The 123,593-nt window shown below is 27.1% G+C and overlaps 1 protein-coding gene across 1 annotated transcript; it reads right to left on the bottom strand.

Annotated features, from left to right (window-relative positions):
• Positions 1 to 43,919: 43,919 nt before the first annotated feature.
• LOC107453342 (uncharacterized) lies at positions 43,920 to 89,316 on the bottom strand. Its single transcript, XM_016070127.4, has 4 exons — positions 89,090 to 89,316; positions 55,330 to 55,437; positions 46,709 to 46,825; positions 43,920 to 44,630 (listed from the first exon to the last, which is right to left on the bottom strand). The coding sequence occupies exons 1-4, from the start codon at positions 89,179 to 89,181 to the stop codon at positions 44,585 to 44,587; spliced, it is 363 nt and encodes a 120-aa protein (XP_015925613.1). The 5' UTR covers positions 89,182 to 89,316; the 3' UTR covers positions 43,920 to 44,584.
• Between the last annotated feature and the right edge of the window lie 34,277 nt (positions 89,317 to 123,593).

The raw sequence follows: 123,593 nt of genomic DNA on the forward strand, positions 1-123,593 counted from the left end.
TTATATAAATTAAAATGAAAATTTCCCTTAACACTATTTATTTGATTAAAAGTGATATTTAAATAAATTTTTTTTAGAAACATTACTATTCCATGTAAATAGTATTTCTGTTGGTTACCTCTCTCTCGCTGTATATATATATATATATACATATATATATATATATATATATATATATATATATATATATATATATATATATATATATATATATATATATATATATATATATATATATATATATATATATATATATATATATATATATATATATATATATATATATATATATATATATAAAATTTAAATTTTTCTTGATTATCAGTTTTTTGATAATATGATAATAGGACAGGTTTTATGCTTTAAACTCCGATTTTTTTGTAACTTTTTCAGCAGATTTCGAATTCCTTTTCCATTTTTTTCTTTGCTGAAATTCTAATTTGTAACTTCTAACATGTATACTTTTTGATCTCATACTGTGAAGTACTTTAAAAATATATAATAAATATGGTTATTACGTAACACCCTGTATATAAAAATACGCTAACTGTAATAATATAACTTAAAAATATTTATCAAAACTAATTTTCAAATTAAAAAATATTTAACCTTGAAGCATTTTAAGGTAATACGTTTCTTAAGTTTTATTAAATTTTTTCATAAATTTAATAATCTCTAATTTTCCATTTACTTTAAAAATTAAACTTTCTTACTGTTATAAACTTAATTTTTGAGGTAATGAACTTAATTCCATTCCCAATTTATATGAAATTGTTTTGTATTAGAGTTGTCAGAATTATTTCATTAAAAAAATTGTCATTTGTGGAACATAATGATAGAAATAATTCAGAGAATTATTTTCTGGACATTACTTTCGTAACATATCAAATACAATATGACTTTTACACTGTACGAAGTCTGCATTTTTTCAATCCAGCAAGTATTAAGTATTGGAAAAATAGACTCGATATACAGTAGTATGAACAACTAAATAAAACTTTATAAATTTAATCTATAATTCTTAATTAATAGATTTTCAGATTTTTTTTTAAAGCTTATTGTTATATTTATCTTAATATTTTGACGATAATTTAGACATTTTTGCTAAACTTATTCCCAAGAGGATAATGTCTATCAGAATAATACATAGCTATCTATAGGTATTAATATTTAATTTGAACACTTTCCCTTTTTATCCAGATTTTTTTAAAGCTTACTGTTATATTTACTTTAATATTTTGAGGATAATATAGACACTTTTGCTAAACTTGTTCCCAAGAGCATGATGTCTATCAGAATGATGCATAGCTATCTTTAGGTATTAATATTTAATTTGAACACTTTCCCTTTTTATCCAGATTTTTTTAAAGCTTATTGTTATATTTACTTTAATATTTTGAGGATAATACAGACATTTTTGCTAAACTTATTCCCAAGAGTATAATGTCTATCAGAATAATACATAGCTATCTTTAGGTATTAATATTTAATTTGAACACTTTCCCTTTTTATCCAGATTTTTTTAAAGCTTACTCTTATATTTACTTTAATATTTCGAGGATAATACAGACACTTTTGCTAAACTTATTCCCAAGAGGATAATGTCTATCAGAATAATACATGGCTATCTTTAGGTATTAATATTTAATTTGAACACTTTCCCTTTTTATCCAGTTTTTTTAAAGCTTACTGTTATATTTACTTTAATATTTTGAGGATAATACAGACATTTTTGCTAAACTTATTCCCAAGAGGATAATGTCTATCAGAATAATACATAGCTATCTTTAGGTATTAATATTTAATTTGAACACTTTCCCTTTTTATGGAGTCTCGTTGGAGGAGCCATCATAACACTTTACGTGAAAGGTAATTACAAACTGTTTACGTATGGGATGGGCCACTAAAAATTAATATCGAAGCAATATTTATAGACACATGTGCGAGATATGAGACAGTGAGAAGGAAACTTTAATATTTCCCAAAATAATTTTCCCTACAACTTTAAAAGTATGGTAGAAATTTTCCCTTCGTATAATCCTTTTTGAAGTAATGTCGAGGCAAACGCAATTAGTTATAATCCGTCGCTTTAAAAGTTTATCTTTATATTGCAACGCAAATGAGAAAAAATGGTACACGTTGTTGTCTTTGAACAAATTCATTTTACATCGAAATCAGTTTATTCACCCTTTTAATTTTGAAATTTTTCTCATGAATTGATTTTTGGTTTCGTCATTTTGACTTTTAGGATTCTTATTAATTAACCTTATGTAGTTCCTTATATTAAGTTGTTTGCTTAATGTTAACCAATGGCTTGAATTCTATCATTAAGAAAAATTTATGGATTTAAATGACTTTGTATAAAATGTTTTTAAACTGCCCTCTGTTTTATTGAATGTAGGATTTTTGGTATTTTTTTGAATGATAGAATCTTTGGAGTTATGTATCCTTAGGAAAATCTCAGCATTAGTTTGTGGCATAGTTTCTACATTTGTTAGCGAAATCACCATTGAGAGAGATTTATTGGTTTAAATGATTTTGAATGAAATGTTTTATGAATTTTCTTAGGTTTATTGAATATACGTTTTCTTTGAATAATAGCCATGCAGCAATAGTTAACTTTAGTTTTTGAGCTGATGCTTGATTTTGATATTGCAGAATTCAACAAATAAATAAAATAAATAGAAATGAATAAATAAATAAATGAAACTTATGTTATTGTTTACATAAGTTATTTCGATCTATCTAGTTTGAGCATAAAAATTTCCTTTTATTTGTAAAAACTAAAACTGTAAGTAGAAGGTTAGTAACGGTTTTAATATGGCTGTTACTCTTTGCTGAGCTAACTTATAGTGCTCTTAGTTATTGATTAATAAATTCTGTATCATAAAGAAGACCATAACAAAACATTTATTTAAACAGTTTATTGAAGAGAAAATATTATTAATACTAAAATAATAACAACGAATAAATTTAAAAAAGTAAATACAAAATAAAAGTAAATACAAAAATAAATTTAAAAAGGAAAGTAAAAATAGAAAAGTTAATTAAGGTGCATATGAGCACTTTAAAATCAGTTTTTAAGAAACTCAAACAAAAATTATTTTGAAATTATTTATTATTATATAGTCACTTGTTATTTGTTACACTAAGTTCATTCTGTTCCGATGTCAATATATCTATACACAAGTTTTTAAAGTGTGTTATGCTCATTAGCTACGTACACTGTTAGAATTTTGTAACAAAATACGGTAAAAAGTATTGACCCTCAAGGTGACAGTGCTTTTTAACGTGAAATCTATTTTTCATGAAACATGTAAAGGAATATATCATAATTTCTGATATACCATAATTTTTGCAGTAATAATTACCGTAAAATCATTGAGTCACTTGCATTAAATAAATATTGTAAAAATTACAGCGCAATATTTTACGGTATAAATGGAGATTACGGATGAGGGCACTTGAGCTGTAAGCGAAATTTTATTAATTAGTATTTTTTGAAGTTTTTATTACTAGTTAAGTTTAAAAAGCATTATAAGAAGCAGACTACATAGACTACAGTTTCATACTCAATAAATTTTAAATTTGCATAGTTTTTCGAAAGAAAATTTACAGATAGTTCTATTATAGAGTAAAACTAATTATAATTGTGCATTTGCTTAGATAATTTGTACTATACAGTTTCGAACAAAATTTTTTAAATACAATTGTAAAATTAATTACATAACAATAAATATTGAATCTTCTATCTAGAATCAACTATTATTAACTACTTTTAGTGCGCTAACTGAACTGTGTGGGAGTCAGGGAAGTGGCCTTGCATCAGAAAGGTTCTGGGTTCGAATCCAGGGTAAGGCATGGAGGTTCTTTCATTCTTTGTACTACCTGTCCTTACTGTGGGAGCAACGTTGGCCCACCTAATATGGTGTCCCTGAAAGAGTGGCCAGCAAATATGCCCTTCAGATGACGAAGGTCATTCCCCAGGTGGGAATTGAAAAAAAAAAACAAACAAATTAACAAATCTGCCTTGTAAGTTCTCGAATTGACGAAATTCTATCCAGAAAAAAACTTTTAGTGCTACATTTCAGTTTTCGTACCGAGATTTACAGTAGCTTCGTATTGTTGTAGAGTAAACTATTCGGATTCATAAAAATTATTGATTTATTTTAGCTGAAAAATTGCTTCAAATGTAACTCAAACTGGCATATTGAAAAAAAATTGCAAAAAGTAATATACCAAAATACAAATCATAATTTTTCAAATTTAAACGTAGATAAATTTAAAAAAAAAACTTTGAAGTGTTTTCTAGTACCGGTTTGTAAGGATTTTTTAAAAACAAAAAGAAATAGCTGTGAAATAATCTTGCTGTCAACTTTCTACTTTCACTTTAATTTTGTGTGAACAAAATGAAATTTTCTTTTAGTCAAACTGGATCGATCTAGCAACCTTATGTAAATAGGAAAATGTGCCAGAGGGAAAAATACTTTTGAAAAATTTGCAAGAAAAACTAGTTGCATTTAGACGAATATAAAAACTGTTGCATAAAATACAAAAGATTCGGCACTAAGAACCAAAAATTTGAACAATATTCTACAAATACATTTAATACATTTAGTTGTTTTCTAATGGAAGTTTCAATAACTGATTAAAAAAGTATTTTTGCTGTTACTTGAAAAAAGTAATTTTCGCCTCATTGTTTTACTACAAGTAATGGCAAATTTAAGAAAAAAAAGAAAATAAAAAGTAAAATTTAAACAAATTAAGTTGATAATAAAATTGTGCAAATAACTACTACTTACAAGTACCCATTTTGTTTGTTTATCAATGTATTAAGTCCGTTAATTATAAAATCTTATTATAATTAAGCATTATTTCGATTTTTAGACTAAAAATTAATCAGTAATGTATATAGTTTTGTATTACTTTAGTTTAGGAATGTTGGAGTGATGATACTTGTTAATAGTTCTAAAACAACTGGCTTTTTTAAAATTTTTCATGAGTGTTTTATATGTTTATATGTTTGTCTAACGCAAGTATAACCCTTTTTCGTAGATAAAATTGATTCTGACGTAAAATGTCCAAATTTTAAATTATTGCTTAAATGTATTGCAGTTTAATTGACTTTTGCGAATAAATCTAAATTTTAAAAATGAAGAATAATAATTTAATAACATTTAGAGAAAATATTCTTGAGGGATTTTCACATAATTGGAAGAGTTTGAACGAATAAAGCTGCAAAAGTATTTAAATAAATCTACTATATGATAATTGCCATAGTTAAAGTTTAACTTTAGAGGAGTTTTGGTAATAAATAAATTTATGCAATTGAAAATGCATTTTGAATTAATTTTGGAACTGTCAAACAAAGTAATTTTCAGGTTAAGTATTTAATTTCGTCTTAACTTTGTTATAAAAATCTGAAATTTGTTTTACCAAGTAAACTCGTAGAAAGAATAGATTTTTATTGAAATATTTAGGAATTAAGATGATTGAATAAATATAAATAAGTTATTAAAATAATAGCTATTTTTTTTTCAATAATTCGCTGAACTTTTTGAAAAACCTTGGAAAGTGTACTACCAACTATTTCATTAATTATATACATTAATTTATAAGAGTTGGTGGGAAGCCATTTTTTAACCTAAGATTAATGCAACCATTTGCTGATAACTTCATAAAATACAAAAAGAAATATCAACAAAGAGTTATGTTTGCATGCTACAGTAAAGGTTTGCGTGGGGTCAAAGAGAAAGGAAGATTGAGGATCTATTTTCACATGTTCGTTATGCGTTGGTTCATTTGATCATTTCTCCTCAAGTTCATTTGTCGTTATAAACACAGAATTTTCAATTTCAAGTTTGTGGCCATTCATTACAGTATGTAACATTTTGAAAATTCTACCCAAAATCGACCAAAAAATTGACTTAGAAATTAACTCAATTTAAGTTTTAAGCTAAATAAATTTCTCTTTATAAATCAATCTCAATCAATCAAGGAATGGCCCAGTTATAAATTTTAATAACATTCACTGTTGTCGTTGGAGGATTTTGGTCCAAGGCCGCAGTTGAAGAGTGACGAACTGTCACTCGCGCAAAACGGTGACTCGTGTTTGCAATGCTTTATGTATTCTGAAATTTGCTGTGAGTGAATTTTCAATTTAGGTTCTGAATGTTTTTCGTTGTAATTGTGATCTACTATGTTGCAAAAGCCCACCCCAATGTTGTATAGGTAATTCATAACTATCAAATGGTATTCAGTCCATCACTACTTGGTGATTTGCTACAATTCGTATACGGAGTTGAGGAAGCCATTGCTTCCATTCCTCCAGACTTGTCAACCTAAGTATCAAATAAAATGAATTGGACTTAAGGTTGGATGCGTGCCATGTATGTATGATACACATTATGGTGAGTATAATAGATGTTCAGAATGCTCAAAATACATTGCGCAATTAATGATATGCATTGCGTATATGGAACATTCGTTATAAAAACTAAATTAACTTGTGTTTTGACTCATATTTTATTTATTAATAGTCTGAATTAAACAGTTATAACATACCATTCCAAATGATATATTCTTATATTCTTTTAAGAACTTGCAGTATATATAATTATAAGTCACTGAATGAATATGCAACAAGAAGGCTTTTTAGTTTCAATTACTATTTTTTTCAGCAAAGAGAATATTTAACTCCATTTTAAGAAGCATAAAACAACTTATTCAAGAAAGGAAATGTATGAATTTTTTGATTTTCTTAATTCACAAGGGTTTCTAAATTATGTATTTCGCTCAATACTTTTTGTAACAGTTATCTGAAAATAAATTGTTTCTCTTATATACTTACATTATAATTTCTCTGGAGTAATGAGAAGCTAAATTCAGTTTTATTATTTTTCACTCTCTTTCAACTCTTAGGTTGCTTTAGATGTAAATTAAAAAAACAGTTTCCTTAAAAAAACTAACTCGCAACTGAAAGAATAAAAAAAAATTAACATATGGTTTATTTAGTTTTTTTTATGTATAAACGAGAGAAAGTATTTAAGCTATAGTGTTAAACTGCAAAAATTTATAATTCTAAGATGCTCACTGTACCAAAAATTGTGCACTCATCATAATATATTTCTTTAGTTTTTTAAATTGAATGGTAAACAAAATTTAATGGAAATAGCAGGCAGAATTGAAAACATTTTTTATGGATTCAAGTTATTCATTAACAATAGAGTGGTTTGGGGAATGTTTTATTGCTTACGAGAAAATACTAATATGAATTCCACAAGCATTTAAAATCTGGAAACAATATTCAGAAGCAAAGTAAAATGAAAACATCTGAAATAAATAAATTTATCACTATATTGCCCCAAGACTTCAATTATAGATAATCTGTTTTACATGGTAAAGTTAACTGCACAAATATAGTCTTTTCTGGTAAAATTATAAATCTGAGTTTTAGAGCACTATATATTTTGGTACCATAACAGTAAGCTTCCTGATACTTAACTCATCTAACTTACTGTAGTTTACTTTTCTTTCACCAAAGGATAATTTTTGATTTTATTATTAAAATTTAATGCTAAGATTTTTCATTGATTTTAAAGGCCTATTTTAAATATACACTACCCTTCATAAAGGGAAGTGACACTTTGAGTTTTTGACATTCTTTAAATTTCTCAAGCAGTACTTAAAGGATTATTTTATAACTTTAGAGATGTTTAGTTCATGATTTTATTACTTAGAAATAAGATTTAAAGCTTTCAGAGCTTTGAAAGACAGACAATAAATTACGGGAGAAAACAAGTATTTTTGAACAACCTATACCCTATACTGAAAATTAAACAATACGTTTGTAACTTGAATCAGTTACGTCAGTTGCTTATTGAAATAACCTGCATTAAATTTCCTAAAACTAGAGTAAATACCTGTATTTATGGAGATGTGGACATTTTTATAAAAAATGGATTTTTCGTCGTACATTTTTTGTTATAACTGCGTAAATTTTCAAGGGAATCAAACAATATTTTTGGAGCAGTTTAAAATTAATTGCAATATTATTTATTTAAAAACAAATGTTAAGAACTGTGCAAGATATAAGTATTTTTGGCATTTCCGTTATACTGCGCATAAGCGGAAAAAATTCAAAATTTTCTTAATTTTGCAGTAAGTTGTTTTTGGCAACTAATGAAAAAAATTTAGTTTGAATATCTTCAAAATTTAAAAAGATTCAACGATTTTCTAAGTAGTTTTTGTACTTTCTAATCTCAAAACTATTAGGGGTTTTCCACAAATTTTATTTTGTCTCCTAAACAAAATTTAATAACAAATGATAATGCTTTACAATAATCGTCCGGAAGCCAACATATGACAGTATAAGAAAAAAAAACACAGCTTTATGGGGGATGATGTTCCACAATCTAGGTCTCATTTTTAATAAATCTTGCTTAATAGAACAAAATGAAATTTCAGGAAATACCCCTGATCGTTCAGAGCATTTTTTCGAAAAGTACAAATATTGTTTAGAAAATTGTTTGAAATTTTTAATATATTTAAATAAAAATTTTATCATTCATTGCTAACTACAATTCACTAGAAATTGGTTACAAAAATTTAAAAAAAATATCGAAACCTCTAAGATACTCTTCCATTATTGTAGGGTAGTGTAGATTAAGCTTTTTATATAATCGATTGAATAAGCTTTGAAATAAGGTGCAAAAACATAATCTTTCTGTATTCTTTTTGACTGATTCGGATTTGTGGCCCTCAAAATAAATGTAAGAGAGGAAGCCAAAAATTGGATCATGTGATATATATTTCAATTTGTAGCTTAACCTGTTCAAAAATATAATTGAAAAATTAATTTTTGAATGCACATTCTTATGAAAAGTCTAAGATTGATTTTTCAATTTGTCTCAACCTATTTAAAAATATAACTAAAAAGTGAACCATTATTGAATGTAATAAATTTGATGGGAATGAAAATTTTAAAATAGTTCGACAACACATTTTTATGAATTATTTTTCTCTGGCTCTCTAAGTTACGTTATCACAAGTAAAATCAATGTTAATTTCCTAACATAGACGATTACGGAACCAAATTCAAAAGGTATATGAAACCACGTGTTTCTTACAGTGATACTTATGTTGTTCAAGAGTGTCTCGATAAACTTCATAGAAATATAACAAAAACTTAAAAAACAAAATTGAAGTTATCATTTAAGGCATAGGAAAATTATGGTAAATTCTGATATCACAGGTTAAATGATGCTATTTGTATAGTTAATCTTTCTTTTGAATGGTTGCACTTCTAAGTCATAATATGGTAAATCTCATAGTATGAAGCTGCACCAAAATAAGCAACAAATACAAAATAAGTGTTATGTAGTAGGTACCATGAACATGTAGTATAGTGATATTAGGGTATTTCTCCGTTTCATTAAGTGTTAAAAATTTATTACAGCAGCACTTATAGTACGCAAAAAAGGACCACCCAGAATAACTTCTGATCTAATGATCGGATTCACGTTCTAGGGCTCAATCTTTATGGCTCAAGTGGTTGACATTAAATATACTAACTAATAAGTGAAGACGATATTTTTAGTTACGTAATCAGACACAAAAACGTACTTTCTCTGAATAAATATACCTTATTTTCAACCAATTCGGATTTCCGACCCCCACAATATGGGAGGTGCCTGCAGTCTGTAAAATATTGTCTCAATAGTTTGGTCAGGAGAGCAGTCCAAAGTTCGGACCACTTAATGTTAATTTTACTTTTTGCGTATTTTGCAATTTTCTGAGAACTTTTTTTTACCGAATTTAAAAAAAATTTGCATACAATTATACAATTCGTTTATCCACAGATAATTCCATGCAAAAAATAACTTTCAGTAAATATTTATCATTCATTATTATTTTTTTAATAATGGTCAAAACATTTTGAACTGGAATACAATTGAAATACAATCTTTTGCATCATTTTAAAGAGCATAACTTAACATGGCAAAATTCAAAATTTGAGTAAAATTGATTGAAAAGCTCCTGAGAACTTGAATTTCAAAAAAGTCAGATACTTAAAATTCCATACATAAAATTAATTAATTCATTTTTCAATTTTATTAGACGTTGTGTAAAAATAAATCACATTTAAAAATCCAAAAAAGTCAAATATCACTAATTAGTTTCGATGAATCAAGTGTTGAAAAGTTCTTGTAATTTCCGTATTCACAAAAAAGTATTTTTTAAGAACTACAAACTTTATGGTCGATGAAAAAATATGAAACTCATGATAAATTTTCCTTCCTTATTTTGTCTTTAACCCCCTGTTATTGAGTAATTCTTTCAAGGGCAATAGTTGACCTTGTCAAGAAGTCAGTCAGCTTTATCTTCTCACATATTTACTCGCCTGAAAAGCTTATTTTGGAGAATATGAAGTTTCTAATCACAAGATATAATAAACTAACATATTACAAATGAGGATTCTGCTTGCAGTTTGACAGGTTTTTTTTCGGTAAAGTAACCACTTTGTCTTCTTGTCTATATATAGTTCACTAAATAGCAATTTGTTTATACATTATTAGCTATGAACTATACTTTAACCCGTTTGAGTGTGATACTTTGTCTTCTTGTCTATATATAGTTCACTAAATAGTAATTTGCTTATGCATTATTAGCTATGGACTATACCTTAAACCATTTGAGTGTGATATTATCATTTGTAAATAGTTCAATTTATTCAAATGTTTTAGAGAAAAGAAAAGAACAAAATTGAAATTTATTGAAAATATAATTTTAGATGTTTACAAATTAGAAAGTATGGTCACTTTGTTTGAGAGTGATATTTCGAAAATAATTTCGAACAAATTAATATGACGGAGGGAGTTGTTCTCCCATCCATTTAAATTAAATTAATGAACTCCTTTAGGAATATAGCAGTATTCAACAGTTGTACAAGTGCTCATGCTCATACATGAGCCTAAATGTAAATGTGCCTGAATACTCAACAAAAAATTTAAACCGTCGAATAATTTGGATCTTAACCAATTTGATTCTTATATTTTACGCCGACACAAACAATATTTGCACTGTAAAAAAAGCTAAATTTACAGAAAAAAATGCCAGTTGGTGTATCAGCATTAAATCGCTTATTTTAGAAGAAATATAGTGTTTTTTAAATAGGAGTGGTTATTTAAGCAGGTAGGTTATTTAAGCTGATAAGTGCTGTTATTTTAACAAAATAACTCTGCCATAACAAAACAAAAAAAAACATTATTATTTTATTAAAAAAACGTAACTTATAAAAATATGCGACAATTTAACTTACCAAAAAGTTATATTTAAAAAAAGATAATAATCAGGTAAATTATCAATTCGACTATGAAATAGTATCGCAAGTTTACTTATGCAATGTTCAAAACAGTAAAATAATTTCTTACAAGTGAGAACAAGGATAGAAAAAAATTATTAAATAATTTGAAAAAAAGATAAAATTATCTGATGCTAAGCAAAAATGCAAAGCAAAAACTAGAATTTGAATTGACAGTTTTAATCCGCTTATGATTAGGGTAAAAAACAGCTTTAAACTGTCAAATATATTGAAAAAGTGTGTAAAAAAAGAATTTTTTGAGTGACCGGGGATTGATTAAGAACTGTAAAATCTGTATCTATCTTTGAACAGTTTTTTTTTCTATAAAGTAAAAAAAATGTTGCATAAAAAAACTTTATATGTTTTAAAAATCGTTTACATTTTAATATTGATTATATTTTATTTTATTTTTAGAAATTTTCAGATAGACTGTATTTTATGACCTACATTAAAAAATGCATTCAAATTATCAAAAATGTAAATTTAAGTGTAAAATGTTTTCAGTAGAAACGTTAAAAATGATCTTTCAGCGGCTTTTTTACAACTAATAAATTAAATTAAACAACTAATAAATTAAACAACTAATTAATTAAACAACTAATAATTTTAAAAATTCTTTATATTAGATCTCTGTTTCATACGTAGCTGTTAATATTTATTCATTTTAAATGATAACAAAAACAAAAAAAATCCTTTCCCTACCATTTATTTCTTTTTGCATTAAAAAAAAGGCATTTTAAAGCAAATATTTTTTTTAGTTTCCATTTAAAATAATTAAACTTATTATTAATTGTTTGTATGTTTATTTTTCGGATTAGCAACTTCTATTAAGATTAAAAGAAATATCTCAGAATAAATGGAACAATAAAAAAATATAAACAACATAACAATACGATACCATTCAGATCTAAAACTCGATTTCTTTTTCTTATCTAAAGTGATAGCTTTCAATTTTTTTCGGAGCTCGTCCGGTTTTAGTAAAGACCCGTAAAATTCAATTTTCTTCAATTTGGTCTTCGGTTACATAGGAAAAAAAAGATGATAGAACAATGTGCTTTTTTTATTATTTGATATTTGGAACATTGTCTTTTATAACGTCATGACTCAAAGAACTTTTTGTTATTTATCTACTTTTAAGCCCCACGCTTTTAATCGCATTTTTATGGCAATGTAATTACAACTAAAAAAATAAGTTGTTTTTCAGGAAAATAAAACTGAATGAATGGAAAATTTAAAAAATAAATTTGAAGATGGATTTAATTTGATCTATAACCACAAAAAATCGTTCGTAAAAAATGTAGTCATGTAGAAATATTGAATTATATTATTTGGTATGTTAAAAAATAAATGTCACTTTAATAGTTTTAATTAATAATGCTTGAAGTTCAACTAATGAGTGTATTAAATGAATTTAAGATGGAAAAAAAAATTAAAAACTGCGTTTTTCAAATGGATAAAAAAAGACAAAAAAAAGGGGGAAGGGAGGACAGAAGAGATAAAATTAAATTTATTATAAGTTTATGAAAAGTTTATTTCAAAAGTTATTTTCTTAAAGCTTATTTTTAAAGTTTAATTAATAATACTCGAAGAAAAAATAATTAGTGTAATCAATAAATTGCATTTTTAAAAATAAAATGAAAAATACATTTTTAAACCTGCATTTTTTTCAGACTAAAAAGATGAAAAACGAAGACCTAAGACATAGAATTGTTAAAAAAACGTCGGGTACATCGCCTCGGATTTGCCAGAAATAAAGTTATGTTCTTCCTTCAAGTCTATTCGAAAACAGCAGTATTTAAAACTTATTACATATTTTGTTTCATTGTTTTCTTCTTTTGAGTTTGAGCCTGGTTGTTTGTCTATGACAAAAACTATGATAATTAGGCAACAATAAATGACGATAAATTTTGCTTTGCCCCATTTAGGAAATATGCATAACTTTCAATGGCTTGGGAGGGGGAGGCACAGAGTCCCAGTGGGAATTTGAGCACTCTTATTAGTCTGAAAAAGGCTAGATTGTTAAGGATATATTCTGATTTAGTGGTTATCTGGTAAAAAATTCATTCTCCTAAAAGTGAGATAATGATTTAAACTTGTATTTCCATCTAAACTTGAGTTCCAATGAAGACTTAAGGAATATAATCTGTTAAAATGTGGTCAAAATTTTGACCAGCCACAAGTTGTATTTGGCTGCAAAATGAGAAAAATTTCTGGTGTTAAAAGACAGAAAAGAATTTAAACATTTAATTCCATCTATCTTAGGACAAGAGTGGAAATAAAAGTACTTTAATGGAGTCAGAATTTTGACAGACCAAAAGTTATGTTTATCGGTAAAATGAAGAAAGGTAGACGTTCAGAAAACCCTTTTATGACCTGCATCGTTATGAGACACGGAGTTTCGGTAAAGATTTAAGAAATCTGGATACTCATTAATGGGTTAAAAATATCGAGTGTAAGATTACATTTTCGCTAACAAGACAGAGTGTTAGTAAAAATGATTTAATACATTTAAAGTGTTTTGTGATCAGTTTATGTTTGTATTTGTTTTCAAATGAAACTATCTTTAACTATGTATAACGGTTACGCTGATATTTTTTAATGTTAAAGTAAAGAAAACATATATTCTCTTTTTTAGTAATAAAACTTAAAATTAGGTGGGTTATTAAAATTAGTATTATCTACAAGATATTTATGCATAGCAGTCTATAATTCCAAAAGTACTTTAGTTTCTCACAATTTAAATAATAATTTTTAAAAAAATAGAAAATAATATCAAATTGGTTTTCTATTTGAAATTATTCTTAAATTTGGGGAAAAATATAAACACCATTTTTACATTGCATATTGATTTATAATTAATTATGGATATCAACTATATTATTACTAATTTTACAACATAATTTTATAGTAATTTTGCAAATATTTAATATTACTCTTGATAACTATGTAGAGTTATCAAGAATAACTAGTTATAAAGTAAGGAAAAAAAATATATGTATATATGTGAATATATGTATGTATGTTTTTAGAAATGCAAAATTTAATAAACTTTTTCTAAACAAATTGATGAATTTTCATAATGAATTTTGCATGCTTTTTGCATACAAAATTCTAACTATATACTTTTATAGTTCCAAATGAAGTAACTATAAAAATGTTCCTCTAAAGTAATGTTTTTTTAACCAAAGTTAAAGTTAAGATATATTAGTAAAGTTAAAGTTGTGAGACATTAGTAAAGTTATTGTTAAAAAGCATTAGTACAGTTATAGTTGAAAGGCATTAGTAAAGTTAAAGTTGAAAGGCATTAGTAAAATTAATTTTAAGAAGCAAAGAAAAGACTATGTTTAGAGGCATTGAACCACAACAATGTAGAAAAAATGGTGAAATGAAATGTGGTTTTTCTTAAAAAGCAATTGTACACTGAGAAAAAAAGTATGGTAAAAACTACCAGAATATGGTAAATTTTACCTTGTTTCTGTCTCAACAGAAATACTAGAAACCTCGGTAATTTTTACCGAAGCATTTTCGTAATTTATTCGGTAAAAGTAAGAATAAAATATTGTGTTATAATATGTGATAAAATTTGATAAATGTGTTAAAATTTGGTAATTTCATCATGATACCTATGATAGTGTCATTAAAATAAATTTCTTAGTTAAATTACAGTTTTGTGTTTTTTAATAAATGTGTAGTAATAAATACTATAATTTTGAAAACCACAATTTCCGGTATACTGTTGCCACATGACAGAAAAATTACACAGAAAAAGGTTTAAATACCATATATTTCAATTTTTATTACTAGAATTATGGTTTTTTTATATCAGAAATATCTTTACAATACAGTACAGTAAATTAAGCAGAATTTGTTCCTCCATGTACCAAAATTTTTTTGTATAAAATTATATACAATTCTTACAGTAAATTAGTTTTATTATAAAGTATTCTGTTTATAGTAAAACTGTTCTATATAGATAATACAATAAATTTAGTATATGTATATTTTATCGAATATATTAAGTTTATAGAATGAATAATTTCTGCTATAAGAAATAAAATTAGAGTATGATGTATAAAACAATACTTAGGTGCGATTTATTTCAGAATAAATGTTGCTACATTATTTCAGTATTATAATAAATTTGAAATCAGGAATTAGATTTGAAGTGTAACACGCACAGTAAATGTCTTATAATAATCAATAAAAGTACGCTCGCTTTTTATGCCCAACAAAAGCAATCTGAATATTGTTTGAAATAAGAATTTCAATTTTACAAAAATTGGTTAGAAGAACGCTTAGTTACTTTATTCTCAAAAAGCATATTAAATTATATTTTATGCCCAATACCGAATAATTTCATGCCTGAATAACTTTGTATTCTGAGATATCATATTTTAAGAAATGACATTTTATATTAAGTTGAATTTAATAGTAAGTTGAATTTAATATTTAAGAGTTTTCACATCTAATTCAGATATCACTACGGGGTTTTAAACTTCGTTTTACTTTTTTACAAAAAGAAAATATAAACCTATAGTTTTTTTAAATTAACTAATTGGAATAATTGAGTTTGAAATTGAATTAATTTGAGTTTACAATTGAGCGAAAGCGTATGTTTAAATCGTGTTTTAAAGTTAATAAAACTGAAATTTTTGTGCAATTTTAAAATCAGTGATTAGAAATATCTCGAATAAAGTTTAATAAACTTTTATGATCCTTAAAAATATTTTTCACTTAAAAACTTTTAATTGTTGTTGTTGTTGTTAATTTACGCCGCACTAGAGCTGCACAATGGGCTATTGGCGACGGTCTGGGAAACATCCCGGAGGATGATCCGAAGACATGCCATCACAATTTTGATCCTCTGCGGAGGAGATGGCACCCCCGCTTCGGTAGCCCGACGACCTGCGCTCGAAGTCGAGCACTTTACGGTAGCACAGTTTAACGAGGACCAATACCGCACACCCTCGGTCCCTACGCAGACTGATCCAAGTGGTCACCCACCCGCACACTGACCGTAGCCAGTGATGCTTGACTTCGGTGATCTGCTGGGAACCGTGTCTTAACGATCAGTCCACTGCGGGACAAACTTTTAATTGAATTAATGAAATGTTTCATTTCTGAAAATCTGAATAAAACTAACTAGTTTTGTTAGATTTCGAAGAATCGACGAAAGAGCAATTTGACATCATAGCATTTTTTCAATTTATGTTAAAGGTATTCATTTGTGGTACTGAATATTTTCATTCTAGGGGCTTTAACATAACAATGTAAGCATTAAGCTAGTAAATCCACTAATTTTCAAGTTTGGCAGCTAATAATCCTAAGAAACTAAATAGAAAAATATGCTTGGCAGTGTAAAAATTTGATTTTATTCAGAAATTTGAAAGATTGAAAAGTCGTTACAAATAATAACCTATTCTCCAGACTCGTTAAAAACAAATGAGATTAAAATGAAAAGCGCCAAATTGCCAATTAAAAATTGGAAATAAAATAAAGTGGAAGAACAAAACTAGAAAAACTGTGGCAGCCGAACGAGGCAAATCAGTGCAGGCTGCATTTACAAGAGCTATTTATGATGAAGAAGACCTAATGTCCTAAACTGAGTATTAAGAATTCATATGAATATTTTTGAATGCTCGAAATATGTTGATTTTTTCCACGTTTGCAATTTTTGAAGCAAATATAGTGTTTATATTATCAGTGTAGTTGATAATAGTATGTTTCAAAAGCCATAATCACTAAAAAAATCATAAACATGTGACCTGAACAAACATCAACAATTAGGTTAATTTCGTTAAAAGCATTAGGTTCTTTAGTATTGTCTTATAAAAATTAAATAATCGAATTGTTTTACAGTTTTTTTAGCTATTAAATACGTTTTGCTTAAAAATCATAAAGAATACTATGAATACCTTTAAGTTAAGAATAACGTAGAAGTCAGAATGCTTTTTTATAATTATTTTTTTGTAAATGCTATTGCTTCAGTTTTCTTTTATAATTATATCTGTTACCTTTGAAAAATTTTCTCTGACATTTTTTTTGGTTCAAATAAAAGATAATCCATGAAATAAAGGAACGCATAGTTTCTTTATTTGCTTAGTATTAATTTGCTTGGAAGGTAAATTCGATGAAGATAAATAGTAAGTTTTAGGAATTGACATTAATTACTCAATTTATTTGAGCTAATTGTGGTAATTAAGTCTAGTTCCTTTGTTATTTAAATCCACAGTGGGTGAGGTAAAACTTCATTTAATGTATATTTATAAATTGATCCAATTGTTTATAAGGTGTTAATTAAGATGATTAAAAAGTAAATCATGCAGAGTTGGAAATTTTATACATTAAAACTTAATTTTAAAAATATTATTCATGTATGTGATGATTATTTAGTCACCACAATCATGATCATTCACTAATTAAAATGGCTATTTAATAATTTAAATCTTAGTTAATTTATTGCAGTAAATAAACTTCATAAAAATTACTAATTAATGAAGTGCAACTGATTATTATTATGTTGTGGTAGGCTTCTTTCTTTTAACTGAAAGTAAACATACAGCACCGAATAAGGTATATTCAAACTTGCTTCTGTAGTAAATAATTCTCGATCAAATTGTGGTATAAAGTACTGGCACCCTAGTTGCAGCATCCAAAAATTCCATTTTACCGTAAAATCTAATGTGCTGGTACTTTTTACCATAATTTTCTCAGTACGTTGCAAGAAATTTCTTGAAAAAATGGTTAAATATAAATTAAATTGCTAATTTACCATATTCAAGCAAAACAGTCAGATAACAATAAATAATATAATGTTCAAATTGTTAACTGTGAGAAAACCGATTAATAACTGCTTTCATCAAATACGATTAAACAGCCAGAATTTTATCGCACCGACTAGACTCCTAATAAAGTCACGTGCACATATCATGGCTGAGAGAGCTAATCTGTCAATCTCATGAGAGACAGAACGAAGGTTCAGGTTCCAGCGCTTACACTACAAAATTTCTTCCATTCCCTTCAACACATGACGAGTTTCCAGTGTCCTGCACACCCCAATTTGTGACCTTGGACTATTAGAATACGATACTCCCCTTCACGCATAAATGTCAAGTACCATAAAGCTGCTAAACTATCTCTAATGTCCAGTTAGAGTTTTTTTATGGTTCTGAAATCACGCTAATTGTATATGGTTAAAAAACCACATAATTTTATGTTCATAGTTTTTTTTTTTGTCTTGCATTTTCATATTATCTTGCATTTAATAATATTTATCTGATTCTGTATTTGTTTTGGATCATAGAGGATGGGAAAAAAGTTTAATTTCTTATTAAAATAGGTTACTAAAAGATTATTTCCAAATATTTCTTATTAAAAGAATCTTGAATTTTTAATGTCATTTTAAAATTTAAAGAGTATTCTGGAAATATAAAAAAATTATTAGCGCATGAATTCAAAATAAATAAATAAATGAATAGATAAATAAAAATGCTCTTAATCTGTATGTGTTTATTTTTCAATGAAACTAAAGTTATTCTTTTTAAAGTTTTAAATTTTTGATTTGATTTGAATAAAATCACCCAAATTTTTTTAAAATAAATAAATAAATTTATATAAATTACTAATTTTTTCTATCTTTTTATAAAAAACAACAAAAAAAAACAGGACTTTTTTCTAATTTCTCTGAAAAGGCAAACTGTCTAAAAATATAGTGACAAATTTAGTGCTTTAACTTTTTTAGTTTTGAATATATTATCTATTAAAATTTGATGGAAGAGTAGGAGGTTCAAAAGTTTCTTATGGAGAAGTCTTAAGATTTGTTTCACTGTGAGTGATTACTTGCATATTTTAACAAACATTGTTTAGCATGTTTTTTTTATTACAAAAAACAAATAATGGATATTTATGTAATTTTCTTACTAAAATAACAGAATTTAGAAAGAAACAATTTGGTTTACAGCATTTATTCTCTTTTTCGTTCATGCTGTGAATTAACCACTCGACAATCCAAAAGATATGCAAAGTGACAAAAATCAATTTAACTTATTGATCAGATGCTTCGTAATCTTTTCTTCAATTCTTTTCTTTCGATTTTCCCATGAACAGCACGAGATCAATCTGAAGCGTATCTTAAATTTTAATCACAGGAAGATGTGGGAAAAGATCTTTCATTTTTATTCGTAGCATGTGGTACTCTAGAAGTTTCCGTTATAAAGCGAAGAAGATATGAAATTTTTTATTTGTTTACTAAAGCGTTATAACTGTGATGCAATTTTACAAAACTGTTCCTTCTTAAAATTTGAATATATACTTAATTTTACAAAATTTTCTGTGTGTAAAACATATGCGTTATTAAATAAATAATGCCGAGAAACTGAAGTGGTAAGACATTACTTGGTTGAAAACTTCATTCGCTTCAAAAATATACCAATAGAAAAAAACAGTCGGCGTGCTTCAAGCTCTTCAAAAACAGGAGCTCATTTTCAAGTCTTACCACACGTAAATGAATTTTCCAGGTGTAAAGTACGGAAATGAAGCAAGACGTACCTCACACCAGTCAAGTCTTGAAAATATGCGCTTGTTTTGAAGAGCTTGAAACTTGTTGACAGTTCTTTCCTAATTACATATTTTTAAAGCGAATGAAGATTTTAATCATTTATATGTGCTAATTTTTGCAATAATTTGTTTTATCTCAGAATATGTTTCACTTACTGGTTGCACTGTGAACATGTGTATAGATATTCTAGAATAAGAAAACGTGTTTAATTTTTATACGTAAATTTGTAAGAAAAATACAGTTAATATCACAATTGTGAATATTAAAATAGCTAAACTTATGGATAATATTTAATTTTTCAATTCATCTTTTAAGAATAGTGAATTTTATTTTTAAAAAAATTATGATTATATGCTTCTTTCTCTTTCGTTAGAAATCATGCAGAAATTGGGTTAACTTTGGAGTAAATACTAAGACAAATTTAATGTAATTAAAATATAAATAATATTTTCTCAGTTTAAAAAGGACAAGTATCACTAAAGACTACTACATGAATTTTTAAATTGAATTCACTATCTAACGTCAAATATCAGAAGAGCTGATACTAACTATGATATTCTAATTTATGTACAAATTATTATTCCATGTATTATTCGCAAGCATGACGATTGAATCAAGTATTATATGCTGAATTAGATTGCATAAGTATGTTATTTTAACTTGCTTAATGATCCATAATTCTGTACATTATTTTCGAGTTCACAAAAGCACTGAATATTACAAATAAGTTTAAAAACCAGGCTTTTAATTAATTTTGAAATAAATATAAACTTAATACCCGAAAATAGTTTTCGTAAGTTTCAAGCTTAGAAATATAGACAAATTCTTTTATAATCTAAGAAAATTTATTATCTAAATTTCAATTCAATTTAACAGCTTAATAAATCTTTATAAAATCTATATAAATTAGAAGCAATACTTAAAAAAACATCGATGCGTCATAAGTAGAAACATTGCCAAATTCCTTATTAATCTAAGAAAAGCCATTGTCTAATCTTTAATTTAATTTAATTTAATTTAATTTAATTTAATTTAATTTAATTTAATTTAATTTAATTTAATTTAATTTAATTTAATTTAATTTAATTTAATTTAAAATATTTATATACTATTTATAGTTTGGAGTCAATTCTAACAAAATAAGTACGCGTCATACCTAAAAATAACATTCATCAGTTTCCAGTTAAGAAATATAGCTAAATTATTTATTAACTTAAAATTGGAATAAATGTACAAAGCAAATTTAATTTAATTTATTTCATATTTTTGAGAAATCTTTATATAATCTTTAACAACTAAACACAACACTATCGAATACAAAGTAACTTTAAGTTTCATAGAGATGCATTGAAAGAATAGTTATTTTATTTCATTATCATACCATTGTTAGGCAGTTGATCTGTACTTAATACGCATGACTTACGCTTAACGATGTAATAATGCAATATGGAACAAAGATAAAAAGATAAAATAACTCATGGTAAACTAATTTTTGCCGAGAACTCTTTAAAGAAACTAACTTGAATAGAAATAACTCGCTCGGTTAATCTGTCGACAGTAAGAGCTGTAATCCATGACCTGTCTTCTAATTTGTGAGCAAATTTGTAGATTTTTAATTTAAGATAGGGCCCATTAAAAACTTTAAGATAATATTATGATAAAAAAAAGTGACGAAAATGATGAGTTATAAATTTATAAAGCTCAATTTTTTAAAATTAGGAACCATTTATTATGAAACATATTTTGATCCAGAGCGTTCAGAGTAAAAAAAAAAAAAAAAAAACGCTTCAGTAGCTTTAATCCATCATTGCTTTTATCTCTCGATAATTTCTACTCATACCTCAAGGCTAGCTGATTGTATTAATCATTTTAGCTTTGAATTAACAAAGGATTATCTTTCAAACCATGTTGTAGGAACGGTATAATCAGTGGACAGATATAGTGCACTACAAGCAGTGAAACTACTGCAGTTGCTACATTTTTGCAGTTTGTAGAGTAGTGTACTACTTTTTTTTAAAAAATTTTTTCTCACTACAGTAATTTTTTGATAAAAAAAAACAATAGTTTATAGCGATTCCTGGCAACTATTTTTAACTTTAGAAATATTACATCACCTGGACCTTAAGAGTCCTGTGTTAAATACCCAGGATTGTGCAGCAGCTGCGATGGAGACTATCCACAACCGTTTTCCTCTTTGAAAGATGGTTGCACATATATACAGATGGCTCAAAGCTTGGGATAGATGGCATTGCCGGTGCTGGTATTTATTGTGAGTATTTCTCCCACTACCTTTCGTTGACAACAGCCAAGACCGCTTTTGATGGTGAAGTTGAAGCAATCGAAGTAGCCTTAACTCATTTAAATGCTCGTCCTTCTCTTTTCGATCAAGCTGTCATCTACTCGGATTCCCAAGCTGCGATTCTGGCCATTACCAACTGCTCTCAAGCTCCTAGCTCTTTGTCCATTGTGAAATGTAGATCTTTAATGAGAGAGATGGGTGAAAAATATAAAACGATTGCCTTGCAATGGATCCCATTCCACTGTGGTATCCCCGGCAACGAAAAAGCGGATGCACTGGCCAAAAAAGGTTGTTTTGTTAATCAAGCCCAAATAACTTGGTTAGCTATAAGTCCACTTCATTAATGATTAATCATGCACTTAAGACAACATATATATCATTGCTAAAAAAATGGACAAAAGAAAATAGTGGAGAAATAACATCCTTAATCTCCCCGATTGCCCAAGAAGCAGTGCTGTAGCTGCCTTTCATCTTGCTACCCAGCACGATTGCTTATACGCTCATCTTTTCCGTCTTAAAATAGTGGATAATCCTGCCAGCCCCCTCTGCTGCAGTGGTGCGACGATGAATGCTGAACTGTTCAGTTCTCACCAAGAACTGCATCTACTCCTGATACTGGGAGGCCATAGACCTTTTGTTCAATTTAAATTCTTGATTTAATTTTTGCGTTTGATGTTTTGCTTTTGTTTTGTATTTTGTATAATCTCTTTTCTGCATTTGTATTTTTCTTTTTCTATTATCTCTGTACGGAGTTAGGATAATGTCTGTATCGCCTGCCGCATTGGAAATAAAAAAAACTTTTAACTTTAGTTTAGAAAAGAAACAGGGTTCTAGCGCAACTACTTTTCCGAATTTGATGGTTGTAAAACTTCACAGGTTCAATGGGTGCAATGAATGTGACCTGTGGCTGCTACTGAACTTTAACAGAAATTACGTATTAAGTAGAACTAATATTAAAATTAGCCATTACGAAAAATGGGCAATTAATCACTTTGGTCACACTTTCAAACACGAGTCTACACTCGTGAAACGTTGATGTTATTTCTAAGAAATGGGACGTATTTTCGATGTACTACTTAATCTCCTAGAGGAAACAAAAGAGCATTAAACAATTAAAAATTGCAATTATTTGCTATTTTCGCATTTCTTAAATTAAATATTCGCTTTCAAAGAAAGCGTAAAAAGTTAAAGGTTAAATGAGAAAATTCGAAAAAAAATATTTTGGAATAACAAACTGCCTTATATAAACATGAATAAATATTTCTTAGTCATTCCTTTATTATTAATATAAGGCAATTTCTTATTCAAAACCATTTTGAGCATAGGTGTAAGTTAAGTTCGTCCCCTTAAAGTAGTGAAGTAGTTACTAATTCCAAAGTAGTTTGTAGTCACTACATTTTTAAAAAAAGTAGTTCTAGTTAACTATACAGGGTGCCCCGAAACGACCGCATAAACTCTGCACAGCTAGATTCCTCGTTGGGAGTACATAAAAACTGCCCAAAGAAGCGTTCCTGTACGATCCATAGTTTTTCGAGAAAAATACGAAAAATAAAGTATGACGTCACTGTCGGTGCAGGAAAAAGCACTTTATTGAACACATCAACAGCAGTATACTACGCACAATTTAAAGCAGATGTTCAAAGTGTCCGCCGTGCATGTCGAGGCAGGCTTGAGCACGCCGTGGATATGTCCAGTAAAGTGTTTATTTCTTGAAACAGGCAGTGGCGTCATACTTTGTTTTTCGTATTTTTCTCGTAAACTATGGATCGTACAGGAATGCTTCTTTGGGCAGTTTTTATGTACTCCCAACGAGGAATCCAGCTGTGCAGAGTTTATGCCGTCGTTTCGGGACACCCTGTATTTGTGACAGAGTAGTTGTAGCTGTAATAAACTGAAAAACGTTTTTCTAATCACTGGGTATAGCCATAAATGGCTATTGCGCCAAGAACACCAGATTAACTAATTCAATAACGAGTTTGCCTGCATACCGCTTTTTGCAAAAAAGATTTTCTTTTTGACAGTAATAATTTTTTTTAAACATTGTCTTAACTGCTGTGAACAATATTCTTCCATGAATTTGTAAAAATGAATCTGTGTATCTTATTTTTGAGAAAAAAAAATAAAAATTAGTTTGTCGAGAAAAAAATTGAAAATGAATAAATTGAATAAAAAAAAAGAGGTTCCTCAGATTTTCTTTGATTGCTCAACGCATCATGTTAATATTGTTAAGGTCCAATTTCTCTCACAGCTGATGGTGCTAAAATAAAAAAATAAAGAAATAAAATGATAAAAATAAGCAGAAAAAAACGGTGATATTTTCATTTCCTTTCTGAAGGGAAATTGATAGAAAAGGAAATGCTTAAAATTGAAGAAAGGCAGACAAAAGAATTATTTTGAAGTTCTTTTTTTTCTCGCTTAAGCGTAAGGACAATTTTCCGTTATGATTAAGATAAGTATTCTTATTTAGTATTCTTATGAGCTATTTTTATTTCATGTATATCGTAATGTTTATTAATTATTTTAACTCTCTACCATTTAATATTACTTGTTTAATATATTAATGATCGTTTTTATTCTTTAATTATATTTTTAATTTCAAATCGAATTGATGGCTATTGCATGATATTTTCTCTATACGAGCAATAAGTTTATCTTCCTCTTTGAGTTTCTTCCAGAAGTTCCAGTCCATTCAGGAAATAGTATAATTTTCATATTTCCTTAGAATACAGTTTTTATATTTAAATAAAGAATTAAAAAAAACCTGAAGTTATTTAAGTATAAAAAAAACAGAAAACTCGCTAATAAAACTCGTTAAGGAATTTTTAGATTTTTCAACTGGTAATGTGGTAAAAAAAATTAAAATAAATTGTACCGAAGAAAATTTCATACCCTGTTCTTAAAATCGTAAATTTTGTTATAATGTCTTTAATTCTTCTAACAGAAAATTATCAATTTATGACAAACACTTATCAAATTTTATAGACAATAACCGTAACTAAAATATAAACATATAATTAATAATATAATTAATAGTTAAATATATTTTGTAATTCTAAATGATAATTCAGTTATTTCAAATGAAATATAAAGTAAATTAAGTAATATAAAGTAGAAGACTAATTTCAAATAAAATATAATGTAAAGTATTTGCTGCTTTGTGTTTTAAACTTTGTAGAACAGTTGAAATTCTTTAAAAAAGAAATTAATTGATATTAGAATAAATAGGTCAATCTTTATGAACAATGACTGAAATACCAATGTATACTAAATATCACTAATAATAATAAAAATACATCCAAAGTTTCCAACTGGTAATTTACATAAACTTTTCTTCCGAATTTAAAATAAATTATAAACTAAGGAATTCAATATTTTATTCTTGAGACTTTGAACTTTCCAAAACATTTCATATATTTTTTTAAAGAAAGAAATGTATATAAGAAATGTATATAAGAACAAATGGTTGACATGCTTTATAGACAATAACAGTGACTGGAAACAAAATCTCTCATCTAAGAAGAAAAGGCCATTCAAAGCTATAATAATCCTCAAAAAAATCTTTCACCTTCAACTTAAAGTAGACATAAAGGTAGTATTTTGAAAACTTTGGTCTGTTACGAATGAAATAGTTTATTTTCAATGACAGTTAGAAACAGAACTAAGTAACAATTCCGATATTTATAATCAGTTATGCTTATGCATTAACTAAACCTAGAGTATTTTCTTGTAACAATGTTTTTAGTGTGTTTATTTATGTATTTGTAATACGATGATTGATTTTTATATTTCTATCATTTCATTTAAAAAGTGAAAAATTAAATCTGTAATAGTATTTAGAAAAAAAAGCAATTCAGAATTTCTTTTTTCTTTTCTTTTCCTTCGTTATTGTTTTTGCAAAATATTTTTTAATATTGGTAAATGCTCATTTCATTATGAGCATTTCTAAGTTTTCTCATTATATTCTTATAAAATAAAAGTATAAATGAAATGAATGGAGAATTTAAGTATTTGTAAATTTAGTGCATTACATGTGTCAAATAATTATAAGATTTTCCATTGGACAAAAAAAAAAAAAAAAAAAAAAAAAAAAAAAAAGAGATTCCACTTTTTTTAGTAGGTACTAACATTGTATTTCATTTTATTCATTTAATTACGTTCTTTTAAACTGAAATACCAATTTTTAAATTTCAAAGTTATAAATATTTCTAAATATACTGAGCTTTGAAAATTGAGTAATTACGTTAAATAGTATACGATTTAATAAAAAAAATGAAAGAAAAAAATTCAAATATTTTAATTAGTAACTTCATAAATAAGGAAATTGCGCTAAAATAATTCTTCGTAATTTAATATGGAGAAAATAGAATCATTTTCTTAGGAAGTAGAAGAGGATCCATAGTATTTTTAGTAACAAGTTTCGAACGTGAAAAATAGATGAGAAAAATATTTAAGAATTTGTACTTTTGAGGTGATATACCTCAAACGCTACACCTCAGGTGAAGAAACGTAATTAATTTAAGCTGTTCTGATCTAATCCAAATATACAGTATCTGTTAATTATAATAATATTTCAGAAAAATTGTGCATGTGTTTTTTGACAGTTCTGTTGTTGAAGTTCATTTACGTCGCACTAGAGCTGCACAATGGGCTTTTGGCGACGGTCTGGGAAACATCCCAGAGGATGGTTCGAAGACATGCCATCACAATTTTGATCCTCTGCAGAGGGGATGACACCCCCGCTTCGGTAGCCCGACGACCTGCGCGCGAAGTCGAGCACTTTACGGTAGAACAGTTTAACGAGGACCAATACTTTGACAGTTCCGATAAGGTACATGCATAAGACGTACATTTCGTGAATGTGAATAATCCCGCTGTCTTCTGCAGACAACCTTTTTCATATATATATATATATATATATATATATATATATATATATATATATATATATATATATATATATATATATATATATATATATATATATATATATATATATATATATATATATATATATATATATATATATATATATATATATATATATATATATATATATATACAACAACATAAATAAATACAAAAAAACTCGAAGAAAATAAAGAAAAACAATAAGTTTCAATTATTGCGCATAAGCTGCAAGTAAACAGAACTCATTAGATAAGTTCAAAATGAAGATAAAACTAAGGAAAATTACAGACATATGGAAAAAAAGGGGGGGGGAAGAAAAATAATAATAAAAAATGACAAACAACTGTAGGAAAAAAAATGGGATAAATTTTTTTTTAAAAAATCCGGAAAATAAAAGATATAATCTTTTCATTAGCCCACACGATTATATCAGTAAACAATAGTGCTTCCTGATATTGTATCACTATAGCCAAAGCAAAATATATTAATAAAATAGTGTGAGGAGCACTAAAAAAAATTTTTTTTTTCAGTGCTCCTCACACTATTATTATATTGGAGATTATGGATCTGAGCGTTTAATAATTTCGATGTCAACGTTGATCATTGGCCACCTACACTTCCCAAGAAAATTTACATAAAACAATAATAATTCATCATTAATAAGTTCTTGTGAGATTATGAGAATTTATACAATTTCTCACAAATAAAGTACAGATAATTTTTCGGAGGATACGAAAAACTACTACATAAGGCTTTATGCATTTTTTAAACTTCACCATTTTCAATTTTGTTAGAAAATAATATACCTCATCATATTTTACTAGACATTTTGATGTTTTTTTTCTCTTTGATGCTCGCTTATCGTTAAAGTTATGTAGCAAACCAGATTTTCAAAAAAAAAAAAAATTTTTAAAATTGCATAGAGTATTCATTTCATTAGAATAGAATTTATTGCACATTTGTTTTTTAAGAACTGTATACTTTCTAGTTTACTGAAAATAAAAATGTTGCATCTTATTCGAGATTATGATTTAAGTGGTTGGCAATTTTAGGAGGGAAAATTATCCGTTTCGTATGCAAAATATGGCATTAAAACGCTGTAAATGAAATTAAATCTTTTTATGAAAGTTTTTTATCAGTCTTTTTCTAACGTTCTTCGGTATATAATTTCCTTCACTAATAAAAACTTGAAGATACCGAAATGCTTCTCTTATATTTGTCTTAAATGCCAACAAAAAACCAAAATTTTTTAAGCATTTAAAAGACATTTGAGAATTATTTTTTCTCTAAAATCGAATTCTCTAAAATCTAATCAATTGCAAAAAATAAAATGATTGCTGTTTATAAATGATTTTACGTACTAGTATTAGTTAACTGTACCAAATTAATTTGGTAACTAAATAGAGTCACTTAGAAATTTTTTTTTCAGAAAAAATTGTTTATTAATTAATTCAAAATATTTTTATCCAATTTAAATTTCGTTGTATCAAACGTGTGTTTTAATAAAACTATAATATAAACTTGAAGTATGTTGGGTAAATGATGAATAATTTTTTTGGAGGTAATGTTGCTTTCTTATTCACACATTCGTTGTTGAATGTTGAATTTACGAGCACTACTGTCGCCATCTATTTTCCCTCTCAATTACTGCAATCAAGTTGAGTTTAAACTTAAAATATACTTTTAAATCAATAAGTTTAAATTTCTTTAATAATTTATATTTTATACAAAATCAATAAAATTAATATGAAATAATCTTAAATATTAAATAATGCTTTCGAAACACTCAATTAACTGTTTGATATTGTTTTGCATTAAAAAAATAGTTTTGTCAATCAAAATAAGTTTCATTTTCCCTGTGAGAAAGATACTTCAAAACTAAATTTGTTTTTTCCCGACCTATTAATTATGTAGTCTGCTTAATTTCTGTGCTCCATTTATATTTTGAAAAGAAAATTATATTTTACAGAAAGAAACTCTCTCTCTCTCTATATATCTCTCTCTCTCTATATATATATATATGTATATATATATATATATATATATGTATATATATATATATATATATATGTATATATATATATATATATATATATATATATATATATATATATATATATATATATATATATATATATATATATATATATATATATATATATATATATATATATATATATATATATATATATATATATATATATAAAAAAGAAAGAGATAATTTTCTTACCTGTAACTAGATTCAAACCATTTTCCAAAATTTTAGTTTTTTGACTTAAAAATTAAAAATAACTGAACAAATACAGGTTTAATTAGTGAAATACAATAAATAGTTAAATTTATGAATAGAATTAAATAGTTTAATGAGTTTTGAGGCATATCTGGAACTTTTGTGATAGGCTCATCATAGAACAAACTTTATTGTTTTTTCTTAAGAATATGTATATTAAATTATACAATATTTGCTGTATTTATTATTTAAAAAAAGCTCTGGATAAGAAGTACTCGTAAAATAGATATTAAACATATATTTAAATTTAAGTGATATTTTCTACATTTCTTATGGAGTTAGTTGAAATCATTTTCATCGAAAATGATAAAAAATTTTTTTTAGGGACGCAAAAATGTCTAACATAGTATCTAAAAGTCATATTGTAAAACATTTTCAAGTCTCATTTTTTATATTTTTACAATGTTAATAATTATAATAATAAAGAATGGAACGCTAAATGCGTAATTTTTTAGCACGTGACGTGTTTGGACCAAGTAAACAGGAATATTGCAATTTCTAGGAATAAATCTAAATAAAAATTTAGTTTTCAACTTTATCTAAATGTATTTTCAAATACTTTTCTTAAAACTTTTAAGTAACCATGAGAGGTTTATATTTATTAATGGGATGATATTTAATTTTTGCAATTTTCTCCTAGGATGCTTAAAATTTGAAAACGTCATTACGAAACTATTTTGCTTTCTTAACTTATATCTGGAAAACATGGGAGAATTGTGTCCAATACTTATGCATCGTTGTAACTTTAACATGTCGATTCTTAGACATAGGAAGGTAATAAAATTTAAATAAATATATATTTAAAATTGGCTAGTTATAAAAAATTCAGATTTCGCTTCAAATGATCGCAAAAATTGGTTAAAAATTTTAATGAGTTTTAATGAGATAATGATTTTACAAATCAAAATTTCGTTATAAATTTATGGTTTAAACTAATCGGAAAATAAATGTCAAATTCAAAACATCCAGTAAGCTTCGTGTACAATTTGAAAATTCTGAAATAAAAACAAACTTTTCACAGAAAGAAAAGTTGTCTATGAAAATTATCGAACTATTTTTAATAAAAATTACTTTAATTGCAAAATTTCCTATCGTTTTATGAACAACTTATATTCCACAAACTTTAAGAACATATTATTTTATCAGCAATAATACATATAAACTAGTAAAAAAATTTTAAAATTTGTTTTATTAATATTTAGTTCCAATTTTTAAAAGAGTCATGAGTTTTTTTTAAGATATTAAAAAGTTAATCTAAGTAAATAATTCTGTTTTGTAAATAAACCTTCAAAAAATGACGTATTCAACAAAATAAATATTTTTTAAAAAAAATCATTATATTGTATAAAGTTTAAACTTTTGAAACTTATTTGCTTATATAGTTTTAAGTAAGTTTCAAAATAACTAAGTTTGAAACTTATTTAAACTTTTGAATCAATAAAAATAGATTTAAAAAAAAAAAAGAAATGATACTGAAAGGAATTCTGAAGTTTCGCAAAATTATTTAGAGGTGGGAGGCCTATGCTTTCAAACATATACCCGATATTAGAAATATACAAGTCTTCATATGTTAAGGGTTTATCAAACCTGTATAATAAACAGTTTTAAATTTTTAATTTAATTTTTAATACAAAAATAATCAATGATTCTAGTTTAACTCGAACTTTTTGTAAACTTCCGAAATTTGCATTTAACGAAGTTTAAAGCAATAGTTGACCAAAAACGAGAAGTGCAGAGGTACTTTTCGTTTAGGATAACTTCTTTGCCTAACGAAAGTGTATATGATAGGTAATTGATATTTTTTTTCCTCCCAAATTTAAATTAGATGCAGAGTAATAATCATTAAACAGTTTCATTGCAAAATCATAAGTTATCATAAATTAGAACAAAGTTAATTTAATAAATAGATACTTGTATTTTTACAGTTTTTCAGAACCAAATATTAAAATCAAAAATAATAATATGAATAAAATTACGAGTAATTCAAATGAAGTCGGTTAAATGACTTAAGGGTGGATTAGATATACTTTGTGCTAAGTAAATTAAACCTAAAAGCAAAGTGAAAAAAAGCACAAACTTTGCTTTGTGCTTTTCAAGTTGATTTTTTTAATTTTTTTTTAATTTTTTTATTTCACATATTATAAATGAGTTAGTTTTGTATTTAGTTTAATCCACATTATATAAGTTTCTGATTAAACTTTTTATAGAGTAAAAATTTAGTGAAAATAGTATGTGAAAATAAAATGTAATAGAGTGCTACTCAAGATGCAATTTAAAAATTTGGTATGAGTAAATTTTTTTTATGAGATTTCGGGAAAAACTTCAGAGGTTAGTGAACAAGTGCAAAATTTTATTGGGGGCTGTAGCTTTCATGCTGCCATCTATGAAGAAGATATTAGTCAATCAGTATTAACGTTAAAATAAAGATATTATAAATATAAAAATTTTTTCTCGTAGACTTAAGAAGTGAAAAAATTCAGAAAATTTAGGAAAAAGGAAATGAAAATATCGTAACCACAATAGGTTGATAAATACAATTTGTTAGTTACTATACCCTTTCAAAAAGTAATACATTCGGAATTATATTTAGCTTCCTCAGTTTGAGAGCGGCAATTAAATTTTTTGAATTGAGTTTTAAATATGAAATATATTTGTTAGTTTAATTAAATAAGAAATATCTTAACAATAATTAAGTGATTAAATGAAATGATTTTTATACATATGCTGACATTTTCTTTCCTTTCTTTTTTCCCTTTCTTTTCTCTTTTCTTTCTTTCTTTGCTTTTTAGCAAATAAAAAATGCTGAGTGTGAAAAAGTATGTTGAGTATATTTTTATTCAAACAGAATATACCATTATATGAAAGGTTATATTTAAATAACAATTAAAAAGTACTTTTGTAACTATTCATTCTTGGATAATAATAATAATACCTTAACAATGCTGCCATTTATATATGCTGACCATTTCTTTTTTTTTTCTTTTTTCCTTTTATTTTCTCTTATCTTCCTTTCTTTGTTTTTTTTCAAGCAAGAAACGTTGAGTGTGAAAAGTTGCAAATGCTTTTATTCAAATAGAATATACCAGGGCATCAAAGTTTATATTTAGAGAACAATTGAAAAGTACTTTTGTAACTATTCATTCTTGGATAATAATAATAATAATACCTTAACAATGCTGCCATTTATATATACTGACCATTTCCTTTTTTTTTTCTTTTTTCCTTTTCTTTTCTCTTATCTTTCTTTCTTTGTTTTTTTTTCAAGCAAGAAATGTTGAGTGTGAAAAAGATGCAAATGTTTTTATTCAAACAGAATATACCATGGCATGAAAGTTAATATTTAGAGAACAATTTAAAAGTACTTTTGTAACTATTCATTCTTAGCTGATAATAATAATGAGTTAGATGCCATAAGCTAGATGCAATTGCTCTATTTTTTAGCTTTTCCTAATCAAGACATTTTATATCATTTTTCTGCGATACTAAAAATTATGATCTCTAAAACAAAAAGGCAACAGATATAGAACTATAAGTATAAAAGTAATAAATAGTAACAAAAATTAAATAACGAATTAAAGCAAATCAAAACATTTTTTGAAGTCTCCTGTTTACAGTTTCATCTGAATCAAATTTTTCTCCTGTTTAGACAAATTAAGAACTATTGAGATAATAAACTTTAAAACAAAAATATTAAAAACATTGACTTATTTCTTAATGAAACAGAAAAATATTTACACAAAATACTTGTAACGGAAATTCATTCAGTTTGAAAGGAAAATCATTATTCATTCGTTACAAAAACACTTCTATACCAGTAATTTTAAGAATCTGTTATGAATGTTTGGGATCAAATTTAATATCGTAGTAAAAATTTTTGCTCTCCACAAAAAGTTTTTTTAAGAAATTAAAAACTCCTGCTTAAGTTGATAAGAAAAACAATGTTTTTATTAATATTAAAACCAGTTAAATCTCTTATTTATTATTAATTTTCAAATACATTTTCTTTCTTCAGAATTAAACATTTTTAGTTCAGAACAAAATATCAACATATACATTATCAGAACTTTTTTCATTTTAATAGAAACTCACAGAGTTTTGATTATTTTGTTACAAGTAATATCGAAAAAAGGGTGAATTATTTTAATTTTTTTTCTAGTTGATTTAATGCTTTTATCATTTTGAACATATTTTGAAACTATTCTCATGTATGCAATCATTTTTTTCATTTCCTTTTTTTAAATAAAGTAAACACGTTCTTCGTGAAGATGAATTTGAATAAAATTAAATTGTTATTCAAAACCCATTTTTTTAATAACTGTTTTCGCATTTTAAACAGTAGTTTACAATATTTTATGTTTTAGCGAACTCATAAACGAATGTCTTAATAAATGTTTAACATATAAATTAACAGATGAAATTTTCTATTCAGTTTATGACGAAACATACAACTAAACGTTATCGATATATTTCAGTATTTCTCTTAATTTAAAAAATGCGACAGGTGCCACTAATTTATGTGTTCATCATTGCTTTTCGAAAAAAATTTCCCTTAAAAACATCAAATTTATTAAAAAAGATGTAAGACAAACTACTAAATATTATCATTACTTTAATATTTAATGTACTTAAACAGTTATTTACTTCCAAACTTTTGGTAAAGTTATTTTTATTGCTAGCAGCTCAGAGTATTGCAGTTAAGGAATTGAAGTCAAAAGTGCTGATTTTTCCTTCCAATTGCTTGCGCAAGCTCTTAGAAAAATAGGTTTAACAGTAATCTATAATATTGGTGCTCTCAGCCAAAATATCGTATAAATCGTTGCAATTGTGTTGAAATTTGAAATGTATTGTGTATTCGAGATTTAAAGGAAATATTTCGAATGTACATGGTTCATATTAAACTATTAAGGCTTCCAAAATTTTCCAATGTGATAACAATATTTGGTGCTTGAAGAAGATGTTGGCGATTACCAGTAGTTGGAGGAGGTGTAGGATGATTCCAATTGCTTACTATTTTATTTCAGAGAGGCACAGGCCACCAATTATATATTGACTACTTAGATGAATAACCAGAGCATGGCAAAGAGAAAAAATGTTTTATTTTTATAATAATAATAAGCTCAAAAATAAAGAGGAATCTTCATTTTTGTAAACATATATAAATTGATAAAATAGCCCGCAGGGTGTGGATGCATTGCTAAGTATCACAGAGCACTTCTGTCTAGCAATAAGTCAAAAATGCAAGTGTCATGTATACGTTAGAATAGTTCTCACTGAGAATAGTTAAGGAATCCTTATCTTGGTTATTAATTCATTAAATTTATTGCCAAGGCTCTTTTTTTAGCCTTACGCATTCAGATGCGTTGGCGAAAAAGGAAACGTGAGAAATAACAACGAAATTTTATAAAATGAAATTATTTAACAACCATACAACGGCTCTCGGGGTGCATGCTAATGTGTTAAGCAGATGTAGAGAGAATTTTCGATATTTGTTTTCTTTTTCTGTATAATACAGGTTTTACGCAGAAAAAAGAAGCAAGGAACAATTGTATGAAAACTATTTAATGGTTTTTGCATGGAATAAACAACACGAAATGATGTTTCAAGGCAACAATCTGATGACATGTAAAGGACAAAAAGCTGATTGTATGGAAATGATACAGGATGTTTAATAAGGTATTGTTTTAATAAGACTTCTGCACACCTATTTTACTTGGATCTGATGAGTTTATAATTGAGACTATTTAAATACCGTTCCCCTGGTGACGAAGTGTGATCTCCAAGTCTTGAAGATAGTAACAAGAGACCTTGGTCTTGTAGCAACGCTTCGTCTAAGTGTATCCCATGCATGCTCTATCGGCGTAAGATCAAAAGAGTATGCTGGCCTCTCCATACGCAGTATTGTTTCATCTTCAAGAAATCTCCCCACAAGACGAAATGTATGCGGTTTTGCTTTATCCTGGATTAAAAGAAAGGATACGACAAAAAAAAAAGGTATGACATGAAGTCTCAGCATCTCGTCTATATATCTTTGAGCCGTCAAACTTCCACATCTACCTATGCTGATTCCAGTTCATACCCTCAATCCACCTGATGTGATCTTTCCTGAACAAATATAGAGTTATTTCGAGCGCTCCTTCTCAAAACACGTCTGGTGTCACAGTCTAAACTGAACAGGGACGCGTCAGGAAACAGCACTTGACCTCAATCGCTTTACTTCCGATCTCTATTTTTAACAGCGCTCACTTTTTTCGTGCTGCACGGTGTCTGGCTGGGCAACGGAATGCAAACCATTATCCTGCGTATATACTGACCACCCTCATAAAGCCTATTTCGGACTGTTTGGCTCCTCCTTCCTTTTGCCAAAAGAAACTGTCTTTGAATTAGCATGGCATCGGCTATTCTGTCACGACGAGCTGTTAACTGGATATATCGATTATTATTTGCTGTGGTAGCACGTGGACGACCTTTTCCTAGAGACATCGAACATGTCCTGTTGCTCGGAATCGATTCCAGAGTCTTGCAAGCAAACTTCTTGCGGCTTTAACAGCGTCCGCTACTCTTCTTTGTGTTTACTTGGATTCCAGTCTTCCAATAATACTCCAAGACATTGTTGTGACATTTTCGAGTAGCCTTTCTTCAAAACAAAAGCTGAAAAGTTAAATTTTACCACTGAGATAAAAAAAAAGATTTTTGCACTTATATTCTTTTCCTGGTTTATGACTTTCTGAATGCCGATTTGCATGTGAATTTTTTTTCTACGCTTTCTGTTTTTCCGTTTAAGAAGGCTATGGATGCATAAATTATCAGAAGACATATTTGCGTAATTTTGTTAAAGCCATGTGTTCCCCTAATTTTTTGAGTAGTTTATGTACATATATACAGTCAGTGGCCAAATTATTAGACACCCTATAAGATTCTAAGTAAAATCTTAACAATCGGGTGATACTATACAGCTTTATTGTTTTTGCGCGAATTAAACTGATTTGCACTTATTTAGGTTCATGAATTAATTAGTTAAATTTGACGATTTGATAAATTAGACGATATATTATTATATCAGGTACTATATTAGTGTATTACAATAATTAGACCAAATAATTGGACACACTGACATGTTTTAATAATTACATGTTTTCCACGAGTTTATATGCCATACTTTTAAATTTAAACATACATCTAATGGATTTTTATTCAGAAGTCTTTTAATATACTTTCTATTTGCATTTACTTTTAACGCATGGCATTACAATGCTAACATGATACACGAAAATAAACAAGTCTGAATCGGTGTCAGCCGCTTGAAAACAATAATGCTGTATAATATCCCATGATAATTAAGAATTTACATAGAATCTTACAGTGCGTCTAATAATTTGACTGACTGGGGACTGCATATATATATATATATATATATATATATATATATATATATATATATATATATATATATATATATATATATATATATATATATATATATATATATATATATATATATATATATATATATATATATATTCTAATATACTTCGATTTCGAAATTCCTTAACAGCTCCGAATAAAAATGCTTTTATATGATAGAAGCATATTAGTTGTGAAAATGTAAGTATTAAAAAAAAACTATGCTTCCCTGAAGTAAAATTCATACTAAATAAAAATTGTTTTAATAGAAAAATTTATTAAGGAGTAATACTACATTCAATTTTTAGATAAATGTGAGGCACTGTGAAAATCATGCACTAAAATAATTTAAAAATGAATCATGAATCAATTTTTTTTTATTTGAAAAATGAATGTAACTAAATATTAAGAGCTAAAAATATATTGAGCTGTCAAATTTTATTTTTAAATCTTCCGAATTTCGAATGTAATGTTAAAAAACACTGCTTTAAAAAGGTAAAAGATATTTTGAAGTAGAGGGAGCAGAAACTAAAGCTTCTGAACCTATAAACTTGTATAAATGCATATAATATTGATATTTAATAGGATATTTATCAACTTTTGTGTGGATGTGGTGCAAAAACAGTAAATCCTTTTAACTAAATCCTGTTTGAGTGACATTCTCGAAAATTAAATGAAAAAATATAACTTCTGTGTATTTAACTCTCACTTTGCTGCATATTTTCTCTTTTTTGCCTTGTTTTACCTTTTCTACATTATTTGAGGCATATTTGTATTGCTATAAATTTATAATAAATCTTTATAAAATTCAACTCAAGTATAAAATTTCAGAGTGATTGATTACTTATGAAATCATAGAATCATTCCTTCTCAAACAAACGTTGATCTAGTTCATACATAATACAAAAACTCGTAAAAACTAACTTAAACGCGTCAAACACAAAGCACCTACTATTGAATAAACTATCAATTCTATTCTACTTATTAAATTATTCTTTATGTATGATTTACTTATTTATTAAATAATTTATTGGCTATGCTTTTCTTTAATTGGGTACTTGCAACCCAAGAAAAAGTTAAGTGCTTATGTCTAACCATATGATTTAAGTCAGCTTTAATTGGATACCTGCAAGTGACGTCATGTGTGTGTAAAACCTGATTGGCAAATGGCACGATTTACTTGTGAAGATGTCACTTGTAGGTGTCCAATTGTGATCTGGAAATCATTACCAGAGTATGTCAAGCCTGTAATAAATCTCTCCATAAAAAACCGCAAAGATCCTAAACGCTGACGTCGCCGCTATTTTGGGTGTTCAACATTTTGGTTAACAACCCAAAAACTATAAGAGTTAGAAACTTTAAATTACTAAGGTGTGTAGAAGACTATTCAAGAATTATTATGGAATAAGAAGTTTTAACATTCGATGATCTGTTTGAGTATTATTAACAGTTAAACTTGCAGAAAAAAATGCCATGCGAGCTGCACTACAGGCCGCAGGAATTCAACTACAAAAATGAAATTTGGTATACTGAAACCGCCATATTTGTTTATGAACTTAAACAGAGTTTTTTCAAAGTTTTAGTTTGTTCGAAAGTTATCGCAATTTTAAGTGCTTTTTTCGATTTTTTTTCTAATTTCGTTTGCTCTGCGTTACTTTTTTTTCCCCAGCACAAAAGATACAAGACATATAAACTTGATTTAACAAATGTGTGTAGAAATATGCACAATGAGTTCGATGCCTTAAAAAATTTACGATTCGATTACTATTTTATGAATTATTAACTGTTTAATTTCAAGTGAAAGAAAAAATCATGTTACCCAATCTACTTAACAGCTGAAATGCAACTGCAAAATTGAAATTCGTCGTGATTAAATTATTAACGGCAGTTTTTCTTTCAAATTCTAATTTGTTCGAATATTTATGCAATTTTAAAAGCTTTTTTGCATTTATTTAAAATAATAATTTGTAAAATAATAATTTTGAAATAATAATTTTTAGAGTAATATTTTTATCACTCTAATCCTATTCATATGCAGATCTCACATTGTAGTGGACTTTTTGTAAAAATTGTATAATTTTTTGCAGAGTGGATATTATTTGGAACTGGTTTCATATTAAAATATGGATATCACATCTTTTCAAACTACCCGCACATATGTCAGAAAATTGAATTTCTTTTTCTAAGTAAACAAAAATTCTATGTATATTGAAACACTTTTGTTTTTAAAGACACTAAGGGCACTTAATACCTACCAAAGTTCATCTTGTACTTAAACCTAGTTAGATTTTTGGGTTATCAGCCAAAATATCTTTGGGGCCAACCTGGCCCCTCTCGTTATTCAGGGTTTAAGATTCTATATGTACGCTTGTATGAGGCTAACCCATGAATAATTTTAAAAACCATCTAAGTAGGACCTAATAATGAAAATAGAGAATTACTCACCTTTGACTCAACATACGTACGCTTTCAGTAAATTTCTTTTTGAAGTGCAGTGGGAAGAAAAAACGTAATGCGCTTCACTGGTATCGTTGTCCTCTACCACTATTGTTAAAAATATCACTAGCATTCTAGTTTTTTTAAATTATCATTTGTATTCTAACGAAATTTATTAGTGTAAAATTTTCTTTGAAGTTTTCTAATACAATGTTGTAACAACAATGTATTAAAAATTAATTTTTTTTTCATTCGACTGTTTAGATTAACGGTATTGTTGGTATTCTGTATTTTAAATTATCGTTTGCATTCTATCTAGGCTACTGGATAAACTTTTCATGAGTTGCAATATAGAATTTTTTTAATAAAATGTTCTATTAAAATGTATAATAAAAACATTAAATAAAATGATCTTATTTTATAATTAAATATGTACCTCTGAAAATTGTAAATATCAAATGATACTTTAACTCCGCAGCAAAAATTGTGAATATTTTGTTTTAATAATTGCCCTAAACTGATAACTTTAAAAACTGTTAACTTAAACAGCCTCATAAAGGCTATCAAGCGCTAGATGAGTAAAACATGGAAATCATATTTAATTGCTTTACGCATGTCAATCAAAATGATAGATTGTATTTTGAACGATCATAAAACTACCCTTAAAATTCTCTTTATTTTGTTGTGTTAATGACTAGGTGTAAACTAATTTGCTTTAATCAAGCTCTTTAGTGAATTTAATTCATATAAATAAAATTAAAAATATAAAAGTTTACGAAAACTTTTTTTTATATAATGCTAAGCAATAATTTAACTACTATAATATAAATATAGTTCTTTTTTATAAGACTGTTTACATTTATCAGAATTTTCAATAATAATTTTTAAATATACAGTTGAACCCCGGTATAACGAACCCCTATTTACCGAATTTTGCGATTTAATGAATTTTATGAAGTTAATGAAGTAGATTTATAAGAAACAGTGAATAACGACTCTGACACAGAAGTCGATGATAATGAATCTCCAGTGAAAACTGTTACTTTTTCTGATGTTTTGTACTGTTTGGAAACAGTGAAAACTTACCTAATGCGACAAGATGTAATTGAAGAAGTATTTTCTTCTCTTCGAAAAAAAACAAACTTTTTAAAGTAAGAAATCAAGGAAATAAGCAAACATTATCACGAAATGCTTTAAAATTAAATTTCAAATTAATCAGCGCGTAATCATTCGATGTATTTTAAGTTCTTGAATAAAAAGTGAAAGATTTCTATTTATTTCGTGTATTTGCTCATTAGAGATGCTCGAATATGCCTCTCTAATAAGCAAATACACAAAAAGTGTATTTGCTTATTAGAGATTTGCTTATTAGAATTTCATAAGGTTAGTCAATTTTTTTAAATTTTGACCCCGATGTGACAAATTGTCCCCGAATTAGAAAATTATATTTTCGGTCCCTATGAATTCATTAAATCGGGGTCTGACTGTAGTTTTTTAAATTTTTTTTTTATTTTTTAGCGTCGCGAGAACTTTAAAATAAGATCAATTCTGAAGAGTGGTTCAGTCATTGAACTGATTTTTGTGAATCGAGATATATCTATGCAATGATAAAAATAAATTTTAGGAAAAATTGCTTTTTTTAAAGTTTGAACAATGTCCAATATCCAAACAATGATAATATGACTTTTTATTATGTACCATTAATTTCAATTAAAAAATCCCTTGTCTTTAAAGAATACTATCTGTACTTTGCTTTAAAATAAAATATATCAATTTGATGTCTTACTAAATAAATGACAGCGCAATATTAGTTAAGTGTAGCATAAAGAGACAGTGCATAGCATGTAAGATATTCTAAACGATTTTTTAATTTTTTATTGACAGACTCTAATACTGGTTGCTGATAAGTTGAAATATATATTTATGTTTCAGATGAAAAAAAAATTTTTATAGTTGCATATTTTGTTAGATAATATGCATATACTTATTCCTATTAAATTTTATGATACAAAATGTTTGGCATGTTTGATGTAAATGCAAAAAGACCGAAATAAATTATGGACATAAAATAACCACAAGAAAAACAGAAAGGACAAAAATAAACTACTCATTTATGTAAATAGTAGGTGCTTCTGAATGTGCTTCGGTTTGGTCGTACTATTTATTTTTTTAACTGGTAGTACGTTAACACCTTGTATTTGCTTCGACGTGCCCCCTCTCATATGAATCATCATTGTGAAAAGTAAGGATTTATCGTTCTTTTTCATATTTCCTTTTATCTTTTATTTTTTTAAATTTATAATTTTTATACATTTAAAATTTTAAAATATTTGTATTTAACTATTTTCTTTTGGTACTCTTCTGTATATATTTTCTGCAATGCACATAACATGGACGCTGCTTGGAATGGTAAGCGTTTTAAATAGAACATGTGTATCTCAAACACAAAGCACTGCCGCAACACAGTGGTGAAAGCTTTGAACATCTCTTTCTGTTGTATGGGTCTTAAACGAAAACACTGTAAACTATATAATGCACAGTAGTAATATATAATAACTAATTGAGCAAGCATTAATAAAATGATTTAAAATGAATATTGCTTTTTGTTCTTCAAATATGTTTTAACCCTCTCTAGCAAATACGGATATCGTTTACAACACCATGTTCCTAAGTGGATTTTGATTTTTTTTTATACCAGCTTTCTCCTTCCATTTTGGCCATGTTATTTTGATTTCCTCTGTATTTTTGTCTATGAGAGAAATGTAACTTTAAAGTTGACGTTTTAAATGCATTTTTTTTTGCTACATAACTATGGATTCCATACAACTTTAAAAATTAAGCAATGTGTTTCACAGTGAAATCTTACATTATAAAAAATTTCTGATCAAATTAAGGTAAAACGTAATGGCATCCAGAGTGCAGTGTCAATAAAATCCATTTTTACCGCAAAATTTCAATCCAAATTTTTTTTAGCAACATTTTTTTAAAATTACATTTATTCAGTGATTCTACAGTAAATATTACTATAAGAATTATGGTTTATCATTTTGTTCCGCAAAACTTTACGATAAAACAAATTTTACGATAAAATGTACTGACACCCTGATTGCTGGTAATTTTTAGCGTAATTAGATCAGGAATGTACAGTGTAAAAGAAATTCGTTGATTCATTTCACTAGGCTACATGAGCTAGGCATTTACTAGCAGGGCACTGACCACATTTACAGATGCGCTGCTGCCAGTGTTGTGCGAAACGGTGAAGAGAGAATCCGGATCGATTCTAGGGTCCATCTTGATCTTTCTTTTTTTTTCGTTAATAAATAAATATATTTAAGTCTCTTTCTTGAAATAATATTGGCATTCGCAAAATAATTTTTAAATCTAAAAATACAGGCTTCATAGCGCAACTTTAAGAAGTTAACTTTTTAGTTCCGCTTGTAATTTAAAACTTAACTATGATAGCCTAAATATGTCATGGCCATTTCAGAAAAAAATACAGCTCAAAGTCTGTAACGCTGTTTTAAGGATGGTTGCTCGTAAAAATATTAATGTTTTACACAAATACTTTCAGCGTTAAAATTTTTTAAAATTAATTTATTTAAATGGCCCCTCCTGATTTTGTACTAAGTCTATCAATAAAGTTTAAAAATATTTTCAACTAAAGTGCTACATGAAAAAGCACTATTTTAATGGCAGATAATCGTAGAAATATGTTTATCACCGAAGATGTGTGTTTCAAGACGCGAATTAACAAAATTTAGTTGTGTTGTTGTTTCTAATGCCACTTGCCTTTATCAACAAGCCTGCTGAAGGACGAATTTAAAGGCAGAGGGTGGGTTTCTTGTTTTTCAGTGGCGCTACCTATGGCCAAAGATGCTTTAACCACATTCAGCTCACTTACCCGTTTATGGGGTGGATCCATTCAAACATCCATTAATTCAAACACTGATTTTAATTTTGATTTGAACCAGAGAACGATCAAAGTCAAATTCAGTACCTCTGAAGTATAATTTGTTATGTGTACATGGAGGACTTTGTAACGTGACAGATTTAACATGCACCAGTCATCATTTACGCGGGTCCAGTCATCATTTAGTCTTCGATCAGCGGAGATCGCACCCGCGACCAATTGGGAACCAGACTATCCCCGCCTGCATTATTTATTATGTTTTCAATGCTCGTAGTACCGTTTGAAATTTAGCCTCAAATTTCTCTCAATGATTACCGGAAGTCTTCTGTGCTTTTTTTTATAAATAGTTACAGCTCATGTGTCAAATTTATTTAATTTTATATACGCCATTTTAAACATGACATATTTCAAACAATTGATTAAATTTTTTGTACGCCCTTTGAACATTAGCACAGAAGAAATATAAATATGTTTTAATAATATAGGTTTTACAGAACCAATTTGTGATGTTTTAATTTGCTTGAAGTTTTTCTTTGTGTAAATACTAAAAATTTCCGTGTGTAGTATTTTACTAGATGACTTCAAAATGTTTTTTTAAATTTATTAAAAGGAATTATGTATACGAATAATTTAATACAGAGTAAATTATATTTACTTTTTGCAAACAAAATAATAATAAAAATAGAGAAACTATTCATCTTTGTAAGTATGCTTAGTAGGAAATACATTCCATTCAAAATGGTACATTTGAAGTTAGATAAAATACATTTTATTGCACATAAATTCTTTAATTCATACAACACTTATTTTACATTACTATTAAAAACAAAACACTATGATAAGATTTCAACAAATTATAAATATACAATTAGAGCATGCGATTTATTTGAACATTTGTATTTTTCTATGGGTATTCAACAAAGGCAAGCTTAGCATAGTGTCTCTAAACGGATATGAGATGGAAAGAAAAGAATATTTCTAAGTGTCAGACATTGAATCAAATATTTGTTGACATATTAAAGCACGCTACATATCTGACATACATGTGCTTCCTTCATAGTATATTAATTGAAAAACGATTTTCAAATGTATATATTGTAATATGTTTTTTGGAGTACATAAAAATTTCATCAGACATTAATGAAGTCGAATACAGTGTAATCAGAACATTAATTTTTTAGTACATCAGTCAAAAACGTAAAAATTTTTTATGTAAATAATTTGGAAAAATCTTATTGGTTATTAAAATAACATGGAAAATTTAAGAAATGTTTAAAAAACATTAAGATTTTTAATTTTATTCATAAAATTAATAGTTATTCTTGATCAGAATCAAGTAATGATGAACACTAAAGGATAAGCTTATAATTTTAACGATGAATACGAGATAATTTTTTTATACTTTCTCCATATGTTGTTTTTTACATCTGTTCACCAGATAATAGATAATGAAGTGCTCGACGATATCTGAAAAATACAAAATATCATAAATAAATTCGAAAGTGTACAATATATTTATATACAGTTAAGTGGTTCAAATGATTCCGAAAAAAGATTTTGTTATTAGAAATTTTAACAAATTCAGTTTCTTTGAAAAAGTAGTACATTTGAAATTCGATTTTTCAGGAACTATTCATCCAATTTCGCTAAAATTTTGTATTTTGTCCTGTTCAATTACATACTTTAAAATTATACGAAAAATTGTATATCTTACGATTCAAAATTTTTTCGACTATTATTATATATAAAAAAAATACTTATTTTTTTGTATAGAATTTTCTTTGGACAAACAAATGTTATAACTGTATGCAAAAATTGTTCAATTCGTTTAAAAAGTTCTCAAGATATGGCGAAATACACAAAAATTAACATTAAGGAGTCTAAATTTTGGATATGTCTCCTGACCAAAATGTGGGGACTATATTTCCCAGGTTGCAATTACCCCCTACAATTTGAGGGTTAGAAATCCGAATCCGTCGGAAAAAAAGGTATGTTTATTTAGAGAAAGTACGTTTTTTTGTCTGATTTCGTAACTCAAAATATGGTCTGCTCTATTTAATTAACATATTCGAGGTCATGACCTCGAACTATTAAGATTGAGTCCCAGAAAGTGAAGATCCGATCTTTAAATCAAAATTTATTCAGGAAGGTCAGTTTTTTTGACAGACTTAACATATATATGGGTCATTCTCACGAAAACTGTCATTTTTCAGTTCATAAAATCCCAAAAAAGTAAAGTGAATAAAAAGCTCTGAAACTTTTATATTAATAGAAATATGTAATGGCATTATAAAGAAAGTATATATCCTATAAATTATTCTTAATATTTAAATTAATTAATTTTTTAAATAATTAATTTATAATTAATTAATTTATAATAATTAATTAATTAATTTAATAAATAAATTAATTAATTTAATAAATTAACTTATTAATTTTTTAATTTATAAATTTTTTAATTTATATTTCAAATTAATTAATAAGTAAATTAATTATTTTCACTATTTAAAAAGTGAGGGAATGACACTAATAGTGAGGGAATGATATTTTATTTTAATACATGTTTTTATCTAAGTTACATCTACCTAAAGTTTGAAAATGATAACATACTAAGTATATCTAATATTTATTATAATTTAGTCTTATATATTTAATAGTTTTTACAGGTTTGGGAAATAAAATTGGCTGGCACGATTGAACAAAAAAAAATTTGATAATATACTCATCTTGAATCATTCCCTCACGTCAGCGTCATTCCCTCACTTTATACACTAGTGAGGGAATGGCGAATTCAATGAAATTTAAAAATAACAGTTAGGCCTAATTAATTTCTGAAGTCAATCACATACAATTATATTCATACAAGAAAGCAACATATAATTATCCACTTTCTCGATGAAGTTGTATTTTATTTTGCTCTAAAAAATGACATGAGGGAATGACAAATGTAAAAAATTTTACCTGGTTTGATTCATTCAAATTTATTCCACAGCAAAGCTTCTTTAAGTTGAAGATGGAAACATATTGCAATTTTGTTCTATGATGCCAGTTGTTAACTTCTGAAGTTTTTATTAAAATATTTTTATTCTAAGAAGATTGCAGGTGATAAGAACATTGTTGTGAGGGAATGACGCGAAGCACTGGGGACAAAGTTTAAAATAGTGCTGTGTTAATATTTTTATCAGAAATTAAATATAAAATTGATTTTCTGAATTCTATATTTCAGTATTCTGAAATAAAAAACACGAATTTGTAAAAAAAAATTTTTTATTTCAGAAACAATTTTTTTCTTTTTTAAAATCAGCAGTGGGGACAAGTGAGGGAATGACATATTGGTATATTTTAATTACCTAAAATAAATAAAAAATAAAAATTGATAATTTTATTTTTATTCTTTTGTTAGCTTGCATTCCGAAGGACACTTTCCCTGAAATTTTTTTTTCGTAAGCTGTAAAACAAACATAAAATATACTGGGGACATGAAAATGACTATTTTTGTGAGAATGACCCATATATAGTTTATATACTAAAGAAATCAGACATACCTGCGTTTCTTTCCTGGAGCCATACTACTTAACCAAAAATCTTGATCTTTTCCCGTTCCTGACACATCTCCATAGTCGCAATCCATTCCTGGCAAATTGATTGCGCATGATCGTTTCCTAAATATGGAAAAAATTTTTTTTAAAAAAACATAGCCTGAATTAAATTTGCTATTATTAAGTTTGCTATTTGCTAAAATTGCAAGCTATGTTTTAAAAAAACATAGCTTGAACTGAAAAAGCTATTAAGTATAATTTAAACTTTATTAGCAATATGTCGATTTGCTTTGAGAACTCAAATATTTTTCCTTAAGTTTTTTTTAAAAAACAATTTTAGTTTTTCACGGAACTGCAGCCCCAGGTTTGTGGTTTTTGAATTTTTATTTTATCTCTCACAACTTACAAAATAGAGTACTGAATATTTTTTGAAAAATCTATATGCAGCTGTTTTCTAAATTTAATTTTAAGTGGTAATGAAAATTTTTTAAGAAAAGTATTAACTGTGGCATTGAATCAATGATTTGAGTCACCTAATTTGAATAAAATTTAATAATGATATAAATAAATCAATATACTCGTACAAAATATTAACATAATCTAAAAAAAATTGTTTTTTTTAATAGATTTTTTGAATTTTTGATCGAATAATAAAATCTAAAATAAAAGTATTAATTCTGGTATTATAGTCATGAATAATCCTATTATTATTGTAAACTTTATTATTAGTACTATCAATATGAATTTTGTTATTATTAATAACCCTATTAATAATTTTAATCATATTGTTATAATTTTCATTGAAACATTAAAAAGAACATTGAAAAATTATCAGGAACCTTGCTTGTAAATGAAGTTTTTTTTATTAATTTATTTCTATTGTACCATGAAACGTCAGATGGGTCCTACTATGTATTCTTCCTATTGTCTATCTTTGGTCTTAACAGAATATGGTGATTCGCCACTATCATTTAACTCAAGCAGTATCCCTTTAAAATACAGTCTGCAGCAATAGCGGACAGAAACAGAGCACAAAGAATTAGTTTCTGTTGTTCTGCTTAATAGACTGTTTAATTTATTTAAGCGTCTTCCTGTTGGTATGAAAACGTCGGTATCAATTTTGTCTTCATTGTCATAATTGTTTCATTCATAATTGATTCGTACCTAACCAAAAATTTGCACAAGCTCACAAAGTTCAAAGCTTTTGGTTACCATAGAATAAAAAATAAACCAAAAATATAGTAGGTTTATTGCATTAGCAATCTTAATTAACCTTTTCGATAATAGTTAGGAGCCCAATATGAGACTTGACGAAATTCAGCACAGATCACAAAAAAAAACACAATCTAAGAGCTTTTTACGTAGATTAACACCAATTAGTAATCACTTCAATGACGACTTTTTCACAATATTATATTACACCTAAGTAAGACTGCTGGAAAAATACCTATCAATTTAGCTATTGCTGAATCAAAAAGAAACATGTGAGGAACAAAATCTCCCCATTTTAGGGTAAATTACGCGTAAAACTACGTATATTGTAATTGAGCTGATTTTTTTGAGAATATATATTCAATAAAAATGACGTTTTTGAAATTAGATATTAAAAAACTCTATGGAGTTATAATCTAAAAAGAGTGTAGTAGTGAAATTTTTTTGGTGCAATGAAATATTCTTTTAAAAAATTATCTACATTCAAATACTCATATTTATAATAAATATCGCATTTAAGTAAAAAAAAATTGCTTTAAAAGCGTGTAGAATTATAAGAAATTGTTTCGTGAAAAGTTTTTTATTACAAACATTGGATAATTAAGTCTGAAATGTTAATATGTTTGGTTCAGTGACAACTTGCTCCTTTTTTAGTTCAAAAATCGATGATAAACTTCAGAATAAGTTGAAACAAGAATGTTAATAAAAGACACATCACTCATGACAGCAATATATAGATTTAAAAAAAACCGAACAGTTTTTTAAAGAGATTGCATACCATCCATCTTATTTTTCGCAGCAAATACTGAATATAAAATTTATAAAAGAAATTGCGATTTACCGTATTGTATGCTTTGTTTTTCCTTTAAACAATTTTGTCTTGTAATTAAAATGTAATTTTAAGATTTAAAAACAAAGCTTGAATTGTATTATCAAAAATAGTTTGACCACGCATTAAAAGTGTTTGTACAGTGACAGCTAAAAATATTTTTTAGTTAAAAGTAAATAATTATTTTTATATAGTTAAAGAAACTTTTAAAATATTTGTTCCATCAAATTGGATTTTCCAGTTGGGAAATAACGTGCTAAAATTTCCCACTTGACTTTGCATTTACTTTCATCTTGATTATAACATCTGTCTTTCTGGCGTTCTTCAGAAGATTCATATTAAAGTTTTTTCAGGAGGGTAAGTAGGGCATATGCAAATATTGCTAAAGCAATATTGTATATCGAAGCAATATGCCAATATTACTTCTCAACGCACTTTTTCTCAGCATCTAAACAAGATATTTCTTCAGTTTTTTTCACAGAATATTTACATACACATGTTCACACTTTGATAATCGTTAATACATATCTTTGGCAGTATTTTTTTTTAATCTTGAGCTAAGAACTTTTAAATTTTTTAATTTTTTCTCTTCATGACTAAATAAGTATTTCTAGTCACGTTAGAACTTTATCCCAGCATACAACTGATATAATCTCAAATATCCCCCAAAAAAGTTCAAAGCGATATCATATGTAGTTTCTTAGAAAAGGTACATCGAAAAAGCTCAGTTCTGATATTATTGATACATGCTTTACAGACTCCCCTTGACTAATTCAGAGTTCGTAACATTCTTACTATTGTTCAATAATTCTGTTTGCTTGCATGAAATTTAAATATTGAAAGGTAACACAAAAATTAAATAATACAGTTCATAAAGGATGTGACTGGGAGGCGCAGTTAGTTCGTCGTCGGCCTTCTGAGCCCAAGTCTGCGGGTTCGATCCGCGGCGCATGCAGAAAATCCTCAGCGGCCATGTCGTATGATTATGCGGCATGTAAAAGATCCCTGGAGTGCCTTATTGGCTCTTGGTATTTCCGGCGAAATTAAATTCCTTGTGCTCTTTAGCTTCCCAATAAAGTCTTGGTGCTGCCATCTAGTGTGGCAGAAACTAGACGTCCAAATTAACATGACCAACGGTATCTCACCCATTGTGGTGGTCCTGAAAAAGTGGATACCACTTCTGGAGAACGCATTAGGTCTGCTCATCGGGAAGACTGATTGTGCAGCTCATAGGAAATTAAAAAAAAAGCTCATAAAGGATTTTTTGTGGTTTAATGTGAATTATTCACCGAATGGTAATATTCAGTGTATAATCTGTACCATGATCTAAAATGTTATTTTTCTTTTTTTGTGTTGTTATACTTTAAAATTCAGTAAAGTGTAAACACATCATAAAGATGATATTTTATGTTAATATATTTTCCGTGTTTTTTCATGAACTAAGCAAAAGAAATTTGCTATGGTACGCAAGCATAAAAAAAAGAAAAACTAACCTTCTTCTCAATTTATTAAAAAAAAAAACACAAACAACAATTTTCGAAGTGAAGCAGAAAACAAAATGAAAAAGGTAGTTAATAGAAAAAAGTGCTCTGTCTTCAGTTGTAAAAAGGAAGTATCTCCTTTTAACCAAGAGGTTCCAGATATACCGCCAAATTTTTTAGTGTAAAAGGGTTAAATAAACTTCATGCATTAAGTATGTTTAAGTAGTGCCTCATATCCGCACTAAGCTGCTAGTGTCAAAACATGTCCTATTTCTTAATTTTAAATATTTTTTTTAGACGAAACTTTTTAGTTTGTATTTCAAATAAAAAGAAGAGTGGGTTAAATAAAAAGTGAAACAACATAATAACTTTCGATAAAAAGATTGAATAAAACGATCAATTAACTGTGTGCAAAAATATGGATAAACGTCAAATTTCTTAATTAGTTAGTGCAGTTGATATTTAAAATTTTAAAATATAACACAAATACGCACTTATTTTGAACATACATATCTTTTTACCAATAGATTCAGATTCCTGACCCTCTAAATATTTAGGGATCTGGAAAATTGAATTGTTTAGTCAGGTGAGAGCGGACAAAAGTTATAACCCTTTAATCTTAAAAATTCGATTTTTGTATGTTTTGTAGTATCTTGAACGCTTTAAGCGAATCACAAACTTTTTGCCTGGAATTGTAAAACTTATTCTTTCAAATATAATTCTTAAAAATATTTTATAAGTAATTATTATATTTTATTATTTAATTTATCTGTGTTTGAAAAAGTTTTAAATTGCAAGGTGTGTAATTTTTTTTTCTAAAAAATTTAATTTTAAACGACAAAACCAAAAATATGTAAGGTGAAAAGTTTTTGAGAAAAAAAAATTTCAAAATTATGACGTCTTTGAAATGATGAAACTATAAAAAATGAAATTTTCATTAAGAGGCGCAAAGGTATGATCACTGTTTCAGCCAAATTATAGAAATAATAATTTGTGGATTGCAACTATCTTCATATTTAGAGAGTCTTGAATCCAAATCTGTCTAAAAAAAGTTGTTTATTCAGCTAAAGTACGTTTTTTTTTGTCTAATTCTATAACTTCATCGACAGAGTTACACAGTAAAAAATTCTGGATCAAATTACAGTAAAATCGTATTCTTAGCTTAAAATTCCTCTTTACTGTAATATGTTGCGAAACAAAAATCTGATACATCGCAATTTTTACAGTAATTACTAAAGTAAAGCCATTGAAACAATAAAAAAAATATTACTCTAAAATAAATTTTACTGTTACGGATTACAATTTTACGGTAAAAATGAATTTAATGGTAAAATAGATCTTACTTTAATAGGGATTTTACGGGTGATGCACTCGAAGTTCTGGTACTTTTACTTAATTAATAATTTGATTCCGAATATTTTACAGCGTAATTTTTTAAAATTGCAAATTGCAGGCTGGGCATTCCTTCCTCTTAGTGCGTTGTTAGAATCTTAGAAAGCTGAAATCCAAAAATTAGATAAAAAATTCCGTTTTCCATTTTGCTCGCTAAACATTTATGTAAGTTGATAAATGTGAATATAAAAGGGAGTTTTTTTAAATCATGTCTTATATACCAGTTTTAACTCCCTTTCTAGGTTCGGTTTAATAATGTCATTCTCATCACCCACAAGAGAATTCAACCCTCAAATGCATTAATTTGTGTAAGTTTGCATAGATATTAGAAACTTAACGTTGGTGAAACTAGGCAATTAATTTATCATTATTGGATTCGCTCTTCAACGGAAACTATCCTTCTCTAATGAAACCTTTCTGTATAAACATCTTAGAGCAACTTTAAAATGGTGGATCTCCTTTCCCTTCAATTACTTGTAGCTAAATTTAGTTAAAGTTATCCAGATTAAAATGCTTTGGTTACAACACACTTAATACATAGAGTTAATTATAACGTGTTGATACATTTTAATAATGATAACATAATGATACATTTTACAAGGTGGATATAAGAATGAGAATTTGTGTAAACATAAACAGAAAAGTTTTATTAATTATTGTTTAATTTGTTCTTGATATTGACCGAGGAAATTAAACCAATTATACAAATGAAATATAAAAGTGAAGTGAGTTTAATTTTTTTTAATTTATAACTATATTAAAAGCGAAATATTAATCAAAATACACTGTAAAAAATTCCTGATCAAATTGTGGTAAAAAGTAACGGCACTCAGGGTGTCAGCGCTTTTTACAGTGAAATTTTATGGAACAAAAATATGATATAGCTTATAATTTTTACTGCAAAATCCCTGAATCACTGTAACTAAATAAATATGACTGTAAAAATTATAACAAAAATTTTACGGTAAAAATAGATTTTTCAGTAAAATTGGATTTTTTGGGCGTTGCACTCAGGGTGCAAATACTTTTAACCGTAATATGATCCGGAATCTTTTGCAGTGCATAAGGAACAAAAATGAAAGTATTAAAAGTTAGTTAAGTACAAAGTTAAGTTAGTTAAGTAGTTAAGTACAATTAGTAAAGTTAGTACAATAAAGTAGTATTCCTATGAGATCTGTAGCAAAACAAGTTTTTATGATATCTGGAGTTTAAAGCTATTATTTATTATACATTATTAATATTATTTTTATTAGAGTTTAAAAAAAAGCTAATTTGATCACATTATGAATTGTGTGCTTTTTAACAAAGAGTTACTGTTTATTACTTCGTAATCTTAAAATTGATCTGTTTACCAAGTATGTACTTTTTGCTAAAATTTCTCAATAACTTACACTAATAATGTATAAAATTACAAAAACTTTTTATCAATTATGCAGAAAAGATAATTGAACTTAATTATTAGAAGCTTATTTTAAAATATATATATATCCCCGGATTGATGCATTGATCAAAGGATTGTCATTCAAAATTCTACAAATTGATACAAATTATCTTCAATAAACTTATTAACATTGTGTTCATGCAATGAATATAATTTTAATTTAAAATTGTTATATGTAGGAATTATTTTAATGAGTCTAACTTTTTCTTTATTCAGTCATCAATTGTTTTGCCTAAGGATGTAAAGAGTAAGCCCGTTCATTTAGCATGTTACACAAAAGTTTTGTTTAATTTATTTCATCAATATCTAAGTACATTGCAAAAGTTTCCAAAACAAATTATTGTATGAAGTATTTTTAATTATTGTATGTGTGATACGCTTTGGAAAATTAGGTAAAGAAAAATTAAGAAAAATAATATTAAGAAAAATAAGAAATTTTGTAAAAATTACTGTATGTATGATACACTTTAGGTGTATCACACATAAAATCCATTTTACTGTAAGATATTATACTCTGTATTTTACAATATTACTTATTTAATTAGAGTGATTAAGTAACTTTACGGTAAATATTACTGTAAAAATTTCGTAATAGCAAATATTTTGTTCTGTAACATGTTCCAGAAAAAATGGATTTCACGGTAAAAATACCAGCTTTCTGTGTGCTGGTATTTTTCATCATAGAATGATCCAGAATTTTTTTCAGTGTAAACATATAAAAGATAATTTTTCTGTGTAAAATAAAACGTGTATTTTAATGCGCTGGATAAAACATTTTTGCAGTATCTAGTAAAACAAACATTACTGATTTTAACTATTTGGGAAAATCTGCTATTTTAAATGCAGTGATAAGATTGATTATACACTATTAACTGAATCAAAATAACAACTTACACAAAAGTTATCAGAAAAAAGTAGGAAATAACGAATTAATACCTGCCTATTAAATCAACAGTTTATCAGTACTTAATTTGTCACCTTCAAGATCTTCTCAATCAATACTGCCAGAAAACTTTTTATAGCAAAAGAAATGTCAGTTGCTATTTTCGATTGGTTATAATTAATGTGCAAAGATAAATGAGGATTCTTTTCCCAGATTTTCATTTCTTCTCTTGATATATATTGTTTTAGTCAACTAATTGTTCTTGCTTGTATTTATACGTCATGTTCAAATAATTCTTTCGAAATTTATCATATTTTCTCAATTTAAAAATATTATGAAAAATAACAAAGCAGTGCCAATAAGTTAAATGAGTAACTTTTATAATTGAAAAATCTAATTTAAAATCTAATTGAAAAAGCGCAAAGAAATAATTCTTTTATTTAACTGAACTTATATACAATAAACAAAGAAGTAACTTCTTTTTATTCCCATCAATCAATACAAGATTAAAAGTTACACTGCAAGAAAGTACGGGTATCCTAAGTGCCAGTAAGTTTTACAGTAAAATTAGAGAAAATAAAATTAAAAAAATCCGTTATGCTATATTTTTTACGACAATATTTACTGTAAAAGCACTGAATAATTGTAATTCAATAAATATTACTCTGAAAATTGCGGTTTAAAAATTTACAGCAAAAATGGATTTCACAGTAAAATGGTTTTGAAGGATGCTGCACCCAGAGTGTCAATACTTTTTACCGTAATTCAACCTGCAATTTTCAACAGCGTATAGTAATAGATGTATTTAAAATTTTACATGGATATGTTTAATAATGCTGTATTTAAAAAGTTTTGTAGCATATTGTTAAAAACGTGAAAAATAAACAGGTAAAAGAAACTTTTTACGTATCAGCTTAGTTACACTGAAAAAAAAAATTCCTATCAAATTGCAGTGAAAATTACAGGTGATTGTCAATGCTTTTTACTGTAAAATCCAATTTTACTATTTTACGGAGTAAAAAAATTATATTCAGTAAGTCTTACAATAATATTTAATGTAAAACACTTAATCACTTTAATTAAATAAGTATTACTGTAAAAATTATGATATGAAAATTTATAGTTGAAAATTTAAGAGATGCTACATTAAGAGCACCAGTACTTTGAACCTTATTTGACTTGAATTGTTTTACAGAGTAGTTAGAAGTTAACATAGGGAAATGACTAGACCAAGACACATTTCTTGTTCGAATAAGATAAAAAAGATCTCACACAAGACTATCAATTTCATTTCTTTTTCAAGGTAAAGCGATAAACTCATATTTTTTAAAATTTCTGTATTTATGTCATCTCTAAGAACCACATAAGCTTCGAAAAAATTTTACTTACTCTAGTTTTTCTAGTTTACTGTCCAGATCTTGGAGGAGAGTTTTTATGTAATTCAACTGTCTTCTCTTATTGACAATGTCTCTGAGGGACCTTTGCGGAATAATAGGACTGAAAGAATATATGGTAAAATCAGTTCAAAAGTCAAATATGAAATAAATTTTTGCTTGAATACATAAAAAAATTGTAAAATAAAAAAAATGCTAGAACTAAAAGAAATCTTTATGAGAGGATGTGAAATTATGTAAGCAAATTATAAATATTTCTCAAAACAATCCCTCGAGAACATATGGGAAAGATTCAAAAATAAAAACTATACGAAGGTAACATCAAGGATAAAACTTTTAAACAATTTTTCAACTGTAATAAGATATCACTTAATAAGTTTAAAACTACTAATCTAAAGCACTTATAACATTTTCGTTGCTGAATTAGCAATGGATGCTGAAATATTTCTTAGGGTGCTAAAGACAAATTCATAGTGAAATGAGCATGTGATGATACAGGTTTTAGTACAATTAAATGATATACTTTTCTGGCGAGTTAATGATCTTCTCTAAAATAAGGAACTTTTCTTCGACCATGATTATTTTAACAAGGACCTAATAATTGGAGCATATATTAGATTAAACCTGTGTGAATCAATTTTAGAATTAGATTGCATTCACTGAATATTTCAAAGGTTCAAGTTCTCATTTACTTTTAATTGCGTTATTACATTATTTAAAATACATACAGTCATTCGTTAGATCTTACTTAATTATATTGCCCATTGTAACCAATTGTTATGAGTCCCTTTACTGCAACGACTATCTCTGTTATTGATTTATATGATAAGGCCTAAAATTATGCTCAGTGAGTCACTAGGAGAGTTCTAAAAACAACACCAATTGACGCCATACTGGTCAGATAATCCATAAAAAATAAATAATTAGATAAAAAATTAAACGCATTTTAAAAAAACCCTTTTAATTTTGGGAGAGAATCATTCGAATATCTGGCTTGAGCAAACTTTTCTTGGAATCAAGGAGTTTTAAGATTCAACGTGTTCAGATGTTCTGTAGCTGAAGGCGGAACTGTTTGAATTAAATATCAATCCTGAGCCTCTGTTTCTGTTTCAAGATGTAACTTTATACAAAGGTTTCTGGATACTCACTGAACTTCCCCTAGTGATGGGTCACTATGCATATGATGTTTCGGTGCTTAGAGAATTTGAGATAGAAGATATTTATAACCTGCATTGGGAGCTTTATTGGACACACATCTATATCAATGGCTTCCTCTTGAAGGTCACTGAAATTTCGGAATGGAGTATGCAACCCTCTGATCGCTATTTATACTCAAGTTAGAAAATGTGCAAAGAAGAAGTGGCTTCTATTTGTGTTTCCTGAAAAGTTTACCAAAGGTTGTTATCTTTTTTGACGGTAATTTTTTTTAACTCTGTTGCAGCTTCCGTCGTCTCTGAAATCTTTGGGTATGAAAAGCTATCGCTTAGTCTACCAAGTAGTCAAAAGGAGTTCTGATGTAGTGGATCCTAATAACAAATATTACAAAGCAACAATTGTGCAGAGATAGTTGTTTAACTTCAAGATGCATCCTTTTCGGGTGGAGGGATATCTTTTGTGGGTGAACGAAAGTAAAGGATGTAAAAGTAAAGCATTCTCGAACTGAACTGTTATTGGGAAGAATTGCGGTTCGATCCTCAGTGGTGGTTTGAAACCCAGCCAGTTTCAGATTGAATAGTACCAGCTTGTCAGGCAAAGTAAAGTCTTCGGAAGGATGGGAGTACTTTCTATTTACCAAAGCCTGAACTGCAGCTTGGGAGAGAACAAAAAAATGGGGAATTTGACTTCTATGAGTGACCATTAATAACACGCAGGAGGCATTTTAGGTTCATAAATTTCTTTGCCACCATGCATTTTTTACTTTATGTTGTTCTCTTTAGTTCGTTTGTCTTCATTTTTTCTTAAACTTTGCTTTTATGAGAAGTTGTATATATTTGTTTTAAAAAAACGAAAAAAAACCTAAATAAAAAGGGCAAAAAAAATCTAACTATAAAAAAAACTTATCGAAGCAGAAAAATTTCGGAATGTTGAAAGCTTTATATTCGTGTTGATATAATAATAGCTTTTATTAATGAATAAAAATAATATTTGTTATTCCATCACGATATTTTTTACGCAATTTTAACTTTGCTTTTTACAAATCTTTCATATTTCGTTAAAAAATAATCCATATTATTTTCCTGTGTTCAAAAACCAGAATATGTAATTTTCATTTTCAAAACTAATTCTAATATTGCAATATATTTTACGTTAATTAAATAAATGCTCTTAAACTTTTTAAAAATTATTTACCAGAAAAGTATTAATTATAAGAAAAATTAAAATTAAATAAAAATTAAATAAAATTAAAAGTAATTAATTATAAGAAAAGTAGGTGTAATATACATAATTCTTTGAAAATGAATCTTAAAATTTTAATTGCTAAATCATTTGTAAAATTATATTATAGGAACTTGAACTGTGAAAAAAATATGATATTCCTTTAAATTAACTTACGTATTTTACTCGTTATAACTGTTTTGATCGCAGTAAAATTGAAAATTAATGTAACGATATACTATCTATAAAATTTCAGTTATTGTAAATAAATTATGAGTAAGATTGAATACCTGGATGAAAAAATTAACAATTAGAAAAAAAAGTTGTTTACTACCAAAGAATTCGTGGAAAAATACCTTTTTTGAAAAAAAAAACAACATTTCCACTTAAATTTTAAACTAAACGCTGAAAAGAATGTTACATTACCTTTATAATTTTGTTTTTATATTTGCCAAAAAAATTTATAAAGAAAAGTACAATCATATCAAACATTTGCAAAACGTTATAACTATGTTCTTGGTAAATAACGTTACGGAAAGAATATCTCTGCTTATTAAAAATGAGAAACAAGCTACTCTAAGAAATTAATCGTATAATTAAAAGATTTTATTTCTATATATTGGAATTTCTTTCTTTCCTTTTTTTCTTCTAAGATTTAACAAAAAGCAACTTTTTTGTTGTTTTTGATTATAAATCAGGAACAAAGAATCCTTTAAAATCTCTGCTTTACGAGAAGAATTTAGAGAAAAACAAGAATGGAAGTAAGTAATTTTCTATTTCCAAAACCAGAAGTATATATCGAAAAAAATGAAAAGCTAGCATTTAATCTATAAAAACAAATCAACAGAAGAATTCATCTTACGAATTCCATTTATTAAGAAATATATATTTATTCTTCCAATTTGATTTGCTTCGTACCTTAAGTTCACGGCAGAAAAATAAATAAACTACTTTGAGCTTTGATTAAATGAATATTTGAGACAAAACTCTGTGCTCCATGTTAAGTCAGTTGACAAGCCTAATTCAATAAGTTGTAAATGATGACTAAAACTTTCTACTGAAATGAAAAGGTATGAATAAAGCGAACGAAGCATATTATGCATTCTTTTGAGAATTTTCTTTCGTCTTGATATTAAACATTGAAAAAAAAATTATGGAGGTTTTTAGGAAGGTATAATTTTATTATTTGAAGAAATAATGTCGTATTCTAAATTTTCAGATGTCTTGTCTACTAATAAGTAAGAAAAGTTATCTTTAAAAGAATGTGAAATAACTACTCAGAAAAAAATAGTATGGTCAAAACAAACAGAATATGGCAAAATTTACCATGTTTCTGATTCTATGTAAACTTCAAAATCCTCTGTAACTCAATTTGGTATTGGTTTTCGTAAAATTTACAATAAAATATGGGTTTATAATATATTATAAAACTCGGTAAATGTGATAAAATGTTGTAATTTTATCACATTTACTGAAATTTACTTTTAATATAATTTACTTTTCTACTTTGTATTTTTTATTATAAGTGTGGCAATAAGAACTATAAATTTGAAAATCGGAATTTCCGGTGAATAGTTTGTCGTATGCCTGTTTAGGCCTCTGCGATTGTTCCTGTTTTTCAGTGGCGCCATCTATGGCCAGGAATTCGACTTCTGCCACGCGATTCACACAACCACAACCCATTTATAGGGCGGGTCACATTCACACACAGAGGAGAAAGGACATAGAACACACAGAGAGAGAAAGTAACATCCATGCCTTGCCCGGGATTCGAACCCATGACCCTTCTGATGCAAGGACAGTTCCCTGCCCCCTACACAGGCCGGTAGGCCGATGAATAGTTACCATATCAAATGAAAAATTACCAGATGAATGGTTTAAATACCATATGCCTTGGTTTTATTAAATAGACTTATTTGTTTTACAAGAAATCAACGAAACAGTGAGTTAATTTTACCAAAATTATTTTCTCCGTTTAGAATGAATGAAACAGCAGATATTCATAATGATTGCTATGTTTTTGATTCATTATTTTGTAAATAATGTTTAAACCAAATTAAATTATTTTATATAACGCCATTTAACTTAAAACAAAATAATTTATAAATAAATAAAAGTCTGATAAAAATCAATTGTAGAAATCCTAGTATCACTGATATTGAATTTAAACAAAGAACTTTGAAAAATTATATTTATTTTTGCTGAAATCTTCAATTACATTGCAATAGCTCTTTCATACAATCAATATGAACTTATGAGACAGTTTAAATACTCTTAACATCAAATGCAAATAATAATCGATGCGAAATTCGCAGAACTTCTTAAGATATATTCCAAAAACAGCACATTACTACTTGACAATTGAAAAATAGAAAGATTCATCTCAAATGTAATCGATGAAGACACCATATAAAATCTTTGAGTGACATTGTAAATTTTATTTCTTTTGACTTACTATTGATGATTTTAAGTTTAAGTGACGTTTTTAGCTCTGAATGCGTAAGAACAAATAATCGATATCACTTAAAGTGTCGTGAAACTAAAATAAAATGAAAATTTAAATGTAAAAACAAATTTAAAAAATATTTAGTGACGTCAAAATTGTGAATAATTATTAAAATAAAATCTTATAAAAACTATTATTTTCTTAATATACTTTAAATTTTGTATTTTTCTGTTGAGTTTGATTTAAATTTTAATTTATGAGTCAATAAAATCACAATTGATTTATAAGTAAAAAAAATTGAGATTGTAATCGAAAGGATTTTTAAACTTATTATATTAAAACTAATTATTTGTTTTGAATGCGTAGGACCAAATAATTCATAACACTTAAAGTGTCGTGAAACTAAAATAAAATGAAAATGTAGGGGAGAGTCGGGTAGCCCCGCTCACTTAAGGAGTATTGCTTATATTTCTGTATAATACTGAGTAATAATCAACATTTTTGTATGTTTCTATTGTTTTATCATCTAATTAAAAAATGCAAAAAGAATAAACCAAAAAAAGAATAGTTAAACTTAAAATAGAAATTTAAAAAAACATGTTTTTCAACTCTTTTCAAAATGTGTCGGGTAGCCCCGCCCAGCTACAAAAATTGTGATTTTTGGCTATTTTTTCAGGTGTAAATGAGAATGACCAATGTATTGACAATAGATAAACCTCATTTCTCATTTTTATTAAAGAATTATTTTATTTATTACATATGTATTTAAATACTTTTAGTGAATTCTATCATTTAATAATAACAAATGTCATACTTTTTATCATTATTAATGTATATTAATATATTATAATATTAATATATATTTATATTAAATATTTAACGAAAATAATTTAATTTAAGTAACAATAATTAATAACAATAGTTGTTTTTTAATATAAACTTATTTGGTTGATCTCTTCTTATAAACTTAATATAAAATACTTCTTATAAAGTTACAAATTCACTTTGTATTTTGATTGCATTCAAACGCTTCTGTAGATTGATTCGTTTACAAATAAGTGAAAATAAATGAGTAAGCAAATATCTTATCATAATATTTATGATTTCTTGATATTAAATTTAATTTGAATATATCCATTACATTTTAAAAATATTTAATTTTTCAGTTTTAAATGCATAAATTTATGTTTCATATAATATTAAAACATATATTTGTTGTTAAAAATTCATATAACATTCAAATTTGAAGCAATAAAATAATAATCTTTGCAACCGTGCATTTATCGACGAAATAAAATTGGGCGGTGACACCCGACATTCATGTGAGCGGGGCTACCCGAAATCCAATTTTTTTGTAAATTTGTAATTACTCGAACAATTTTTTACATACAAACTTCTTTCTTTGTGCAAATTAAACTTAAGACTACATACTTTAAAGCTGTATGTATAGAAAAAACTATATTTTTAGTATTAAAATGAAGTTTAATCGAAACATTCACCCAATTTTTCTTAATTTTATGACTACTGTATTCAACATATTTTCAAAACTATTGTTTACCATGTTACCAGCTGCATAAATACTTGAAACTTTGAAAATAATCTTTTTTTAATATAACAACTAATGTCCGCTGGCCCCTTGACTTGAAAAAATATTCTATACATATGATATTGACAGTGGGAGGGGGTACCCGCTGGGCGGGGCTACCCGACTCTCCCCTAAATGTAAAAACAAATATCAAAAAAAAATATTTAGTGTCGTCAAAATTGTAAGTAATTATTAAAATAAAATCTTATAAAAATTGTTATTTATTTAAAATATTTTAAAATTTGCATTTTTTCTGTCGAGTTTGATTTAAATTTTAATTTATGCGTCAGTAAAATCGCAATTGATTTATAAGTAAAAAAAATTGCGATCGTAATCGAAAGGATTGCTTAACTTATTATATTCAAACTAATTATTAACTCTGAATGCGTTTTTAGCTCTGAATGCATAGGATCAAATAATTTATAGCACTTAGTCTCGTGAAACCAAAATAAATGAACATTTAAATTTAAAGACAAATATAAAAAAATAGTTAGTGACATCAAAATTGTAAATAATTATTAAAATTAAATCGTATTAAAAATCGTATCATTGATAAATGACAATTATAAAATTTGTATTTTCTTATGGAGTTTAATATCAATTTAAATTTGAATAAATGTACAATTCATTTATAAATGTAAAAAAAAATTGAGATTTTCTTGAGAGACCTCGGTCTCTGCGCAAGCTGATAAAAGTGATTACCCACCCCTACACAGACCTCTGTCAAAGATAGATGACTTTGGTGATTTACTAGGAACAATTCTTGTCACTATGGCACACTATGGGTATTCCTTAACATATATTTTGGTGTAAATTAAATACCATTTTTAGAGTTCAGTTACACGAAAGCTAATAATAACAATAAGATATAATACATATATAAGTAAGCACATTCATTTTTACCATAAAAGTTAGTTTAGGTTACCTACACACTCTAATTCTCAAAATTAAATTAGTTTGTTAATCAAACATACGCTTAGCAAAGAGAATATTAAGACGAATTTGAATTGGGCTTAACAGAACAGAAACAGATAAAACTTACGCATTGCAATATTATTTAATACAATAGGCAGATGTTTCAAAACTAAAATATAATTATCCTTATTACACTACTAAAAATATACATACGTTTTGTATAGGTAAATTTTTGTTTTAGCGGAAGTCTAGTTTTGTGCAGTGAAACAACAAACTCAGTCTAGATTCATTGTAAACAATCTATATCCAAAAAACATCAAAATTGGCGTTTTTGTAAACGAAAATGAAATAACTCACGAATGGTGTGAATGCGCGTGAGCTAGGTGTAAGTATTATTCTTTATCAGTGTTTAGACCAACACCTTTCAAAGTATATATGAGAGCAGGATTTGGTTTTATTTTAAAATGAAGTGTTTTGTCCATTAAACTTGGAGAGATATTACATTACAGATTTACCATTGCGCGAAACAGTTTGAAACAGGAATATATATTGACAGATATATATTATCAGATGCTAATAAAAATCAAATTTTTGTAACATTTTACACTGATAAATTTTTAAAAATGTTTGAATGTCATCAATTTCGATCATACTGTATGTTTCTCACAAAAAATAAAACAAGCACTGTGTATTGCATTATTATTTTAATCCTTCCGTTAAAATAATTAAAAATACTTTAAAAAATCTTTCACAGAGAAAAAAAACTTGATTGTTAACACATACCTAGACTGTTTGATTAAAAATAATTGCATTATAAGTAACTTATTTAAATTAAATACAATTTATTATTAAAATATAAGACGCAATATTCTTGTCGTTTAAAAGAGGCTTCAGTATCCAGTTGTAGAAAGTTTTACCTGTTTTAATTTTAAAAAAATATTCTTATTAGTTTAATTTATTACATTAGTTTAATTAACCGAATTAAACTCCCATATTTATTTTATAACCGAAACATTTTGAAAAATGCAAATTCATATTTGACATTACATAATAAAAAAAATTTAAAACCCTTAAGTGATTGCTGATTGAAAAATAAAAAGTTTCTACATAAAATTGAAAAAACTTTTTCAATAAAGACACTTGTTCTCAAAAAATATCAAAAAAGTTTTCAACAAATGCAGGCTTTAAGGTTTTTATCTTTAATGTAATTATAAAATGCTTTTTAATTTAATTATTAGAAAACTGAATATGTTTTTATTTTATTTAATACTGAGTTCACGAACAAAGCCTTTCATACTTCCAATTTAATTAGTAAACATATAAATAAAACGGATTTATGGATGTACAATTTCTTAATTCCTTGACTAGATTTAAATTTATATGGATGAATGTCAGTGCAAATGCAATATGAGGAAAAGAGGTAAGCGAATGACTTAATTTCTTAAAAAAATATTGTTTCAAAATTAATGCAATTTTGAATGTTTAAAAAGAATTTGCAATGTTATCTTAAGTTCGACTTTATACTTTCAATAAATTGGCTAAAGGATTTATTCTGGGGGAAAAATCTTTACTTTTAAAATTAAAAAGAAAAAAAGCATTTAAATGAGTAGCGCGCTTGAATATTTTTATAACTTAAAGCATTAAAATATTTTGAAATGGGGGAAAATATAATACACTTAATATTATAATTTTGTAACAATTCGCTTAGAAAAAAAGTCAACATAACGCTAATAAACAAGCGTGTATATAATTAGTAATAATAATAAATAACACTGGGGAGCAAATTCAGTCTTGCATTTTTGCATATACTTGATATTGTCTAATTCGGGGGTGGAAATTTCAAATTCGAAGTTAGTTTTACTCCTAAAGCTACAGTAATTTTTATATGACATTTTGTTGCTTTTTTTATGTTGAAATGTACAAGTTCAAAAACGTTATGTATAACAGAGAGTTGCGTAAAACTTCTAGGAGAGGTAGGGTACGTGAATCGGGATTAAAATTGCATAAGAACTCCTGCCCGTAAATGTCGTCTAACGCGGCTAGAGGTACTTCCCCATTATGAACTGTTCAGAAGAGCACAATGCAACAGTTCATAAAAGGAAGAGACCCTAGAAATGTATGGACGACCTTTACTGGCATGGGTTCCAATGCGGTTTCAACTCTTATGATGTGCCTTTACTCCCCTACACTGTTAGAAATTTCTAGGAAAAAATAGTTAGATAACAATTTATTGAATGGTTATTTTACCATATTTAATCAAAACAGTCAAATAACCATAAATAAAATGGTAATCAAGCTGGTAAGTTTGAGAAAAACTGTTTATTAACTGCTTTCACCTAATACAGTTAAACAACCAGAACTTTATCGCACCAACTAGAACCACCTAAAGAAGATACTGTGTACATATCATAGCCGAGCGGGCTTATCTGTCAACCGACAGAACAAGAGTTCGAGTCCTAGTGTTGACACCACCCCCCTTCCCTTCAACACATGAAGAATTTATAGTGTCCAGCACTCTCCAATGCCCATTACCTTACGAAAAGCCGAGTTAATATGTCTAGATAAATAGTTATATTTTTTTACGTTATTGAAAAACGCTAGTTGTAAATGGTAAAGAAACCGTATAGTTTTGTATTCATGGTTTTATAACCATACTTTTGGTAAATGGTTTCAAAACCATAAAGGAAAAAAAAAAGTTCTTTACTGTAAACTTTACGGTTAATCGGACAGACAGCTGCCAGTTATTTTACCAGAATTTTAGAATGACAATTTTAACAGTGTAGAAGTTTGTAACATGCGACCTCCAGTTAAATAGATCGTTTTCAAACTTGCACATTTCGACAAAATCTAGACTAAAGACGACATTTGAAAAGAACTGCAGCTTGGAGAGAGAAACTTATTGTAGATTTGATATCAGCGATGCAAAAATATCTAATATCTGCAAAAAATCTAATGCAATACGAAAATAAATGGAACTATAACTTTAAAACTTTTACTGCATGAAATTTAATCATACGAGACTTTACAAGCATTACAGGTTGAATGCGTTTGATAAATATATAACCAAAACTTCTGAAATTTTATTGCATGAAATTTAATTATACCAGACTTTTCAACTATAAGCTGAATGTATTGTTCATAATTTTCAATTCTGAGTTGAATGAGTTTAATGACTTTATTTGTATCTAAACGGAATATAAAATTATGGTCTAACAGTAAATAAATATGGTATGAAACTTAGATAAATGTGGAACTAATAACTTCTAAACTTTTACTACATGTAATTTAAACATACGAGACTCTTCAATTATTATAAGCTGAATGCGCTTTATAAATACAGCTACGTTTAATGACTTTATTTGTATCTAAACAGCAAATATAAATAAGGTCTCTTTCAATCATGGAAAAATGACAAATTGTTTCACCTTTTGTTGTTCATGGAAGTGGACACAAGAAAGAGTGTCCATTTAAAAGATTGATGATACGTCAGACAATTAGGCCCAAATGCATCAAAACTATCCTTTCTCTTGTCGTTTGGAGTTGAATGATAATATTTTTGTGGGATTTTATTTCAAAAAATCTAAAACTATTTCTATAAATATCGTATAAAATATTATATTTATTGAAATATTTTTAGACTTTGATTTTAAAAGTATATTTGGTTTATTAAGGGATTAGATAATATGAATCGGTAATAAAAATTATTGCATTGAAAAAATATGGTTAATATATAAACATTAAGTTGTAAAATCTTTATTTTTCAACTTTTCGTTTAATTTAAGTAAAGCAGGAGGCATTTAAATTAAACCTGCCAAATGAATTACGTCTGCGTTATACTACGTTTGGTGAAAATTGATTACTTCATATTATGTTAAAAAAATTGCTTCAGCAAATTATTTTATATTAGGGTCTGTTACTTTTTCAGCCAACGTAGGTCATAGCCCAACAAATCAAAAGTAATATATCAAGACTCGCATAAATATTCACTAAGAAATTTTGCGATAAATATTTTCCTAAAAAAGCAGCGAAAAATTAAAGAATGGCTTATAAATAAATAATAAAAGTAATGAAATGCATTTTTATTTATTTTTTTAATATTATGCTTTGCTGATTATTTTCATTTTTTTTTAATGTTAGACTTAATGATTAAATGAAAATTTTCGATACGCGATGTAATTCAATTAAAAAATTAATATTCAATTTTATACACAAAGTGTTTTTTATAATTGGATCAGTAATAGGTACAATTAAATTTCAGATGAACACATATTTAATGAAATGTTAAATTTTATTTACGAGAAATATTTATTATTAAAGTTGATTATAAAACTTCATTTGTCTAATCAAATTATCTTAAAAGCCTTCTAAAAACTGTTGATTAGACATTACAGACTTGACTAAAAAAAGCATTTCAGTCAATTTTATTGATGAATTTAGCTTTTTAGAACACAAGAAAAAAAAGAAAAATAATTTGGATAATAAATCAAATTAAGCTTTACAAGATTAGTTCTTTTTTAAGAAATGACGTTGTAGATCGTAAAATATTTTTTGTAACAAAAGGCTTTGATAGTACGTAAAGTCAGGTACTAATATAAGAAGCAAATATTTGAAGAAGGAAGACATTAAAGATAAAATTCAACACTCTCTCAACTTAACTTAAATAAGAAAGGGGTTTTCTTATTTGGCATTACCTATACCAAGAGGAATTTTCACGCATTTTACTGCGGTGATATAATTCATGTAAGAAATCGTTAGGACTTTTTTTCTCAATCGATATCTATCACAACATGTTTTGTGATTTACGTTAAATAATTTTTATTCAAATAAAATGAAATAAAAGGATAAACTTTACTTCTGATTTGTATTTAAATATTCACAAAAGTTTACAATAAAGAAATGATAAATTGAAATTTTATACTTAATTGCGGAAGGGTAGTTATGTATGTTATTGTAAACTATGTTAAAAAACCTAATTCTGTAACTTTCCTACAGGGAATTTTTATTCTCTAAACTTACAGAAATTTCTGTTAAACTGCATCGTAATCTTCAAAAGAGAGATTTTTTTCTGTTAACAAATGAAATCTGTAACCATTGTTACACATTGTATCCGTTGAGTACAGAATTTTTCAGTTTTAAAAATTAAAAACTTTAGTATAAAAACGTCAACATCAAATAATTTGATGCACTGAAACAAATGACAACCTGCTTGTACGGTGGTCAAGGAGTTGGCCTCGTACAAAGAAGGTCCCGAGCTCGAAACCGGTCTCGAGACATTTGAGCTTAGCTGTGTAAAAACTTAAAATTACCGGATGAATCTTTCAAACGTGAAGTTTTTTGATACCTCAGAAAAATCATCCTCTAAAATTACATAAATATAAACTTAAAGTACATCGTAATCTGTCAAAAGAGTTAACAAATGAAATCTGTAACCATTGTTACATATTGTATCCGTTGAGTACAGGATTTTTCGGTTTTGAATATAAAACACTTTGGTATAAAATCGGCATTTCGAGACATTTGAACTTAACCGTGCAAAAACTGAAAAGTTCTCGACGATTCTTTTTAACGTGATGGTTTTCAATACTTTAAAAATAACGGAAAATCACTCAAAAAATGAAATAAATGAAAAATCATTAGCACTTTAAAAAAATTTATTTCATTATGCAATGTCAATGTACTTGTATCCTTCATTAGTTAGATGTATTTCAAAAACTTGAAGTGCGCAAAATATTATAAATTATAGTGTTTAATGCCTGTTTGAATACTTAATTTTTATTTCACGTTATAAAAGAATATAATTCGGAAACAATATTTTAATTAATTCAGGAAAAGCATGGATAAGAGATTCTGAATAATACTGAAAAAAGAAGATAAAAGACTAAATAAGATTAAAAAAAACTAGATAAGATGTATGTACAGTTAAGGAAAATAATTTGTATTGGGTTCTATAACTTAAGAGCAGGTAATAACAATTTAAACAAAATAGATTGATGCTAAAACATCATGATTTAAGGTATATAAATTACAAAAAATTAAACTATTTTTTAATTTAAATACCAAACTGTTTTCAAATTTAAAATATTTGTGATATATATTGCTTTTGTTAGAACTATAATAAACTTATATGACTTAATTTTGAAAGCTATCTATACATCTTAACTGAGATAGAAAAAGCTACAATTTTGCAATTTTAATTAACATAATTAAAAATCTTTATATTCTTAAGTAGAAAACCAAATTTGTTTTAACAAATCACTGTATTATTGTACTGATAAAATATGTTCTACTATGTTAATTGCTTTGAGACTTAATACAATATCTTAACTTTTTTTTTAAACTTCCAATTAATTTAAAGCATAAATTAGATATTAAGATAAATGTTTTTAAAATTGTGAGAGAAGTTTGTAAGACATTTGATTGCATATAATTTCATAACTAATGTATAATTAATATTATACACTGTTATGATCTTTATTCTAAAATTACGATAGAAAAACGGTCAGCAGTCTATTCATCCAATTAACCGCAAAGTATACGGTTAAGAATATTTCTAGCAATTACGGTTTTGAAACGTTTAAAAACTGGTATGGTTAATATATCTCAAGATTGAAATTTAACTTGACTTTGGAGTTAGATTGTGATAGGCATTTGATTAGGAAATGTACATTGGAGTTAAGTTGTGGTTGAGTTGTGTTTTGCTAAATGAACCGTGGAATGTGGTTTAATAAGTTTTTCTGATGATTCTATCTATCGTTAGAGCTAGAAAACTCTAGACTTTTTTTTACGTTATGCTGCCACCTATGTAAGAATGAGAGCCTCCTATTCTATTAATCACCGATGGCGGACTGGAAGTGGTGTCAACGCCGGGATTCGAACTCCAGTACAGTCGGTCATGATATTGACATCTTAGTTCCTTCGGATACAGTTATTACTCAGCTGAAAGAAGCTAAATGGGTTTATATTGTATGCCTGGTAGGCACGGATAAATTTTTGGTTCCTTAACCAAATAAGATGAAAAGAGTCAATAAATGACTTTTCTCACAGTTAATAGTTTGAAAACATTTTTTATGGTTATTTGACTACTTTGGTTGAATATGGTAAAATGGCAATTAAATGAATTATAATTCAATAATTTTCACCCCAGAAATTTCAAACAGTGTTAAATGAGCTTCATTAAAGAACATTTTTTTCATGGAAACATATTTATATCTATTTGTCATTAAGAGACTTATTGATTTCCTTATTTATTACAATATATTTTAGAAAGAAATGTACCAGAATTTAAAATCCCAAAATAATGTTGTTGCAGTCAAAAGCATTATTATACAAAAAAAATCAAAGATAAGAAAGTGAAATCTTTTTTAGGCATTAAAAATAGATTTTTTTCCTTTTGAAACGTAAAGCATTTCTCTTCGTCTTATTAGACGAAGAAAAATATCTTCCAAAAACTATTCAATGTAAACGATCTTTCCCTTTGAGGTCTGAGTTTTCTTTTTCAAGTAGTAGTTCTTTAGCTTTCTATATTTCAATCAACCCTTTGTTAGATAAATGTAAACTTATCTTGGGCAGAAATTTCGAAAACGCAAAAATAGACTTCTCCAAACCTTCTGAAAAATTTGCCTAACAAACACAATTAGGAAGCCATTTTTTTACATGTTAACATTTTGCGTTTGTATTTTGATCAATTCACTAGCACAATTTGGATCAATTCAATGGCACAATTGTTAAAAAAGTTTATATATTTGTCTTAAATGTTTTAAAAGAATTGCATATGAATACATCTTTTTTAAAACTTAGTATTTGCTTTCTTTTTTCCTAATACCAGACAAACAAATTAAATGATTTACTTTTGAATAGTAGTTGAAACAATGCAATACAGTAATTATTTTAATATATTAAGCCAAATAATACATTTTACAAAATAATATTATATTAGCAATATTAATTGACACTGAGAAAAATGTATGGCCAAAACTACCAGATTAAGGTAAAATTTAACTTTTTTTGGCATTATTTCAACACCTAAAAATTTGGAAAATTTTACCGAAGAGCTTTGGTAATGATTTTTGTGAAATTAAGAATCATACACTGGTTATCATAAATTAAGGAAAAATCACAAAAATAGCGATAACTCTTTCAAAAGTAAGCCAAACCGTGCAAAATTTGCATATGTTGTCCACTAAGAGTAGCTGAGTAAAATTGCAATATGCAAATTAGTGGCGCTGCACTCGGCTTACGTCATCTGCCTGGAGCATAAAAGTCCAAGTTTGAGAGAAAGCACACAAATTTTACTGTGATTGCGACATTGAAAATCTGAGATAGCCAATTCGTAATAATGACCTCTAGGCATCATTTGCCTGAAGAACTACGATGGAGAGCCATCGGGAGACTAGAGGCAGGGCAGAGTCAATCAGAAGTGGCCAGATGGCTAAATGTGAGTCCATCTGTGGTTCATAGACTTTGGAGGCAATTTCAAACCACAGATTCGGCATCTAGGAGGTTCAGTCAAGGACGGCCAACTGTTACGACCAGTGCCGATGACCGATATTTGACATTAAGTGCACGCAGGAATAGAACCGCTACTCCGACACATCTTAGATCCTCTCTTGCTGCAGCCACCGGAAGGTTGGTGTCAACGTCAACTGTGCGCAGAAGGCTCCACGAAGGTGGTCTGTATGCGAGACGACCAGCCATTTGCGTGCCGCTCACATCACGCCATAGGAGAGACCGTTTGCAGTGGGCCCGACAACATGTCCACTGGACGTCAGATCAATGGAGGCCTGTTCTCTTTACGGATGAGTCCAGGTTTAGTCTAGAAAGTGACAGTAGACGTTATTTGATATGGAGAGAACCTGGGACCCGTTATCATCCATCAAACATCCGTGAAAGAGATGCATACGGAAGAGGCAGTGTCTGTGTTTGGGGAGGCATATCCTTAGGAGGGCGCACATACCTCCATGTCTTTCCAAGGGGAACCGTGAATGCTCAGGTTTATCGAGACAACATCCTTGATGCTTATGTGCGCCCATATGCCGGGGCAATTGGTGATTGCTTCCTGTTACAGGACGATAATGCAAGACCACACAGAGCTCGCATTGTTGATGATTATCTTCAACAGGAAACAATTACTCGCATGGAGTGGCCAGCTCGATCCCCGGACTTGAATCCTATCGAGCACGTTTGGGATGCTCTAGGGAGGCGTGTATCTGCCATCAATCCGCCCCCTCAGACCCTTGCCACGCTTGCAACTGCTTTACAAGAGCAATGGCTCTCACTTCCTATTGAACTGATAGACCGCATAATTGAAAGCATCACACATCGCTGTTTGTGCTGTATTGCTTCTAGAGGCAATCATATTCCATATTAAAGGTACTTTTTCTATTGCAAACCGATACTTCCAATTTGTTTATTTTATACATGTGCTAATTTCTATACTACTATTAATGTCTGATAATTTCTTTTTATGTTGTTTAATACCTTACTATGTGTTGTATATTGTGGGTAAGTTTCATAAAATTCCATGTGTAATTTCTTGAGTTATCGCGATTTTTGTGAATTTTCCTTAATTTATGATAACCAGTGTATATGACTTTTTAATTTGTGATATTATTTGGTAATTTTATTTTCATACCTCAGAGCATGGGATAAAAACCATTTATTCTCTTAAATTTACTTTTCAGTTTTGAATATTTACCAAATATGTGGTAATAAGAACTATAATTTTGAAAACCAGAATTTTAGGTAAACCATAATTTCTGGAAAAATTTCCATATGAAAGGTTTCAAAACCGTATTTTTGGGTTTATTAAACATAGTTATTGTGTTTTTAACTAGAAATGTTCATATAGTAGGGTAATTTTACCAGATTTTTTAAAACTTTCTCTTTTGTTAGATTAAAATATAAATTATAGTTTGTTTTAGTTTTTACGGAATTAAGCATATTTGATTAATAGTTTCTTTATGATTAAAATTCCTTTCGTTTAACTTCATAATTTGCTTTCAGTAGCTTGTTTTCCAGTGATTTGGTTAATAATGAAATTTTGTCTTATAGTTTAATTTTAAGACCAACGAATTATTTAAAATACATCTTAACATGCTCCGTTTAAACAATTCATGTAAATTACTAGGTGTTAAGTCACATTTTAACATTTCAACAATTTCAACGACCACTGCTCAAAAAATAGACTCTTGCGTTAAGAACAAAAATTATTTCTTTAAAAGGTACATAAGCCATATTAAAAAGTGCATAGATTTAAAAAAGAAAATGTTCGAAAAAAATACATTTATGTGCTTTGGCGTGTTGTGTAGAAATATTTAAATATTGATGAAACTTTAGCAATTGTTTCACAAACCTTGTATTTCAGTACACTGGAATTTAAATTATTTACCGTGCGTAATAATTAACTATGTAAAACAAAAAGTGGAAAAACTGATTAAATTATATCCATTGTTTTGTAAAATATCCATTATACTATAAATATCTTTTAAAATATTAGCCATTTAGAATCTATAAAACTTATTATTTGAAAAATGCGTCAATGTGATGGGACGGAATTTCTTCGAATTATAGATAAATAGTTCATCTTTCTAGTGTTTAAAATTGATCTTATTTCCTCAAAGTATATGCAAAATTAATAATATATAAATACATGTTGTTAAATAATTATCACGTAGAAATTATAATAGCTTTACTTGGAACATTTATCAAGTTGTTTAAAAAATTATATTACGAGAAAACTATTAAATATCCATTAAAATATTTCATTTTCTGCAAAAAAGTTTCTTTCTAGTAGAACTAAGAAGTTAAACTAGCAAATTAGATTTTTTTACATCAATGATATTGTATTTGATATAAAAATATAGAGTTATACTTTCAAACTTAAGCAGTTAAAAATCCTAAACAAAATTTTCAAACTAAAACTATATTTTCTATATATTTAAACTATATAAACTTTTAAACTATATAAACTTTTAAACTATATAAACTTTTAAACTATATTTTCAAACTTAATTAGTTAATAGCAGAATTTACGTACTTCTAACGTAGCAGCATAAAACCTAGCTCTATTCTGGTAGAATAATTTTGAAGTGGAGTAATAAAGCGAGATTCCAGAAAATATTTCGCCAAATTTAGTAATTAATTTTAATATTTTGTTTACAGTACCTTAAACTTAATTGTTTAAAGCTTTTGTTTGCCATAAATCGCTTCAGATACAGTAGTTCTTGGTTCTGAAAAAAAAGGAATATTTTTTTTTCATGTTCCGAGTTTAGTGATAATAATGCAATTCTTTGTAAATATTTCTAAAAAAATTAAAAAAATCTTTTTTAAAAATTTGATTTGAATTATACAGGAATAATATCTTATTTGTAAAAAAAATTTTCAGATTTCCTTAGCTTTTCATTGAAAATTAATTTGTAAAACATATTTTTGTTTTAGCAAAAAAGAAATTCTCCCTAAAACATATTTTGTAATATTCATTTATAACAAATACAGATAAAGACATATTACTAAAATGATGCATATTTCTTTCTAATGCATATTTCTTTCAAAATATTTAAAAAGTAATACTTAGCTAATGAAACATTTGAATTTTATTCCACAATGAATGACGCAATTATCATAGCAAGAAATATATCATGTATGCTTTACATGCTTGATCGAAATATTATTGAATTTTTCAGATAATGTAACATTAATTCATGTGCTTTTTAGCTCTTTATATGTTTTAATAGCAGACTATGATGACTGCTGAGGGTGCTTCCTAAATCAGAAAAATGGGGAAGAATTTTGAAATTTTGAGTAGCTACTGAAAATGAGTAATGAATTTCTGATAAAAGAACTGCTTTAATAATTTTTTTTCTCCAATGGCAGGCACTGAATTTTGAATCTTTTGCCTATACTATGCCAGAATTGTTGCTCATTTCGCGTTACCCAGTGGGCACCTGTGAACCAAAGTCACGGAGGCGCGCAACATTACCCACGCCACTTTGCCACAAACCCGTTTATAGGGTGGGCCACATTCACACATCATACACACACGCAACAGAGGACAGCACAAAGAGAGAGAGAAATATCCATGCCCAGAGCGGGATTCGAACCCGCAGCCTATGCCTTCGCAGTCAGGCACGCTAACCGCTCGGTCACCAGGCCGGCCTGTTTTAATATATGAAACGAATATTTTCCCAAAATTTGTACTTAAAATCGTATTTGCATGATAATCTTAGCTTTAAAAATACAAATTTGTTTTTTTATGAGTCCGGATAGGGCTTGAGCAACCAGTTAAATATTTCGAAATGAAAAATCTGATTGTAACTCATTCAAAAGAAGTCTTTATGGACTTATTATTTTATTTTATAACCAGTATTGAACAGCCGGCCCAATTTTGAGTCAACGAACTATCAATGTTCCTTTCTGTGACCCTGTAATTGAGAATCCAACCCAGAAGACAACGGAGTTCTTGGATCAATTATTGGGAGACACTTGCTTTTGTGGAGAACTTTTTAAGGAAACTAACTGAGTTACATGGAGAGGGAAACCATGAAAAACTTATACGGATAGTCCGACGGCAAGGGGATTCTAACCCATGATCCGTCTATCACTCAGGATATTTTACAATAGCAGTATGGTCAGCTTGAGTTACGAGTTAGATTTGAATCAACCAGCAAAACACTGGGATTCGAACCCAGATCACCACCATTGGGAGGAGAATACTCTATCCCCTGAGAATTCGTAGCACTCTGTAAGGTTTGAAGTTCAACAAAAAGTTTTCGAATATTTAGGAGGCAGCAAAAAAGTTTTTTAGTAATCAAATATTTTCATTCAAATATGAAATCAAGGTTCACAACTATATTCGAATATTTGTTTCCGTTAATTTTTTCAAAAAAGCCCTGAGAATTAAGATTTTTAACTTCAACATAGTTTTTCACATCAAATTTTTTTGCGATTATTATGCATGGAAAAATCTCGAAAATTTTAGTTTAATTTATCAAAAATTCATATATTTCTCTAATATAGAAATTACATTATTCAAATTCAAATACGCTAGTTTTGTTTTACTTATCGTACAATAAAAGTCAATTATAAAGTTTCTGTTAACTTTTGCGAATTTTTATAAAATCATTGTTTGTTTAAGAGATAAACGGGTACTAGAAGTTATACACATTCAAATTAAAAAAAAACAACCCTAACTCCCACGTTTAAATAGGGTTCGTGTCCCATCATGGCTTAAATAAATCACCTACTAAATTTTATTTTTATCTGTTTTAAGAGCAATTGGTTTAATGAGAAAATTAATTACGATGGATGTTAAGAGCCATAAACTGATATTCAGTAGAAAATAAAATTTATGTTTTTATCGTACATGGTGACATGATTAGTTAAGTGCAAACGCTTTGATATTGAGCACTTGAAGTATTCTTAATTTTTAGCCAATCGTTAATATTATGATTTTTTACTTGAAGAAATTGCTTTTAACTAAATTAAAAGCAATTGAAATATATATATATTTAGTTGCGCAAAGTAGTTGTTTTTGTTTATTTAATTTTTGAAATTTGGAAAATAATAAATAGCCATAATTATTCATTTTACATTCCGCTAATATATTCAAGTAGCAAATAATTCAAATCTTATTTAACATATTTTAACAATGCGGTTATTTTTGATTTCCTATTCCACTCCAAAAGTTAAAGAAATCCCAAATCAAATTTTGCAAATTGTAAGTAATTTTTCTTTCTAAATTAGAAGAATATTATTTAATGGAACGTATTTAAAATTCTTAATATGCTTGAAACGTGCATTTTTCTTCTAAGAAATCGTCTTTAACTTAATTAAAAGCTGTAAAAAGTAAAATAATTTTAGTTGCAATAAAGTTTTTGGTTTTGTATATTTCGTTGTACGTTACTGAAAATTTTGTAAGAATAATAAATAATTGTAAATATTTGGTTTGCATTCCACTAATTATGCAGCAATTAAATCAAATATTATTTAGCATAGTTCAACAATGGGTTTAATTTTTTATTCTTTATTTCAATTCTAAAGCTTAAATGCATACTAAATTTCAAACTAAACTTCACTTTAACTAAATTTTCAAATATTTTGAAAGCCACAAGTTAAAAAAAACTTGATTCTTTTAAAGATTTTTTTAGTTATTTACAGGAACTTATTTAAAACTGATCACATGTTAGAAACCTATATTTATAAAGCATTCTGATAGTAAAACTACCAAAGATTAATATTACGATTTTTTAAAAAAAATGGCCTTTAATTTAATTAAAAGCAATTAAAATAGAAATATATCTAGTTACATAAAATTGTTGTCCTTGTTTATTTCTTAAAAAACATTACATAAAAGCTTATAAAATAATAAATACTTGTAATTATTTGTTTTACCATTCCACTATTATTCTTATGCAAAAATTAAATCATATGTAATTTAACACTGGGGTTAATTTTTTATTCTTTATCTGAATCCTAAAGTTTAGAAAAACCAACTAAATTTTCACAGATCTTTTGCAAATTAAAAGTTAAAAAGTAGATATAACTTTTAATTTTTAGTAGTATTACCGAAAGTAATTTTTTCAGAAATAAAAAAAAAAGTTATATAAAGAACAGTATTTAAAATTTTTCATATGTTTGAAACTTACATTTATAAAATATTTGAAAGTAAAATTTCCGTCAAATAAAACGATTATTTGCTTAATTTAGAGTCCTTTTACGGATGGAAAGAGATAAACTAAAAACAGTTTTGTATAAAAATAAGTTGATGAAAAGTTCTTAATTAAAAAGTCATTAAACAAAAGTTTGTAATAACATCACTTTTGTGAAAGGTGTAAGTAAAACAATAGAGTGAAATGTATTCAATTTCTTGCTTTTGTTCCTTGAAGATTTTTTCTTGCTAATGTCGATGTAATTTCAGTTTAATTAAAAATTCTTTTGGCCACTTTTTGCCCTGATACAACTAAATTTTAAGGTGCTGAAAGTTACTGAACAATTTATTAAGCAATCAAAGAGTCTATTTTAATTCATGCACTGAGAAAAGGGAAAATAACTATGGTCAAACTACCAGAACATGGTAAATTTTACCGCATTTCTGGCTCTAGAGAAGCACTAAAAAGCACTATAATTTTTCCAAAATTCCTTTTGGTTATGTCTTTTGTAAAATTAATAAATGTAAAAAAATTTAATACTTTCATCATAGTAACTAAGTGAATGTTATAAAAACCATGAATTAGGTTAAATTTACTTCATATTTTTGTATTTTTACTTAATGTGTGATAATACGAACTATAACCTTGATATCCAGAATTTTCTATTAACAGCTCCAACGGAAAACTGACGAAATAAATGGTTCAAATACATCTTATTTACCAAATTACCAGAAATATAATTACCATTTAAGTACGGTACTTTAATTAGATGTTTCTTCTCTCCGTGTGCTATTTTAATGAATTTTGCAGAAAATAATTTAACAATGAATAAAATCAAAAGTTGAACATTTTATTATAATTTTACTTACTTTAATGACCTTTGATCTAACTACACTCTATAACAAAAAATTGACGCACCAAGAAGGAGTTGTCCGATTGAAACGAAAATTGGTGGATAGGAAGACAATGTACAGAATAGTAAATGATTAAAATTTCAGAACAATTGAATAATTTATTTCAGAGTTACAGTAACAAGTTCAATAAGGTGTTGACCCGCCTTTAGCTTGGATACAAGCTGCCACACGGCGTGGCATGAAACGATAAAGCTCCCGGATGGTCTCTTGCGGTATTTCCTGTCAAATTCGATCCAATTGTCGAACGAGGTCATCAACATTCCGTGCCAGATGCAATCCCCTTCCCATCATATCCCAGACATGCTCGATGGGAGAGAGATCTGGTAATCTGGCAGGCCAAGGAAGAGTTTGACAAGCTTGCAGACAGTTCATAGCAACTCCGTATGTGGTCTGGCATTGTCCTGCTGAAAAATCAGCCCAGGGCACCGCAAAAGGAACGGTTGCAAAACAGGTCTTAGGATGTCGTCAACGAATCGCTGTGCAGTAAGTGTACCTCTAATGACAACCAAAGGGGTCCGGCTGTCAAAGGAAATTGCACCCCAGACCATAATGCCTCGTTGAGGGCCGGTGTGGCGTGCAATAGTGAAGGCAGGATCCCCCCTCTGCCCTGTGCGTCTCCAAACACGTCTTCGATGATCGTCAGGACACAGTTGGAAGCGGGATTCGTCGCTAAAGACTATACTTCCCCAGTCGGCATCACTCCAGCCTGATCGAGCGTCGATTTTGCGCGTCTTAGTGCGTTCTTGGTGAGTCGATTTTTTTTTGTTATAGTGTGTATATTGTCAAGTACTAAGAATTAATATTAATGTCTTAAAGGCCAACCCCGTAATGTAAGTAATTGGTGTAGATGATATTTTAAGTTACGAAATCAGATACAAAAACATACTAACTGTGAATAATACCTCTTTATAGACGAATTTGGATTTTTCAACCTCTAAGGATAGAAGTAGTTGCATTTTAGAAAATAAGTTTCCAATAATTTAGTCAGAAAAGTATTCTAAGTTGGCTCTCATAATGTCGATTTCACTTAATGTTCATATCACTTTTTGTGCATTTCACCATTTCAAAAAGTTGTATTTTTAAATTTCCATTTTTTGAGGATCTATTCTATGAATTCCCTTCCATTTTTTATCATTTAAAGTTACGTAGATTAAATTGATGTAAAAATTTGCATACATTACAATTCAATTTTTTTTTTGAAAATCAGTATATTAAATAACATAGAATAATGAGTAATGAATAATTGATTTTTTCATGGAATCATATTTGGCTGAAAATCCTGCAATGTCATGTCTAGGACTGGGCGATATTAGAAATTATATATCGTGATATATCGTCAGTTTTGCATCGCGATATAGCGATGTATCGCGATATAGTATTTTTGAATTTCATTTACTTTAAGGCACAGAAAGTCAGATTTCTATCAAGACTTCATACGCATATTGATTTAAATCAATTTATAAATTTGAAAATATATATGTTTTGCTAAAGAAAGATATTAAATAAATTGACTAAGATGTACAAATCTTACTTAAAATATTTATTGAAAAAATGTGTGTAGATACAGAATGAAATATTTGCACTTCTTTATCCTTTATAAGGTATAAGCAGACTTAATTTAAGTTAACCCCTAAAACACCCTTAATGAAAAAAATATTGTTATTAAACAAAAGCTGATTTTAAAATTTCAAAATATATTTTAATTAAAATAAAAGTTAGATTGACTAAAAGCCGAAGTTTAAAATTAAAAATGTTCGAATTTTAAACTAAAAAGTAAACATAAGATTTGTAATAATTTCTTAAAATTTTCGTTCTCTGAAAGATTTCTCAGTTTAAAAATAAAAAGGGAATTTTATAAAGATATCTAGCTGAAATTATTGAAAGAAAATTAAAAAAATTAAAAAAAAGTTTGTTAAGAAATTCATTATACACTTAAAACAAAGTGTTAAAAATATTTTTTTTTTTTTTTAAAAAGAAACTTTTTTTTAACAAATCAATATTTGCTTGTACTATTATGCGTAAATAATTACAGAATTATTAAGTTCGATCGTAATGTTCAAATTCTTAATGAAGAAGTAAACACAAGTTTTGTTATATTTTCTAAAAATGATCACGCAAATAACAAAAGATTTCTTAGTTTAAAAATAAAAAAAATAAATAAAAGTGAAATTTATCAATATATTTACCTAACAGCATAGGAACAAAATTTAAAAAATAAGTTCGTTAAAAAATTATTTGTATGCTTAAAACAAAGAGCTAAATAAATTTTAGAAAAAAAATGTTTCTTAAACACTATTTTTATTATTATTTCATATAAATAATTAAATTAAATTAAATAATGACCGAATTATGAACGAAAAACAAAGTAAGGCAAAGTTTCTTAATTAAATTCTTAAAAATAAAAACAAAAGAATTGTGATATTCGGTAATATATTTAGCTAATTAACTAATAATATAAAACGAAAATTAAAAAAAAATAATGATTTTACTCTCTAATAAAACGAAGTAGTAATTGATAAAAAAAAAAAAAAGAAATTAATAAAATTCGCAAACTTTTCAAATTCTTTTGAACAAATAAAGTTTATTGACTTATGTCCAAAAAATAAGTTTTGTTTTAACTTTATTTCTAAAAATAAAAACAACTCAAGATTTATAAATTTAAAATCAGTAATAGAAGCCCATTAAATTATTAGAAGTTTTATCCGAAAGGTTTTTAATAAATTAAAAGAAAGTAAAAAAATAACCTAACAAATTTATTTACTTTGTAATTTAATTCCTTATGGGTGCCTTAAATTAGATTTCCGATAATTTTCACATTTAAAAATATAAAAAAAGTTTTGTCAGAAAATAAATAAAAAACTTACCTAATTAATGAAGAAACTTTTCTTTATAAATTATTTTCAATAATAGATTGCGTTCAGAACAAGGTTACGACGGCGATCACGAAGTTAATCCCATTGAAAATAATCTACAAGAAACGATTTCAAATCGCGAAGGTGCGAAAACGAACATGTGATATAACGATATAAGGTCTCAAAAGTGATTCTGATTCTACCGCTCATCAGTCAAGGCCGTCTCAACATAACGAAACAATATCGTCTTCCACAGCGCGAGTTGGCATCGGAACGTAAGAGAAAGTCCTTGCGTGTATCGCTATATCGTTATATCGTCTTCTTCACTCGACGGCTTAAATCAGATTTCTGATGCATCGCTTGGAATGAAAGTTGCTGTATCGGTTTGCCGATATAGGCGTTAAATCGATATGTCGCGATATATCGATTTATAGCCCAGCCCTAGTCATGTCTTATGAAATCATGCTTTGATGTAGCCATGTTTGGTGTGTAAAAACTTTGTATTTCGCTTAAAGAGATGTGGCAAAATACTTTAAGAGAGGTAAAATTGTAATTAAAGGATTAAAATTTCCACTTCCCTCCTGACAAAATTGTCGAGACCACCTCTTTAGATTTTGGGATCCATCAAAAAAGTTGTATTTTTATTGATTGAACTGTAAAAATGTGCTTTTTCCTGTCTGATTTTGCTATTCAAAATATCCTCTGCGCTAATTAATTTGCTTTTTTAAAGTGATACCTTTAAATTAACAAGATTGCATAGTAATACGTGATAGTCCAATCATTTTATCCTACATAATTGGAATGTTGTGTTTTTTATTTTGTCTGGTGTACTTGTATCCAATAGAATTTTAGATTTGTTTCAGTTAGAATCAGTAGAATGTAAATAAAAAGATTTTTCAGAAAATGGCTGTTTGACACAACGAAAGAGGAGGTAAAAACTTCTTTAATTGGACTTTATTTTTGTAACAAACTGAAACAATTCTAAAAGTTAAGGAAACGTAGAAATATTATCCTTTATTCAACACATTTAAAACTTTTCCTTTACATTATTGAAAAGTTCATTTATAGTTTTATTTTTCCATAATAGTTCCAATTAATAGGAACTAAGAAAATCACGATTAATATTCGTTTTGATTTACTCAACTAAACTTATAATTTACTTCTGAACAAAATCAAAATGCATGTATGCGTGCTGTATCAGTGCCATGTCATCCATGATAGATAAAAACAAATTTATTAAATAATAGTTCTTATTTTCAAATTATAAGTAGAAAAACAATCGACGAAATATTGTTTAAAAAGTTTTAAAAAAGAGTCTTACAAAAAATCTACTTGCTTATGATGTACAGTACGGCCAAAAATGGACCTCCCTGAATAACTTTTGATCTAAAGATCGGATCTTCACTTTCTAGGACTCAATCTTAAAAGATTAAGGTCATGACCTCAAATATGTTAATTAATTAGTGGAGACTATGTTTTAAATTACTAAATCAGACATAAAAACGCACTTTCTCTGAATAAACCTACCTTTTTTCTACTGATTTAGATTTCTGACCTCCAAAATATAGGGCGTAGCCGCAATCTGGGAATAAAAGTCGCATATTTAAAATTAAAATTTTGGAACTATTTAACCGAATGAGCTCAAATTTTGAATTTAGCCATTTAAATTGACATATTTTAAAATGATGTAAAAATTGTATACCTTTCATTAAAATATTTTCGACTATTATTAAATGAAATAATTATAAATATTTATTAAAATTTATGTTTTGCATAGAATTATCTTTTGATAAACGATTTTTATAAGTGTGTGCAAAAGTTTTTAAATTAGCTTAAAAATTTCTCGAGATATGGCAAAATACAAAAAAATGAAACTAACTCTATGAGGTCCAAACTTAGGATCAACCAAACTATGTTGACCATATTTCCCAGAATTGCGGCTATCCCCTATATTTTGGGGATCAGATATTCAAATCGGTTGAAAAAAAGGTATGTTTATTCATAGAAAATACGTTTTTGTGTATGATTTTGCAACTTAAAATATTGTCTGCTTTAATTAATTAACATATTCAAAGGTCACCCCTTGAAAATTTAAGACTGAGTCCTAGAACGTGAAGATCTGATCATCAAATCAAAAGTTATTCATGGTGGTCCGTTTTTTTCCCCACTGTACGTAGCATACGGTTTTAAATCTAATTTGAAGCTAAATTTACAGATATATAAAAATAAACTTTGGAATAAAATTCATTTACTAGTTTAAACGAACTTGAATAATGTTTTACTGCCTAAAAAGTGTTTGAACTTGTAAGATAAATGATATATTTTTTATCCTATATTTGTTTCGTTTGTAATGTTTGTATTGTCATAATAAAGGGAGCTTGATGCATTATGGATTGTGTAAATCTTGTCGTTTGAATAACAATTCGTTTTTGCAAAGGAAATTGAAAAATAATGTATAGGATTTTCCTATCATAAATAAACAAACACATATTATCCTCAAATTGAAAAAAAAATGAATGAAGTGACAGATATATTGATTTAAAGTAGAGAGAAATGTCAAATTTTATATTAACTCACATTTTTACCTCATTATATCGAAGCTTTAATAAAATTTTCGAAGTCAAATTTTTGGGATATTTTTGTAGCATTTATTGAAATAAAGCATTTTGCATAGTTTTAAATTAATTCTAATAGTTTTTAATTAATCTAGCATAGCATAGTTTTTAATTAATCTAGCATAGCATAGTTTTTAATTAATCTAATGTACTTTTATTGTAAGAGATTCAATTATGTGTTTGATATTTTGGCAAGGTAAATATTTTTTAATTTGAAACTAATTTTTGCAACGTTTTTGAAATTTGAAGCAACATATTTTAAATTTGCAACTATTAAAAATATTCATATTAATCGAAAAGGAGCAATAATGCGAAATTAGCTTCCTTAAAGTATATGAATAATACAAATCATACAATTCCCCAACTTAAGCTACAAAATTAATTTTTGGAAAATTTATGTTATGGTTTTTTAAAGTGATATGCATTCGGTTCGGTTTTTTAACCCAGTAAAGTACTTTTATTGTTAAATTCTTACACTTTAAAGGGAAATGAATTCTGAGGTGCGTGGTTATCCGTTGATCAGAGAATCGCATTTTGGAGTTCTATTTCTGACGCCGCTAAGACTCTCCGAGTACATGCGATATACGTGGAACAGATGAATCTTTGAGGTTGGTCGCTGAGCAGTGTCATGGGTACAAATATTTTTAGAAAATGTCCTTCCTCTTCAGATCTATGACTGAATTTAATAAGTGGTCATATGAATAAGTAGTATTGCCATTTATCTGTTGAGGTTTTGAGACAAAAGCGTATTTTCCCTTTTACTGTGCTCTGTTGTCAAACGAACGGTTCTCATTTCCGGTTTCATTTCCAGCGCTGGCGAGCTTGGCTTGTCCAAGTATCATTAGAAAAAACAATAAGATGACTTTTAGCTTAAAAACAAAATTAAGGAACTGTAAAGAAACATCTCTTTCTTGTATTACATAACTAATTATTTTAAACTCTTCTCAACTCTTTAAATCTTTCGTGAATACACGTTTATTATATTTTGACAAATATTCGATTTTACGAATTTTCATTTTTTTGTTTTATTGTTAACTCTTTGGCTATAATCATTTCTTCCATCAAAAATTTATATTTCTAAAAATAATCGTTTCCGTTAATAACTAAAAATGTAAAAACAAAAATGTAAAAAATTTAATCGTTTCCGTTAATACTAAAAATGTTCCGTTAATAACTATGTTCTGTTTAACTCACATAACGTCTAATAGAAGATATGTGGGTTAAACAGAACATCTGAATACTTTACTTCTAATGTAAATTTTTTTCACTAACGATTCGGGTCGATTGTCTTGTAACACTGGGGTACGGTACTCTTGGCTTAACTCAATATAAAGTTCGAATGTAGCTATAGATATGAATATTTAGCTAAGGAGTGCACGGAAGTTTGTTGTATTTTCCACCTTGAATTTTGAATATTGAACGCTTTTAGACTTTCACCGGAGAGCTAAGCAAAATTTTGCAACCAGCTTCTTTATCTGATTGTAATCATTCTCCTGCAAGAACGATATTGATTTTTCCTACTTTTAAAACAAATCTTGAAACTGTAAGGGAAAAAATGAAGTGGATATAAGACAATAAAAATTCCTGTTGGTTTTTATTATTTTTTTTTTTAAATTTAATTTTTATACTAAAACTTACTCGAAGTCAGATACCTTTAATTTTTAATGCAAGCGTATAAAATCAAAATAGAACAAAACATTAATATGTTTTATAAATTATACCAATTAAAAGTTCGTATGAATTTATATTTTTATATGCTCATAAAAATTGAAAATGTTAAAGCAATAATATTATTTTATAAATTTTGTACTATTTTTTTTAAAACTTTATAAATTATTTGAGCATATTAAATAGTCATTTTGACTGTTTTTGCCTTTCTGAACATGTTTGTACTTTTAATTTAAAATGGCAAGATTTTTACATATTTCCTGAAAATTAATGAATGTTATCGAAACTTATTTTCAATTGTTTAAAATTGAAACTAATCGAAAAATATACAATACGCAGTCAAAATGACAACTAGTAAAAGCTTCCAGAAGTGTAACTAATGTAATAAATGAAAATTAGGGTATATATATATATATATATATATATATATATATATATATATATATATATATATATATATATATATATATATATATATATATATATATATATATATATATATATATATATATATATATATATATATATATATATATATATATATACATATATACATATATATATATATATATATATATATATATACATATATACATATATATATATATATATATATATATATATATATATATATACATAAAAGGACTTTACATTGAAATATTTAGTTGAAATCAAATACTGAAAAATTATATACTAATTAACAAAGATTAATTTAACAAGGAAGCTGAGTGTTGAAAATAATATTGATGATTTATAATAACATCAAGGAATAATTTATCAAGGAAGTTGAGTTGTGTTGAAGAGGATGTTGAACATTTATAATAGTATCAAGGAATAATTTGTCAAGAAACTAGAATCGTGTTGAAGAATATGTCAATAATTTATAGTAGTATCAAGGAATAATTTATCAAGTAAGTTGAGAGTGTTGAAGACGTTGATGATTTATTATAGTATCAAGGAATAACTTATCAAGGAAATTGAGAGTGTTGATGAGCGTGTTGAAAACGGAGAAATGTTCACGAATGTTTGTAAAAATTGACAAAAGATCGAAGCAGATCAACTATAGAAACTTCTTACAACAATAAAAAATCATATTAATAATATTATATTGATAAAAAAGTATTTTCCAGTCAGATAAACAATTTATGGAACTCATTTTAAAATAATACCAAATAGATAAAAGGATACTAAAAAAAAATTTTGCGGCTCATTTTAAATAATATTACGCTTTCTATTTGAATAACCCACTTATACTTAATAGATAGGTCCTTAAATCTAATTTTTTATTATGTTTGGATATAATGACATCTTACATAAAATATAATACAAATTTTAGAAATTTAAAAAAAAATGCTACTTTTTATGTGATTTGCTTCATAATTTATAAGCTGTAAAATAGTTTTTTTCCATTTTACTTGTTCCAAAGTAATAATAATTCCTGTATTCTTAAGTATATGCTATTCAATTAAACAAATCAGAGTCAATTTTTGATTCATAGTTAGTATAATGGGATAATAGCGTGTTGCATTAATAATAATAAAGTTCGAGAGAAAAAAAAATCAGCGCGAATTAAAAAAAAAAAAGGTTTTAAACAACGATTCAGTAAATTTTCAAAGTTTTTTTTTACATATTTCTAATAAATATAAATTGAGATTATATTGTTAATATATTTTGTAACCTTCAATCTTTTATTACAAAAATACATTAATTAAATACTTAAATTTCAGCAAAATATGTGAATTCACATCGTTTTAATGTACAAAAATTATTAAAATTCCTAAACGGTTGAAATATTAAATTATAATGTACATATATTTGTATTTTATGTTTTTTAAATATTAATATAAAACTTATTTATACAAAATTTAACTTAAAGTAATATATTTCAATTAAAGTGAAAATTTTTTTTTACCAATATGGTAAAATGTTTGCATAAAAAGTTTCAGTACAAATTGCACATTCCTTTTTGAAAAGTATAAAATATTGATATAATTAAGAAAAAATTATTGAACAATGAAAATAATTGAAAAAAAGAATAAAACTGTCTATTAAATCCAGCTCCTTGTAGCATTAAATTGTGCAACTTTTTTATTGATAGGAAAGCAAAACTAATGAAACGTTTTTCTTTAAAGGCAACTAAAATTGGCCACTGCTGACTCAAATAAATTGACAATGAAATATAAGTTTAGCAATTCAGATTTTTTTTTACATAATAGGTATTAATGAAATGATATACAAATTGCTTATTTTTTCTTAATCACACAATTTTATTAAGAATATTCAGTGCAAATTACACATTCCTTTTTAGAAAAGTATTAAATATTGATATAGTTGCTTAAGAAAAAAGATTATATTGCTTAAGAAAAATATTTATATACTTCTTACTAAAAAAATAAGTGCCAATCACCCATGCTATTTAAAAAAATAACAAAATTAGATACAAATGCTCAAGTCAAAAATATTTAAGTATTTTTATTAAACAGTAAAAATAATTAAAATTTAATAAATTAACTTTTTAGATCCAAATTTTTGATTCACCCCATTCTCAAACATTTAGTACCTAAAGTAACTAAGCTTGAGTAAGTTGAACACAAATAAGGTGTCAGTAAACTATTAAGTTTTACCCATATGGTAAAATATTTCTTAACTTATTCTAAAATAATTTAGAACCAATTGCCAATTCCTTCTAAATTAAAATATTAAAATGAGTTATAGTAATTTATTCACAAAAATAAATAGCATATTTTTATGAAATTATAAAAATATCTAAAAGAATATTAAATAACTTGTTAGATTTATCTTTTTAATACAGTCAGTCGTCAAACATTTCTTATCTAAGGTAACTATAGTTGGGTTTTTTCAACACAAATATAGTGTCAATGAATTATAAGTTTTATAAGTATGGTAAAATATGTATATTATTTATATTAAGAGACCGAATTCTTTTCACAAAAATTCATAATATGAGTCATGGTAATTTAAATGAAAAATAAATTACAAATTTTTAATAAATAGGAAAAAAAAAATTACATTTTTTTTAAATAACCTGTTTCATTCATCTTTTTTGATGCACCAAATTTTGAAGCAATTATTACCTTGGGTGACTACATTCGCCCACTGTCCTCACAGCAATGATTAAAATCAAAAGTAAACTGCTTTCCATTCTGTTTACAAATATTCCCTTCATTAAAAGGAAAAAATTCCTTTAAAAAAAGACCTTAATGAAAACTTAGTTTATTACTTAGGGTAAGTGAACTTGACAAATATGAAGTGTAAGTCATAAGTCAAGTCATAAGTTTTACGAATATGGAAAAATATTTCTGCAATTTATATTAAAAAAAATATAGAAATAGCTGAAAATTCAGTTTATAAAACATTAAAAAAACGAGTTATGGTAATTTAAATTAAAAAAGGAATTTAAAAAATTAAGGTAATAAATTTTTTTAAATAACCTGTTGGATTCATCTTTTTGATTCATCCATGTTTAGCTACTCAGGGTAACTAAATTTGGCAAAAATCAAGTGCCAGTAAATTATAAGTTATATGAATATGGTAAAATATTTCTATAGATTATGTTTAAAATAATAACTGCAAATTCCTTTCACAAAAATTAATAAAACGCGTTAAGGAAATTTTAATAATTTAAAACACATTTTAAAAAATGAAAGTTATAAAAAAATATTCAAGTAACCTGTTAGATTCATCGCTTTGATAAACCAAATTTTGAAACAATTCTTACCTAGGGTAACTAAATTCGGCCGCTGTCAGCGCAACAAGGGTCAGAATCAAAAATAAACTGCTTTCCATTCTGTTTACAAATATTCTTTTCATTAAAAGAAAAAAAAATTCCTTTTTTCAAAAAATTGGAAGTCCCTGATGAAAACTTAGGAACTCCGGAATCTAGAGATCTGGGAGCCTTTAAACTGGATCTTCAAATCCTTGCTATCTCTCTTCGCTTAACGGCCTATGACGTCACAAGTGAGAGATTGGGGGAAATTGAACTTCAGGAACCAATGAGAGAATTTTTCAGTTTCACGTGATTCACAATTTCACATTGGTTTGCTTACAATTTACTAAAACGAGAAAGAAATTGTTCCGTCGTTATACTTATTTTGTTGGAAATATTTATGGCATTAGATATTTTTATTTTTATTTTTCATTCGGATGTTCTCTGAGGTCTATAATTTTGTTGATTTATTTTTAACTATAAAATTATATAAGAGGCATAGTTAATAATTTTTCTGTGGGGGAAGGAATAGTTTAAACTCTTTTATGAAGCAGATTTATGATTAAATTTTGAAGGAAAATATATGTGAGTTTTGTGAGATGAACTTTTCAAAACATGCTATTTAAATGCAATTTCTAAACCAAACACAATTAAAATAACATAAAAGTTATTGGGATATATTAGTGCTTATTTCAATGAAAGAAAGAATCATTTTTATATATGAACGAATTTAAATAACCAATGAATGAAAATCAAAACAATATGTAACTTAAAAATTTCAGTCCAAGTTATATGCCTGTAGTTTTAGAAAAAAATTGCTTATTGAAGTAGGGAAGAGTCGGGTAGCCCCGCCCACTGTCAATTCCATATGTATAGAATATTTTTTCAAGTCAATGGGAAATGGGATATTAATTGTAATATTAAAAAAAAGATTATTTTCAGAGTTTCAAGTATTTATGCAGCTGTTAATATGGTAAACAATAGTTTTGAAAATATGTTAAATACAGTAGTCATGAAATTAAGAAAAATTGGTTGAATGTTTCGATTAAACTTCATTTTAATACTAAAAAAATAATTTTTTCTATACATACAGCATTAAAGTATGTAGTCTTAAGTTTAATTTGCACAAAGAAAGAAGTTAATATGTGAAAAATTGTTCGAGTAATTACAAATTTACAAAAAAAATTGGATTTCGGGTAGCCCCGCTCACATCATGAATGTCGGGTATCACCGCCCAATTTTATTTCGTCCATAAATGTACGGTTGCAAAGATTATTATTTTACTGCTTCAAATTTGAATGTTATATGCATTTTTAACAACAAATATTGTTGTTATTAAATGATAGAATTCACTAAAAGTATAAAAATATGTAATAAATTAAATAATTTTGTGCAAAAAATGATAAATGAGGTTTATCTATTGTCAATACATTGGTCATTTTCATTCACACCTGAAAAAAAAGTCAAAAAACATAATTTTTGTAACTGGGTGGGGCTACCCGACACATTTCGAAAAGAGCTGAAAAACATGTTTTTTCAAACTTCTGTTTTTTTAAGTTAAGCTATTCTTTTTTTGGTTTATTCTTTTTGCATTATTTAATTAGATGATAAAACAATAGAAACACACAAAAATATTGATTATTACTCACTATTATACAGAAATATAAGCAATACTCCTTAAGTGGGAGGGGCTACCCGACTCTCCTCTGTATACTAGATTTTACGTTGTTGGTTAAGGTGAAAAAATATAAACCATCATAAATACTGTTTAAATACTGTTTTATGAACAATATCATTATATATTTTAACTTCTGTGGTATTTTGTGTGACCTCAATTTAGACTACAGATAATGAAGGCAAACCTTAGTAAACTTCACTTCGAATTCGATAACTTTAGTCTTGGAAAAAACGTATATCGTAACTAGATTTTATGCTGATTACATTGGGGAACGATTTTTTGTTTTGTTTTATATTTTCTTAATACTTTCGTAACCCATATTTCGAATCTGCAATCTGTTTCTTTCAAGAACCTACAGTTTTCTTAAATGCCAATATTAGTCTTTCTTTTTGTCGAAATGTCGAAATTTAAAAAAACATTGATCAATAACAATAAACAGGGTATAGCATGAGTGTTGCGAAAAATTTCTAGAGGGTTTAGGGCACATCATCAAGATTAAAATTAGATAGGAATCCATGCATAAGAGTGTCTACCCTAGAACTGTGTCCATATACCGTTTTATGGCTATGGTGTGCTTTTGAGCAGACAAAAAAAGGGATGCGCCCCTAGTCGCGTCTGACAGCATTTTCGATTTTAGATTTTGAAGTAATTCGAATCTTGATGATGTTTCTTAACTCCCCTAAAAGTTAGTAGCAACGTTTACGTGACCCCTGTTACATATAACGTTTTTAAACTTACAGATTTCGACGAAACATAGACTACAAATGTTATTTAATAATTTTTTTTTTTACTTTTATGTGTTAAACTTAATCAGTTGCAGTAAAAGAGTACATTTGAAAAGTAAAATTTGACCATTATTCCTCGTTTTAAGTACTTATTCACTAAATGATTAAATGATGCAAATTTTATATATATATATATATATATATATATATATATATATATATATATATATATATATATATATATATATATATATATATATATATATATATATATATATATATATATATATATATATATATATATATATATATATATATATGTATATATATATATGTATATATATATATATATATATATATATATATATATATATATATATGTATATATATATATGTATATATATATATATATATATATATATATATATATATATATGTATATATATATGTATATATATATATATATATATATGTATATATATATATATATATATATATATATATATATATATATATATATATATATATATATATATATATATATATATATATATATATATATGTATATATATATATATATATATATATATATATATATATATATATATATATATATATATATAAATTTGCATCATTTAATCATTTAGTGAATAAGTACTTAAAACGAGGAATAATGGTCAAATTATACATAATATATATATATATATATACGAAAAATACGGTTCAACTTTAATTTTATTATAAATTTGCTCAAAAAGAAATCTGAGGTTTCATTAAAAGAATTAGATGGTTATTTCCCATAATTTGCTGAATTAAGTTATAAAATTCGATAATTTTTTTATTTCCATAATTATAAATATACATAAAAGTGAAGTATTTAAAATTTATAAGGAGTAAAGCAATTATAATAGACGTAATCGCAGAGAATGGTAAGTTATTTATAAAAATGAAGCAGATAAAAATATGGACAATTGTGAATAATTTTAAAATTTGCATAACAATGAAGCATTAGTAATATTTTTAATTCTACAAATGTAAACGCAATCGATTGTAGGTATATTTAATAATTTATTTATATTACCTACTAAAAGAACCGAATTAAAACTTTCAGAGACCTTTAAGTTTTCACAACTTCTAAAATAAGTATGATAAAGTTTTAATATGATACTTAGATGGAAACACTATTTATGCAACTCGGGTTGCATTAAAATTGTTGATAATTTCGTCTGTATCAAAACATCGTATCCAATGACTTCAAAATATTTAATTCCAAAACTGATAATGTTACACAAACAATTATATTAAATTGGAGTATTTGAAGTATTAGACGCATAAGATTGTTTTTAACAGCTTCCATTTTCTAATGCATGCTACGTTTTTTTGACTCAATGAAATTCATTATACTTGTTTCAGTTATTTAATGAATTCCCTTAGAAAATTTGATTTCATTTAAGCTGGTTTTATTAATTATGTTTATTAAATCTTTATTTGGTTTCATAAAATTTAAATCCAGTTTACAATTAAGGGAAAAGCTATATTTAATTTTAAACAATATTTTGTTTTAATTGTTTTATTTACTCCCCGGTTTTCTGTATTTTTTAGTTTACAATTTTGTTTCGAAATATTTTCTATTTCGTGAAGTTTTTGTATGGAAAATGTATTGAGTTGGCACTATAAGTTAGTCATCATATAATTCTTTAATTTCTAATACTATAAGTCATATAACTTAAAGTTCGTAAAATATTTAAAAATACTAAAAAATTGCAAGATATTAAGAAATACTACTATGTAGAAATTAGTAATTTTAATATAAAATAAAATTATGCAATCCGTTGTTTTGGTAACATTTTTCTACTATTTTCCATGTAAATAATATCATTTCGAAGAAAATAACTATGTTTCACTCTGTTTGAAAAATAATTCATTATATTATCAAACTTTTAAATAAGAAAAATCAAAAAATTTATTTTAAGATATCCAACTAGTTCCGGCACAATTTTTTTTAAAGAAAAAAACTTTTTAAAATTTCAATTTTGTGTTTCGTAAGCAGTTTAAAAATTAATAAAACATTAGAAAATAAAGAAATATTTGAGGATAAAAACTACAAATTTTTATGTCACTCTAGCAGATCTACAGCAAATTGTAATGCATAAATTTAATTTTTTTTTCTAAATCAAAACTGCGATTGCTTATGTTCTGAATTAAAATTCTCCATTAATTTTAAATATTTTAAAAAGTAATCAAAAAATATTTCAAAGGACGTTTTATTGTGTGGATAATTGTAATTTGAAGAGGAAAATTATGCTATTTATTACAGAAGATAAAAATATTAGATTTTGTTTCCCAATCTTGATTTTGCTACATAAATAATTTTAAAAGTCACATTACTTATTGGGAATTTGAAACTTTTGCAAATGATATGACAACGATCACCTATCTGAATGCATTTTTCCTGCATTTAGGAGTGATTTGTATATAATATACTTGGATAAATTTTGATATTTTACAAGAGAAAAATGCTTAGTAGTGTATTGTAAATGTTATAAGTATTGCACAAATACACTTAACAAATTTTGTGCACGTGTAATTATGCTTTAGTGAAAATCGGTATCAACCTTAATTAGTTATCAAATAGTATCACATCAGTACGACTTATAAGACCTTAACACTAATTTTTAATTTTAACAAAAAGTTATTCAATGTGACCTGTGTCACAAAATATTAAACTTGTAAACATGATAATAGGATGAAATGTCACTGAGATAAAAAAGTATGGACAAAACTACTGAAATATGGAAAAAATATCCAAGTTTCTCGCTATATGGAAATATCAAAAATCTCATTAATTTTTATGGAAGTGTTTTGGAAATGATTTTGGAAATATGAACTATAAAATATTTACAACTTTTTACAACATAATTAACACATAAATAGGACGTTTGAATTTAAAAGGTTTTCTTTTAGCCCTGTCATAAAATTTTTAACCCAGAAAATGTACTGTCTGACTATGGGAAAATTTGCAACCGTCTAATTATTTTTGACTTATGTCTTAACTACTGTAGAAAAAAAACGCACATGGGGGGAATATGCATTTTTATATCATTAAAATGAACACTTCTGATAGGGAAGAAAATAAAATCAAAATCCATGTTTTATTTTAAATCGAAATATGTAGTTCTGTTATATATTTTAATCATTTTCAAAACCTAATTTATTTAAAAATAACCTAGGCGTCTTAAAGAATTAATGGTATTTACCCGTTGTAATGAGTTAGTTATAAAAACATTAGTTAGTATTTTTGTTTGTTATACAATTTTTCGTAAGCAAATATACGTGCTTTTTAATTTAATGATTTCTTCACTTTTTTTGATTTGCTAATACATAAAGTGAAGAAAACTTTTTGGTAGATTTAGTTTTTCCTCATTAAGAATAATTTAAGCAAAAATATGGTGAACGTTTTCCGCATCATAAGAAATGGTGGTTCTAGCTTCTTGCTGAAGAAATTTCTTTGCCCTTACAAAATCTTAAAAAAAAGTGTAACAGTTTAGAGTATGAAGGAAATGGTGAAATGATATTCTAGAAGTTGTTAATCTCTTTTAAATAACGTGAACTCTACCATGCCTTATTAAAAGTATGTTAAAACTTCCAACCGTTTCTTTCTCAAAGAATTTGATGTCCAACTTTCGCCAATTCAGAACAGAAAGCAAAAATAAAGTATCATAAGTTCCTTCTCTGAGAAATAAATATTTAAATATGTTTTTAAAAACTTAAATAAGTCGTAAAAATAAGATCATAATAATGAAAAATAACAAAACTTAAAGTTTTGAATTTATTAAAAAAATGATTTTATTATTTTAAATAAATTTGTCTTGATTTATAAAAATATTTAAAATTCTGCAGATTTTAAAATTTAAAACTATTGAAACCAAGACACATTTTAAAAAAGTTTTTTCATGGTGCTTTGGGCGTAATAATTCGTAATTTTCTCATTTTTAGCTACAAATGCTATTATATATGTCGTTCAGTTTTCTTAGAGAATAAATCATTTACTCAATTATAATTTTTGCATATTTTTTTCTTACACTAAATATTGGAATCACTTCTAATGTTCATTGTCTTTTAAATTGTATTTTGTTTAGTGGGAAAATATGATCTGTGTTTCAATATATTTGAAAAACAGACATCTCTTTTACATTACTTTGATACAATTTATTTTGAGTTCTTTACTTGTAAGTAAGAAAGATAAAAGTTGAAAAGAAATGAAAAAAAAATTAAAAATTTTGTTTAGTCTGAAAAAAAATTTTCTTTTGGTAAATTGCAAGTCGATTATGTTTAAATATTGTCATTGTATATTTAATTACTTACAGATATTTAATTGCTTGTTTTATTAATAACATTGTTTGAAGAGAGTTACAAAACTTATATCGTTAAAAGTTTTTGAACGCATTGAACTAGAAAATCCTGCAAATTAACTTTTTCCCTCATATAATGCCAAAATTAACCAAACTACTATGCAAATTATTTATTTTCACATTCTTTTGCATGATAACATAGTTCAATTTGAACGCGACTCAATTTATCAACTTTTCCTTGTTAAAAATAATTTGCTCCATATAATAGTTAAAGTTATCTTTATTTAAACTCATCGTTATTGAAACAGTTTATCTGAATGTTTAAAACAATTTAAAACTTTTCTATCATTATTAAAAGAAATGTAAAAAAATACTTAAATTAACACTCATTCTGATCGTTTTTTACGATCATGTTAGTTTATAGCAGTTTTTGTCAGTTTTGAAGATTTTGATCGTTTTTTACGATTATGTTAGTTTATGTTGATTATGTTAGTTTTGAAGATACATGTGAACTTCGAAGCTCATATTCTTTGACTTTTCCTAAATTGTTTCTAAGTTTGTAATATCAAAATGCCATGTCTTTACGCTAATTAGTAAAATAAATAATCATAGAAATATATAAGCATTTAAAAGAAGTCAAGAGCTCATTTTTGAAGTTTCTTGCCTATGTTAAATTTCATAAATTTACCAAAATCATAGAGATTATGTGTAGAAGAGAAATTAGGGACCACCGTACTAAAAAAATGTTTGGCAATAGTTCACATCAACTTATGTGGTACTTTGGATTCGATGTTCGAAGTAGCTTAGTTAAGCTCTTAGTCGATAAATTTTTTTTTATTGTGACTGAAACCATGTACGGTGCGCAAAAAAATGGACCACCCTTAATAAATTTTAATCTAATGATTTATGTTCTACCACTCAATCTTAATGGCTGGAAAGGGTGATTTCAAATATGCTATTTAATAAGTGAAGACGATATTTTAGGTTATGAAAACAGACGCTTTTTCTGTATAAACATACCTTTCCTTCGAAAGATTTGGATTTCTGACCCCCGAAATATAGGAAGTCGCAGCGACATGGAAAATATTGTTCCAATAGTTTGTTCGGGAGAGCCCTCCAAGGTTTGAACCCCTTAATGTTAATTTTACTTTTTTCACCTTTAGTTGCATCTGCAGAGCTTTCTAATCGAATTGAAAATTTTTTGCACACAATTATAAAGTTTTTTTTTTATCCAAAGATAATTCCCTACAAAAAATAACCTTTATTAAATATTTATCATTTTTTTTTAATAATGGTCGAAAAATAATTGAATTGTAAGGTATACAATTTTTTCATCATTTTTAAGAATATTTTTTTTACATGGCAAAATACAAAATTTGAAGAAAATCTGCCGAATAGTTCCTGAAAAATTGAGTTTAAAATATCGAACTTTTTAAATATCTGACTTTTTGAATATCTGAGGGCGAAATATCTGGCATGCTCATATAAAACAGATGCTTTTGTTATAATCCTGGAAAGGTGAGAATTGTTGGTGAACAGTTATTGCTATGTAATATAAACTTAAATTTATTGCATGACATAGAAATTGCATAAATTTGACTTCAAGTGTTTGTTTTGAACTAAAATAATTTTAAAAAAAAATTAAATGGCTATTTTATCTGAAAAACTTGAATAACAACTAACTGAATTACAGCTTGGAAATGCATAGTGCTATAATTATGAAACCACGTCTGCTCTCTGAGCACAACGGGAATACTGATATTTTTTACAATTGCAAAATTTGTATATGAATTATTTTCCTAAAAAAAAACATTATCGGGATAGTGTTTTGAGCAAGAGAAAATTGCCTCCACTGTCACCTTTTTGTCACGGCATTCATCCTCCATACTGAAAAATAGAAATGAAACAATTACTATATAGGTATAAAAGAAAATGAATGCCCGATTTCTGAATAGTATTTAATCGGATGTGTTTTCAGACGGCAGTACACAGTACAAGCCCATACAATACAGTACAATAATACAAAATGTGACGTAAGCTATTTAGATTAGATGCTATAGTTAGTAATTAGAACATGATGAAACTTGCAAGTGGATAGCATGTTTTTTATAACTTTCGTGATATTAATGTCTTCAATACTTGAATAATTTTCAAGGAATCCTTTGTCGCATCAATCAATTAGGCTTTGCTAATTCAGTCTTGTATGTGTTAAAGTACTACGGATTAGTGATTTGCGCAGTAGATAGCCCTTAATTCATAAAATTCAGTCTCTAAAATGAAAAATAAGTCTCTTATCATTACAAGGAACAGAATAAAAATTCTGATAGATATGAGAGATGCTAGAAACTTAGTTGTTGATTTCTAGTATCTCTCAATTCTCAATCTCTCAATTTCTTGTCACTTTCACGTCCCGTGAATACAATATAAGCCTACTCTAATGTCTAACTAATGACGGAATTTTACTTTTTTAAATATACTGTGAGCTACTTATTTTCGTTTAACTTGCTCTCCTGTGAAAGTATAATTTGTTATATATATGTTTTTTTTAAATTTCTCAAGGCTCTTATATTTAAAATATGCAACAATATTCATGAATATAAAAAGTATTATTTTTGGAATGTCATAATTTCCCTATGATCAATGGTTCAGGGTTAGGCGTAACCCTAAAGTGGTTTTAGGTAAAGTAGGTATAAATTCGGTTGTTCTGGTGTTAAAAAAAATATTATTTTTTATTCATTTTTTTTATAGAGAACACTTTGTGAAAACGAGTTTCAAAAATTTGAGTGTAAGTTCTCCCATTTGTGCATTTAATATTAAATATACTATTAAAATACAAAAGTGAAAACAATATCAAAGGAAACAAACTTTCGATAGCTCTAAAAGCTAAACTTAGAGGAGTATATTTTGCAAATTTTTGCAAATTGAGGCTATTCCTCTTACTTTGGAGTGGAAAACCAAAATCAGTCGAAAAAAAAGTTGATACAAAGAAAGTGATGTCCTTGTGTTCTTATTTCGTAATTTATTTCGTAGATTTCTCTAATTAAATAGCTTATTTAAAATGTGTTCAAATGCGTAAGGATGTATCTCAGTATTTAAAAACTTGTTAATTAGAGGTAAAGGTACTTAAGATGTTGCCTTTTTTGACTCACTGTACAACTATTGCATAAATATTCAAGTAAGAAAAATCGTTTTATTATTCTTATAAGTCCTATTAAATATGTTTTTTATTCATTTTAAATAATACATATTAAAATCAGAATGCATTATTCGACTTTTTTTCTTTTTTATAAATTATTCTTTGTTTTCATCTTATTTATTATGATACTTTGTTTTCTAAGTGTTATTTAAGTTCTATTACATACTTAAATTTCTAAAGATGTATCATCTTATTTTCTTAATAATAGTTTCTTATATTTAGAAAATGTTGAAGATTTTCTGATTTATTGCACTAATTACACTGAGTAAAAAATGGTCAAAACTGCCATTACTAAAACTATTGGTATACGAAAATGCTTAATAAATTTTTAAGAAGCTGTTTGGTAATGATTTTGGTAAAATTAACAATAAAATATGGTTCTATAATGTACGATAAAATTTGTTAAATGTGGTAATATATGATAACTTTATCATAAATACCTTAAAGCATTATCTAGTTCTACTCATTCAGAAAATCTATTTCTTCGGTTAAATTTTCCATTCAGTTACATATTTCCTCCCATAAGAGTGGTAATAAGAACTATTATTTGGAAAACCAGAATTTCCAATAAACCGTTACCATATGAACGGAAAAAATACGAAAAGAGTGATTTAAATACCGTATATTTTAGTTTTATTAACCAGATTTATATTTCATTTTACCATCACCATACAGTACCATAATTTTACCAGAATTGTTTTCGCTGCTTATGTTATACATTATTTTAAGCTAAAATCCATTTTTAAAATCAGCATCAAGTCTTTAAAACGCTTTTGAAACTTTGAGAATTATTTTCTCTTCAAATTTCATTCCTAACCGGTTTTATTTTTAGTCAACTAAAACATAACTCATTACAGAGCGACAAACGGAAGAAAGACTTCAGTAGTAGTAATTGCATTTGTGTATCCCCTGCTGTATAAAGCTTGTTTGTTACCATGTGTTAGTTTCCCACAACAGTCGAATCTTCATTAAAAGTGAGCACTTCTATTTCTATTGGGTTAACTCGTTTTTTTATCGCTCTATATCACTGAATCCACTTTCATTTCATTTCAACAAAATAAAACCTCCCAGAATAGATGAAGTTACATTTATAATAAATTTTGAAAATTTAAAATAGCAAATAAAATAATTTTAATCAGCATGGCTCATTGTTGTCTATTGATTTAAAACCTTTTTACACTTTCACAAATGTAAGAACATGTGAAAAGAAACTTGTAGTGTGATTAATATTTTCTCGTAGAATAATTGTAAGTTATTCATATTCAAAAATATTTTTTTTCAAAATCATACATAATTTTAACTGTGAAATTATAAAATTTAATATTATCCATATTTAAGTAAATCAAAAGCTTGCAGAATATTTCAAAGTTTGGAAACTGCATAAAGAATGCATAAACATAATACTTACTTTAAAATGATTACCTGATACGTGCGTGGTAGTTTATTTTGAAGAGATTAAAGGGGATTTTTAAATATGAATACACAGATTTATATTCGTTCAAATCTAAGGTTGTCCTTAATTAATAAACATAATTTTAGTTCACCTATTCTGAAATAGCTTTATCAGTAAATAATCACTAAAAATTTATAAAATTTTCAATAAAATATTTTACATATCATTAAACTGAAAAAATTATGCATAAAATATGTTAGCCTTATGAGTTTTTACACTAAACATTTTTTAGAGAAGGCGAAAACCAGGCTATACAGAATCAAATTTAATAATCTTTGATAAAAATGTTTGTTGGTAAAGTTAAATTTGAAAAAAATAACAGATTTACTAAAGATTGTCGAAATATTTCTTCAAACAAATGCATCATTCAAGAAAAATGAAAAACAAATACACAAATGCAGTGTATTAAACTGACAAAAAAATCTAATACACTCTTGAAATCTTATTTAGTATTTGTAATGTCTGAATGAAGCAAAATATTTTATCAGAACAGTTTAACATGCATTTATTTATAAAACTATTAGAGATTTATCAATAATACATTTCTTTATTTGATGGTAGACATAATCTGCTTTTTTTAATCCTCGATTGTTTCATTCTGAGAAAAGTTTACGTCCAAAATACCAATATTTGAAAAGAAATATTTAGGTGGCATTCGTAAAATTTGCATGAAACTAAAGCGTTAGATTATAGCAAAAGATAGATAGCAAATATAGGTAAAATTACAGTAAATAAATATGTAAAACGAATCATTTTATTTGCGCATATTTTATTTTACTTTTTACTAGGTAAAAAAACAAACATACGCTGTTTATACTAATTACTTACGTTAATTCCCTCGTTATTTGGACAGTAATTTTGAGTCAATTATCCGCGTATAAAAAACGTAAAATTTACGTAAAACTTAAACGTCAAATTATAGCAAAAATGGATATCAATTATTAGTAAAATTAATGTAGTTAAAAACGTGAAAAAATTGTTTTAATTTCGCTATTTATACTAATTTATTACTATTTATTTGTACAAATTATTTACGTTAATTTAGTTATTCGAACTTTTTGCATCAATTATACGCATATTAAAAACGTAATAATTGCGTAAAACTTAAACGGCAAATAAATTGGTAAAAAAACTATTACTTTATTCACTTATACTTTATCGCAATCTTTCACTATTTAAAAAGTACATTCGTTATTTTTACTAATTATTTACGTCAATTTTTTGGTTATTTGGACATTAATTTTGCTCGTGCTTTCATGTGAATGCTTCTAATCTAACTGTGCTGAAGAAGTTAACATGTTACGATGGCTTGATACTGAGAATTTTGTTTTGGGAAATTCAAAATATGTCAACTTTTCCCAGTTTATGATTTTGCATAGTAACAGTTTTGTAGCTAACCACATTTTAAATATTTTAATAATGTCACGCAAACAAATATATTTATAAAAATACGATTTTTAACATTTAATTTAATTTCATTTTAAATTTTTCCATTAATTTTTAGACTGTTCTCCAGAAAATTATCACAATTCTATTTATAACTTAACTAAACTAGATAATTTTTGATTGACTCAACAATTTCAGCTGACTTATGCTCGTTTTTATTGAAAATAATATTGACAAAACTCTAAAGTTGAATACAACCATATGTTTTGCCTTTATCAATACGTGAATTCGATAATTTTGTTTTTAACAGTATACTTATTACACAAATGTTTCTTTTAAATACGTGTCTGATGATTTTATTTTTAATATCATGGGTTAGGCAAATTAATAGCACATATCAATACATGAATTAGATAATTTTGTTCTTAACAATATACTTATTACACAAATTTTTCTTTTAAATATGCGTCTGATGATTTTATTTTTAATATCATGGGTTAGGCAAATTAATAGCATATGTCAATACATGAATTAGATAATTTTGTTCTTAACAGTACACTTATTACACAAATTTTTCTTTTAAATATGTGTCTGATGATTTTATTTCTAATACCATGGGTTAGGCAAATTAATAGCACATAAACTAGATTCTTTTGTCATTAATAAAATATAAAATAGGTAATTTAATAACACCTTTAAATTTCCTAAATATTTAAAAAAAATTAAACAGTATTATATGTATCATAAACTTCCTTAGGGAGATAGTGACTTGTTTCATTTATGATTCCACTTTTCTATAATTTACAATTTTGTGTGTAATTTTTATTTCAATAATTTTCAAGTCAGCTTGGAAAATAATTTTGAACATTTTTAAGGCTGCATATTAAACGTAATTTTGGACGATTGTTGGTTTCCCAGACGCCGGTAGGTAGTAAGGAAATAATTTACTCCATAAACGACTTTCTACGAGTAAACAACCTTCAGTCGAACGACATAAAAGTATTGTATACTTCCTCAACGAATTGCGAATGAAGAAATTCTAAAGTGGGGGAAGAAGGAAAAAATGATGCTTCCAATTTCATTTAAAACTTCTCAAAACCTTAACTATTGTAAAAAGTGCTCCCCAAAGAGCTTGAACTGCCGAAATGGCTAGATGCCTTTTTCAGTTAAAATTCCGCAGACACATTATTAAAGAGACTCGATGGTAATTCAGCGTCCATCAACTCTGACTACTTTAACCTTTTAATTTGGTACGATTGCTTTTTGCAAAGAATATTTCAAGAAAACTGTTTCTGGGAATTGCTGCATATTCTTGTCGAGATTCAAAATAAGTTTAAAGTTGATCTTCATGAGTTTTTCTGTGAATATGAAATTATTAAATTTTTTGTTTGAAGTGTAACTTTTAATCTTAATTATTTGATTTTTTTATATCTTATTGAAATGATTTAATATAGTAATTAAAATAAGTTTGACAATAACAATTTGTGTAACATTTGTTAATGCACGAAGAGTTGAATATTGCAATAACTTGCACTATATTCTAGTTTATATAATACGCTAATAATGCTGTAAAAAAATTGCCCGACAATGCGGGCAAGGGTGCTTTTGGAAGCTTTTTCTCTAATGAAAATGTTAAAAAAAGTGTAAGGTCTTAATCATGAAAAAAAGCTACAATTTTTATTTGTCGATGTCATCTATGTGTAAAAATGATTATTTTAATAGCTCAATAAGTTAAAACTTCCAGAAAATAGTTAAAACTTCCGACAAATAGTTCAAATATTAAAAAAATATTTAATTTCTTAGAAAAAGTGGTAGAATAAGCTTAGAAAATTGGAAAAAAGGTTCTTCTTCCTCAATGGTACAACAACTCCTTTTGGGTCTTGTCCTTCTTCAGAATTCCATTCCAAGCCATTCTGTTTTTATCTAAGAATTTCCAGTCGGTTACCTTAATAGTTTTAAGATTTTTTTCTAGAAAGTCCGTCCACTTATTATTTGCCTCTCCTTTTCATCGGGTAAAGAATTTTCCATTTCGATTAAAATCACTAAAATCAATTAATAAATCTTCTCTGCTAATTTTTAAAAGCCTAGACAATGCTTTTAATGCTAGACAATTATTGGGAAATTGAAAATAACAAAGAACTTGATCGCAAATGCCTTTGACTTTTGAACTTTAACTTTTAAAATGCATCTTCATGATATCCTTTTGCGCAATTTTCATAATTAGTATAAAGAGCATTGGCTAAATATAAGCAGAAGCATTAACATAACATGTGTAAATAATTATTACAAACTCACAACAGACATGAGATACATAGTATATTGCTCATTGAAAAGCTTTATTTCATGTGGCAGCAAGGGCTATGAAAAACTGTTTTAAACAGAAATGTATTATTTTAACTGTGAGAACTCTTCATTTGGCATTTTAATGAAACGTTGTAAGCTGACTAACAATGATTTGTGCATGGAATTTTTTTTCGGGTTTTGTTTTTATGTGAAAAGGAGGATTATGATTTACAGCTTAAAAAGTTAGTTATAAATTATTTTTGTTTCAAAAATTATTGGAAGAAAAGAAATATCTCTACTAGTGTACAACCAAATATTCTCTATTCTTTATTATTATTATTTTTATGTTCTGTTCATATTGTTTATTAACTCAGGAACAGTAGAGTATCTATAGGAATTAAGAGAAACAGGAATATATATGATCTTTGATATCATATTGTCATTCTGTAAAACTAAATTTATGATCAGGAAAACGTATGAAACGTATGCATTAACGAAGCAATAAAGGATTTATATAATACGACATGATTTATATAATACGACATGATTTATAGATTTCGACATGCAATGCGACATGTATAGTTCGCCAAATCAATACCTACACCATTCTAAATTTTTTTACATAAAATTTATTAAAGTATTTAAACATATTCTTATATTATTCAGGAAATACTAAGTTTTTATCAAATTGGAGGCTTTTAACGGCTAAATTTTTATAATAAAAAATTGCCAAAGAGGAGTGATGAATCTAGAGAAAGTGGACAAAAAGTTTGATAATTTTTCTTCCCATTTATATTTTATGGAAATAGTACATTAAATCGCAACCGCTATGGGCGAACTTTACCTTGCATCATTACCTAATTATACAGAATGGTAAGAGTTAGAAATATTCAAAAGCTTTTCTTTAAAAGCGGAGACATTATGAAGTTTAATGAAAATATTTCATAATAAGAATTTTTAAAAGACATTCCTTGACTTATCAGGTTAATAAAATGTAATTAAGAATGGTCTTATTTGAGTGTTAAGAATTTTTATGAAAAAATATTAAGTGGACAACTGTTATGATATGCAATTTCAATTTATATATCTTATTATTAATGATGTGTTCATTTTTATCATTTGCCTTTTCTTAGAACATCACAGAATGAGGTGATGAAGGACTAGTTGATAGCCAAAGAAGAGATATTCACAAACTCGTGCTTAATATGCAGGTATGTTTCATTGAATTTTTTTTCTTTTACTAGCACTTTATTAATATGTAAATTTTAAATGCTCGAACACAGTATAATTGTAAGAGTGAAATCAACTTAAACTACAAGAAACGTGATTGTTTTCTATATTAAAGTTTTAAGCAGTAGCATTTGAATTGCCAAATTGCGTAGAATGTTCTCTATATTAGATTTTATTTCATGTATCGTGTTCTAAAATCAATTTACTCATTTATTCAATTTCAATGGAATATATATATATATATATATATATATATATATATATATATATATATATATATATATATATATATACACACACACACACCGAAGAGCCATTACATTATGACCACCCTCCATCTATAACAATTGGCTCGCCCAGGTTTTCATGGTTTCTCGCCCAGGAACAACGTTGTCATGGAGTACATTAGGACCCATAATCCTCATAGAACAATCCCTGACGTCTGTAAGCTACTTGAACATAGTTGCAGACCAGGTTCACACATTCATGGAAACAGTTTTTCCTGCGAGGGATGGTGATCAACAAAAGGATAATGCACCATATCATAAGGGTCGAATCGTCATGGATTGGTTCGAGGAACATTCCAGGGACTTTCAAGTCACGTCTTGGCCCCCAAATTCACCTAACCTTAATCCAATACAGCATTTGTGGTCCTACTTGGAAAACCAAATTCGTGCTGCCACGCTATCCCCTCGTAATGTGAAGGAATTGCAGGACCAGTTGGCGAGCGCTTGGTACCAGATACCTCAGACTACCTATCAGCACCTTGTGGAATCAATGCCACGGCAGGTGCTAACAGTTTTGAGGGCTAAAGGTGGTCCTACATGTTAGTAGCAGGGTGGTCATAACGTAATGGCTCTTCGGTGTATAAGTTAAAACAAGGAAAAATGAAAATTGGACGATAAACTGGAGAGATCAAAATTAAACAAAAGAAGAACGACTAAAAAATGACTGTGGGTACAGAAGGAGAGATGCCAGATGTGAAAATTAAACGAAAATTGATTTCCAAAATTTTAGGAAAAAAAATTAAACACTAAAAGGGCCTTTAAATATTATTAGTTTTTCTTCAATACATAAAAGGATTTAAATAAATCCAGATAATTGGCTGAGCAGTGTTAAATAGTTTTAGCAGAAAAAAATCTAACTTGTGATAAGGAGTTCAGTTATGTTGAATGATAGAAGCGGATAACATATAAAACTAGTTAACACCATTCTATTTTCCGGAGTATATCAGTCTATTTATTGCTAATAGAGTAATTCGAAAGAGCCGGTTAATAGAATAGCTTAAAATAGTGATTTATTTAGTATACTGAAATGAACTTTGATACGCATCACTCAGAGTTTCTGGAACTAATATTTTAGTTCAATTTACAATTACAATTTTAAACATTTATCATGAAATTAAATTAAATTGATAAAGAGGATGTATAAACTATAATTTTATTTCGTGAATTCAGAGCTGTTATCTAACGATTAATTTGATTTTAATATCCACTCAACTGATTACACAACCCTTACTCGAACACTAATTGAAAATTTCAGACAATTCTTAACATGAGAAACAATTGGCCCTGAAATTGGAATGCGTAATTGATGAATGAATATTTTCCTTGTGCAAATGTCTGATCAATAATAAACAAGCTTACAAGATATTTGCTATCAATACTGTAACAAATAAGCCAGATATTTTAAGTAACTCTAGCTAATGTTTCTCAATTGCTAAGTATGTGAATTTAAAATCATCCAGTTTTTTTTTTTGAATTTGAAATTGTGTTAGAAAAATAATTAAAAATTAATCAAATACATTTTCTACATATTCAGAGTCATAATTTCAGATATTAACCACGACTGTCAGCATAAATTATAATTGTCATTTCGCAAGAGGGCTAAAAAATCTGTTCTTGATATGTTAAAGGTTATGTACATTAATTAAAAAGGCAAGGTGCGATGAACGAAAATAATTTATTTCAATTAAATTAAACATATTTTATAGCTGTATTTAAATGCTGATGATTACTGACAAAGATTTATCAGAAATATTGCAAATAAAATTGATGCCATTACCGGAACATTTATACAACGTTATTGAATTGCGTAGCTTCCAGAATACATGTTTAAATTATGAAATAAATCACTGATTTTTTTTTATCTTCATTTATGCCAAAAAATAAAATTTTTCTGTTTAATTTGAGTGTGCTACTTTTGAGCACTTTCTAACTTACTGGATTACGCGTCAAAAAAAATTTCATTAAAAAATTATGATTTATGAATTTATACAACGTTTAATATACAACGATTTGATTGCATATCTTTCAGAATACATATTTAAGTTATAAAAGAAATGAGGAAAAACACACATATTTTTCTATCTTCAGTTTAAGGAAACAAAACAATATTTTAGTTCATTTGAATGTGTTACTTTTATTCATCTTCAAACATTCTGAAATACTTTCAAAGATAGTTTCATTAAAAAAATTATTTTCGAACTTATACATTCAATATACAACGTCATTTAATTGCATATCTTCCAGAATAAATGTTTAAGTTGTGAAAGAAATAAGGAAAATCACACATTTTTTTTACATTTATCTAAGGAGAAAAGGCAACAATTTAGTTTCATTTAAATGTGCTACTTTGAAACGTTTTCTAACATACTGGATTACATTTCAAAGAAATTTTCATTCGAAAAATAATGTTGGCCTAAGAACAACACAATTAAATCCACAAAGTACAATGAATTGTACAAATTACTATAAAGATTACAATACGTAAATAGCAAAAGTATTAATACTTTTCATAAGACTCACAGAGTTTTTTTTTATAAAAATAAACTGTTAGTTCAATTGTTACTGTTTAATATCCACAAGTTAAAATTGTTTGCCTTTTCCCTTTCAATTAGGTTTCTAATTTAAAAAAAAACATTTACAAAATTGAACATTTTCTATCATTTTTCTGTTTCTGTCGCGTCTGAAGTTTTTGAAAGATACTAAATGCAGGAGTTTTAAAATTTGTCTTAAATGCTAGTATAGTAATAACTATTTTCTTAAAAGAGGATCTCTGTTCTTGAGAACCTATTTTAATTTTAATTAACAAAAACTTTTATTGCGCTTACCATGTAAAAACTTTCTTTTAGTTTAGGAAAAAAATAGACGTTTTCTGAAAATAATAAGTTTAGAAAAACTTAACAATTTATTTATTTTAAACAAAAATAAATGAAAGTCATTTTCTTTCTCCATTCACTATGTATTGTTAGAAAAAGAAGGGTTTTGCCTTAAGCGTTCAAGTTATATTTTTCTTTCCAAATAGTAAAATAAAATGTTAGAATATAAGTAAGTGTTGCAGAAACTTTGATTTCGATTTACTTTCATTTATTGTTTCAAACTAATGACACTATTATTGTTTTAAAATATTAAATAAAAATAAATTGGAGTTTGCTCTCAATCATTATTTAAAATGATAATACATTGCGTTTTCTTTGAAATTTTGAAAAAGAAATATTGTGTTTTAATCTGATTCAGAAACTTAGTTAAATTAACTTTTTTTATTAATCTTCAAATGATTAGCTTTGTATTTCTTTTTTCCTAATGATTTTTTCCACAATATCTTGAAATTCTAAACGATATTTTCCTGCAAAAGAACTAAAAATACATTACATAAGGAAATTTGGCAAGTATATATTCTAAAAATATAATCTTAATTCGTCTTAATGAAACTAAGAGTTTTTCAATTCGATATTAATGCACAAGTTTTATTTCTTTAAGAAAATCATTAGGAAAAATGCATCAAAATTCAAAATTAGATTTCTAAATTTTTTTAGAACAAAAAACTAATGGAAATTAAATGTGGAAACTAAATTATGGTTTAAATAATTTAAATAAAAATAATTAAAAAAACTTTTAACAATAACGCAGGACTTTTTTATATTTATCTTTTAAAGTTTTAAATTTTTCCTTAAAAAATTTCTTTTAAAAGATACTTATACAGATCTTGCGTCCTTATTAAACGGTGCACTAGCAAAAAAATTAAATGAACTGATGTATTTTTTAAAAAGTGTAAAAATATGCCGATTTAAAATTATTACCTGAATTAGGTGCACAAATAGGACTATGTTTGATTTTGAGTACTTGCTTTTAATCCAACTAGATTGTGGCACAATTCTTATCACTCTTTTTTAATTTTCGAGGATTTAATTATTTAAAATGCAAACAAAATGCATCATCGCACAGAGAAACAAATTCTAGTAAAATTACCATAGGGCGTAGTAATGGTATTTCTGGTAAAAAATAAACAAACATAATTTTGGAATTAAAACCCAAAATATACGGTATTTAAGCCATTCGTTTGGCAATTCTTCTGTTTATATGGTAATGGTTATTCGAAATTCTGGTTTTCTAAATTATCTTTTTCTATAACACACATTTAGCAAAAAATGCACAACAGAAAATTAAATTTAAACAAATAAATTGTTTTTATTCCCTGCTCTAAGGAATCATGATAAAATTGTCAAATTTTTTCACATTTTCCTAATTTTATCACACATTATTTTATTGTTAGTTTTATTAAAATCTGTAATAAAATATGGAGTTTTGAAATATATAAAGACTTTACTGAGAGAATTACCGAGTGTTTTGATATTCCGATAGTCAGAAAAAATTATACAATTTATCTAATTCTGATAGTTTTTGCCAGATTTTTTTTCTCAGTGCAGTTCTCCCCTTTGTCATTTTAGCGAATTTCAATAAAAATACTTCAGATTCACCTCTGAAATGCTATTACATTTCTTTTATTTGCAATCAAATACAAAATATTGTGTAACCAAAAATTTAAAATATTTTTTCTGTGTGTTACCACAGCTTGAACTTAAAATTCAAAGTGCATTCTATTTCACAAAGGACAATATGATGTCTCGAATAAAATTTATTTTCAACTTTTTCTGTCCGTGTAAATAAAGTTTCCCTTAACTCGCCAAGTCAGACATGTAGACAGCAAAAATAATATTCCCATGAATGTTAAACACAGTAAAACGCCCGAGGCCTAAATGTACTACTTTACGTAAGCTCAGCCATGTTTGTCATAAGTCAACATATACTGTCCTGACATCTATATCAAAGGAAAACTTCTGAAAGCATAAAATATACGTTTTTATGCAGAAAGGAGAACATCTACAGATACAAATACTTGAAGTAATCGTAAATATATCAAAATTTTTTTAAGTAGTTGTCTCATATTGTTTCTTATTTGTATTCGTTTAAACTTATACGTATCTTATTTGATTTATACTAAAGAGTTTGACAAATATTAGGAATTTTTTATTTTATGTGTCAAATATGTCCCATATGCTGAATTTGAACTTGTTGATTTACATAGCTATATAAAACGCACTGAATACTGTATGCTGTAACACTGTATGGGTTATCAAAACTGACCAGTCCCGCCGTGGACTGATCGCGTTCCCAGTAGAGCACCGAAGTCAAGCGTCACTGGCTGCGGTCAGTGTGCGGGTGGGTGACCACTTTGATCAGCCTGCAAAAGGACCGAGAGTGTAAGGTATCGATCCTCTTTAAACTAATCTACAGTGTCGTGTTCAACTTCTTGCACGTCATCGGGCTACCTAAGAAGGGGAGCCATCCCCTTTGCAGCGGAACTAAATTGTGATGGCATGTTTTCTGATCATCCTCAGAAATGTTTCCCAGACCTTCGCCAATAGCCCATGCTAATACTGCAGCATGAGCTATAGTGCAGCCATGCCAATAGTGCAGCATGAGCTATAGTGCACGGTCGCCAATAGTGCAGCTCTAATAAGACGTGAATCAATAACAACAAAACTATCAAAACTGAGCAAATAGAATAATAGTCGTATTTGAAAACCCCTTTTACTCATTATTGACCATAAATAACTTGCTCAAAACAGCATGTGCTCATATTTTGAGCAAAATGTAGTCTCAAAAATGAGCATGTCACTATATTTAGTCATGTCACTGTACTAAAAGTATAGTATGAGTACACGGGGTTTTAACATTCTACTTGTTTAGGAGCTATTATGACACATTATTGATCCATTTCGAGAACCTCTCCTTACAGTGTATACAAAATATAACAGCACAATATAAAACCACATAAATTTAAACAAGCACTGCTAAACCTGCATATTTCGATAATTAATTTATATTTCTTGTGCTTTTTTTAAGTGCAAAAAATTATTCGTTTTATTTATATTTGTTAAAAAAAATAAGGCGAAACCATCTATATTGCAAGGTTAAGTTACATATAATTTATTCATAATTTTACGAATGATTTTAAACGATGGATTGAATTGAGAACCATATTATGAAAATAAAGTTTATTTATAAGGCATGTACATAAATCACAGAAAATCTAATAAATGTCTTACATATGAATATAATTTCTTACAATATATGCTTTATAAAGTAGTATTTCCCTTATTTATTTCCGTATAGGGTTCAATATGTTTATAAATGTTTGATAATTTTTTCAGAATGGGCTGAACTAAGGATATAACCCATAAATAACCCATAACTAAGAATATAGCCCTAAACTAAGAATGTAACCCTAAGAATAAATAACCCATAAATAGGTTGATCATAAAATTTCTTTAGCAAACGTATTTGTAGACAAATTTAGTTTACGTAGACAAATTTAGTTCACGTATTTGTAGACAAATTGTTTCATTTAATGTTAATTTTGAAAACAAAATTTGAAATTAGACATTTATCAACACATTGGTAACTTTTTTCAAATAGTAAAAAATGCCTGAAATGTGTTTATGGAGATTGCAGTACAGGCATTCAAAGTTTTCCCACGACTTCTAGTAAAGAAGATTTTGTTTAAAGTAATACTCGCCGTGATACTGTAGAAATGTTTTTCAATTAATTTCTGTTTGTAGTACAAAAAAGTGTCTAGATTGTAGGCTTTTGAAAAATCCTGTAGTTTGCATACGTTACATTGAAAAATAAGTATGTAATAATTTGCATATGTATTTTTCAATGCGCCAAGCAAATTTGAAATTTTTTTGTACCTTCTAATTTGTTCAAATTATCTCACTACAATCAGAAAATTTGCTTTTAGGTTAAATGAAATATCTGCTAAAATTACCCAACTGGACCGAATTTGCGGAACGTTATAGCAATAAATCTTACATTCACTTACATTCATTTCATTACTATTCTAGGGTTATTTCAAACTGGTTGAAATAAGTCAAGCTAATCAGGTAATGGTTAATCTAATTAACTGTTTTTAAAACCAGTTCTGCCTTCTTTTTTCCCAAATTCTTTTAAGTTCTTTGCATGTTGTATGCCTAATTTTTATTTTTTTTAGCGCTTGAAAAATTTTGAGCATTTTTCTCTTTTTTTATTTACATCTATTTTATGCATAAATATTTTATTTATATTTATTTTATTTATATTAATTTTTTAAGGAATTCGTAACAAATTGTTTTCCTGCTGAATTTTGCTAGTTGAAACCTAATTAAAATCTGTATCGCCCCAGGCATCTTAATATTTTTATAATTGTATTCATTTCGAAACTTTCAGACAACAATTATTTTTTAATGACATGTAAAGACCGTTTATAAACTAAACATTATGCCCGTTACTCTATTGCATAATTATTAACTTACACTATTTGTTAACCGACAGTAACTTCCCATTTACAGATCAATCATGATTGAAGGTGAATTTTGCAGAGATACATGATTAAATCGATTGATAACTCAATTAGTGATACGAGCAATTACTAATTAAATATTTAGCTTTTCGAAAGGCCTGATAATAACTGAAGTAGAGTACGATATGAAACCATATGCGAACTATTGTATGATCAATTTATTTATCTATAAAATATTAAATAGTCTTAAATATACATTTTATTTGAATTATTGTATCGGCTATAGTAGTACAACTTCGAATATTTTCTATAACTCACAACTTGTTATAACGGTATAATTTAAAATTTATTATTATTAATTAACATCTGTTAACTATAGAGTTCAGTATAGTTTCTGAATTTTGTACCGAAAATAAAATTAATATTATTGCACTCATTAAAATATGTATTTAATTATTAAGTATATTTAATTATCAGGTAATGTTTACAATGCAGCATTTTTGAGAGTTTCTATAAGATTTAATTTATTTAATGCCATAAAAATTTAATCCAATTTTTACAATCTATTGCCATTTTTCAAAGGATTTAATTTATTTAATGCTATAAGAAATTGCAAGTTGATGTAAAAATTAATTTTTTTAAATCCATAAAAATTAATTTGATTAAAATATTCTTCAAAACAAACTTCTAGAGGAGATATGGACACATGACAGGAAACGTCGTCATACGCCACTAGGGGAGCTTCCCTTATTATGAACTGTTTCTTCGTGTACTTCTGAACAGTTCATAATATGAAAGCGCCACGTAGTGGCGTATGGCATTTCCGGGCTTGGGTTCCTAACTACCCTATAATTTGTCGTAACATTTATGGCACTCCCTGTTATCTGTAACCTTTTTAAACATGTACATATATAATAGATTGAAAATGTCACTTATATAAATTCTGTTGCCTTAGAAACAAAACTAATTTCAGATTTAAAATCTTCACACCCGAGTTAGGGAAAATCAAGTATTTGTTAAAAAGTGTTACAAAGTGTACACTTTTTAACAACAAAAAATTTGTTAAAAAGTGTAATTACTTCTGACTAATATAATTATTAATAATAAAAACTTACTAATAGATTATCAATTGTTATTAAAGAAATTGATTAAAAATAATAATTACGGAATTTAGGAGGGTACTCGAAGTGTAACTCGCAAATGAGAGATATAAATTACTAAACATGTAAGTTTTAGAAAAGAAAGAAAAAAAAAAAAAAAGAATTCAAAAATTCCATAAATAATACATTTGGAAAAGTTACGTTAAAAACGCCTTCAAAATTTTAATTCCAAACGATTTCGAATTCCAATTCAGCAAGTAAATTGTTTCCATAGTATACTTTCATTAAATACAGAAATATCAACTCAAAACAGAAGAATTTTCTTTCTTATTTTACAATTTAATATTTTAAATTTAACCTTTTAAAACGCAAATATTAAAGATTTTGATTAACTAGAAAAGTTTCAATTTAAAGTAGTACCCTTTTACAGCTTCTTTATTTGCGGATTGAATTCAAGACAAGAATTGCAGTTTTTGATAATTTTTAACATAATAATTACAACGAAATTATCAAAATAAATTTCCCATATGATTTCAGTAGAAACTATTAATAATAATTGAACTTATTAACAGATTGCTAATTTTTTTAAAAAGAATTAATAAAAATTAAAAGTAATCGAACTTAAAGGGAATGCATTCGAAGTGTCATGAGTAAATTATAGTCATAAATTACTGAAAATATAAAATATTAAAAAATTAAGTTTTAGCAACAAAAAAAAGGAAAAAAAAAGAGAAATATATGTAGAAAGTTTGTTAAATATGAGATAAATAATATAGTTGCAAAAAGTGCGTGGAATGTTTATTAAAAAACTAATTTTACACGACCTTGTGTTAGAATTCTAATTCAGATATAAAAGTTATTATAAAATACAATAATAAAATACAGAAATATACAGTGACATTTAAATTAATTACTAAAATTTTTCCTTTTATTTATATAATTTAATCTCTTAAATTTAGACCCTTAAAACGCAGATATCAAATTTCCAATAAACGAGAAAAGTGTTAAATTAAAGTAAACTTTTTCCTGTGGAGTACCTGAACTTTTAACTAAAGATTTTATAAATAAAATCTTCCACACATAGAAAAAATGCTGTTTTGATAATGTGTACCATAATAATAACATTAAAATTTGTAAAATAAATTTTATACATGATTCAGAACCTAAAAAGACTATTTAAAAAAATCAGACCGATATTCGCGTAAAATTTCTGGTACCTTCCATGTTAGCTTTCAAAAAATAGATTTTAATTAATTAAAAAATTATCGACTTAATTTTTTTAAAATCAATGCTAACAAAATAATTTTATATTTGACTCTTTCATCACCAAAACATGTATGGGAAATATGAATTTTCCTAAAAATTCCGAAAATAAATAGATAAATCATGGTAAAATATTTTATAGAATCTGAATACTATAAAAATAGATTTATCCTTATCTTTTATAGAATTAGCCATACTCTTCGAACAAAATCGATTTTCTTAAACAATATTTGAACTGAAACAATATTCTAAAAATCCACAATTGTAGAAAGCTATTTAATTCTTTTTCGGAAAATAGATTTTCCCCTCTTAACACAAACAATATTTTTCTCAAACGAAGAAGATGCGATTCTCTTTAACGCTATTCGGATTCAATTTCAATCTTCTGTTGAGTTGCCACAGTTCTTCCATCAATCATATCTGAGATATTTGATGCTTTTTAGGTGGGTGAGGTTTACTTTTCTTTCTTATTCTTTTTTTATCGTTTGATCGGGATGAAACTTTTCCAAAATATGATACTTTAGAACACTCTGCAAAGCTCATAGTTCTTTTCAACGTTCTGTAAAAACACGAATGCTCCTTTTCTTCATATTCTAAAATAATAATTCGGGCAAACTCTTATTAGTCTCGTCAGTTAGATACATAATATAACTTAATCTTGCATCCTTAAGATCAAACACAGATTTATTAAAAATTGTTAGGTGTATTTTCGTTATTAAGTGCTTTTGATCCCTTTTGGACATTCAGGGTAACAGTAGGGGAGAGTGGGGTCAATTGTAACATTTCTTACTTAACTATTTTTAACTAACAAAAAATCCAACATATTATTAGTATTAATTGACAGACGAGTAAAGTAGACTATCTTCTACTAGAAAAAAAAATAAATACCTTATTTTAAATGTTATTATATCAGTTATTAACAATTTTTGACAGTCGTGCACTTGTTACAATTGTCCCCACTTACGGGGTCAATTGTAACAGTTCATAAATTCAACTAAAACATAGTTAATTGTACATATTATCATAGTTGTGATATATATTTTTTATTGATCAAAATAGTAGTGATATTTTAGGAGTAAAAATAATAATGAGCAGAGACCTTTTAACTTTAAGGGGTTAAAAATTTTAATTTATGCTGTGAAAGGTGACAAATAAAATAATGCACATGCAACATAATATAAATGATATAGAAAACTATTGGGGGTTCTTAAAGAGTTAAGTAATGGTTTGTAAACATAAGATTATTTATTTTCAGCTGTTACATTCGTCCCTTTACTTATTGTTACAATCGTCCCCAAAACGCCATTTCAGCTTCATTTGTTTAAAACAATGCTAGTTAATTAAACAAAACTAATCGTTTTTATTGAAATGTTAATTAAGGTGTCCACTTACATATTCGGTTAATAATTTTTATTTGTTTGAGCAAAATTACTTTGTTGCAATATAATATTCTAATACCAAAAAAAGTACTTAGGTAGCATGAAAATATCTTTTGTGATGTAACTCTTTCAAAAGTACATAAAAATGGTTGCCATCAGGGGTGTACATGTAGATTTATTAAATACACCTTATGCGCTACCTAGGAACCACATCTAGAACCCGACACTCGAAATTTTTGCTCTGTTACAATTGTACCCTGTTACAATTGACCCCACTCTCCCCTACTTTTTATCTTAAAATACATTTTTAATGAAAAATTAAACGGAACAAAAAATCAGATTTACCATTATTTTTACAATAACATAAAAATCACTGAATCACTTTAATTAAATGAATACTTCTGCAAAAATTATGGTATAAAATTTTACGGCACAAATGGATTTTATGGTAAAATGGATTTAACGGACACTGCACTCAGGGAGCCAGTATATTTTACAGTAATTTGATTTACATTAATTCAACATAAATTTTAGAATTAGTCACCTCCTACAAAGGAAAAACAAAAGAAAAACAAATTACAATAAGTATGAAAAGCAGTAAACCTGTGGCGAGAAGGGTCAGTAAAATCACACTTATTAAAGTTTCATTTTATATAAATGTAAACAGCGGGTTGCTAGGACAACGCAATTTTAATTATAATCCTGACGTTCTATATTTTTGAGTATTAAAGAAATAATGGATGCAAATATTTCCCCTCATTAATAATGTATTCATTGACTGGAATAAATCATGCTTTTAGCTATATATTAACTTGTAAATAAATCTAGATATTCAATGTTATACGATCGTCAATTTACTTTGTATTTATTCATCCAAAATGGCTGTAAGAAGATGAAGTACTTTCCCTTACAACTGGTGACCCTGACTTCCAACTCTCACGACAAATGCCCCAAAACTTGGTGAACATAATACAGCTCTCAAAAAAACTCCCCACAAATCTTAACTTTTGAGTAAATTTTAGAAGCTTAAAATATGACATTCAACATGAAGCTAAATGAAAATAATTGCAAACGAGTTAAAAAGCCCTATTTTCAATTTAAACTGTGAATTTTTCAAGTGTATTTGTGTATTTCAAAAGCATTTTTGTGATTTCTTAGATAATTTTTACCCTGAAACCCACCGTAGTCTAAGCGAAACATCATAGAATTTTAATTATTTTTCCATCATAAAGTACAAACTTTTTCCTTATGAATCATTTAATTTCTCTAATTTAATTTAGTTTTTTTAATTTAGTTATAATTTTTACATAAAAAAAATAATTTGAGAAGACCACTTTTTTGTGAACTTTTTTCCTACAAATTTTTTAAATTGTAGGAATGTCTGTAAATGTATAGCAGATACTAACTTCGAATTTAGACAAACATATGCAGTAAACTTCTTCTTTCGTTTAAGACCCAAAAATTAATGGAGAAAATCAAGTAATTTTATGATTCTTAATTCAGTTTAAAACATATAAAAAATTAAATTGTCTTTATTCCTCGGCAACCATTTCTTCCGTTGAAAACTGCAGACGATTCTGGTCATTCTAATATTTTAAAGACTTCAGCAATGATGTTTATTAGCTTATAGCTCTCAATAAAATATTAATTGCACTCTTTTTAACATTAATTATTTTTTATTCGTGTTATCAAATAAACTTAATGATCAACGTGACAGACTGCGCCACCAAATTAGTATATTTCTAGAGTCATGTAAAACAGGTACTTATTTATAGTTTCGCTTTAAGAAATGCTTACATAAAACCAAATGATTAAATAACCAACGGTTTTTCAAATTAAAGATTATGTTTCGTACAGTAAAACAAAGTTAATGAAGAAAGAGTACTGATTCCTTTACGAGAAACTTAAAAGTTTGCCAGAATATTTTTATCACCAATGATGATTGATTAATTCAGATAATGGGTACTAATTGAAATTTAACAAAATATATGTGCTAAAAGCAAAATTAATGCAGAAATGGTACTAATTCGTTGAAGAGAAGCGTAAAATATTGCCAAACTATTATTGACGCCAATGAAGGTTAATTAATTTTGGTAATATGTACTTCCTGAAACAAAAAAAAAAAACAAAAAACTTAAGGACAAAATGAGCAGAGAAAGGGTCACTTAGGAAATTCTCTTAGGAAAAAGTTCAAAATCAAAATATGATTTTAGACGCCAATGTGACTTAATTAATTTTTGTTATAGACACTACTGGTTTTGTGCTAATTGGCGCTGTTTAAATAGGTACCAAATTTACTAAGGTACAGTGTACAATATTACAATATCCGGTACCTGTTAAAACTGCATCAATACTGTGCAGTTTTGACATAGATACTGCGGAAGGATTTTTTTTTATTTTCCTTCGAGAGGGATGTAACAGAAAAAATTGCTTGATTGTGGGAAGTTTTAGCTATCATGAATTGGTTGCAAGCAGCAGCATCATGCCAGATGATACTGAATGCAGTTAATCTTTATTTTGAAGATACGAACAGCTAGAAACATGTTTTGTTTAATCTAATACCGGAAGGAATATTATATTAAATAGAAGAAAATGGAATTATTTTAGTCTTATTAATTATATTGATTTATGTCTTTAGTTTCTTCCACGACTTCGTATGTTGTTCAGTATTGATTTACTGATTATTTTTTTCACTCCGTACAAAGAATGAGTATTCTATTAGTTCACAAATAAAATAAATGTATTGCCGTATATATTTTTGTTTCATACAATCCTCTCATGTTTATTAATAACCATTAAAATTCTTGATTTTCCATCACTATGCCGAATTGACCTAGTTCACGATGTTAAAAAAACTAAAAAAATATTTAATGTAATATATTATAAATATTAGGGCTATTTATACATTATATTCGCTATATTATATTTCATATTTATACATTATTCATCTATTATATATAATTCTCTTACGTGGCTCCTAAATTTTGGCTTTATTTTTTTTCCGCCGGTGGCAACGTATACTTTGTTTTGAAAACACCAAAGCATTCTGCCTTTTAATGATGTGTTTCTGATCTAATATATATAATTCTCTCACGTGGCTCCCAAATTTTGACTGAAGTACTTTGTACAACTAAATAAGATTCTTTTCACAACAGTTAAATATTTACTTTCTTTTCTACATTCATAGAGAAAACAGTCGGCAAAGAATTCTGTTAGGTTTAAAAACATTTCGCTAAAAAAATAACGAATTCTAAAAGAAATAAAAATAAACAACTTAAAAAATAAAAATGCTGTTGCCAGCCATAGAATTTTTTGAAAGTTAACTTAGCAACATAAATCAAAATGACATAGAAGCGCAACTAGATCAAAATTATGATACCTGAGCGCTTGACGTAATAAATCCTTCAATTCTAAAAGTGTTGTATCACCAAATGCCCAAATTAACAATTGTGTTCTTAAAAAATTCTATAAAAAGTTTTAAATAAACAACCTACTTCTACAACTGCTTCTTGAAGAACTTGGCTCATTGATTAAAAATATTGTTTTAATTTTACAGTACTAACTTTACTTCTACTTTCATTATTGCTATGACCCTCTTTCATTACATTTTACAACTTCATGCTAAATTTGAGAAATTTAAGTTGTTTTGTGGTTGAATACTGACATTTAGAAATGTGTACAAAAAAAATAATAATATTTAGAGGTTAAGAGTTGCCTCAGAAAAATTTGAATTGTTGACATTGAACTTAACAATGAAAACAATCATTTTTGTGAAAAATTGAATTGTATTGTTGACATCAAAACTAAAAATATTGTGCTTCAACTTAACAATACTACCTTAATTTATATCTTAGAATTGCCTCGGAGAAATTTGAATAGTTAGCAATGACTTAAACAAAGAGTTTTATTTTAACTTACAAATACTATATTATAATTTTAACTTTTTCTATGACCATACTCATTTTCTTACTCTTTCCTTTGTTTTTTATACATTTTATATTTTTGTGATAAAATAAAAAACTTATAGTTGTTCTGCTTCTGAACACTGATGAAAACACAAAATGATGGGCTTCATCAACAATCAAAAATATATACATTTATTTTACAAATTCCATATTATTAAGGTGGCGCCCTTCAGAGAATTAAAAATACAAAATTATCTTCATCAAAGCCAATGCTTTGCATCCGGCGTTCAGTGGCAGATTACTATTTCATATTGTTTTACAACACATGGCTTTAGCCGTCTGGTGGGAAAGACTTTAAAACAAAATTTACAACAGTTACTTTTCTCAACAACTGAAATTTAGAATAGTGTGATTTAAAAAAATATGTGAACTGTTTGCAATTTCAAATTAATATTGAAATGTACAGGTTTAGAATTTTCTACAATGAAAAGTTTTCGGAACTTCAGTATTCAAAAAAGTATACAAAAACTAGACGTTAAGAACGTATCCAATGAGCGAGCAAAGCGAGCATTGGATTGCGAAGCAATCCGAAATGAACGGCGAAAGCAGTTCCGCGGGTTGGTGAGCGCCAGCGAGCAGGGGGCGAAGCCTCCTAGTTATATTATAATTCTTACACAACTGATACACAGAAGAACAAAAAATTTAAAAAAAAAAGTCTACATTAGAATTGACGAATTGAATTAATAACGGAAACGAATCGGGAAAGGATTTAAACTTCATCGAAACTAAAACAGCGAGACTGAATAGCAAAGCCGAAACATCGAGACCGAAACGAAATGTCATGGGCACAGTTGAAGGCTTAAATGCAATGTCAGTAGTTCATAGAAATTATTTAAATTTGCCAATCCAATTATGTCAAAAACATATTTGCAATTAAGACATTTGTTAATTTTGTGCTTGCACACTAGAAATGCATATTTAACCTCTTCAATCTCACTACCGTCAAAATCACGTGGTGAGCTTTCGCCTCCCATTTCTCGTGTCCGTGTTATTTCCGGGCTAGAGCGTTAAAAAATATAATGCATCTATTAGGTTTAAATATATCTATCTCCTGTGCCCTGACTTTTTTTATTTCTTATTTTACCCTCTAGATTGCTATACCAGACTAGTTTTAATGTAAATGGAGATTATTTTAAGCTAGAAGTCAGCACTACCCAAACATATGTATTTGCGATATGTATTTCGTACTTTGAGCTCAGCAACTTATGTTCTTAGTGAATACACGCGGTTTTGGTGATAAAATATTTTTGATATTGTGTACATTATGGAGTCAAGAGTTACATGGACATATTAGGGTACAAATGGAGTTTGAAATTTCAGGCTAAGAAGAAATTCCAAAAATCAAAAATGAATACATATATTTTACATACACGTTTTTTTAAATAATTTTCTTGAAGAAAAAAAAGAGGCACTTTTATGACCGTTTTCTTGCAAATAATAAGATTGTTAAGGGGTTAGCTGAAATTTTAAAAATTCAAAAAGTCTTACTTACAAACAAGGCCTTGCATTTTTGTTAAATGACTAATTAACAAGTACACTGTGCTCATGTAGTAGAAGACGTTGAAACGCTAAAGAATTTAAGATTCGTCTCAATGTTTTTTTAATTTCTGATATGTTTGAATTATTAAAATATTTGACATTTAGGAACATCAAAGATCAAATTTTGCTTTAAATTTAATGCATAACACGAGACAAATTTTCCCTACATTGCAGTGAAACGATTATGCGTAGAAACCACGTGAAACATCATTCTAAGTACCCCAATTAAGTACCGAAATGTCCAGTAATCCTAAAGCACTTTATTGAAATCTATTATGATCGAAACGCTTGAACACTATTAGCAAAATTACTCCAGATGGATAAACTGTAATAATAGTATAAATTTAGGAAATGATTGTATATACATCCAGAAACTTCATATTTTGTGGTAATCCAAAATGCTGTTGTAATAATTATATTTGCAATAAATTCAATCAACTTATAGAATTGTAATAGATTAATAACTGACATAGACTAGCACTGTTTCATAACTATTTTAAAAATTCATTAGTGAATATGATTTTTCAGAATTTTGTTTTACTTCCAATTTAAAATATAATGGTATTAATTAATATTTAGTTCTTCATATTTTTTTTGTTACGAGATTACTTAAATTTATTTATATAATTTAGGTATGACTTTAGTTTAACAATCGTAACAGTGCAAAATTAATTTCTCTATTCCTTACGTTCCTCCCACTCTGCATTTTTGTATATGTATTTACAATGTGCAAGAAAATGCTTCATTTTGCTCTTTTTCGCTTTAAATTTTTCTTTTTTTAACAAAATAATAATTACGACTTAGATTTCATTGTTTTTAACTGAGACTAAGCATAATTACATAGAATAAACTTTTTATTTAAATTAACATTAAAAAAAATAAATATTATTTGAGAAGTTCATATATCAGGGGTTATAAATTGAAATAAAATAGTTCTATATGTCCTAGACCGACGGTCGTCAATCTTGATCCTCACGGAACACCAAGCAGAAAATATTTAAGCTCGCAGACCATCGCCTAATTTTTCAGAGGAATATTGGTAAAAAATTATTAAAGATTTTTCAAATCAACCCAAGATGGCGTGTTTTCAGTGAAATTATCATTTAAGATGACGATCAAGGAGGAATAAACTAGAAGTCAAATGATAATAAAGTATTAGATTAATTAACATTTACTGAATCATTAAAACAAAAATAATATGACTTCAAAACATCAAAAAACAGAGGAGGATGAAAATTTGTAAAACTAAATTTCCTATACCAACAAAATCGTCGTTCGTTAAGAATTCTTTCATCAACGTTAACAATTCTTTCACGAACCACCGTTTAAAGACCACTATCCTAG

Source organism: Parasteatoda tepidariorum, chromosome 2 (assembly GCF_982258835.1).
Source record: "Parasteatoda tepidariorum strain Cologne lab strain chromosome 2, Ptep-v5.0, whole genome shotgun sequence".
NCBI classification, from domain to species: Eukaryota; Metazoa; Arthropoda; class Arachnida; order Araneae; family Theridiidae; genus Parasteatoda; species Parasteatoda tepidariorum.

Excerpts from the sequence above, each read along its gene's own strand:
- LOC107453342 (XM_016070127.4), bottom strand. The coding sequence starts at position 89,181 with ATGAAAAGAATATTTGTAAACAGAATGGAAAGCAGTTTATTTTTGATT. Across the intron at positions 46,826-55,329 it reads AGTAAACTAGAAAAACTAGA|GAAACGATCATGCGCAATCA; the intron begins GTAAGTAAAATT and ends TTCCATATTTAG. Across the intron at positions 44,631-46,708 it reads GCTCCAGGAAAGAAACGCAG|ATATCGTCGAGCACTTCATT; the intron begins GTATGTCTGATT and ends TGTATTTTTCAG.